A 144,179-nucleotide genomic window follows, 5' to 3' on the forward strand; every position below is an offset into this window, starting at 1 on the left:
TAGAGGCATGTCCAGCATATTCTTTCATTCATTCACTCATAATGTCACATTCAAATATTCTATTATCAGCAGTGAAAGAAAAAAGACAGGCGTCCGATGTACTTCAGATTTCCTGAATAAGAGGGTCACAGTAACAGAGCTATCAAGTGTAGAGAAATGTAAACTGGGTCAGATGAAACCAGTAATATTCCCAGATCATGTTGTTGGAGTGAGAGACGTCTGGCTGTGATGTCTAGTCATGATAACAGGCTGTGCCACCCCTCAGGCACTCGCTCCATTCCAGACAATTAAACACACATTACAGAACAGCTTTCACACACGTGACTGGCATGTTTTCATGTCTTTCATGTCTTCATGACAGCGGCCTTCAAAGCTGCAGTGTTTTTGGAGGATTTAAAGCAGATTCTCGTGAGGAATGTGAGCAACAGCAGCAGCAGCAGCAGCAGCAACAGCAGCAGCAGCAGCAACAGCAGCAGCAGCAGCAGCATGACAGGTGGGCAGTGCCGACGAACTGACAGATCATCGATCTCTTTTAACAGTCAGATGATCACTGACAAACACGACCTAGCAGGCGCTTGATGGATGGTTTTGTGCAGGTGGCGGCTGAATTCAACCTGTATGTTAACATGACATGTAGGTTTAACATCAAGTCAAGCAAGACACTCACTCAAGTATCACACTGAGCAGTATGACAACATCCTCCTATGAGTGACTGCTGATCAGAGCTCGAAACATCAGTTCATACAGATGTGGTTTAGAGTTTAAATATTCAGCCCACTTTATATAGTTATATTACATTCATACAGATGATACATATTGATTTATTGTATTTTCTATCAATTTTATTATGTCTTTATTATGTCTATTTCATTACAGTATGTTACTTTATACAATATGTACATTATTATATCTCGCGCTATCCCATTTTGCTTGGGAATATGAGGATATTGCACTGCTTGTTAAAATCTGTTACATTAATGCACATAAAAAAATCTGATTGGCCTTGGGTCAATAAGTTATCGTGCAGTTTGTACTTTACTGTTTTCTAGCTAATTATTATAGCTGCGTACAGCTTTCTAACTATAATTTATAGCTCTCCATCAGTGTATGTTTCCCAAAGTGTTCAACTATTCCTTTACATTTTTTAATGTAAAGGCACCAGGATTCAAAAATTTGGCCTCCTTCTCTCCCCTCTTATCCCCTTATCTCATTTTAATTTCTCTTTCTGATAACAAAGACTAATTGGGAAGGTTCATCCTCAGTTTGTGAGATGAGACACATCCCGCCCCCAGCTGGAACAATCACCTGGATGCAAAAACAAGCTGGACTCATACATTATACTGTACTTTTGCCATGAGGTGAGAATGACCGTCATCCAAGACGCCATCAACTTTAAAATCATCCGTACCAGTCTGAATTCAGCCTCATTTGAATGAAACACAAATCGAAGTTATGACAGTGTCGCACTAGTAGTAGCAGCAGCAGCCTACATCAGGACTCCCTGCTAATTAGCCCAGGCTCTCTGTGTGGCTCCTGGCCTGCAACACACTAATATATGGCTACCTGCCCTCTACAGATCACTATCACCATGGAGATCCACTGGGAGCTAAATAATTAAGGCCAAAGATATTAGTAATTATGTTACCTCTGACACAGGGGAACAAGAGGAGAGGAGAGGAGAGGAGAGGAGAGGAGAGGGGAGGAGAGGAGAGGAGAGGAGAGGAGAGGAGAGGAGAGGAGAGGAGAGGAGAGGAGAGGAGAGGAGAGGAGAGGAGAGGAGAGGGAGGAGAGGAGAGGGGAGGAGAGGAGAGGAGAGGAGAGGAGAGGAGAGGAGAGGAGAGGAGAGGAGAGGAGAGGAGAGGGAACAAAAGTAGAACAACAAATAAAAGAAAAACAAAAGAAGGAAAGAAAAAGAAAGGAAAAGAAAGAAAAAGGAGACAATCTCAGATGCCACCTGATGAAGAGAAGATGGTTTGGTCATCAATTGATAAAATCTTGAAAAAGTGACAAAACTGTGTAACATGAAGTTTGTTGTTTTCAACTGAACAATCATCATCAGAGCATGTAGTCAGACTTTATACTGATTTAGCATATTTCTGAATAATTTGCAATAATCATGCAGGTAAATTCTGATAGTTTTCTTTCTTTAGACTGAATAGTGAATAGTTTACAATGTTAAAAATAAATAAAATAATCTGTTATAATGCAATATATAGCAAAAAAAAAACACAAAAGTGCAATACTGTTACATGACAAGACAATAAAACATTGTTGGAAACATTTCAGGGTCTAGTTGATGATAGTTAAATTAACAGTAAACACTGAGTTGTGTGGCACATACAGGTTGTCCTCCTCCTGTACCCGGCTTTACCCAGAGATGGATATTCATTACTGGTCAGACCGGACAGGCTTTGGTGTAATTGTCTTCGGTATGTTTCTCAGGTTTGTGGATGGGCTCTGGCTCAAAAATGTTGCTGCTGAAAGGAATTCATCATCAGAATCTAATTAGGATTGTTGGGCTCTGTTTGGGTTTGGTAAGAAAACCTTCCTGTCAATGTCTCAGAGTCAAAGTTCTTTATTTATGTGACTGTGTGAGGTAAGAGTCCCTGAAATATCACAGCTCTCAGTGATCTTTAATTTTATTCAGAAATCAGTCTGAATGAACTCATAATGATGCCAGATGGAGGACTCCACTTTGGTTGGAGTTCTATCCCCATCTGCTGGATAAAACATGATGAAGCACTTAATTGACAGACTGCAGTGTGAAGGTTTTAATGTGGACTGAACTGCATTTTATCTTCGTTCCATCTTTATGTGTGTGTTCCTCAAAGGGCCAGCAATCAGGAAATCTAACGTTCAGGTTAATGGAACAGAGTCTGAAGGCCAAATGTGACAAAGAAGAAATCCCCATGGGACACGGAAACATGGATGTAGATGATGAATGAAATATTACTATTTGTTCTACATGCTGCTGCTAAGAAGCAGTTGATTTATGCTTTTACTGCATGAGCCGTATGGAAGAATTACCTGCTTTGCCGTGAGGAAAAGTCTGTTTTAAGGAAATTTGTTATTCCGGGGCAGAGAGCAGAATAGACGTTTATGCAACTAGCAACTAGAAAAGGGTCTCACCCCGGTGCCAGAAACACCTCCTGGGTGCCAAATAGCCTTGTTTTTAGAAAAGGAGCCCTTCAAAAATAGGAACATGCGAGACTTCTGATGACTCTGTAGTTTGGTGGCAGAAACATAAACTCTTTTCATAAAATATAACCCATAAATCTGTTTTACTGGCACAATAATCTTTCTTTTTCTGTGCATGTGTTTAATATCATGTAATAAAATAATCATTAGCCTTAAAATACCAACCAGAGGAAGCCTGGCTTGTTTTCGCATAACTAAGATATAATGCTGCGAGCTTTATTTAAACCCTATAGAGCCTGTAGACCAACACAGGCTGCATTTGTAACAGCAGACAGCTCAGTGTGGTGTCCCAATTTAAGGTATTTACTGATTCTCTTAATTTCTGCAGAAGAGAGCCTTTTGTGAGGCTGGTGTATTTCAAGTTTTATTGTGTGTCTTGTCTACCACTCTTGTATTTTCTTTTTTTTCTCTTTCTCGGCTTCTCCTGTTCCTGGCTTCAAATCCTCGTCTCTTGTTCCTTTGCCCTCTCGTAATTTTAAGGGAGAATTTCTGGTTAACCAACATACTCCGTTCCCCACAGTGGCTCAGACTGTGTGTTCCACTTGTTATTTCCATCCAGTCACCTCTCTCTGCCACATACCAGCTTTACTGTGTCTCATATAAAAACATGCACAATGGCTCTCAGAGTCTCATTCTCAGGGCTGAGTGTTGTTGTTGCTACCAAGGTACGATTTTATCAGCTGGAAAACTCACATTTTGTGGTATGGTAAAAAAAAAAAAAAAAGAGGGGGTGCCCACAGGGTTACAACCTTGTTGTTGTTGGCAGTATCCCACAGTTAGATAGGCCATTTGATCAAAGCTGCATATTAGATCAAAGTTTAACAATTTGATGTTTGTGATTTATTTTCCTTTTGTTGATGTGTGCCAAAGCAACATGTCCTTTAATATATTCAGGAACATTTGATACAGGAATCTCATGCATTTGCATAAAATGCTCAAAATGGGTTTAAGTTACACTTTTACCAGCATTCCTCCAAAAAACACATGAAACCACTATGTGTGGGATAATTACGTGATAATTCAAATGACATATAAGTAGTTTTTGTAAGAAAAAAATAAAAGAGATGATTGAAATGAAAAATATGAAGTACTTTTTGATGCTTTCAGTCATTTCAGCATTGTTGGATTGAATTCGACAGTAGCAGGGTGCATTGCTGTTTGATACCACCACCGGGGGCCCCCATAATTTTTAAATTCATCTCTGAATGTCTTTAGTCAACATTTTTAATATAGGTCACATGACATGTGCAATGTGAACATTTTGGCTCATATTGATGAATCCACACAGAATTATAACTTGAGTCTGCAGTTCCCCTGACCTCTGCTGAGCTCAGCGTTTTAGCATCTTTCAGCTCATTGTTTTGATATTACTGCCTGTGATGGTTCTGTTCTGGTTCACTGTCACCACTCTCAAACAGGCAGCCGGCTTTTAGCTAAAAAGCTCTGATAAACCCACTATAAACAGCCTGCCTGACAAAGTTAACAGCTATGGGGAACAGATTGGAGCATTTAACATCTAAAAAGGAGCCGGTGGAGACGGAAGGAGAGTGGATGTGTAGGAGACACATGATTCCAAATAAATGCTAATGTTGCACGCTGTATCTGACTAGTGCTAATAGGTTCATAATAACAACTTTATAATTTATTTAAAAGGTGATAATACTGTATACCAGCATTATGTTTACTGTGCTGTGGAATAGATGAGTCACTGATGCCACGGCCAGCAGGTCGATGACTTGTAACATGTTTGGTTCTGATCAATAGAAGCTTGTTTTGTAGCTTATGAGGTTCAGGGAAAATAATTCCTAATAGTTTTTCTGTGTCAAGTTAGATCATGTTAAAATTACTATTGGATGAAGGATGAGCAGCTCACAACTCTTTCCATTGATTGCTTATGCTTATGCATTTGGCTGAGCAGCGCTCACGTGAGGGGAAGTTTTTTTTTGGCTTGAGTGAAGGTGACCTCAGGGAAGAGTTGAGGGATTATTCTTCTCTGTGTTTTTCTCCGTTGGAGCCTTGTCTCATAACACTACACTAACTTGTGCTAGGGGACCAGGGGGTGGAAACAAACGAAGGGCTTCCCATGTGAAAGTGGTTCCCTCGCCGAGCGGCAAGAGCACTTGTCCTAATTAGCAGGAGTGAGTTACGGCTGGAAAAGCTGAGCTCAGACAGGCAGAGGCAGGCAGGGTGAGATGGAGCAGCAGAAGCAGCCATAGTGCCGCACAACAACTGTTTTAACGCTGTGGCCACTGACCTGCCAGCTAGCAGGACTCAGCTCCTGATCCAAGGCAGCAAGGCTGAGAGGCTGACACGGGACAGGGAGGTGAGACTTTAGCCGAAAGTTCTGACAGCACCTGGAAAATCTTGCATGGGTATCATTGAAGGTTATAATTAAGCTAACAGCAGCTTATGTGAGAAAGGTAAAAGACCGATGTATTCAGTGTAGGGTCAAGTGTACCGCGGGGATCTCCCATCAAACCCTCCAGAAGTTGGTCCAGGAACTGGAGTCTGGAGATGATGTAAGACCCACAAAGCAACAAAGACTCATTTGTGCCACTGTGCCACACAGTGCCTCACAGTGCCCTTCATATGCACCAGATTCTCTGTGAGATTATGTTTCAGGAAAAATACCTTGCAGTGCAGGAACCGTTTCAATATGTATCTTCAAGGTCAAAGAGTTGTTTTTGGACACCCTTCAAAAACAGGGGACAGGGGGCACATTAGGTCGCAGCCACATCCACAAGAGAGGTGACATTATGTATTCATCGGGGGATTTCTGACAAAAGACAACCCGTGTGGTGGGCCTGTGCAGGGCCAGATGCTTGAGCCCACGCTGGGCTAACATTACCAGCTGCTTGGCTCTACACTGAATCAACCAATCAAGCCAGACTTGAACTGATGTTACTGCTTTGGTTTGGTTTCTTGTGCAGGTCAAATATACGAGGATGGAGACTATCATGGACCTCCCCTGCCGCACATTGAGCTGCTGTGATGTGATGTCTAAGCCTTAGCCTACCTTATATGATGCATTTCTTGTTATTTCATGATGATTCACATTTGAGTTAAACTGATGTCACCTGCAGAATCAGCTGTATACACAACACTTGCATATAATCACCTTAGTGGATAGAAAAGACTAACATGTGAGCAAACAGTTGCCAATTAACACATCCAGCAGACATGGAACAAAATTAGCATCCATATCTAATCATGTTTCTGGCAAAATGATTAATTCAAGTCCTCTTCTTTTAGAGAGCAGTGAGAATGAACCGAAACAGGGAAGCTGTGGGCTGTAAAACCAGAATAATGAGCTGAAAGATGCTAAGACACTCTGTAGAGCTGAGGAGCTGCAGCACCAGGTGATAATTCTCTATATATTCTCTATAAAGTCAGATGGACATATTGCACATGAAACTGTTTGACCACTTGTTTTTGACCCTGTCACCCTTGTGTCTGAATTTCTATACAAAAGCTCCACCTGTCAGCGAAGTATAATTATTTTCACAACCAGATATGATGCACATGAACCAGAGACACACCTGGTGATTAAAAAACCATCCACACTGTTTGAACATGGCAGTAAAACACAGGCCATCCTCTTTGCAAGAGGTTAACAGGTACTGACCCTGAATGAATAAGTCACCTCTCAGGTTGTGTGTGTCTGATCAGTGTGTGTACGTTGATGACCAGCTGTGTGTTTCTGAGTCAATGTCTTCTTGGAGGAAAGCCTCTCGTGTGGTTGGAGCGCTGCAGCTGTCTTTGGAGAAGAGGGGGTGCGAGGACTCGTCTATCGTCTCTTCTATTAAACATCCAATATAATAATGCAGAAGTGGTGCAGGGAGGTAGGCCCATACATACATGTACAGTATCTGGCAGCAATTAGATGAAACCACCCATCTTTAGAGCTGAGGATCTATGGATAGAAGGTTTTGAACTGTACGTTGTATGGGTTGTAAAACCCTTTGAGACAAATTTGTAATTTGTCATTTGGGCTATATAAAATACCTGACCTGACTTGACTCTTGTTATTTTCAATTAGTAGCTTTTTGTTCGTTCATACTTTTCTCTATAGTTTTACAGCGGCGTTCAGCTCATTAATTTGTTTTTCCAGGCCTTAACTTTACTGCTTCGGTTCACTCTCTTATAGCTTGGGTCCAGATGTTGTATGCAGCTGTTTTCAGCAAAAAAAAAAAAAAAAAGGTTTAAAAAGCAACTGTACACTACCTGCTCAGGACCAAACAGCAGACAGACGCAGTTAGAGACTTAGCTGGTGGACATACTGGAGCATTTAGCAGCTAAAGAGCCAGGTATTCTTCTCAGAAGTTGGTTGAGAACAAAAACAGAGCTAAGAGAAGAGTCAAGTGGCCACAAACACAATTCCAAAAAAAAAGATAATGTTGCTCCGTGTCTTCTGGATATGTAAATAAGCAACTGTTCTAATTTCTCAATTTACAGTTTGTTTCCACCAGTCAAAATGTACGTTTAAAATACAGGCACATATAACTTTTTCCACAGTTTGTGGTGCTGTTGCCTAAATTTGTATAATATCTTGGTACTCACAAACACACCAGCATACTTATCTTTGTCGTAAATGCATATACAAATGCAACACACACACCACAGCACTCCAGTTAACCATCTGACAAGGGATATTAATGTTCTGTATTGCCCTATGAAGTATTCACCATCAGGCACTACAAAGTTGTTGAGTAGATTTCATTGTGAAGATAACATGTTGTTATATTGTTTGTCTTGAAAATAGAAAATTTGTGTTTCAGTGCCTGATGTCCTTTAACATGCACAGTTTGAAAAACCCAAATAATATGACAGAAACAAAAGACTGAGAACAAAAGGTTTGTTAACATTTTTTGGCTCCAACTGTGGTTATAATCTTGATCTGATTACAATAAATAGGGGCATTTACATAACAATGCAAGTAATCAAAGTGCTAGTGCTAATGGATAAAGACTGAATTGTTATTGTGCATGTAAACACATTCACTGTGATACTCTGTTTGATTTTTGGTTACAATTATGTTAGTTTTCTTTTGGCCAGGTGTTTCATTTAAAAAGAAAATAAAATGTAATAAAATAATGAAACCACAGCACCAAATCCTCTTTTTCCATCCTGGTCATCATGTGACCAACCCTCAAAATTGAAAACATCTAACAGATCGTCCCTGTTTTATTACTTTTCCATTCATTTTCAGGTATGTCTGTCTGTTAATTTTGTGATTTTAATGCGTCACTTACATTCTTTTGTGGATTGGTAAAGGGCAGTGGATTTCATATTGGAAGTGCACAATGATGTGTTTTTCCAATGCACGTGCAGGACGTCCAGGAAACGTCTGGCTGCAGCTGCAGTAACAACACGAAGCGGCTCGTGGCCTCTCTGCTCTACAGGAGCCTGTGCAGGGCCTTGACTGTTTTCAAACCAGCAGAGACCTTCTCCACAGGTACATGCTGTGATGTGTCATGTGAACGGCAGTCAACTCTGCCCCATTTGCAAAAACACATCTATAGGAGGTAAGTGGTGTTGCCCATAGGTGGGAACTGCAGTCAGAGTGTGATGAGCTGTAGGAAATGAAAAGGACACACTGTCTGAATGTGTTTCTGTCTGCAGGGTAAAGGCACATGGATTCTGCTTTTTGGGTTTTTATTTTCAGAATATTGGTGCATCTTTCAAACTGGACTTTGAAAGGAGTTCGACCTCAGCAGTCAGCCATGGGAACATCATCCGTGAGAACCCTTTCATCTCTGAGGGTTACTATCCAGCAGACAGACGTTATTAGGCAGCTTGCAGAGTGACCCCAGGCTACCATTCATCAGCTGTTGATTAGCGACATGCACCCTGTGGGTTGTGGAGATCTAATGATGCGCAGTCTTTTCCTGGCAGATTTAATCAATGACCTTTGACATCCCAAGATGGACCGAACTGTCCAAGCCTTTTACCACACATACACACATACAAGTGTGAAACAATGAAAGTAATTCAGATTACGGATGAATATTCTATTTTTTTTAAAATAGTTTATCCTGTATTATATTTTGGTTCATTTTTATTTTGATTCAATTCTATATATTGACAACTGTAATTTTTAATATGCCAAGTTACAGGTTCAAATTTATAATTTTTTGTTTTATTAATGTTCAACGGAGCAGTGTAAAGAATTTGGAAACCGAAAACACATGAAATTGTACAGTTCTTTATGTTGATGTGGGTCCTTGAACAACTTTTGAGGTATGTTGTTTTATTTCATATGAAAATCTCAAGATGTCTTAAGAGGTTTGAAACCCCCTTGCAGCCAGTAATGTACGAAAGACTCAATGTCTATGCGGTCTTTCTTCAAAAACAAGAAAACAGCAGGGAGCTTGCATGAAAATATTTCACTCGCCCCAACAGACAGTTTTTCATTGTATATATATATATATATATATATATATATATATATATATATTTATACTCCTCTTGGGATGTGAATTTTATATATATATATATATATATATATATATATATATATATATATATATATATTCATATCTTTTTCTTAAGTAGTCTTTGAATTCCAGTCCTGTAAGACTTATGACACACAATATAATATGAGGAATTCTTGAAGCAGTCCAGGGGAGCAGCCTGATGCCATTATCGATTTCTCAGATGTCTTTGTCAATAAGCTCCTTTCTTTGAGGGACTTGGATCAGAGGTTAATAAGGGGGATTCATGGTCATATGTAAGTCTGAGAGAGAGAGTTTTCTGAGGCAGAGAGAACATGCGAGTTATGATGCTGCAAACCATTGAAACCACATCTGTAACATCAGAGCCACCGTTCATCCGTAATCATATCGCGTTGCTTGAGTCAAGGTCTTTGCACTCCTCTTGGGATGTGAATTTTCCTGCTTTCTTTTACTGAAAAACGAAGAAAACTAAGACCAGTTGTGAACTTTTTTTATATGCATCACTGTGTCACTGTGAAAAATAGTATAAATAGATACTATAAGACCATAGATGAGATGATTGGTGACTCATATCTAACTCCAGAGGTATTGTTAGTGCTCATGTTTTTCCAGCTGAAAACCACATTTCCCATTAACCCTCTCCTCCCTTCAACAAATAATAAGCATGCACAGTGTCAAAAGAAGTCTTGGTGCACTGTGCCACCGCCCTCTTGTTTGGGCCACATCAAGCCAGGGGGCAAAATCTGTAAAATATGAGGAAAGACACGGAGACGACGGACTGACTGCTGGTTTTGGGTGGTACGCCGCTACATTTACGCTTCTATTTTGGAAAACTTGGCTGTGTCCAGATGGGAACTTCTCTGACAAGGAAAAAGGATTGGATAGAGAAATGTAAAGGAGAAATAACAACGGGCAGCGATACAGAGAGCTGGCTGCGGACGGTTGTTGTCGATCTTTAGTTTCTGCAGTTATCATGACTGTATTGGCCACTGATGGTCACAAAGTTATGATGACCCCCCCCCCCAAAAAAAAAAAAATCAACATGGAGATTTTACACTCTTGCACTTTCTTTTGCACAATTGCCTTGTCCTCCCTGCCAGTGACCGTGACTGATACATTACAGCAGCAAGGACACGATGCTCCACTAAACTGCAGTTCAACTGTATGAGCTTGGCTGATATGAAGCGCGTATTTTCATATAAACTCATGCCTAAAGGAGAGTGAAAGCCAAATAACCTCAAGCATTATAGGAGAGAAAAAGGTCACGTTACCCAGTGGTCGACATGTCTCACATCTTGTGTTCACGTTTGACTTTATAAACTGCATCATGACAAGAGCTAACCTTTAGGGAATTCCCTATAAGCAATTAAATATTTATGAAGAAACCTTGTTGATGTTCTCTTTTGACCGACTGCGTTTATACATGTGGTTATGAAGTCACAGTTACCCGCTGCGTGCATGGGCTGTGTGGGGAGGCCACGGCATGGCAACAACCAATTAACAGTTCTGACTCCAGCTGACCATAATGATGGGTCTGAATTTTAAACCCCCATAGAAACACAACAAACAGGGAATTTAAGGACAATACAGTGTTACTGCATTAAATAGTAAAATACAAAAACAAATTTAGCATTGACATTATTTTTAGTTCGTGTTGTCTTTAAGATGAAGAGAAATTGCATGCATGCCCCTTTGAATGGTCATTTAAGATGTTGATCTTTGCTCTGATGGATTCCATCTTCTTTGTGTAACAATAAGGTCAACTTCCTCAGCCACTAGGAATCATTGTCAGTATCTACCCGTTGACCTTCAACACTAATTAGGAACAACACTGGATTTTGAGTGACTGGGACGGACTTGATCATTCCAGGTTTTTACTTTTACTAGCCATTACAGCACTGATGCCTAAGTAAAAACATACTGGTTTGATATAGCCATCATGGAAAATATTATTCATGGAGAAAGTAGTTGATGGAATTGTAAGCTTAACAAAAAAAAAAGAAAGAAAGGATTTTATGCAATTTTATGCACAAAAAGCTTCACCTTTCTCTTCAATATCCGACACCTGTTTCTTAATATATTGTAATGCATCATTCTCTTTGTCAGCTCAGAGCAGTGTCAGTCAGGAGCAAAAATGCAATATCTCAGCTTTGGTGGATCTAAGATTGCATTCCTGGTCAAGTGCAAATTGAATTGCTGCTGAAAGGGCAGTTTGGCTCCAGCCAGGCCGTCGCAAAATGAATTAATTTTCAGATTCTGTCAGATTCTTGGAGGAGCTAGGTGAAGACAAGATCTGCTCAGAATCACTCACCTGTAAATGAAACCTTCTGCTTGAAGTACTGGATGGACTAGTAGAGAAGAATAGCTTTCTGATGTGCAATAAAAGCTCTATTAAAGCCGAGGTAGATTTTAGGTCACATCAGTGTCAGGGTCACATAAAAAAACGTCTGGGTGTGTCAGATGCTCCAGGAGATCTGAAAACTCTGACTTTCCTGGCAAATGCTGCATCATATTATGGTTGTTTTCCAAATAGCACATTTTATTTCTCTTACAACACCCACATTGGTACTTCTTGGATACAAGAATCAGCAATATTCCAGATTTTATTATATTTCAGTTTTCATTCTTTATGGGACATTTATGGAGCAGGCTGGCTGGCTAATTCAGGTATAACTCCAGTTTGCTGCTGCACTAACACATGAAATAGTCTGCTCCCTGAGGAATTGATTACGCAGTGTGTTTTGCAGCTCTTACATAAATTGTAAACATTAGCATGCCTGACTAACTAGCCTACTACCTACAGTACTAACCTCACGTTACTTCTAAAGCAAAACATCAACAACATTATGTGGGCTTACAGAATATGTTAGAAAAAGCCCAGTGTCTACCATAACATTATAACAGCTCTGTCCTGTTTTCTCTTTTGTTATTATCAAAGCAGGTTTACTGTTTAACATCTTACTGTACTAAAATTCAGAAGTGCTGCTCTATAATTTCCCTGTCATCTATAGACATTTCCTATTTAAGGATTAGTCAGACACAGCTTTACCAACAGACTCGCCTGGCTAATGTTTATTAGCTAGCTAGGCCTCATAAAAACCTGCCAGCAACAGCTGTCATATTCTGCAAAATCGACCGTCGTCAACTAGAAACGAGAAGCCTGCTTTTGTCTACTTCTGTCTGAAATCAAAGACCAATTCTTTCATAAAATTACTAACAATTTGGAGCAGAAATGTGCCATGGTTACCACTGTAAACTGCCTGTGTGCCGTTTTAGAATGGAAGGCTATAACGTAGCAACGGTAACTACGGAGGTGGGGCTTAGCAACCTAAATTGCATTTAACATTTATTGCGCTTGTGCCGCCATTTTTAAACGCCTTTTGCAGTTTGTTTTGTCCTGCTGTCCACTCTTTTTTTTAAAGGAATTACTCTACGCTGAGATACAGGGACCACTGCTTCACGTCAAGAACGTAAGTAATTGGTACTTGTGCTATTACGTGTCTACTTCATGTTGTTGAGAGTCTCTGTTGGTTTTAAGCTAATGCTGCCAAACCTGCTTAAGTTAGCTGTGAGCAGCTGTCTAGTTAGAATTGTTTGTTGACTGTTACCCATTGTTGTTTATTTCTGGCTGTTAGTTTTTGCAGCTTACGCCCACTCATGCTTGTGTTGTGTTGTTTGTGTTTGTATAGATTGTGAACTGATTCTTTGTAGCCTTGAACCTATATTTGTTATGGGTTGTTGCCTGGCAGGTGCGTTATCATGCTTTCATGCTGTTGATTTTGTTGTTGTGAAATGTGAATACTCATAATGGAGTAATTTGAATGATATGGGCTGAATTGGTTTCAGGCATATTGTAGTTCTTGTCTTTGTTTTGGACGGTTTCCTATGTCCTGTACTCATGGTGCAAGTTATAATGTAGGCTATGTTGTATTTAGGGATGTAAACATAACTGGTGTTGCAAATACGCCATTCAGTCATCATTTTCCTGTAACATCAGCTATACGGGAACTTAACAGTGTTTGCCTCACATAGTATAGTTACATTTTCTCTTTGAATTTCATTAGAGAGATACTGTAATTGTTCTTCCTATCACAATGACATCTAAAGTGCTATACTCCTTTATTGCTACAGTTTTACACTAGTGCTACATTCATTTGGGCTTATATCCATACACTGGTGGTTACCTGCTGCTTATCAACACTATTTCATATGAATGCTTTTTGAATGTTTAATGGTCAAGCAAAGAATTATCTACTGCATTCCTGACATGTTTTAATCTGCTGTTGCATAGCTGATGGCTTGGTTTATATGTGGATCTTAGTTCATTGATGATTCATTTCTCAGTGGTTTGGGGAATGGCCACATGGCTGTTGCCTTACACACACACAGTGCCATTTCTATGATATAGATAGTGTTTGTTTCTGTTGCAGTTTTGGAGGTTATTTTATTATTGTCCCTTCCCAACCCCAGCTGTGTTGAGCTTGGTGTTTGCTTGCCGGGAACGACAAGGCCAGAGCCAAAATGCTAAATATCGACTGAGCACATACTCAGTTTTGATTGAGTTTTTCCATGTGTGTTGATGACTGAAATCTGCTTTTGTTTTTCTTTACAGCTTGTGTTCTGTGCATGATGTTTGTAAAAAAAAATATATAATTCTGACTGGAAACAATGTGCTTCATATGACAAATTCTAAAGATACATAGTATAGTGCTCATATTGGTGAGGATGTTTAATATACATAAGCAATACTTTGAATTCTGTCCCGTTTCGTATGTAGCTCCTCTTAAATAACAGCTATGATTTTGATGAGGTGATTTGGTTCGGCTGCAAAAGACTTGTAAAGCTCATCTTGGTTTGCGTAATGAAGCTTTCATTCCCTGCCAGCAGTGGCCGGTGGCTCAGTGTGCTCTGCAGATTGTTGTAATTCTCCCATTACTGGCTATGCTTAACGAGAAGTTATTATCTGTCTGAAAACAATGGTGTGCCAAATGCAAAGATAAAAATGGCCTGTTTTTTGTACACATGTAGATGTTAGGCCAAGGTTACATTCCCTTATTTTCTGGCTTCGCATCTTATGAGGTTTGTAATGATTAATAAGAAATGGGGAGACACACCTGCTTGAAATCATATTACATCAATGAATGATGTCCCAACAAAGTGGCTGAATAAAACACAATTCAAAGAATAAATTGCTGCTTAAAATGAATGGCTTGGTTTGTAACTTAACACTGTGTGAATGCCTTGGCAGTTTCAAGCTCTTGCGTGTCTTGATGTTGACATTGATGCTTTAATAAAGTGTGGCCGGTGTGTCTGAGTTTCTATACATCAATGGGAACCACATCCCTATCCCAACTTCTGGCCTCTAATCCAGACGCTTGTAATCTGGCCAGTTGTGGCTTGGCTGACAGAACGGCAGGCAGCCCTCCGCTTGTGCTCTACATTCCCTCCCCAAACTCCACAGTGACCCATATAGACAACAAGCCCTGTTATTCGTCACTCCTCACAGCAACCTTGCACACCATCAGAGTGTCTGTTATGATATTTAATCAGCTGGAGAGCCCTGATTTGGCTCAGCTGGGTTTAGAACCAACTGAGAATTTTCTATATGCCTATATACATTTAAGAGACTTTGAAAATATTAACTTAAACTATATCACCTTTGACAATCTCTGTTGGTAGGCAGAGTTTTGCCAGTGTGGACTTAACTTCATAGCTTTCTAGTACAACTCCTGATCTGGATACAACAGTTTTGATTAGGGCAGTAACGATTTTTCAATAACGATAAATGTGCAGATTATTTTTTTCAAATCAGTCAGTTAATCATTATGTCTATGAAATGTGAATAATTCCAATTTTAAATTCCCAGAGAACAAAAGCATGTGTACAACTTACCATCAGTCTAAACCTCAAACATATTCAGTTTACTTTCATATATGATGAAGAAAAGCATCAAATCATCACATTTATGAAGTTGATACCAGAAAATGTTTGACTTAAATTAATCGATGATCAAAATAGTAAGTCGATGATTTAATTTTATGCTGATAGACTAATTAGTTAACCGACAGCTCTAATTAATCATTCAAGTAAATAATTCAAGTCATTTATCTTGTAGAACTTTCAAATATTCTCTGTTTGCAGATTCTTAAATATGATGATATCTTTTCAAATTCAATATATTTGTGTCTTGAACTGTTTGTCAGGCAGAACAAGCAATGTGAAGCCATCACCTTTAGATCTGGGAATTTATGGGTATTTTTCAATACTTTTTGGAACTTCATAAAATAGATGATTAATTGTTTAATCAAAAAATGACCCACAGATTAATCATCTGTGAAAACAATCATTAGTTTGAGCCAGGTTCCCAGTCCATCTCCAACTATGAGCTATAGTGGCCTGAAGTTTAGAGAAATATTTGCACAATAAAAAAAGAAATGGAAATGAGATCCAACAGAAATCCAGCAGGAATGTCTATTTGGTCTTTACAATCAGGCTTTTTTGTCTTTTTAGGCTGAAAAATCTTGCAGGAAAAGGCCAGGACTTGGAATCCCTCAACTGTTTTGGTACATTTGGTACTTTTTGTACCAAAACAGTAAGGACTGGAATGTGAAATTATGAAACCAATATGTGCCTGACGAAGGGATTGCTTAGTCACTGGTATTGATCATGGGTCCAGGAGATTGTTTATGTTATGTAATAGTATTATAATCTGTTATTTGAGCTATTGGGTAGCATAGTTGTAACTGTCTCTTTTGGAAGGTTTTCTCATCTCCTCCACTTTATCCCTATTCAGTTTTCATTGAAAATTTGGCGGTCTTTCTGCGTAAGTGCTTGGGTCAACAGTTTGGTTAATCACTCTTATTGTTGAGAAAAATAATAATAATAATAAATAATGTTCATAATAATAAAGTGAACACAAAACAATAGTAAAAAAAAATTTCAGTCGGTGGCACTAATCTCATTATTAAACTTGTATTTAAACTGCACACAAAGACATAAAAAGGCATCATGTTTGTCTGACTATGTTCGGGGAATATTTTTTCACCAAGACTATTTTGTTATTCTACATGTGAATCCCCAGTTTGACCTTGTTGTTTATGAGGTGATGCCGTAATTGTTTTCAACATTCTATCACTATCCAACTGCTTTCACTATGAATTTTGCATTCCCCTGCAGATTTAAACTGATTCCTATGTGTGTTTGTGTGGTCTTATATGAACACACAAACACAATTGGCTGCCATGATACAATGGACCAATGTGGATCACTGAGAGCCTTTTTGAACAGTTTGGGTTTGAAATGGATATGTACTATATAATGAGTGGTATGATCGCCCCCTGAGACCCATCAGGAATCCGTGCAGCATATGATTTCATGGAGACATCGTATGATAATGGCTGGTTGGTTTGCATAGTTTTAAATGCGAATTGGGAGTGGATGACAACAATATCCGTGTCTGGTGTTTCTCAGAAACTTTGTAGGCAAGGAAACAGTCGATTTACAAAGTACCACAGCTGAGGTCAAATAAGAAATTCAATGTGTTAATTTGTTCTTTCTTTTAATGTTTCACTTTTTCCAGTTGATGTAAATTTTTATGGACATTTAGGGCGAGGATCAGCCATAGACTGTATATAAAAATGGATCAGTTTAGCAGCCTGAATGGAATTATATTTCTTCAATGTGGATTAAGACTTGTAAAATTTAACGGCATTATGTTCCTCCACTTCTCTCAGTTTATGGAAACATTGCTTCGAAGAAGTTTGTTAAAATTCTAGCACACTCACTTCTTTCTTTCTTTCTTTTGGTCCACTTTGCCAGTTAAAGTGAACATGAAGTTCAAACCTGGACAGTGTTAGATAGTCGCACCGAGGCACTTGATCTCAGTCTGTTTCAAGAAAACTGTTTGCATTATTCTTGCATTGTTGGCATGAGAGCATAATATAAAACAACTATAGGTGACAACCCAAAAATGTGGAAGTTTATGGGGATGTAGAAAAAGATGTTGACATCTGATAGCCATAAATTCCTCATGTTCAGGAAGTTTAGCAAAATGAATCGAAGGCATACCTGGAGGCACATGAGGTGAAATCTACTCAGGTTATGTGCCAAGAAATTATAGTATTATCAACTGAGTGATAGATATACAAGCAATACAGTTGTGAAGTAGCCACTTCTATATAAAGTATTTTTACCCACCCACAATTCAATGCAATCCTCAGTCCTCCTCAACATAACACAGAGGTCTTGTGGCCACCAGTTTGAACTATTTCATTTCCCTTTCTGAGAAATCATGTTTCAGTCACTTTTTTAATGACGGATGGCTCTAAATACTACTAGCCTTGGGCAGGGTTGTTATGGAGAAGAAGCCAGTCAGAGGTGCAAATCAAATAAAATTAGAGCTGTAGTAAATTCAAAACACTTGATTGTTGGAGTTTGGAACAAAACATGGCTCCAGTGTTTCAGAATTCCTAAAGTAAATTGATGTAAACTGCAGATTTTGTCATCAGTTTTCTGCTGTGGCTTTCGCCAGTTGTTAATGGTCCACAAAAAACAAATTTTAAGCTGATTGGATGTGATTCACCAAAATGATCCTTGAGAGTTACAGTTAATTACTTTGCTTACATTTTTGTGTAGGGTTGTGTTTCTGACTTTTTTCTTTTTTTTTTTTAAATAAAAAAAGGAGAAATTTTAATTTTGAAAGTGATTCTTTTGTTCGTTTTTTTTTTTTTTTTTATAAGAGAGAGAGAGAGAGAGAGAGAGAGAGAGAGAGAGAGAGAGAGAGAGAGAGAGAGAGAGAGAGAGAGAGAGAGAGAGAGAGAGAGAGAGAGAGAGAGAGAGAGAGAGAGAGAGAGAGAGAGAGAGAGAGAGAGAGAGAGAGAGAGAGAGAGAGAGAGAGAGAGAGAGAGAGAGAGAGAGAGACTTTGACCTCCAACAAAGGTCAGCCTGTGGACATTGCAGTTATGTGGTACCTTAACGATGAGGCTACCAGACCGCTGAAACCAGATATTTGCCCATCTTTTATGCTCATGATTCAAGCCAAGGTTTGATGCCAATGCAAACCATGTTAATGCTTTGTCAGTCACCTACAGGTATCCACACAATAAATAAACAGTACTTTTATTTCTGAAACCAAAGTGTCCAAAAAAACTTCTCCCACTTCACATCTTTATTTGTGAGTCCATCTAACTATCACTAGTTTGTTTACATTGGGACACAAATACTTCTTTATCTTCTAATATTATTACTTCATCTCCTCTGATTGGTCTGGTGTGCTAGAGATACCTCTCTGCTCTCTACATCTGCCTGCTATTAATTTAATTTTGTCCTTGCCTGCTTCAGCAGTAACGAGAAGTAGAATCGCATAATTCAGTTCATGCCAAGATTTTAAATATGGGTCAGTTTTGACAATCAGATGTGTGTTTGGCCTTGCAAGACGTTGGGTGTATGGTATTAATACAAAGTGTAATCGTTATTCTGGATAAACATTTAAAGTTAGTTATGGTTAGTTTGGTTGCCGAGCCAGTGTCCGTCAGTCCCTGGCAGATGAATTTGTTATTCATTTAGATTCAAGAGAGCATACTAAGTTCAGATATTATTCAAAGAGTTCAGTGGGATGAGATGCCTTATAGCATCTAGGCCACCCAAATTTTATCTAATCAGATAGGATATTGAATTAGTTTCATTCTCTTGTTTGGAATAAAACTGAAAGCTTTGTTATTTTATGTAGGTGAAAAGGCCTTTCTCAGCAATGTAACTTAATCCTATAATATGTTTGATTACAGAAGTTGATGTTTAGAAAAGCAATTAACACAAACTGTGTGAGCTGATGGGGACATGGTGTTTACAGCAGAAAAGGCCTCCTGTTGGGATAAGGCTTTCTCTTTTGATTATAGACCTTTTTTTCCCTCAACACTTGAAAGCAAAAAAACCCATTAACAACTTGGGGTAAAAACAGTGAAAAAAACCAAGCCTGGCATCTTTTCCGGCAGCGATGCCAGTCATTGACTGCTGAGATGTGGTGTTAACGTGGCATACCCTCTGCAGTGCAGCCCTCTCTTAGTCTGTCCAGCTTCCTGCATACATACAAATCTCTGTAGGTCTGGCTTGCTGAGCGGGTCCCTTGCTGCGTGTGTTTCCTTGTCTCGGTTTCAGGCCCCGAGGTGAGATCTCAGAGCAGGGCTGAGGATCATACAAGGACAGGCGCATCTGGAAAGTCTAAGCTGGCTGCACTTGCCAGTTAGTGAGGTGGTGCTAATGAAAAGCAGGACTCTGCCTACCCTTCACATTGCCTGGTTAGCATTAGTTAAGCCAATCATATGTACTTCTTAATGTACTTCCATACTCTCCCAGTCTGACCATGCTTCAAAACATTTAAATCGTTTTTTCCACCTCCAGTATTTAGAATATATTATTATGATTTTGCAAGCCAGTTTCAACACAAACAGAATATGCATCACACTCTTTGTGGTCATAATGTCGAGACAGCAGGACAAAATTTACAAGAGAATTATACACTTGGACTATAGGGTTAGGGTTAGGCTCCAAAAGTTATAATTTGGTTGCTTGATATTGTCTGCAAAATCATTGCATGCTAATGTTAGACGTGCTGTGGCTAATACAACATGTTGTGTGTACATTTAGCTGCACAGTAAGAGAGATTGTTAGTGGTTTTAAGATTGAGTAAGTACACAAGGCACTTTTCCTTTCCCTTGGATGTCAGAGTAAGTGACATCCCAGTCACATGGCATTGCATTTGTGAAGGAACTACGAGGCTACTTGAGAGTATACACTGTGTTTATTTAAACCTTTGCAAACTGCATGCTGTGTGGCTTTCTGTCCAAAGTGTGCCAGCAGTCACTGCTCTAAAATCCACTGGTCATGAATCTTTCCTAAGCACGTGACAACGCCCTCGCACATGACAGAAACCCACAACCAGCAGCTCACAAAGTACAGAGCCAGAGGCATTACCTTGACTTCTTGGGATATGCAGGGTCATTGCCCTCTTCCAAGCTGTCTGAGGCCTTCCCCTTTCTCCTGTCATCCCAGCCTCTGCCCACCGATGTCTCAAGGCTGCAGGCTGGGAGAGGTGAGCAGGTGTGACTAGAACACCAAGCCCCATTCAGAGGAAGAGGCCATGGGGCAAAGAGGAGGCAAAGATTTACACCATGTCCATATCTTTACTGTATGTACAGATTTACAGCCCCGTCCAACTCAAAGCAGATTTAGAGCCGAGGTGAACAAACTTTTAACAGGACAGTCAGTTGTTTATAAAGCAGGCAGATATTTTTTAAAGGGAGGTCGGATCTGAATGAGCAAAAGGAAGTTCCTAGAAGTAGTCGCTGCAGGAATTTATGATTGGGACTGTAGAGGATATTTGTCAACCCAGTCTTGCAAATGTGGCAAGGACATGTGATTTTAAATATCTAAAAATCACCACAGACACTCAGGCTGAACGTGACACATTTTGCATCCATTCACAAGTCAGTTTCCATAATTTCATTGCATGTAAACACAGAAATCGTCATACCTGAAATTTCTTAATTTAATGCCATGTTTCACATGACATTCTGCATCATCACTTTCATTTTTGTTCTCATCATCCACTCGTCTCTGCTCTTTTAGTGAGGGGCGCAGCACTGTAATGTTACGAAAAAGATTGTTCAGCGCACAAACAAAAGGCCATGGCATGAATGTCAACCAAAAATAAACGAAAACATTTCAAACATGTCTTTTTAATGTCCGCTAGATTGTGAAGACAGTCAAAGTCTGCAGCCTAAACAAAAGACTTTGAAAAATAGTGTTTGTGTCAGTTGTTTAGGACTTGAAGAAACCAACATGGCCTGTTCTCAAGTTTCTAAAAGCAATGTTTATGGTTCGTGCTTCTGTGTTTGCTTCAGAGTCCAAACAAAGATTAAATATATATTTCCCCATTAAACAGCTTTATGTTAATCTGTCTTCTTCAAATTCCTGATTTGGTTCATGTGCATGATCAAAGCACGTGCATTTCCACATTCATTGTGTCAGGATTTTCCCTGAAGATCATTGTTATGTTACTGACATTTGTTTTCAGAAAAGAAATGAAAATATTTAAGGAATGCTTATTCAGTTTAGATTTTATAGGTCAATGTGAGGCAAAACTGGGTCACAATTTTTGTGATTAAACAAAATGTAAGCACCAGCTACAAATCATATCAAAGCAGTTTTGAATCATCTGAGCCATCAACATTTTGAGACCGAAACACTGAACTTTTTGCACATATGTTTATGCCTGTGATCAGATTGTTTTTCAGAAACAAAACACACTGTCTGAATTCAGTGCCTGTCTTCTCATCCAATACTAATCCAGTGACACAAACGTCTCTTTGAATTAAAGTTCTGACAGTTCAGCCTGCTAGTAATCACAATGATAAGCATCACTAGTTATTACAATACTCTACTGCCTTATTATCTGTCTTTCCTCTCTTACATCAAGTAAAGCTAATATAATTTGTCTGTGTTAAATGATAAAGGGCCACCTTGGACCAGCAGTCCTTGTTCTGGTTTCCGGCAAAGCTGAGGGAGGAAGAATCATTATTTCTGCCTCCAAGGGAGCAGGGACCTAAGGAAATAGCCAAAGTTCCGGTAAGAGCCGAGTCTGACTGTTCCCATCCTTTTTAGATCTGCATCATATTAAATGCCGCATGTGCCCTTTGTAGTTGAGTATCAGTAAGCTGCAGTGCTGGCCCTGCGTTTCCAATTTCATTTCGAAAGAAACATGTTGAGTTGAGCATTAACCAGTGTAGATATGAAATTGTCTTTCGTATTTTGAAGCTATAATGATAAACACAGTCTGGTCAAAATCTTCCCTGATACCTTTCTATTCTCATCGAGACCATTTTAAGAGGAAAAAAATCAGGACACTCCAGAAGTGCCTTAGTGGTGCCATAAAGACTGGGAAACTTGTAAACTTCAGAGCCAGGAGTGTATAGGAAAGTATGCAGTAAAAAGAGCCTTTATAACAGGCGAGAAGTTGATTGAACGAGGGTCAAAGTGATGCAGAGAGGATACAGAGCCAGACACGAGACACTCAATCAGGCTCTAAACAGCTGACTACATGCACATCAGGCTGGGGTTTCTAGCAGACTGGACTTTCACTGAAAAAAGTGTTTCGCAGAGGAAAAATAACCTGACTGGCTGAGTTGAACCTCAGAAAGCATAGTCCAATAACCTCAGGTTTCTGGGCGCACAAGCCAACTCACTAACAGCTTGAGAGGCAAGGGAGGATCCTGTCTTAAGTTTTCTTAATCGAGCAAGATCAACCTGTTATACATCATATAGGCTTGTATGTTTAGTTTAAAAATGAAAGTTCTGCAAGATAGCTAACAGTTGAGTCTAAACAACAGTTAAGGCTCATTTTCACTGGACCTCAGTCTATTTACCAAGAAAGGTTTGTTTTATGTGACTCTATTTCATATTAACCTCTTACGGCAGAAATAACCAATTCAACAATCAAAATTCAAAATGGTGTTGTTTCTCATGTGACTCATCATCTGAAAACACCATCTGGGGACAAAGCCATTCATTTAATTAAAAAAAAAAAAAAGTTGCAGAAACTTTTTGATGTACAGTGAAAGCAAATATCTAAGTGCTGCTAATGCTGTGACGCATACACTGTTGACTGCTACATAATGTACTGTTCTGGTTTGGCTTGATTTAACTAATGGCTATTAAATTTCTTGGCCAGTGGACATACTGCATCATTTTGGTGAAAAATGACTGGATTATTGCAGTTCTAAAATGTAGATTTGAAGCCAGTATTTTGTATTTGCAGCATGTCTAGACTTTGGTAATGATAGGCTGTCGTTTAACGTAAATAGCGTTTATTTTATTTGACCGTAGCTTTGTTTTTGTAATACATTCATTCTGATATTTATAACAGTTGCGGATTCAGCTTGAACCTAAAACAATCAAAACACAATGACTTCATTCCTTCATTTATCAGGCTTATTAACATTGACACAGCACATTTAGGGTTTTATTATACATATTGTCATGCATAGTACCACCAGACTTAATGTATTTTTCAGGCAAACACAATTAAGATTATAATATTTAAGTGAAGTAAATGTAAATCAGTGTCATTATTTCAGGGCAATGACCTACTTTACATTTCTTTAATTGGTGGTAAGACTGTCATGAAACATCATGAAATTTGGTTATCTTGGTGTTTCACGTTCACATACTTCCGCTGAAATTCAGAGCAAATTAAAAAGAAACTAGTGTCTCCCGGGTTTAATACTGACATAGATTTCATGGGCAGTAACTGTTTCTTCTGTTACTTCAGGTAATTTGCACAAATATGCATCAATTATGATTCAAAATACTACGTACTTCCTTAGGGTTGGGACAAGAATTATTCTGTGGACCTCCTTTTTCCTCATAAAATACACAGCTAAGTTTCCTCAAACCTCCCTGGGCTTATGCACTGTAGTACAGTAGATCCACAACCAGGCCACAACAGACAGGACCAAGGCTCCATCATCATATTGTCTAGAGTTACACTCCAGAGATGTCAGCCTTTGTGGTCAACATTTTCTTTTCTGTTTTGCCTCCATGATAAGCTGACAGAGTCAACCTGACATAATTAGTTGTCTGGGGTTTGTTTGGGTTGTGAATTGCTGCTGTGGTGTAAATCAGCAAGGATCTGGCAGTCAATGAGACAGCTAGAAGCCACATTAAAGGACAGGGGCGACTTCTCTGCCACCGACCACATTCATTGCTCAGCCGCTTCCCATTGTTTTTCCTCCAGGACCTGGCAACCACAGTTGCAGACTTGGACCTGGCAGCTGCAGCCACGGTTTAGGTCATATTTCTCCTCACAATTTGTCCCTTGTTGCACCATATAATGTTGGATTAACAGTGAGCTTTAATGTGTCAAACTGATACAGATTTAAGATAGGAGTGCAGCGTAGGTCATACGCTGTGGATACTGTTGTTGGATATAAAATGGACATGATTTATTGAATTTGTGCTAATGTAAGCTTGCATTCTTACTGTGTAAATAGTGCACACAAACTATGTCATATAGTTGCATGCAAACATTTAAGTAGAAATACTAGAGTGTGCATAAGGGTAACATTCAGTAAGGAGAATAAATATAGCTGCTTTGCTCTTAAAATTATGAGGCTGAGGCACAGACAGGGAGCCAGGCTGTCTGAGTAGACCTAGTTTTAGTCAAAGGGAAACTCTCGGCACGTGCAGAAACAGTTCACCTTACAGGTCAACAAGCCTGAGAGAAGAAAGTTGTTGGAAACATGCTAAATAGAAACGGGGAAGAGAAACTGTGGCTGTCAGGAAGCCCCTCCCTCCCAGCGGAGATATTTATATGACACTCCCTAGGCTATAATCGCGGTCTCTTAACTATGTCTTTGGGATTGTGGAATGGAAGTGTTTATCTGAACCCTGTGGAGAAGTGACAGGAATAGCCAATGGCAGAATAACATGAAACAGCCCTCTGCTGGCCAGAGTGTTGCTAGAGTTAGACTTGGCTATTTTGGGTCAGGAACCTCTGTGCTCATTTTAGAGCCTTTCCAACTGGCCCTGTCTCTAATCAAAGGATCAAAACCGCTTTATTCTGAAAATGGGCAATTACAGTACCAGCTACATAAAAATGGCATCAAAGACCTCAGCTTAGTTTTTGCTGACTTGTTGATATAGTGGGATTTTCAGCACAGCTGCTTAGGCTTTTAGGAAAACATGCTGACAAGATATTTTTCATATTCAGTCATAAAACAAGTGGCAAGGTTGACATTTTACTTTGAGCCATTTTAGAGGTCATCTTTGAGGAATTTACATTCTTGTATTTATCAACAGTTGATCTAAGATGACAAGCACACCAAGATTTTCAGTTTCACATTTTTTTTTATGTATACTATTCATTTTGGAAGCGATTTCACCACATTGCAGCTGGTTCCAGTTGTGACTGGAATCCTGAAAAACCTAAACATCTGCAGACATCTCCATCCTTCCATCAGGTTTGCATCATCAACTGCTTCTTACTGGTGCCTGTGGTGAAGTTGAACTCCAAATTTAAAAAATAATGAATTTTAAATAGCTTCAACTTCAAATTTAATTATCTAATCCGAAAGATGTAAAATGCATAATGAAAATTAGTTGGAAACCAGTGACATTAAATCAAGAATATCTGGAGCCTATAATGTTAGATTTAAACTTTTCTCATGCAGACTGCTCTCATATCAAAAAACAAAAAATCTAATTAATCAAAACATCACGTTGTGATTGACAGTAAAAAGCTGCTAGACATTCATGAACTTGAATCTAAAGACTTTAAAGAGCCCATTGTCCAGTGAAGAACATATTCTGTTTCAGTTTTGTGGCACTACCTAGTAACTGTGTCTTTCAGCTGTCAATATTGTCTCAAAGTGGATAAAAAGGCTGTTTCATTCATCAAATTTGTTACCTTGTTTTTATGTTCTGCAGAATGACCATTTTTGTATCCCTGGCTGGACTACATTGTGTTGTAATATTAGCTCCCCCTCCTCACCCAAACACAGTCCATAGGGGTCCCCCATGAGAGGCGGTCAGCCCCGCCTTGAGAAGCACTAAGCTCGGTGATACGGCTGTCAAACAAAATCTCTGCGCTTCCCTAAGTCCTGGTTGCCAGGGGAGAAGATCAGGAATGTCGCTGAGTGACAAAGGACGATTAGTGGCCTGATTTCTCCATATGCTGACATTTGTGAGTTTTCATGTGTTGTATGGGAATTCTTGGCATTGAGGTTGGTTTGGATACCACAAAGGGTCCTTAAGGTCGTCTTTCAGACACAACAACAAAGGATGTTGCTGAAACACGTGAAATTTTTGTCTCAATCTCACAAAATAGAGAAAATATCTGGATGTGTATCGATGATAGTGTTTACAACTATGTGACTTTTTAAAGTATTAAGCTACTTCGCTGTCACCTTAAACAGAACAGTAATATGTTAATATACAAAGTTTTTCTTGTTAAGATAAATTTTGCATTACTTAACACACGGTAGTGATATTGCTTGTGAAATGCAAATGTAGGATTTCCTGCAGTGTTTTATAGTAGATGTAGGAGAGGTAACTTTACTTCAGGCAAAGCAGGGCACATCTACTATAAAACACTGCAGGAAATCCTACATTTGCATTTACAAGTCAGAGGACATTATTACATTATCTATGAATTATAAGACTTATTAAGCTTCAGGGAAAGTGATCAGTGGCGCTGCATCGAACAGTAAAGGCAATGTATTTAAGGAGTGAGGTGATCATCACGATCAGGCAGTCATCACATTTCATGTGTTGACATCATTGCTTTATCCTTGTATCTTTTAATTGCAGTCAGCCAATCTCATTTACCTCAAGTCAACTTGGATTGTATTTGGATAAGTCTTCACAAGTCCAAAATGTTTGACATATTGTACAGTAGAACCGTACTTGACCCTATTGTACTGAACTTAATAGTAACTCTGCCCAACTTCAAGCCCTGGTTGGGTCTCGTTTACCATGAAATGATTAGATTCATATATGACATTGAGATAATTAAAAGGAAGTTACTAGTTGTTAATAGTTTCTCTGAATTAAACATCTTTCCTGCAGGTGTTGTGCTAAACCTTTCTTCTTCTACTGGAATTAGTGTCACGGTTATATGTAATTAGGAAATGCATTTCAAGCTTTCAATAACAGATGATCGCTTTATGTAACAGGGCTGAAATGCCAACAAAGTTATGAAAATCGTTGCCCCAGAAGGCACTCCTGTTCCTTCTGTATAAAACATAAGGTCCTTGTTTAAGGGATGAATGATTGTATTTTCAAAATGACCCTTTGTTTGGAAAAATGAATCTGTTTTCATGCTTCAGGGACCCAATCAGATTTACTTGTGTTACCACAGTAGCTAAGCCAGTTGATCCCATAGTTAATCTCCACCGGACTTCTAATGGTGAGCTGTTTTGGTGTTTTGGGACTTCCCAATAAAGCCAAGCAGACTGTAACCACTTCACTGAACTTTGAGTCTGCGTAATGAACCCATAGAAACCACTTTTTGTCAAGTCTTGCCTGGATCTGATCCTTCGATATGATGTGCAAGTGGCAATTCGTTGTTTAATTTTTTTTTTTTTTTTTTGGGTCAAAATTAGTGCTCTGAGTTCAATCTGACACAAAGGCCCTAATCTACCAACAAAGATGGACGTTTTTCAGACAAACAAAAACCTGCTCATTTATTACTGCAGATCAGGGATTTGGATTCATACCCTGCAAGCACTTAATGGATGGATAACATGCTAGAATTCAGCATTAACTAATACAATTGAAAATATTTCTCAATAAAATCTTTAACATCGCCTAAAATGCTAAAATATCTTACATTTATAGGAGCTGATGATGGAAAGGTATTCATTTTACAAAAATAGCGGTTTCTCAGGTAACGGCCACAAAACAGGACCCCTCAGACATACTTTTAAATTAGGATCTATATTTTTTAGGGCTATGCATCATTTGAAATATGTCAATACAATTGCCAATACTATCCCTTTTCTATACCTTATATAAACAAAAGCATAAAATATAAACAAAAGAACAACGAAGAGCTGTCCTTACTTAAGTATTGAGCCCCAGAACTGACAAAAGGTTGTAAAAAGTCAAAAGTAAAACTGAATGAATAATGTAAGTTAAATCATTAAAATAGAATGTAAAAATAAAGCTTTATAATCTTCCATTAACATGCAGTCAGTTGATAAAAAAGTGAAAAGCTTCTCTACAAGCTCTACAATGAAATAATTGAGAACTTCTTTTATTTTTTTAATTTATCTTTCAATATAATATTATTTATATTCAGTAAATAAAAATGTTATTTATAAAGTTATATTTTTGATTTTGTCTGATAAAACTTTATCAGATGGGTTTTGGGGTTCCCCAAACAAGAAGCCACAGAAAAACTTTGCCAAAACATCACACAATAAAATTTGCAAAATTGTGATTTAAATCAAGAAGTCACAGGACGAGTATATGAGTCCACAACCCTAGCAAACATTCTGGGCCAATTTCTGCTACTCTATACTAAGGGCACATTTTTGTATCAAAAAAGTGCTGAGGTTTGATAGCCACCCCTCTTTATGTAGGTTTTAAATATTATTTACTATATGTTCACAAGCTATATGTTTAGTCCCATGTCTAGCCTCAGCTTTGTGTATATAAGCTTTTTTGTATTTTGGTATGTAAAACCAAATGGGTTAACCTTTGCCTTGAGGGGGAAGTGGTCTCTGTGATTTGTATTAGCTCCCCTTTACCACCTGGAACACCCTGAAGCTGTGGCATTCTCCCCCCATTAATAGCCAAGTGGTTTGCGCCAGACCCGGCATGGGTTGAGCTGGGCCACATCTGGCCACTGCAGCCACAGCCTGGTTATACTGGGCACATCTGACATGCTTGCCTCTCTCTCTCTCTCATATTGGACTTTAATTGCATCCAGGCCGTCCAGTAGCTGGCGGAGAGGGGTTTCCTCAGGCGCGTTCAGAGAGCTGGCCTGGCAACTCAAACTAATGTGAATGACAGAGGGAATAACACAGATGCTGTTACATACACACATGCTTAGGCTCGAACAAGCACACACACATACACAGAGACTGGTGCACTATCACTTGCACAGAGTTTACAGCTCACAGTAAAAAAAATAAATATTATTCTCTAAATGACTCTGACACAAGTAGAGTAGGGTGGTCTTTTGGGGGTAATTTCAGCTGTCAAGTCAGATCAAATTTTTCATTTAAAATGTAACATTACCATTGTTGGTGAACCTGCAGAACTTATCAGTGGCTACGTTTATGTCCAGACACATTAAGTATTCCTTTTTATAGTGGAAGGTGATGCATGCAAAAGCATTTAATATCCCATTTGAAGTACAATGAAGAGAATCTCATGTACGTTCATGCAGGTCCTTGGAGGATGCACTGTTGGTGATGTTGATGTTTTAACTTAAAACTCTCCAACTTCTTTTCTAACACACATTTTTTTTATTTTATCTCACTAAAAAGCTCATGACAATTAATGACAGCACTGGCATCTGATCAGTTCCCATCTGTAAAGATAAAAGGAATAAAGTTCAGTCAGGGGCATTGTCCACTGCTTGATGAAGCACACAGAAAGACAACAACGGAGCATGTCAGTGGAAGTGGAGATAAGTAGAAGCTGATGTAGCGTGGTGACCCTGCTCAGAGGGCAGTGTTGACTGACGCACAGTGGTGTCGTGTGCAGACAGAAATATGTCAAACAAGGGGATATCTATTAACTCTTTCCAGGACATTAGAGGACAATAAGCTCACGATAATCAGTTTACTGATTGATACAATTTTTTTTTATCTCAAATTTACCAACATTTGATGATGTGTACTACATAATACACACCCGTGTTGTTTTCCCTTGCTGTACACTGAGGTGAATGCAAAATTAAGTTATTATTCCTCATTGGTACTTCTTATTGAATTTATACAAAAGGAAGGAAGAAGTGTACTGAGGGTAAGCGGATAAAATCAGAGAATGCTTTCTTATGGTTTGAGACCATTTGTGTGAATTATGTAAAAGAGTCTGCAGGTCAATATCAGGAAGATACCATTCTTACTATGTATTATTGTTGTATCGGACGTTGTCTGACAAAATCACCATACACATAAGTTAAAGATGACAGCTGTGCTGTGCTGCTATAGTTACTTGTAAAATGATCACTTAGGGAAAGTTAGCTGCAATACAGTCAATTGAATTAAAATCATAGAGAGGTGTGCATACAGAGGAATAGCTCAGTATTGTTGTAATATTATCCACTACTTTATTTACATGGCCAGGAATGAAGTTAAATGCCCAATTTTTAAGGACATTTATGATTTTCTTCCTTCTCTCCTTTCCCATCCGTTTCCTACATTTATACCGTGTTTCCTAATTTATTTCCTTTATTGCTGTGTTCTCAGACAACATAATATGTAATATACATGAAAAATAATATGCCTGTGTGTGTTCGTGTGAGTGAGCATATGTGTTAACAAGAAGTAACAAACCAATTTAGATATTTGGGGATAGTAGTTTAGTTAATAGTTTAGTTAGTGTACATACTGTTCCTCCTGTTTGTCCACAGGCTAGGACCACACACCTCTGACCGACAGATGTTTTCTTTTTAGCTCTTACAATCCCTATCATGCTCATTTGTGGCTCACTGAAACCACCCACTTCCCTCGACATCAGCTCGCTCGAGACAAACTCCGGCCTCACACGAACAAACCAGCTACAGGTTTAAATAGATCATTTCCACACTGATAATCACACATCAAGATCGCTGTGGTAGATTACATCTAATTCCTTGGTCTCGTTAAGACTGCGGACACATTTGAGTCTAAATTCTTTGGACAAGTTTACAGACATGATGGTTAAACCAGGCTTAACTCTCATCAGGCAGTGTACTTAAAATGCCTTCATTAGTGGCAATACTGAGTAGCCAGCACATTTAAGGCCACTATGTACTTGGTCACTGTCTAAAAGCAAATGCAGCACACATGCTTTGAGGAGATGGCAAAATTATAGCAATTCTCTGCCTTTTTGTGGTTAGCATCCTAAAACTCTTTAATTCCTAAATTGCCATGTAGATAACACCATAAATACATGGTTACTAAGTGAGCAGAACGCTCTGAATGTTAAACGATATAATTACAGATAAAAATAGGAAATATGTAAGTGTTTTGGTGCACTTATTGGAATGAATGCAGAGATATTATGCAAATGATTGAAAACATGAATCTACAGCTTTAGTTTGAGCTGTGCACTTCGTTTCCCGTCCTCCACTATGGCTTTAAATACATTAGTACCAGTACCAAGGTTTTGTAAAGATCACGGATTTTAGCTCACAAAAGGAATTCTGTATAGGGCTGCAACTAATGATTTCATTGATAATTATGATCAGTGATAATGATCATTATCACTGATCATTTTCATTAACTAAAAATGTCAGGTAATAGTGTAAAATGTTTCCCAGAGCCTGATGTTGTGTCAATCAATAACAAAAAAAGGTTAAAATGTTGTCTGTGTGTTAATTTTTGATGATGCCAGAGGAGGCGGCCCATCTCATCTACATCCCTGACATGAGCTGGGGACATTGCGTTTTATGGTAACTGCTATTTCAGCACCATGTTGTACTATTTAGAATTTATTTGGATGGGAATTCAACAGCTGATCCAAAATCTGTTAAAGGCAGAATTTTCACCAAGTATAATTTCTGTTTTGAGAATTCAGTTTAACTTTTATCAGCCACTTTTGGCATGACAGCAGACTTGTCATGACATGACATTGCCTTCCTCACGTGGCTATAAACCCTCAGAGCCTCTGTGTAATCATGTGGGGTGTGTCATTCCAGCAGGTGACAGCTGAAACAGTTTAGTGCCTCTTCAAAATGAAGGTCAGAGATTTTTTTTTCCCTACTACCGAGCTGTTTGATGACACAAAGACCAAAGAGTACAGTAGATGAAAGACACAGGCCAGGATTGTACCATTACAACCCATCTTAGGTTTGTACTGATGTTACCCTGTCATTTTCAGAGTCTGCCAACCCGACGCTAGTAAATAAGGTCACAATGTCTATCGCCTGTGAATGGGAACGAGCTAGTGTTTTGGATTGTGTTGGACTGGATCATTATTGCAAAGGTTTTTACTACAAACCTGATTCATGTAACCCAAATCGAAAATCTAATGGTCCTATATTCGTATTTGATGGAGACGACCAGCTAATGTTTTCAGAGTGGTTGCATTTTCCTGTCATAATCATTTATATTTCCCAACCCTTTAGCTCAATAGCTGCATTCTGTCTAGTCATCAATGGTGTGCTTTTATCCAGAAAGCTGTGATTGTTGAAGTCATCTCAAGGACAGAAAGCCCGCAAGTTTATTGGCCACATTGATGCTTCTGTGTAATTCTGGGAGCAATTCATTTTGGATTTTACTGGTTAAACATCCTATCAAGAGCAATGTAATTCCACTGAGAGAAGTGCCATCTCATTGCAAATTGGTGTCATAAATCTGTCTTTGGTTTGGTGGTTTATAACGCTATGAATGATGGTTATGGAATAATGTGTTTCCCTACAAATCATCTTTATTTTCCTAAGCTAATGGCTGCAATCAGTGAAGCTAAGACAATTTTACCAGCATCAGGACCATATAGGATCTTGCGCAATGCACTGTAATGTCATGTCTCCAGTCAGTATTAAGAGGTAATACTGGAGATTTCTGACTTAAATACCAAGGAATGTAGTATAATGTGAATAAGCTGTACATAACATGCTCATGTTTGCTAACTCAACATGCGTGTGATGTGTCTTTGGCTTATGCACAGATGCAGGTTTAATTGGAATGAACAGGCAGCAGCTTAATAATAGATATCTAGAGAGTATCTAGTTTAATTGATATCTAACTCAGTTCTCAATCTGGTTCAAATTAATACATATAAATTTGTAATTACACAATGCAGCTGAAATTGAAACTAATTTGATTAGTTTTCATCCAGATTTCACATGATTTAATATTTTTACTCATTTCTGGATGAGGGTGTATGAGATTTTAGCAACTACATTTTAGAAGGACAAATAAATATCTCATTAAAAACTGGTCTTGAGAAGACCTTGCCAACTGTATTGATTTTTTTTTTTTTTTACAAATTTCAGACAAAAAACTACTTAGATCTGTGATTGTGCATTGATGTAGCCATATCTCTTACTCATCTATTGGTTTTCCAATATGTATCTGTTCATCTTTACACCTCTAACCAAAAGAAAACCAATACCACAAAGATGGCAAAAGACTTAAGAAAAAAAGTCATGCTTTCAACTTATGCAACCTCATACCTCGCTATAATTTTGTTTAAGACAGGTGTATTTTTTTCATAAATTCTTGCTTTATGTGGCTGTAAGTGCTTTCGTTACCCCTGAAATGGGTTTCTGTCTGCTGCATTCTTTCTTTTATAAACCATACTTGGTTCATTAAGGGACGTTTTATAAGACAGAACAGCATATTGTCTGTGTGAATATGTCTGGCTACAGTACTGTATAAGGAGCCCACTGTTCTTGTAAGCTGCCACGTTCTGAGCAGTAGCCTGTAAGTTCTCCAAGGAATGTTAGTAATTAGCTCAGTAATCACAAGCTTTAGGAAATCTGCAGGAAAACAGACTTTATCGCTGTGTGAAAGTCTTCTGTCTGCACTACTTTGGCTTTCTGAAAGGCTGGTTTTATTGTGACGTTAAGGCAAACAACATATCAACAGCTTACAGTATGCAGGGTGGCTAGATGGTCCGGTCTGAGTGGAGTTTTAGTATACAGGAAGATTCAGTATTGGGGCTCAACATAAACAGAGTCTGTGGTAACTCGACCATAAAGTGGGTATTAAGGCTACACACCCTTTTTAAATGTTCTGTTTTTTATTAACTTAAGGCCTGCATAAGCCGTTAAATTAGACTTCCTCAAATCAGACTTGAACAAAAGGCTCATATTTTCAGTATATTACAAATGGAAAACCAAAATTTAAATATACTTTACAGTCAATCTGCTACACTTGGAGCAGTTACAATTTGAAGTATTTAGCAGATGCTATCATCTACAGTGCAATATGAATTAAACTCTGGCTTCAAGGACCTTAACTGGTTTTTCATCATGAATTGCAAAGAATAAAACATTGATTTAGTTGCCATGAAAACTGACCGACGGTTGCTGCTGAATGCACCAGAGGGCCTGCAGAAGTAGGTAGTGATGCTCAGAACAGGAGGCATCTGTTCCCAGCAGCAATTGGCATTTAGCTTAGCATCATGAAAACTGTATTGTACAATATGTGAAGAAATAGATTGTTTACCAAATAGCCAAAAATAATTTTAAGAGAATTGGTCCACTTGGCATTGATGTAGAGACAACATGTTGCCAACATTAAACGTTTACTAATATTAAGGCATTAATTGATCTCATATAGGGACAATGCAAAAAATAAAAAGTTGACTCTATGTATCTTTTAACAAAGAGTGATAGATGAGCAGTTGTAGGGCTGCAACTAATCTTTATTTTCATTACCTTTTGCATCATCAGTTAACGTGATTGATTGTTTTGTCTATAAAAGGACAGTAAAAAGTGAATAATAGTGAAAATAGTCCATGATGTCTTCAGATGTCTTGCTTTGTCTGCCCATCAGTCCGGAACTCAAAGACATCACATGTGACAAAGAAAACCATCAAATCTTCATATTTGAGATACTAGAAACAGCAAACAGCGGATTTTTTTTTAATTAAAATGACCATGACTATTATGCAACTATCAAAATAATTGAAAATTAATTTTCTGTCAGTTGACTAATACATTTTATAACTAGTTGTTGCAGCTCTAAATGGGTTATTATGTTGGATCTAATGATCATTTATGTGAAATCATTTAATGGTTCTTAATCTTTAATGGTAGTAAACTGAATATCTAACACAAAACAATTAAAAAGATGTTAATTAATTGTTAGTTGAAGTAAAAAAAAATAAAAAAAAGGCTAAATGACAATTTCTCTTAGCCCAAGATGACTTATTCATATTGCTTGCTTTTTCTGACCAGCAGTCAAAACCCAATGATATTTAATTTACAAAGATAAAAAAAAGAAAAAAACAAACAGAGAAAAGCAATAAGTACAAGTCGGAGCTAGCAAATGTTCGCTTCTTTGCTTGATAAATATCTTAATTACAATAACTGATTAATTAACTAATTGTTTTAATACTAGCCAAATGTTTAGCCTAATTTAACCTTGATGGACAAAGCTGTGAGAGATCAACTCCCTCTGGGTGTTACCTAAGTCATAGTCAAAAACACAAACAGAGAATACCTTTGAGAAGCTGCCTTGGAGGACTGAGTATTTGGCTTTTGACCATCTGCTCGAGGACTCTAGATGCAATTTCTCATTTTTGTTTGCATGATTTGTAGTACAAGCTTCTTTGATACAAGGGCCATTGAGCGAGTAGTCCTCATGGGATCGTCACTGTGGTCTTCAGAATGTTCTTCTGGATTTCGCGTACAATACATGTGCCAGTTTCTCTCTCAAAGCATCTCAGTGCTTTATTGTATGTGTGTGTGAAAAGAGAGGACAGAAACAAGGGAGTTCTCAATAGCTACATCAACTCAGAGTACTGTATTTGTGTCAGGACTCCCACTCACATAAAAACGACAAAAAGCAGTGATGAACAGTCTGTTTTTTTTCTACAAAAGGCTGCAGTGTCAGATGAGACGAGGACGGTGCTTCTCTCACTCTCACAGTCTCACAAATGTGATTGTAGTGACTCAGCGAGCGGGTGAATTCACACCAGCTCTAAATGCCTCAAACCCTCCCTTGCCTCTCTCAGGCTCTGGCAAGCAGAGGGGATTCTGAAGAGGGGGTGTGTGTGTGTGTGTGTGTGTGTGTGTGTGTGTGTGTGTGTGTGTGTGTGTGTGTGTGTGTGTGTGTGTGTGTGTGTGTGTCCGTCCATTATCAAGCCAACCCATCTCCCCTCCGTGCTGAGTGCTTCTCCAAGGTGTACAGTACAGCTAGCCAGGCCGGACAGAGAAAGGACTCCATTTTTCTACTCCTCCTGACTCACGGCAAAAGTGCAGCACTACCTCAAGCTCTGGTTTCTGTGGTCCTTTGTCTCGCGCCACCGATCGAGGACACAAAATGGGTCTGGAGGGAACCTAACACTGCGCCCTCACGTTTCTCATCGCCCCTGTCAGAGCTACAGTCACAGGGATGAAAAAAGGCAAGCCGTTTTCACAAAGACAGATAGAAAAACACTCAAACATTTCATATTTTATGAGTAGCTTTTTCATGTTCTTATTAGTATCTTTTTCATAAAGGAATTCTTGCTTTTGTATGCATACCTTGTTGACAACAATCCATCACCACTAACCTAAGATTAGATAAAGCACTACCATCTCCCTGTAACCTTTAAATAGGTATTTCCCACTTACACTTGAAACTGTCCCAGGTGGGCTGCCCAGTAAAGCAATGCCACTGACCCAGTAATGTGAGCAGAATGCCTTCCTCTGAGTCGCTTTGCGCCGCAAGCACTGGACCAGAATATTACAGAGGCCAATCACAGCGTAGGCTCGTAACCGGAGCTTTTTGGTGAAGGAATGTTGCCGGCAAACACAGATTTTCCATTAGATATGTGTGGTACCAAATCTGACCTGCACTATCAAATGGTTAGAGTACCTGTGTGAGATCACATGCCAGTAGCTGAAAGAATTTGTGTTTTTGTGTATGTGCACGTGTGACTCCATGTTTGGATGTTGTAATATCCAGATTCAGCTGGTAGTTACTTTGGGGAAAGTCAGAATTTTTATCTTACCTCTAGTTATCTAACCTCAAAGGGCTTTACATACCTTGTTATATTACATAAATCATCATTTGTTACTTCAAACCAACTTAAGACAAGATGCAGGATCTACACAGAAATGATCACAGCTGATATTTTTTTATTTATTTTTTTTTATACTGCAACAAAGCTTTGGCAACTGCCAACAGCTGGTCCATGATCAAGGCAGTTAACTTTTAGTGAACAGGGGAACCCTGTGGTTGTTCTGGGCAGCTGGTGTGAAATGATGGAAAAAAAGCTCTGGGCAAATAAACCAATTAACAGACGAATACTGTATCTTGCATTTTAATCATGATTCTATACTCTATATTGTGTGAGAGTACGTATACTGCTTAGATAGTCCCTCAACCTAATGGCTCCATAAAAGCATCTCTCAGGTCTCTGTTTTTCCCCCTGTGATGCCCAGTGGCAGATTGGCACCCACATGTCAGTCGGCCTCATTTACAGTGAGTTTTTTTTCATCATCGACTTTCCTCACTTTCAACTGTCACACAGCCTGCCACAGGCCCATGAGAGGCTTCTGCAGCTTAAGTGGAAACCTCGGGTCTGGTCTGTCCCTGTAGCTCACATTAGACACTTCTGTAAACCTTGTCATAGCATCAGCAAGAACTCGAGACTGGAGGTTTGCCCGTCTCTCTGTTTCTTCTTGGTTTGTTCTTTCCTGGCTCAGCATTGCCGGGGGAGCTCCTCTTCCGATGGACCCGACAGCAGAGAAAAAGAGACTCAAGCCAAACTTTTATCTCTTGTCAAATATTTGAAAGTATTTCAAGCATGGCTGCAGATGTGTACTGTATGTGCAATCAGAAACAGTGATATGTCAATCTACAGCATTTTCAGAAACTTGATTTACTAATCTAATTTCAAGCAGTGCAGAAGAGACCTAATTGGTCCAAAAAAAAAAAAAAAAAGCTAGTATCTACATTATTCCAACATTTGTTGTAATAACTTGATTCCCACAGAATAGACATTTTACACATCATGCCGCCCTAACTAAACATCTTGCAACTAGTAACCATGCATACACATAATATTTTGTGACTGTGTACATGTTAATGATAAAAGGTGCAAATGCAAAGATCGATCTTGGGCCTTTAAGAATCAGTAATGGATCATTCAAATAAAAACAGATTGATCGGAATATTTTGTCTATCCAGCTCTATTTCTGACTTTCATGACTTACATTTCACCATCATAACATATGTCAATTCAAATAGGTCTCAACTAGTATCAGACTTCTTCCACGCAGCGACACATAAACGAAACACAGGTGTCTCTATCTCAACTGTTTACATCTTTGTCTCTCATGCAATGCCAGCCTGTAGGGAAGTTTAGTGTCTGTGTGGAGATCTGTCTCCCACAGCTATCTCTAATATTTCACACCTCTATGTGGAGAGTGGGGGTGGCGAATTTGTGGTCAACAACACACAGAGTACTTGACTTCCTCTAGGTTAGTCATTCATTGCTGTGAATGTTCAAACAGAAGACATCATGTCCATATTCAGAGCGCACTCTGTGCTGCAGCCAAGTTTAGAGCTGGTGTTTGGTCAGTCCATGATGCTCAGCACTGGATAACTGCTCATATCTCAGATTTGTGGATGATTAGTTGTAACTATAAGATGTGCTGTACTCTTTGTCAATAGCAATATGAACTGAAAGTGCGATGAAAGAATGCACAAGCACTGATTAACAAAAGCAGAAAATGATATGGACTGGATGATATGGATACTGATTTAGCCTATCATTACGAGTACGTTAACTCTATGCTACAGTGACGTTAAAGTGCAGTTGAGTCATACTGGTACAGATAGCGGAGGCATACTGTATGGGCACATTGTGTCTTTGCTGTGGCAGGGATGCTGTGTGTTTGAAGCTGAGTCTGTAACTCGACACAAGGCCTAGGCCAGGAGGAATTACAGGCCATCGGATAAACAGAAGCTGTAGAGCAGTAGCAGGGCGTGCTCCCTTCAGGAAATTAAAAGCCATTGCCTCTTCCTTCAGTCTCCCCATCCTCTCTCATCTGCTGCCAGCTCGGTTAATGAATAGCACACTAATAGTGTCTGGGGTCTTTCTCCTGTTCTCTGTAGTGGACATCACATTGACCTTCATACTTACAGTGTTATATGAGCACAAAACACTGGATACTGTTCTCACTACTATATCAGTGCCATGAAGGAAATCAGAATTGTTTGTAGTTATAAAACACATATTGAACTTCACTAACACTGTCACTTAGGAGTTGTAATTGTTTTTTAAAAGTTAGGTGATCATTTGTAGTTAACACTAAAACATTGGGATAATTTTAAATGCCTAAATGTGAAATGATACCTTAAACTCACAGTGAAACAATAATTAGAACCTCTTTCTCTTCTGTACAGTGTCATATCTCTAAATGAAAAACAGTATGTGATGTGGTACAGTTAAGAGGGATTTAAATCAAACAGTTCATCTTTGATTGCTAAAATGTGGGCATGGCTATAGTGACATACGCCACTGTAGAGGGTTGTTGGCCTCCACCCACACCTCCCTTTATGTATAAATTTTCCCCTGAACCTTCTCTTCTATAATAATTTGCAACTGTAAACGTTTTGTCAACTAACACTCACCCACTACAGTATTGCTTTGGTAGCTTATACACCGATGGATGCATGGATGTAAGGAGAACTGGATATTGTGTTTAAAGATGGTGTTCCATTCATTCCTGTAAAAGTTGCTCTCTGGGAGCAGACACCAAAAAAGCCTCCATGGCTTTCCCATTGCTTCAGCATTTTTCTGGGCCCTGGAGCATGCACACTAGAACCCTTTTCAGGCCAAGAGTGGATGTACATTCAAGACTTTTTCAGCCAGTGTGCGTCATTTAATGATCCCAGAAGTTACAATACTTTGAGGGGCTCCTACGGCAAAAAACACCTTTGAAATATATATATGCCCTTGAGTTCAAGATGAGTCATTAAAAATATTGTAATGTTCTATGGAAGAAAGAACAGATAAAAATTGATTCAACAATACTCAAAAAACATTCAACAGATTGTGCATACAGGAAGACAGGATTAGAACTTGAAAAAAATTTTTTTTCTCTATTTCTCTTTGTTTTTAAAAAGGCTAAGACATCACCTGTAAAATAACAAATCAAGGAAAGTTAAGAAAAAAACTAAGTTAGGAAAGAAATTTAAGTAATGGAAATTTTAGGTCTCTTATTTCAAGGAAAGAAAAAGATGAAAAGCTAGAAATCTGAACTTTCATTGGATGCAGGATGTTCTCCATGGAAACTTTTGTGCTCTTTGTTGTCTACTTTTACGTTTCTACATTTTAATAATGAGCCACACATGAAAAAATGATTCTATCTCATTGTGGTTAACCTGGATAGCGGAAGACTTGTACATTTAAGTGAAGGAGAGCATGTGCTAGGTGTTTCCACACTGCAGAGTAAAAGCAGGCATTTGGCCTTTGTCTCAAAGCAATAAAATGGGGAAGAAAAACGAATTTCATCCATAATGGAGCTCTGGTCACACACCAGACGTTGCCAATGTAGCCCTCTTTGGATTGTTTTGGAACATTCATCTCGTCACTATTCAAACATTTTCTCTCCCCCACTTGTGTTCCGAAGAAGACGGAGGAAAAACAAACAGTAGTAATGTGCAAACTACACACCAAGCAGATGTGACGCGGTTCAAGAGCCGAACAAACATGTTTGCCACGTCTCAGTCAGCACTTCACAAAATGTTGATTACATTTCAATGCATGGTTCTCATACCAGACACTTGAAAATGATCAACAATTTTTCACCTCACTGTTTTTAAATTGTGAACTTGCTTTTCATACCCTGTCATTTCATTGCCCAAGAGACATGCCAACATGAGAGCAAGGATTTATGACATCCTTATAATGATGTCTAGAGAGGAGTTTTTTTTACCTGTCGCTATTCATCCAAGGTGATAAAGGTCACCTTTTTCCATCAAAATATTCACTGCCTGTTTGAGTTCGCCAGGTGCAGCCAGCTCAGGGGTCAGAGGTCAGAGCACATCCTATTCAGGAATCACAACTGCCAACAATCACAGGAACTATTTTGTTCTCTTTGGGGAATTGTTTTATGAGGGCCCACAGTGGGAAATTACAGAAAAGTAGCCAAAGTATTTATGTGATTACTGTATATGTCTGTTTGTTTGACTGTGGTAAAATTGTTTAGACAATTCTGGTTGATAAAGCGAGTGTCCCAAAGTGAGCTCTTAAATACTGACCACTCATATAGAGCACTGACAACTAGCTGTTCGACACAAAGCTTCTTGAGGAGAGTTTCACAAGCGTGAAGCACTGTCTACAGTTTAGCAGTATTACTGAGAAGAGAAACAGTTCTGGTTCAGTTTGTCATCTTTTAGCCACTGCCAAGCTTTCTTACAGCTAGACAGACTAATCAAAAAGTATCTCTCCAAATAAAGTTAGATTTACTCTATTTGTCCAAACTAATTCTGGTGTCAGATGTGTACACATCTCTCCCCACATTAATGAAACATCAAAACATAGAGTGAAACTAGTGGATAATAAATTAGTCGATTAATCTCTTGAAAGAAAACTACGGCAACAATTTTTATGATAAAAAAAAGAAAAGATATTTTCTGTTTGAATGTGATAATAATAATGTGAATAACAAAAGGTACTCTAAAAGTGGCAAGAAGGCATGTAATAATAAGGACTGACCAATATTAGATTTAGCCTCTTTGCCCATTTGGTTCTGTGTCTCTTGGTTTCCACATGTGAATGCTTCATCTATTTGAAGGCTCTAATCTTCAAAGATCTCTATAACAGCAAAGCCTGGCATGTGCAGAACCAGAGAGCACAGATGATTCAAGATGTTACATAACTCCTGGAGTGATTAAAGTGATGATTCTAACAATTCAGCGCCTGCAGCTGTTTTTTCTCATGAACAATAGAGCACAGGTGTCTCTGAGGCTATATTTTGATCCCACCCTACACACCCAACTAATAATATAATGCTGTGGCTAAACCACATTCCAGACTTATTTTCACCAAGTTTTTATTGTTCAAGAAAATGTTATTTTATTCTTATTTGAGCCTGAAATACTGTATGTTCAGGTGGTGTCCTACAGCTGCTGAAATGGATGATGGGTAAATGCTGCAGTATTCAGTGGGGGGTCTTCCATCTTAACATGACACTTCAACACCTCAATACACAGCAGCATGAAGCATAAAGGTGTTGAATGACAGACCAAACGAGGAGGGAGGCCAGATCAAATGCAGCCTTCCAGGTTTGAAGTTTGAGGTTTGAGGCCAGTTGTGGCAGCGGGTTCTGCAAATGGAGTCTCTCCACTTCCTTGGGTGGATTACAGGAGCTAAATAAATCCGTTGTAACTCCAGGGTGAAGGGCCTTTGTTCCATTCATCAGCACTTTGCATTAGTCACCACACTTCAAGGGAGATGTATATATCATTTTACTGCAAAAAGGTGCTTTTTGCAGACCCATTAAAGGTGCTGGAGGTAATTGGGTGGGTCTTTTTTCAGCTTTGGCCTGTCATTATTTGAGTAGTGTGTGTGGTAAATAAGCACAAGCATAAGTAGTGAGCTGTGACCAGAAGGCTGCCAGTTTGAAGTCCTGGTCTTGCTGAGAAAATCTAAGGGTGGGCAAAAAGACACACAGTGGGTTCCATAAATATTCACCATCAAGGTGTCTTACAGAAACTCATGACAGACCAGAGTAACCATTTGTAGATCAGTGTATCAGTATGAGACAGCTGCAGTATGTGCGAAATGCGTCATCTCCTTGAGGCCTAAGTACTTTGGGGTTTTGAATTGTTGGCTGTACAACAAGCTATTTGACTTTGTCACCTTAGGCTATGGGAAAAGTTCGGATTGAAATTTTATACACAGAATGATGAATTACTGGGAAGAAAGAAGTCGGCAACAATAGTGATATCTCCATAACATTTCAGTTAACTTGCCTGTGTAATTATGCCTAAAAATAAGATATCTGAATTAAAGGTCACCTTGTAACTTTTATTGTATTTTATTTAGAGAAGCAAAGGAAGCTTCATGAAAGATGAAGATTCCTCCTACTATTCTTCCTGCCTGTAAGTAAATGTTCTTTAAACTGGTGGAGATTCTCAGTGTGGCAACGCTCACATCCTGACACGCAGCTTAAAAAGGGTCTGAGAATAAACATGTGGGTGTTTGTAGACAGCTGGCAGAGATGTGTGAGAGCTGCAGCTGGTATTAGGATGTCTAGCCTTCAGTGTTGCCACATTTCAATAATACATAATAAACCATGCCAGGCTGTCATCTTGAATAAGAATGACTTAATAAGTGACTTCGTAGATTAAAAAAGGCAAAAAAATTCATAGTTTAGCACCATAAATGTCTGTTTGCTTCTCTCCATTTGATTTCTACAAAATAACAGTGAGTCATCCAATATACAGTTCATTAAAAGTTCTTAGTGAACCTGTCTAAACACATTATGTCTCAAAGGTCTTTCCTCAGTAAAACAAGACATTGTGTTTTTCTTTTCTTTTGTAGAATTAACTGATGAAGAGTTTTTGCATGAGCCACCATTCCTAAATAAACAAAGTATATCATATGTTTTGTATGTCAGAAGATACCACACATTTTTTGCATAGTGATTAGAGGTTTTCACAGGTCCACTTGGTCCTAGTATCTTGACTGTCCTACTTATATTGAGTTTAGTTGGGTTGGGCAGAGGCCCATTGTATTGCTGTAGGTATCAGGTTTGTGTGACAATGTGTCTAATACCCGAATGGACTTGATATCAGGTCTGATCACACACAAGTGTCATAATAATTTCCGGACATCTATTTTGATGTAAGAGTGTGAACTGTGAAGGACAGAAAAACACGATCTGTATTTGTTCTCTTTTGGACCCTGCTGCTCATTTATTAGCGGCACATCAGGCTGTCGGCAGCTTTGGTGTTCCCTCTCTGTTTTGGCTCTGTTCCGTTTGACCGCATTTTTGATTGGGGCCTTGAGTTTGTTTGGATCAGATCTGACTGTCCTTAGGTGTCTTTTCAGATTGGGTTTCTTCTTTTTTGGGGGAAATTTTATTTACTGTTTGAACATCAGAATTTCCACAGGTCTTTTTTGGATTGTTTTTCCAAACTTTTGGACAGGGGAAGACATCTACCAGTGATCTGTAGGACATCCTGTGCAGAAACATCACAACAGTGACTACTTTAATGCCAAAGATAGAGACAGACACAACAATGCGGTCAATACTTATGAGATAGATTTCTCCAAAATATAAGGTGTGCAGTGAATTGAGTACATTGTGTCCACCAGTGGATTATTTTAATGTCTGTCTTCCGAAGCCATTGAGCCAATGTCAAGGTTTGTGTTGTCCTAATATTTGCAGTCTGAGTTGTCTAACCTTTGTCCAGAGGTCAGTGCAGATCACAGAGAGGTCAGGCAGATCAAACTGAGGAACAGACGTTTGTGTAACATTCCTCATGTGGCCTTCATCACAGAGACGGTGTGTGCCTGTCTGCAGAGAAAAAGGACTGAAAGTATAACTCAGTTTGTGCCTTGGGGGAACTGGGCAATCATTTTGTGTTAGGCATTGCGGCTACAGTAGACCAAATTAATTCCATTTGTTTTGTGATGTCTTCTGGTTGGAAGACCTACAGTCTTTGTACTTCCACATAATCTAAAGAAGGTACAGACTTAATCAACCTTGGATTTAAACTTGGATAAATTGGTAAAATCTCTGGTAAGAGCTTCAATCTGACAAATAAAAGCATACGCAGGCTTGAGAATTTTAACAACTATTTATTGTCATGAAGTATGTAACAAAATAATCGCTATGAATAAAACCAGCATTTTTGCTTTGTACAACTACGAAAATGTTTACAGACAAGCAAAACTAATTGTACAAAAATAATGGTAACATTGATACACAATAACAAAAAAAAAAGGTAAAAACGATAAAGAACAGAACATCCTCACGTCAGTGTGCAAACCGTTTATACAGATGGACCTGTGCCATTTTGTAAGGCAGCAAATCCTGATAAATTATTTAAATAGCATTTATCTACACACACACGCACACATACAAATCAAACCTCTCACAAACAGCTAAGACAAAAGAGAACAATAATTTATCTGCTAAGAACAGCAATGGACATACATGATAAAGCAAAATTATTTATAAAAAAGAAACCTCCCATTTTACCATCATTTTCACTGGGGTAGATCATGGGATCAGGAGCTCGGTTTTGTTTTTACTGTAGATGTGAAATGTCATACTATTTACAGCTCATGCTACAGTAGCACTAAGATGTCCATCATTTCAAAGGAATATGGTTGTGTTTTTGTTTGATCAAATTATAGTACAGCAATGAGGTAATATTTGTACATCAAAGATTTTGTTTGTTTTTCATCTCTCTCTGCGAAAAGGCACACAAGTCACATACACTTCATGCTAAATAGCCCTATCTGAAGAATACCTAATTCACTTTGTATAGTGGGAGATGAGACACTGACTGTACCTGGTTTTAAGTCAGTTTTCATTGCGATACTGGATGGAGTTTTTACTTTTTCAAAGTATTCAAATTTCCTTTGCTCCCTACATTGTAGGCAAGAGTCAATAAATTACATGTATTTACACAATTTCAATTTGAAATCCTCAAAAGTGGAGGGAGATAAATATCTTCAGTAACCAGGGTCTTGCTGTAAGATGAGGGCTTTGAGATCACTGGCTCTAGCAAATTGTTTGTAAAATATAATCCTCATATTTTTTTTTTTTACTGGTTTGATCGTCATTTCCATCTCACCCTGTGAGTTTATTCAACCAGACAAAATCAACAAAGCCTGTGAAATTTGTATGTTCAAATGATAGCTAGCCTAAATTTAATTTTGTATTTCTCTTCTCTTTTTCTCTCCAGAGCGTCTTAGGTAGATGGGTAAAAGCACTTTCTTTTTTCATTCATGACCGGTCTCGCACATATAGTACATGCATGAACACAAACATCCACAACATTATCTTCCCCTTATTTCTAACTCCCTCCACTACCAAAAGTTTTCTTACGTTGCAAGTCCTTAACAACAAAGATTCCTAAAAAATATTATTGCTGTTTTCATCCTTTGTGTCCTCAAAAGTTGTATCATTCAGAATCTACATCCTGGCAGATCTGGTAAAGCAAAGGGAATATTTCATCAGTTTTTTCTTTGGGATGTCCATCCAGAAGGTAAGGTAGAAAGGCACACAGGTTGGAGAAGTGAGATAGAAAGACAGAGAGAGATGTAAAGGCTTGGAAGTGCATAGTTGTCTATGGGGAGCCGCTCCCGCACAGAGATGAATGAGGTCTTTCAGAGAGCGAGAAAGCAGGCAGAGCTGGGATAGAAAGGTGTTGGTGTCCTACTGGCGAAGCTTGAGGGCTTGTTTTCTTTTTTTTCCCCCAGCTCTCCCTGCTCTTGTGGATGCTAAGGGTGGAGGAGAAGGGGCTCTCTGATCCTCAACTGGCAGTCAGCCGGTTGGTGCTCTGCCCGAACCAGCTTCAAGTTACCCTGAGGCTGACCACATGCCCTTCGCCCCGTCCGAGTGTGTGTGCCGCAGAAGAAAGAGTTGCGGAGATAAATCGGTCCCTGGACTTTGCATCAGAATACATAAGTTCATACTTTATACAAAAAAGGTGCATTCCTCAGAACTTCCTGCGCCACATATTTATACATCTAAAAGAAAGAAACACAATGTAGTTAGTTGGATATGGCCACACCAAATGCTCGCTGAGAAGCTTCTGTTACGATAACATTTTCGTTGATTTGACATAAATCCTTACCTCTGCATTCATACTTGAGGTCTGAGAAGTATACCATCTCTTGTGAGAAGACAAAAAGACCTAGCCTGCCACCTGCATATGTCTTGTCATAGATGCTGCCAGAATCAGCCATGATCTTTTTGCCCTCATACATCACAACTCTGTGGAAATAAAGGAAGAACAAAAGTTGGGATTTCAGTGTCAAACCCATGTGAAGAATGAACTTCACTGTGGACTAATCAATGTAATGGGCCTACCTAATATGTCCTGTTCTCGGTCTGTGGATCAGATGCCATCTGTAGGCAGTGAAATCTTTCCATCCAACATTCTTGGGGTCATGCCAGAGAGTGCGGACCTAAAGCATAGGGAAACAAACAGCCATGGGTTTATCTTTTTACACATCCCTAATAGCATAAAAACCATCCAATGGGAGAGAGCCTCCAATAGTCTACCAAATATCTTACCTGTCCAGGGGTATTCCCGGTGTGCCAGAGAGCATTTCTGAGGTGCTCTCCTGGGCCAGTGGTGGAGTTAACCACTTTAATGGACAGGCCAGAGTAACCCTGGGCCTTGGTGGGTTTATTCGACCAGTAGGTCTGCGTAATTTGCTTCCACATCACCACATAGAACCTGGAACTGGATTGGTAGCCAAACACAAAGCCGGCATAATCATCATCCCTCTCTGTGTTGATGAAGAAAGTCCCACTGAAATCCACTGCATTGAACTCGTGGTACCCTGATGAAGGAGAAAATTCAAGTTAGGGGACAGTGCTCAAAAGAATGCATTCATAATTCTAAAATGATGTGCATCGTGTTGACAATCACACATCTCTTACTCACCGACAGCAATGCCAGGGTCACAGTTGACAGTCTGAACCAGCTCTTTTCCCTGATGGCGGACAACCCAGTTAGGATCAATCTGGGAGGTGCCTTTCGGGTCCAAAGGAACCATCTGGAACTGGCGGAAGTCTGTCTCACTAATGCCAAAGTTCTCTGGGCACACGTCATAGATGTCAGGCACATTGTCTTGGTCAAAGTCATCTTTGCAAGCATCTCCACGGCCATCACCTGAAAAATATAATAACATAACATAATAAAACGAAAAAGTTTTTCGAAGACCTGTAGACATGCGGTTGGCAGTGTTTCAGTGCACTGCTGCCTCAGAACTGTTTAGGACAACCTGTGTCCTTTAAGGTTGCAAAATGGCCCATTTTGCTCACCATCAGAGTCTTTTTGGTCAGGGTTGAAGGCCAGTCTGCAGTTGTCCTTTTCATCAGGGACACCATCATTGTCGTCATCATGGTCGCAGGCGTCTCCCTTGCCGTCTTTGTCGTGGTCAGCCTGGTTGGCATTGGGGATGTATGGGCAGTTGTCCAGATTGTTCTGATGTCCGTCCTCATCAATGTCCTGGTTGCTATCACACTTATCTCCTACACGGTCATCATCTGAATCCACCTGCAAAGGTTCAATGTTTCAGTCTTAGAGTTATGACTTCATTTATGGCTTAAGGGGACAGTGAATTATTCGCACGCTAACATGGGTGACTAGATTCCACTATGTTTATTTCCTTTCACCACAGTGTTTCCTGCTGCCCTTTTTCTTTCATCTCTCCTCTGCTGCTTTCATTAAGGACTTTCCTTAAGCTCCAATCACTCTTTGCCTCTGTAAAGCTGCCAAGCTCAATCTGTCAAAGATCTGTCAGCAGTTTTCATCTACTGACAATCAAACATCACTCTACAGGACCCTGTTGCCCCTCCTACTCCAATTTGCTTGTTGAGCACCACCACTGTCTGCAGTGAAAGGCGAAGTCATACTAGCTCTACTTGGCAGGACCAGAGACACCTCGCGGCACTCAGAAAGAATAGGGACAAGGGGGTGAATGGAGGGAGAGGGAGGAGGGAATGGCTCATAGGATTTGGGTAACTGTGTAGGATGAAAACTTCTGCTGTTGAAAATCTTAGTAAGATTACAGCCTTGAAGGAGGGCATTTTTTTGCTTTTTTTTTTTTACTCTTTGCAACAGCAAAAAAAACATTGCTGTGCCCCTTCTGGACTTGTCTCCTTTGGCCTTTAATTTCAATGTGCAATTCTTTCTTTGAAAACAACATCAGTGTAGACTTTGACACTCCCCTCCTTCCCCCATTCTTCTCTTGAGTCTTTTTGTTCAACACATTCCTATTTCTCTGTGTAGCATGGCACAGGTGGACTGAGCACGTTTGTGGTGCACAGACAGGGCATGTACACAGCCCAGGGCTAGCCCATTCCTTAGTAATATCCAGCCTATGGCCTCTTCCCTCACATTAGCCAGCTAATGTCAATGGGCCATTGAAAAGACCCCTAGCCCCCCACCACGCCTTATTGAACTGATGTGCCCTTGAGCTGCACACAGGATTTACTCCACCTTTACATGGCGTGATAAAGCTTAGACAGCTACACAGGGCTGACACTGAGGCTCTCAATTGAAACTGAGATATATGCTGAGCTATAGAGAAAGGCAGGGAGATAAATGTGGATTACTGTTGGTGGGTGAGGTAGAAGGAAATGGTGAAGGCCGGTGTGTATGTGTGTGTCCACACACCTGATCAGGATTATGTTCCAGAGGGCAGTTATCGCACATGTCTCCCACTCCGTCCAGATCCGTGTCTCTCTGGTCCACATTGTACACATAGGGACAGTTGTCTTTTTCATTTAGTATACCTGCGAAATGAATCGTAACAGATAATATGAAAAGCCACTTCAGAAGTTCAAAATACATTTGCTGAAATAAGCATTACGATGTAGGACTGTTTTCGTGTTTTATTGAATTAATTCCAATCCTCACCATCGCCATCGATGTCCACAGCACAGGCATCTCCCTCTCCGTTGTTGTCTGTGTCTGTCTGGTCTGGGTTACTGTTGTAGGGGCAATTGTCACAGCGGTCACCCACGTCATCACGGTCATAATCATACTGCCTGGGGTTGTAGACGAATGGACAGTTGTCCTGTTTCAAAAACGAGAGACAGAGAGGAGGGAAAAGAGTTGTTATTTGCTGTGTCAGTGTGAGGGGATCTATTTACGGGGATGGAGTGATGCAGAATGAAAAGCTGCTTTATTTTCAGTCCCTTCCCTAAATCTAATGTCGGGATTAGCAAACACACAGTGCCGCTCGTTCAGAGCTGTACCTCAGTGTTGGAATTTGAGGTTTTGGCACAGGCAGGGGAGAAACATTTGCTTTCCTGCTGAGACACCCCTCCCCTTCCCCCTCTTCATCAGCCTTCTTATTACACAGCATGAATGATGAATGCAAAAATCACAGTCAGAGAACATACACAAACAATCCCTTGTGCACTGTTATGGCCACATATGGAGAGATTTCACCTACCCTATCATCAGGAATGCCATCGTTGTCGTCATCATTGTCACAAGCATCTCCAATGCCGTCCTTATCGTAATCTTCCTGGCCAGAGTTGGGGAGGTTGGGGCAGTTGTCCTAAATACCAGACAATATGGTCAGGCACTCAGATATTATAACAAACATACAGGTAACTTGACTTTAACTCTGCAGAAACAGTTATTTGTTAAGTGACTTTGCTTCTCTGAACTTCGCTCTTTTTTTAAATCATCTTAGAGCCTTGCTGCTTCACCATTACCTACCTTTTTGCAGTGGTAGGTGGCATTCTCCACACAAACCAGGTCAGCGTTCGGCCATCCATCCAGGTCTGTGTCCTCTCCACAAATATGTCCGTTGCCAGCATAACCGGGCTTGCACTCACAGCGGTACATGGGATCAGCGAAGTGTCCAAGGTAGTTGCAGCGGGCGTTTTTGTTGCAGTCGTGGCTTCCATCAAGGCAGGGATTACGGGGTGTGCACACCTGGAGGAATGATGCATAGTTTGAATGATCAGTGATCACACTGGCTGTGCATAGTCCAAATTCATGGCATTCTGCTCTTAGGAAGGCAGACATTCATCACATTAAATGACCCGGGTTATGCCCTGGAGATGCAAGTGTAATTGTACCTTACACAACGATTCCTGTTGTCAGTATTTATTCATCTTACATCTCATTAACTTGTATGTCTTCCTGTCAGAGCTGATCAAGACTGTACTTGCCTGTTTCTTAGCAGCAGCCTGCTCCACACCTCTGCCAAAGGGCTGGGGTCCTGAGTAGCGAGGAGGGCAGGGCAGACAGTTGTAACCAGGTTCTGTGTTCTCACAGCGGTGCACACCATTAAACTCAAAGCAAGCATCTGGGACCTCTTTGCACTGTTTGTAAGATAAAAAGAACAACGTTGTAATCATTAAACTAGAGACTTGTCAGATGTTGCAACAGGCGTAAAACCGTGTTCATATCTGACAAAATCATAGCATAAGGGTCAAGGAATTTTTACCTCATCAACATCTTTACACTTGATACCATTGCCAGTGTAGCCAGCTGGACACTTTCCACACTTCCATGAACCATCAGGGAAACTGGTGCACTTGGCTCCAGCAAAGCAGGGGTTGGACAAGCACCCATCTGAAAACAACAACAATGGTTCATCTCCAAGGTATCCGTCAGATGTAAACTTTTTTTTTAATCAGGTAAATCCCATTCCAGTTATGACCTGACTTATCTAAGATCTAAGTATATGAATATAACTGAATAATTGAAACTTGCAATAGACAAAGAAAAACAACTATAATCTAGTAAATGATTATATATATATATATTATTATAATGATAAAAACTGCAGGATAAGATAATGGGTACATGGAACATGTAGAAGCTCTGTAAGTGATTAAAATGCCTCACCAATGGGGCAAGCTTTCTTGTTACACTTCTGGGTCTCTGTGGCTTCACCAACACACTCTTTGCCATTGTATTTTGGTGCGGGGTCATTGCACAGGCGTTTACGAGTCTGGTCACCACCTCCGCAGGTGAGAGAGCAGGTATCCCATGGTGACCATGGTCCCCAGTTGCCATTGACTGAGGGAGACAAGATGAAAACATGATTAATTCCTATCCTTGCTGTATATAACACATAAATGCAACCAGGCAATGAATATCAGACAGTCGGACTTACTGGGGCACGGAGACATCTGACACTTCTCAGTTTGTCGACCCTCTCCCTCGCAGTCCTTGCCTCCAAACTGGGGGGTGGGGGAGTTGCAGAGGCGGATATGGGTGATGACACCAGAACCACAGGTGACGGAACAGGAAGACCAGGGTGACCAATGGCTCCAGCCACCGTCTTGCTTGACTGAAAACCGCAAAGAAAGGTCAGCGGTCATTTATCAGGAAAACAAATCAGTGGACCACTTTGGCACTCGTTGACAGGCTATCAAAACTCTATACATGGATCAGGCTGGCCGCTGAACAAGATCTACTTATTTGTTTGTGTCTGTGTGATGGATTAGAGTTTGTTGTGTTAACTCACAGCGTTTGTCACACTCCTGGAGGTAGCAGTCACGGGTCTGCACAGAGGTGCCCTCACAGTTGTTATTGATACGGTCGCAGGAGCGCCCACGCTGCTGGATGCCCCGCCCACATGACACGGAACAATGGGTCCATTCAGACCACGGCGACCAGCCGTCCTCTGCATAGTCGCTCGCTGAGCAGGAGGGAGAGGGAGAGAATATGAGAGAGAGGGGAAGAGGGAGACAATAAAAGAGCTATTCCAATGAGGCAGCACCCCCTCACAAACACCCCCAAGCCTAAATGAGGAGGGAAAGCTCTTAAAGCGGAGGACTAATGGTAAGGATTTAGCTGGGCCTTAGACACAGAGAAGGCCTTCTGTTGAGACGGAGGACAGAGACTAACACACTGAGAGAAGTTGGGGAAGTAGAAAGGGCCACTGTCCTCAGGATACATAGGGATACCCCAATGACTTATGTTTTCCTAAAGAGGAAACAGATTTTGCAAACATGGCCCTGCATGTGTAATGGCTTCAACAAGTGGCTGAGGTCGGGATGAATTCAGCTCCCCCTGTTTATTTAGGTTTTAGGGAGTCATTGCAGCCAAGCCTGCATTGGTATGAAGAACATGTCACTTCTATTCATGTAGAGGATGGACTCCACTTAACAGCCAACCAATTTTCCGTCCCGCTTTAACCAATTTAGCAAATTACAGCCATTTCAGCTTGAAGATTCAAAGATGTTTTGGAGCACAAAGCGCCTATGTTACAAACACACAAGTACCCTTTCATTTACTTGGATGTTTTTGCAGTTAAATCATCTCTAAAGTTAACATGTTTTCACTTGAACAGAAACCTTAACATCTAGGGGAAATATTTGGCTTTTTTGTTTTATATGGCAAATGACACAGAAACAGCTTTCTCAGTGAATGGGGAAGTGTTTGTATGGTCTGATTGTATATATATTCTATTTTATGGGGGGCATTTATTCAGATGCTTATAGTGCATGTTCACATAACTGTAATCAGAGTGTATTTTTCTCTAGCTAGGCAAATTCTTAACAAAAACGAGTTGAGCTTTAGAAGACAGAAATGCTTACGTGTTCCACAGCGGGGGCAGCACTCTCCATCAGGAACAGTAGCGTTAGCGCAGGGGATCAGGGGGCAGGAGATCTTGCGGCACACAGTAGCAGAGTTCTGCACAACACACATCAAATTTATGGTTGAACATTAGCACACATATATGGCTATCATCCAAATTTTTCAGCAATTTTCTTCCAAATTATGTCCAGGTGCTGGGTTAAATCCCCATTCCCCAGTGGAACTGAGAAACTACAGAACAGTGTTACTAACGTGGAGTTGATTGTTGTCTTAGCCTATTCAAATGTATTCATTTTTTATCCAAGTCTTAGTCCATGTCCGTGCAACCAACTCATTACATTCTCTGCTCAACATCTGAGCTTGCACAGACTTGCTATGCCAGAAAAAAAAAAAAAAAAAAGCAGAGTTCTGGCTGAGAATAGAGACCCCTGCAGACAACCACCTGCCCACTGGGTCAGGGGAGGGTGGGAATGAGGCCAAAGTCCTAATAATGGAAGTCGGTTTCACTGTGGAGTCGGACTGGGCACTGAGCCCCAAACAAGTAAAGCCAGCCTGCCAGCGCAGCCTGTGTGGGTGCACTGTGAATGACTCAGGGATAACAACTGCCTCTAACTATGCCTGCTCATGTTCTCACTCCTGGATCTGATCACTGACAGGGATGAAAGGGGAAATGAGGACAAGGAGTGTATCAGTAGAAGAGGAAAACAGGAAATAAAGGCCATCAGTGAAATGCATGGATTTTCCCTTGCAAGTATTTTGCACCTGAACCCATCCCTCCTTTCCACTTATCAGAGGCAAAGTCTTGGTCTTAATTATGGGCAACGTGTCACTTAAAGTCTGGTCAAGTCCCTCTAGGCCACACTCAAGTTGAACTCCAGACAAGAGACCTCTAATTACCACAGTAAAGCCTGCTGGCCTTCTGCCAGGCCTTCACACTACTCATTAATGACCAGATCAGTGGAGTAGTGCTAAGTGTGTCTGCCTCAGTGCAGGTTGTCTTTATACATGAGTCAGAGCATAAGAGTGCGTCCCCTCACACGTGTGTTCAACTACTTAAGGCACAATATACACAAGCTGGTGGGAGCCCACTCACCTGGCAAGTGCACTCGGTGCAGTCATCAACGGTCCACTCGTCTTTGTTCTTGTGCACGATGCCGTTGTGGATGCAGACGCCACTGCGAATGCCAATGCGGGTCATAATCAGCTTGTTCTCGTCCGTCTGGGGGGATGTGTAAGAGAAATTGTGGTGTAAGAATATTGTGTATTGTTTATGAATTGTTACCTGGGCAAATACCACTCTACCTGGGGTCCATGTTAAAAAATAAATATAACATGTTACTCCTGCATGATGTTCAGAGTGAATATGTTAAAGTAAGACTCGGTTTGGAAACAGTTGTTAACTGATGACGTAATGACTCAAGGCTGCCTTTTTTTCCAAGCACTCAAAGTATCAAGTTTAAGCTCTTTTAGATTAACAATAAATATGGTTTTCAGTGAAAAACCTAACAAGTATGTTAGAACAGTAACACACACACACACACACACACACACACACACACACACACACACACACACACACACACACACTGTCCTTCTCACCAGCTTGCGGAGATCATTGGACAACTCCTTGACCACCACACCGAGGCTCTTCAGCTCCTTAAACATGCTGACCAGGTCCTCACAGGAGAAGCCACAGACCATCTGCAGGTCTTCACAGGGGAGGAAAGTCATTAGTTTTTAACACAGGCAAACATTTTCAGTCCCATTCTTTTCTGTTCTCGTCCTGTCAGTGTCTAGACTTAAGGACTAATCAGCATATGTGGGCTGGTGTAACGAGGTATAATGGGACATCCACATGTCAGGCTCAGGCAGCAGTGTTTACCTTTAGTCTTATGTCCAGTGTACTCTGTTCTGATGGCTGAGGAGCCGTTGAGGTTCTCCAGGATCATGGTGTCAGACGTCATTGCTGAAAGAGAAATTTGTTGTATAAATCAAATTGCATATCTGCACACAAGTCTTTATGGTTGATTTATTAATTAGAAAGGGTATTGTACTTAATGTTACACATCCCACACAGCTATAAATGATCATGAAACGTTAATGCTGTTCACCCCAGTGAACATACTTCAAGACCACAACACCCTGAGATATTTGTAAACTGGCATTCCTCTGGTAAACAGCTCCCCATACCAGGGAGTGTTTTCTGCCAAAAATCTGCAGGCAAATTAAGTATCTACACATTTCTTTGATAAGGACTTACTAAGACTTGGCAGCACGTGAAGCAGATGAGTGACGAGTAAACACTGATCTTGGTCGTAATTACTCACAGCTTTGGCATCCTTTGTTGCGGAGGATGGCATCCAGTGTGGTTCCGAACACAAACCGCACGTTTTGTAGGACCCCCTGCAAGCATCGATGTTCAATTTAAAGCAAGAACCCTGTGCAGCATTAAATAAAACATCTAATCATTGCAGCATAGCGCAAGCATGAGATTACTCTTTTCTATTCACTCCTGCCATTGAACGCTTTTACGCACTTGGACATGTTTACGCATTTGCGTTTTGAACAAAACTCTCGGGTGACAACATTGGAAAGAGACGTGACTAGATTGCTTCACTTAAATCGTGGCTAAATCTCAATTTAGATCTAAATCTCCAGTCTGCAGTGACCGCCGTTCTCTCACCATGAACCTGTCTTTCACTGCTCCTTTGCCAATCCTGAGCCGCGCGCTGGCCGGCGTCTCCTGCGTCAGGATGCTCTGGATGGGCGCATCCAACTCCGCGGTGTTCACCTCCTCGCATCCCGCGTACAGCTGCGCCCGGTCCTCTTGCACGAACAAGGTGATATTCTTCCAGTGCCCCGTGGCCAGATCCACATCTTCGATGGAAACCACCTGCTGCTTGTTCTCGGTGGAGAAAAGTATGTCCAAGGTGTTCGCCTTGCCGTTGGAGACGATCTCAAACACGGGTCCGGAGCCGTCCTGCTTCTCCACGGTCAGGAGGCTTCCCCTGGTCCGTTTGGACTGCTTGAAGTTGAGCAGCAGGAGGAATCCCCTCTCGGCATGTATGGAATCGATCAGGTCCCTAAAGGCGCTCTCGGGGACTGGGGGGATCAGGTCCGGATTGAGGATCCTGTAGGCGGGGCTGTACGGGTCGTCTCCTTTCACCAGGGTGACCCCATGGTTCTTCTTGGGGACTTGGATGAGCTCAAACAAGTCATACACGCTATTGTCGTCTCGGCTCTCTGTGGGTGAATAATAATAAGCAGTCAGCCTTTGTCTGGCAGTGCACTGGATGTCTGTTGTTTTCACTTTCAGTGCACTGCGAACTTTTTCAAAACCACTCCAGACTCTTGCATTTGTTATAAGCCATAATTCATTTCCTGACTGAAAACAGAAGCAAAATTCTGAACAATTGTGCAAGTTCAAGTTGAATCACTCAGTTCAGCCAAACTCACCTGCGACTCTGGCACTCTCACAGGTCCAAAGCATCAACAGCAAAAATATCCCTGTCAGCTTCATGGTGAATCACCAACCTGCTGCCTGCGACAAATGACGACAAAAACCCAACAATCGCACCATTAATTACATGTCAGACAGAATTAACGTGCAGCAGGTTGATTACGCTCAAAAAAAAAAAAAAAAATTAAAGCTGGTGCAAATCAATCATTTACACCACTGCAGCTGCAGAAGCAGTTGCATTCCTTAAAATATCTGCCACTCACCTGCTTGATGAAAATAGCAGAACAAAAGTAATAAAATCCCGCAAAAAATGTGTAGAAATCCAGCAATAATTCTCAAGAATGAATTAATGGCGATTTATTTAAATGAAAAAAAAGTTCCTCAGTGAAAAGAAGAGAAATAATAAAATCTTGCGTGTTTTTTCTTCTTGATTGAAAACTTGTCCTCGGTGGCGTCGGCCGCTAAAAAACTCCCTTTTAAGCCGAGGGGGGACAAAGTGCTATTTAAATAGTTTGATGCCATTCCTAGGAAGTGGCCTTGTCCAATCACGGTGAGAGGAGAAAAAGGGACGAGCTTATCCTCTTAGCTCAGAGAGAGAGAGAGAGAGAGAGGGAGAGAGAGAGAGAGAGAAGGGAAAAAAAAAACGCTTTCCACTGCGGTACGAGGGACCAACTTCAGTGTGTTGCACTCAGACTTTTAATGGACCAGTGTTTCCTTTCCCAGCTTCCACCCATCAGTCCTCCGAGGCATTTTTCTTGCCCAGACTCCCATAAAGCACGCTACATATTACTGTAATATTCAGATGATTTACCTTTTTCAAACTCATATTTTTTCCGTTTATTTCATATGATGCTAAATTATCTCTATGAGACATTAGTGTTTATGTATCCAGTTTTGGGGTGTATCCTGAATTTATAAATAAATTTACAACAGAATCACTACTCTTCCTTATTGCTTAAACTATTTAGAAGGGGGAAAAAAAAGTCAAATAGGTGACACATCAGGTCTGAATGAGTTTCAGTTGATTATCATCAGCTTGTTGCAGTTCCACCTCCAACCGCTAGGAGCCGACGTGAGTTCACTGGAGAGATGCCTGAGGCAGTTCAAGGTGCAGTGGAGCTGCAGCACACCTGAACTGACATTTAGATTTACACTCATGAAATAACTTAAGATACAATGGAATAAAGCAAAACTGCTGAAAATATCATACGTGCAGTAAATCCTGTTTAAATAAAAAAGTGACAGTGGGAGAGACGTTCTCCAGAGCATACATCATTCCTGAACAAGTGACACTGAGCAAGGCTCTGCTGAAGAATATTAAACTTCAAAAGCTGTTGCTTCAAAAGTTATGATGTAGGATCATGTAATCCAAACAGTTATTAACAGTAACTGTTTATACTGAATAATAAAGTCACTGTTAGTTTATAGGTCGTTTCCTTGTTATTTAGAATACATGATGGTGAGATGATGATTTGCTTTGTTATTTACACTTTCTCCTTAGTGCCGTTCACACCCACTCAAGTACATGAAAACAACCAGGATTTCAAATCTAAATCCGTCGACACATTTTCTAGCGAATTGGAACGAAGCGGTAATTTTTCTGGAAGTGATTCACTTACAGTTCATTTCTGTCTATTTATTCTTTTTCCACCTCTCAGTTAAGCTGTTGTTGGCTCGGCTGTCGTTTGGTGTTGTAGACTTTAAATTTCTGTTATCAGTTAGCCATGTGGCATTTCATCCGTTTCTTCATACATGCAGGGTCTGTGAATACTGCTCTGTGTAGTTTAAAGTCTTAGCTGTTGCACTGATGTCTCATTCCTTTATTCTTTTTCTGCCAGGATTGGATTATTTCCCTTTCTAACCGGTATTAAGGAGAGATTTAGAAAATAAACATATTAAGTCTTAATAGAGAAAGGGCAAGAAGAAGGGGCAAATGTTACAGCACATGTTCCCCCTTCTCTGCTGTGTAAAAACAGGCTGTGTTTTGATTACCTGGTGATGGTAGACAGGTCCACCTATGACGGATCAGTAATCATACCTTCTCCTGTTCACTGACAGAGAAACGCGAGCACTTTTGGCCGTACATAGCGATGTAATTTATCCACTTGATGCGTTAGACGCATGCCTTTATATGTAATGCAACAGGTATCACAGCTATGAGTTTAACAGACAGGTGTGTGTTGTGCCCTGTGATGGAGCTGAAACCTGGTTTAGACGTCAGGGGATGGAAGCTGTACCCTGAGGGGTCCTGAGGTCAGAGCTGAGCTGACTCCTGTGGTGCCTGTGAGTCTCTGTCTCAGTTCAGGAGCCGTCTGTAGCTTGTTTCAGCCTGTGGAGAGCTACACTGTCAGTGCTTCAGATACCAGGATAGTATAACATGGAAATACATGTGATATAATTTGAGATTTGTCAGTATGGGAAGGTGTTAACCTGACTGACGCACTATTTTGGAGCTTGTTTAAGCTCATTTAAGACTCATGTTAGTGTTTGTTATTTTGTAAGTCTGTGAGGAAGAAAGCACATGTGCTGAATGAAAAAACGTGCTGCTGTTTTTGGCAGGAGACAATATAAATAAAAGGATCAAGGGGAAATTCGTCTGAATACACACATGCTGCCACACACATTCACTGCAGACTGTTGGTGTGTAGACATGTGCATGTGCAGTAAACAAGCATGTGTACATGCATACACACATGGACACTGCATGTCTTCCTCCTTTTCCTCTCCCTTTTATGTTTTTGCAAAACAAGGAAAGAAGAGAGGAGAAACAAGGAAAGGAGATGAGGAAGTTAGAAATGGGGATTAAAGAAACGAGGGAAAGAGAGGGGAGAACAATTGAGAGGAGAGAGAAGACAAGAAAAGGAGAAAGTAGTCTAGGAGAGACAAAGAAAGAAAAAGGAGTTATGAGGAATAATGAGAAACGAGGAAAGGAAAAGCAACAAGGAGAGGAGAAAGACAACAGGACAGGAGAAGCAAGGAAATGAGAAGAGGAGGAAAAAGGAGAGGGAACACAAGGAAAGGAATAGTGGGTAGAGAAGGAGAGAAGTGGAAAGAATAAACAAGAAGAGAAATGCATTTACTTGCACACACATGTCATTGAACGGAATAAACCATCAGCTGCTGTTACAGCGCGTTTCCTCTCAATCCAGGTACAGCAAATCATTCAGTAATATCTTATGACAGCTGACAGAATTTTCCACAACCCCCCTGTCCTTCAGTCCGTCCTCTTGTTACTGATGTTCAGCATCGTAACAGGTCCTGACCCTGCTCCCAGCCTGTTCCATGACTCTCCAATATTAGACACACCTTCCTGTGTCATCCAAGGTTTTCGTTTAATTTCGAGTCAGAACGCTGATGATTCAAGGGGTTAGGTAGAAAATGTGATGAAATGTTTTATTTTTACTGTCAGAAGTGATGGACTGATTCCTTAATCTGCTGTCAGTCAGATTTCCAGTCATCTGGTGGGCTTGATGTTCACTTGGAGCTGTGTCATAAACAGGAATGGATACGTTGCGGTTAGCTCCAGATGACTGGAAATGATAGAAAATAAGCTTGTCACTGATTTATTAGATATTCAGGAGGCGGACAGTGTGGTTATTTGCTTTCTTGGTTATACAAAGGGGTCACTCATTTGTAGCAGTTGTGTTCTAGTGCATGATTTGAATGTAACAGTAAAACTAGAGCAAGAACTGAACAATCTGAATGCCCCCCCCCCCCAGATTCTCATGTTTGCCACTTGTGTCCAATCTGCCACCAGGACCATAGCCCTCTAAAGTTATTCCCATGCCCTACTCGCAATTACTACTTAGAAGATGACATGGAGAATTTTTCCCAGTCAGCAGCTCATATTTACCATAAATCCAATATGGCATGAACTCTGCATTTGCATTTGATCCATCATCAGCGAGCCGAGCAGCCGAAATTCTGGGTCAGGGCAGAGCAGGAAACTGGAACAAACAGGAAAACAGGGACTGGTTTCTTTTTGCATTGAGTAAAAATTAAGTTTGTCTAGAGCTAAAGTGATTAGATGATTAATCGATTGCCAGAAAATGCAAAAAGCAACAATTTTGTTGATAGTCAGTGTTTCAGTAATTTTATTGAAGCAAAAATGCCAAACATTTATTTGTTCCAGTCCGTGAGAATTTACTGCTTTTCCCTGTTGAATATAATTTTATCGTTGGGTTTTAGACTGGTTGAAGAAAACAAGCAATGGGAAAATGCACCTTGAGCATAACAATAACCATAACAATTGTGAGGGTCATTTTTTACACTATTTTCTGTTATTATTTTCAGAAAATAATTATTTTCAGCACTACAGTGGAGAGATCCTCTACATGGAGCTGCACACAGGTGCTGAAGTGTGTGTTTGTTGTTCAGCTGGGAGGGACCCTGCCTGAGGTCACACACTCCCATGGGAGATTACTGGTGTTATTGCTCTGTGCACAATGCAAGACCCAGACAGACAGACAGACAGACACTCACACACACACCGCCAACCCCCCCTTTGCTTCTTTACGGCAATTAACCAACACAAAGCACACAAACACAAAGGTTCAATGGGCAAATTATCCCCATATACATTCACTTGTCAGCACTGGCAGATTTGAAAAACCTTGCTCTTATTGAAATTAATATCTGGTTCTTGCAAAACTTGCTAGGTATTTATTAACGCATGTTGCTTTATGGTTGGAAGAATTCAATGTTTTGGTTTATAATTCTGAACAATGAAGTGACCATTTGCACTTTCAGTCCATATGGGACAAACGCAATTAGATCTGATGCATTCTTGAGCTAAAAATCCATTTTCTGGCGATGCAGACCCAACAGCTGACCACCTGTGCATCTCTTTCATTGGGTCCCCTCCCTGCTCGCACTAATTCCTAATAAACTACTCATTGGAGTGTTCACCCATGACATTACTGTGCCCGAGCCAGGACCATTAGCCGGCAAAAGACATTGGTTGCCGCAGGCTCAGCAGCTCAGTGATTTCTAAATATCTAATAGTGTCTAGGAATGTAGTCTTGATCCAGTTCCATCTTCAGCCTATTAGGAGGTCACGGTGTGCCAGCTTCTTTTCATGGGCGTCCATGGACAATGTAATTTGCATTCCAGAGCTCAGTGGGTTGGGGGAAAAAGACGTTTGGGTGTTCTGAATCATCTGATATAATTGCTGCTGAGAGCGTAACTGCCGATTCTATTTAATTCTAATGGGGCCTCTAGTGAAATGTTTTCCCCAAATTTGGCAAATTGATACAGCAGCAGCCTGTCTTGACCATTAGTGATGTTTCAGCTGTTAACCAGCTGTTTATTGCTAAAAAAAAAAAAGCCACTCATAACAGTGGAATTACACACGCAGCAGGGCAGGAATGACAACTTTTTAATCGATTTCTTGGTCCGTTGGCTTCAATATTCACTGAATTCATTAAAAATTAGGGACACATGCTCTTTTAATCAAGTGCAGCGACGTTGTTGATTCACAACCCTCATTGATTTCACTCATTACTAAAGTATTTCCTGTATTAAATCTATCCCTAAGGAGGAGATAGAGTTAAACAGTAGCAGACAGTTTACAAACGCAGGATGAAGCATTCATACAAATATTGTAGATTTTAATTTTCATATTGCTTTAGATACACACCATAGACTGTTGATGGGCTACGTAAGGTCAATCACATCTTTTTCCACATTTAGATCTTCCTCTGTTTCAACAAGACTAAGCGTCTACAGCCGTGCTTGCAGCATTATGAGGCTGTATTTAGCCACAGTGATGCTTTGTAGTAAATGTTAACATGGCCATGCTAACAGTCTGAGAATGACAAAGTTAACCTGCTGATGTTTAGCAGGTGTCATATCTTGTTCACCATCTTGGTTTAGGGTGTTGGAACGCAAACTCTTGCTAATTGGCACTAAAAACAAAGTACAGCTAAGCCTGATCTGAATTAGTCATTAGTTTCGCAGGTTTTCCGTCACAGTTTTGACTTGATGATGGCGTTAGATGAAAAGTCAGAGGATCACCAAAATTATTACAATTCACTCCCAGGCAGAATTGAATGTCTGTAAAAAAAAATGTAATTGTTGAGACATTTTGCTCAAACAACAAATATCAGCCTCATTGTGGTGTTATAAAGTCAGAGAAACAGCAAAGTCTGTACAGTTCATCCCCTGGAGGTCATGAATGTCTGTACAAAGAATCCAACAAATCCATACTACAGATTTTGACATATTACAGCCTGGACCAAAGTGGTGGAACAGCTGACCACATCACTCGCTTGATTATTTTGTTACCATAGACATCATTTTTGGAGAACAGTGTCCGTCTTTTACGGCTCAACACACATTCCTCCGGTAAACAAACACAAACTGTGGTGACCTGGGCAAAAGCAGCAATAAACAACTGTCAGTGGGCCTTATTTGGAGATATAGAGAGGTCACCTGCCACGTCCACATTCCTGACATACCTCTACAGCATACATAAATATCCCGGGAGCCCTGTTCCACATGCCCTGTCTATTTATCTGTCTAAGGGCCGGACAGAAATCATTCTGATTGCCTCTCATCTCACTCAACACCACAAAAGGCTCTACAATACCCCTCCTTGTCATGCGTCACCAGTGAAAGCAAATCTGAGCTCATCAACGATGTTTTCACATAGCTGATTCTGATGGACTTTGTTTAAAAGACCTGTCACATTCAACAGCAGCAGCACAGTAACATAGTTTTGTTCAGGAACATCTTCAAACAATGTTTTTCCTGCACAATTTGCAGTGACGTAAATGTTGCCATGTCCCAGAAGCTCATTCCCAGAGAGAGTAAAAAAAAAAAAAAAAAAAAAACTTGCAGTGTAGAAATGGAGGCATGGGGGCATGGACAAAAGGGAAGATCAGTCCAGACCTGCGCAGCCAAAATCAAGCAACACACAATTAGATGAGTGTTTCATATGCCAGCAGTTGCAGAGAAACGGGTGTGGATCAGGACCTGGCAGTGACATGCAAAGACCAAAAGAAAAAAGAAAAAGAAGCCTCTCAGTGAGGGCTGTTTGCGTACTACTTGCAGGTATGGGCACTTCACACCCTGGCACAGCCCTGTCCTAATATCCTGGGATTGTTTACATCAGGTGTAAAGGTTTTACTCAAGGATCTGCACCACACCTCATTTGTCTTACCGTCAAATCTGTCATACGCTGAACGCAGCCTGAAGTGGCTCATTCTCTTTGGATGACTGAGATCATTTTTAGTGGCCCCCGGGCCCTCAGAATAAACTGCACAACATGTTCAGGGACCAGTTTGACCCGCAGTTCTCATCCTATTTTTTCTCAACCAGAACTTTGAGATTTTTTGGGCTGTGAAACACTTTGAGCCTGGTTGTTGAAAGGTGCTATACAAACAAATTTGCCTTGCCCCTTAAATCTTCAATATTTGTCTCTCAGTGCTTTGTATTGACCTTTTATTGATACAGAAAATCAGCAAAAGACTACATCTAAACCATCATCTTGCTGTTTCTGATAAATTCGTCTGTGCCACACTGCTTTTTAAACACTTTTTTACAACCTTTCCTTTGTCCCCCTTGTGACCTCCCCCTGAGGGTCACAGCCACCAGGTTAAGAGTCTCTGAGTGAGACGACATCTTTCAGCGGCTATTTAGTGCATGAGTGAACAAATGACGGTTCAGTGAGTCCTCCCACCACCTGCTCTCTGAGGAGCTGCTCACTGAGACATCAGTGTCCCTGGAGCAGTCCCAGCAAATCCTCCAAAGTAAAAGACAAAAGATATTGTAAGTGATTGCGTTCCGAAATAATTCACGTGATCATTGTCCTTTGTTTGATCATTTTCTGATCTGCCACCTCTTGACTTAATGTTTGGGTAGTTTTAGGCCCGGAAATGACTCAGTTTTGGTGATGGAAAAAGCATAACTTGAGTTAACAAAAACAAACAAATATTCGGTTAAAGTTAATGACTGGTTGGAGACGTGATGTGTCCCACATAGTTTGTGTTGTGAGTGTTGTTGAGATAGTTTGTTCCTGACTGACAAGAGCGCAAATTCACATGGCTTCTGAGGGTCCTTCTCCATAAACATACTGTAGGTCATTTAAGGCATTTAAACAAATGACTAATGCTGCTGTCAGTGGTGGTGACGACAGTCTGACTCATTCTAAAATTGAACATAAGTTTATAGGATGTAAAAGCAAATGGTGAGACAATCAATGGGTGCTACTTTAAATTGTCCAGTCCTGCTATCTCCAGATAAGAACTGTCTCCAGAATCAAACCTATAATCACACATCCTGATCTGGAAAAAAACATTCACTCGTTTATTTTCTCAAGACTTGACTACTGTAACTCCCTCCCGTCTGTCATGAACCAAAAGTCACTCTCCTTCCTCTATCTAGTTCAGAATGCAGCAGCCCGACTTATCTTCATTGGCTCCTTGTACTTGTTAGAAGTGATTTTAAGATTTTACTGATCTCTAGCCTATAGCCCCGAGATACATGACAGAAATGTTATCCCCATACGAGCCAGTTTGCAGCTGTAGCTCCTCGGGTGGGGCCTTTCTGGCAGTTCCAAAGTCCAGGTTTAAATCTAAAGGTGGTTATTGTTACTGCGGGTTGGCAATATGAATTACATTTTCTTTCATGATACAGGCGCTATCAACTTGCGATATCAATGTTGTATATATTTTAATAAAGTACATTTTCTGGAAATTCAGTTGAGAAACATATAATTCAGACAAAATAACCTGTGAGGAATGAATTTGTTTGCCAAATCTAATGAATTAATAACTTGACAAGTCAGAAATTAAATGTCTGGCTTCCTTGTAATAAACAGAATGTAAATATATTTCTGTCATATTTCGTCTTGTAATCCAGCCTAAGTTGCTGCCTACATCAATTTTGTAACATTAATGCTTTAAAATAGTTTCCACAATTGTTTAATGTGACTTTTTTTAATTTATTTTCAATAGATAGATAGTTTATTTATCCCCTAGGGGAAATTCATGATAACGTGTTGTATTTTTTTCTTAGTTGAGCATCAAGTGATGGATGGCAATCTTCGAGAAGAGATAAAGTCCCAATATCAGAGCAGTGCAGTGAGGAAAGTTTATTTATGTGCTGATTTTCCACTTTATGTTTTCAACACATGTGTAAACTGTCACCATTCATTCAATATTGAGATAAGTTTGCTAGCTGCAAGCAACATCCTGACTGTCATGTTACTTCATGTTATCAGAGGGATTGGAGATTCAGCGGGACATTAGAGGTTATGTGTACATGCTCTGGAGTTTAATGTCTATACAAAAGGGCTTATGTGAGGCGGGTTTCTGATGCTGAGAACCTCTCAGTGTGTTTGGTCTCAGAGGGAGAAGTCTTTTGTTTACTAAATCTGTCTGACAAAACAGATGTTAACATGTCTGTCACGCAGACATTCATTCAAGTGTTTGTGTAAAGCTTCCCCTATTTGTAGTTGCGTTTTTGGTGTCTTATCCTCTGGCTTTAGCGTAAAAACCGTGCTGGATATAGGCTACCTGTTTCCAAAGTTGTTGTTTTTGTCTCAGCTCGACTTATTCAGGCACAAAAAGGAAAAACAGGCCTCTGTAAAGTCAGTTTCAAAGATTTTGACTGACATTGGAAGCAGCTGTTCTTTTTAACAAGTGTGACTCCTAGCATTGAAAATTAAACAAAAACTGTTATGTTGGCTAACATCCAGGCTTAAGGTGGAAGGACTAATCTGAGATCTCCCTGCAGTGGCTTATATAATGGCTTGTAAGCTTATTAAATTTACCAAACTGCCTATGGATGATGGTAGTGGCGTAGCAGATTGAGATAAAAGCCTCTGCAGTGTACAGAAACAGCTTGACATCACATAAAAAAGCTCTGCTTTAAAGGAAAGGAAGTTTCTCGTTTTTCAGTATCAGTGCACACCGTGACTTCCCGAGCAGCTACTGCAGGGTTCAGTAAACCCACAATCATCCACTTACCTGGGCGCTGCTTTAAAGTATTTTTTGCCAGAACTAAATGATCCATTTTGAGTGACTATTCACATTTTTTAATATAATTTGATGTCGGTTTCCATATGTGAAAGGCTATGCAGTTCCACACACTTCTGCATCCTTCTCTCAGCCCCTGTATTTTTAGCTCTGCGCGTCAAGTGCCAAGTATTTTTTGTTGATTATTTGTATCACTTAAAGCTTGGACTGCAACAAATGATTATTTTCATTATCAAGTAATATGCGTAATCTCATTTTCATGAATTGTTGGATCTATAAAATGTCAGAAAATATCCACAACTGTTTCCCCAGGCTCCAAGGTGACGTCCTCAAATTTCTTTATTTTGTCTGATCAACAGTCCAAAATTCCAAAAATATTTTTGGCATTTTAGCTTTAAAAATGACTCAATTATCTAAACAGCAAATTCATTTCCACTCACTCTACTTATTGATTAATCGACTAATTATTTCAAATCTATTTTTAACCCAAAAGTCTCCAAAGGTCATTTTAAAATTACTGGGAAAAACATGACCACTTGATCCTGGATCAGTTAAGTTTGATGTAACATCTTCATATTTGGATTTGTGGGACAGTGTTTGTATAAAAAGAGTCTACAGGAACTATTAGACTGACACGTTTCATCAACAGCTAAAATTACAACGATGTCTCTTTTAAACCACGTTTCCAAATAAACAGTTTATTTTGTTTAATTTGGCAAACTGTAAAAAAAATTTCTTCACAGTAGCCAAAATATTTGCAGGAAATGTGATAAATGATTCCCAAAATATCTCACGCTGTTCCTCCTCTTGAGTCATACAGTAGTTGATACAAACCAGGCTTGTATCAGTGGCCTTGTTGATGAGGTTGCTGAGCAACAGCAGGATACAGGAGGCGGGTCGGACTCCAGGGTGACAGAGGAGCTGTTTCAGGGTTATGACCCGAAAGAAACGGACATGAACCCAAAGAGATAGGCTGAGATGTTGACATGTACACAGTCCAGTCTTTCCTTGTCTCAAGGATTATAAAAACTGGAGTTTGAGCATGAACTCTTTAAACTCCACAGATAAACTCTACTGAAAGTTCTGATACTGTCTGTTCAGAAGATGAATTGTAAAAGCTAAGAGCTGCTAACTTACTGTCAAGAATGCAAAGTTGGTCTGGTATGTTTCATGGGCGAGACTTCGTAAACACAAAGCTGGGAAATAATTGCCTGTATCCACCCTCTCTAATGCAAGGATTTACTGTTTTGATATTATTCAAATAACTTTGGATTTTGGATTAATGGTTGGACAAAACAAGCAGTCTGGAGATGTCACTTTATTTTCTAATCAACATTTTTTTTACATTTATAGATGTAGGATGAGGAAACCATACTTAAACATTCACTCTTGACATGATTATTCCTTTTTGAGCACATGAGTGAACTGTGTAGTTCTCACATCTCTGATTGTGTTGTCAACTGACCTGTTTTAAGCTCTTTAACATATCTGGGTCACTGAGAACATGTCAGGCAAGTTGCCTTTTTACTTTCATCTGCTGCAACCTCCTCCTGAGGACATGTTGTGACACCAGAATGGATGTTTCTGTTGATACTTTGTTTTTACATGTACTCACCTGACCACGAAGCACTAATACATGACAGAGGTTCATGTTTTCAGGACATGTTGACTGACCTCTGACCTCTCGTGTGAAGCTCAAACAACACCACCAGTTCTGGTCTCTTCAGCCCATCTCCCAACATTTCCACAGGCTGGTCTCACCTTTCTTGAGATCATGAGTTCAGTGTGTCAGACTCAGCAAGTGAAGGAAGAAAAAGGTTATTTCATGTCAGACTTGTGTTACTGCCCCACAATGAGGACAAAGTGTACTGTGTACCCAGCTGCTGAGGAGCGGGAACAGAGTATGTGGCAAAGAACACTCTCTGGTAGCTCGGTTTTGGTCTTTACCAACTCCTGAGAAAAATATATGGCTCTTTAGCTGCTAAATTCTCCAATATGTTGACTAGCAGGTTACAATATTGTGTCTGTTTGGTGCTGAGCAGGGAGTGTAAAGTGGGTTTTTAGGTGTATTTTTTTTTGCTTAAGGCAGACTGCTAAACAGTGAGTGACACTCGCTGTAAAGATCCATAACAATTTGTCAAGGGTTCAGATTCAGCTGATGATTCTCTGTAGGTTCACTCACTAGTCACTACAAGTGATCCCTTTCACATTGTAACATTGTTTTCACATTTTCATTTGATAGATTGTCATTATAAAAAGAAAATGATAGGATAGGATAACTTACCAAATTTGTAACTTCCTGTTTTGCATCTGAAAACCCCTCAAAGTCATGGATCTATTGTTCTAACTGGACATCCTGAATCTGCTCATCAGTCTCTGTAGCTCCTTACGTTTTTAACACAGTACTATTTTGGTCTGTTAAACTATTGCATATGGAGGTTAAAGGGCCACATTATGAATGTCGCTGACGTGCGACCTTTCAGTTATTCAATTAACAACTTCTACTGTGCAATCACTGTTCCAAACACTTTTTGTCTGGTTTATTTTTCCTTATCCTTTGCAAACAGGAAGTGACGCATTTTAAAGTTTTTGTTTGTTTGTTATAAGCAGGAAAACTTATAATGAGCAGTTTTTTTTTTTTATAACACAACAGGAACAAGTATCTCAAATATTACCATTTTAACAATGTGCACAGGTTAATCAGGTTTAATCATTTTCAAAATGACTTTTCATAATGATATCACTAATTACTGACCAGTTCACGCCCCAGATGTAATAACAAAATGTGTTAATCAGATGACCTATAGAACGCCATAAGATACATCTGACGTTAATACCATTGTGGTTTATGAAACAAAGTGTTGTTGTTGAAGAAAGACATGCATTAAGCTATGTAAACATCTTTGTCTTTTGCCATCAGCATGTCAGCGTGTTCCTTTCTCTCTTGGGTTCCTCTGTGTGATTATTACATTCCTGAGGAAAGCCATTAGCAAACATGACTGGGTGGAGTGGCTCCAATGAGACTTTGAACCTTCGCATGGCAGCAAATAAAACCAATCAGAACATTCACTGTTGCAAGTGTGGATGTGGTTTTGTGCAACATATATCACAGCCAACTGGAACCAAGCGCTCCTTTCCCCTCATATGATCTCCAGTGATTTTCAAAGAGAGAAACTGTATTTGTCATGTATAAATGTCACCGAGATGTTTTTGTTAACGGCTTTTACTCGTTAGCAACTTTTTTCCTCCAGTTTTTCATGAAATCATTCTCTGTTTGATTTTCTTTTTAGAAACAGACATCGCAACCATTTCTGCCACTTGCTCTTGTTAACCAACCACAATGCTAAAGCCCTGATTAATTCATCTTTTTTTGTAATGGCTCTAATTATTTCTGCAAATGCTTTGCAGGAACAGTGGCAGCTACTTCTGCCACTGCTTCTTGTAATCCTTTTAGTGGATCAGAAGTGGACCTTGGCTTAGGTCCATACCTGTGTTGCAGAGCAGCAGGAAAGGCTGATCACTGCTCCTGTAATACAAATCAAAGATACCAAATAATTTGACTTATCTTGGATGGATGGTAGAAATGTGAAAGATTCCCATGTTAATGACTTGTAAGGGTTCACATCTTAAGTTAACTTGAGATTGTTATAGGTCGCTATAAGTTAAATACTGTGCATTGAAAATATATGACTATAGAGAGCCAAACCCATTTCCACATGTCCAGACTTGAGCATTTCCCACTTAAATGTCAGTGTAGCTTACTTTTGTCATATCCATAAAATTCAGCAATGATCTCTTCTTAAGTATTTATTTTAACTCCTTAATCTATGAAAACACTTCTGTTGTTACAGACATGTCTAAGCTAACTGTGACACCTCAACTCGCTCCTGGGCTCACCTCTTTTGTTGAGCCATGACGTTTAGCTCATGAAGTTCTAGGATTTGTGGGAAATGGTGGCATTAAATGCTGCTGAAAAAAAGCAGATCTTTGTATAGACATATAAAACAACATGCTGAATGTTTAGTTACCAAGATTGTAGATTCTGTATCCGTAAAATTTGAGTTTAATTACATTGAACAACAGACCTTGGCGGACTTGAGACATCCATGTTTGTTTAGTTTAATTTTAAGTCACTTCCATATTATTACATAACAAATTGGATCTACCAGACCTTACAGATAAATCCAAAATGTCAAAGTGTGATTACAACTTGGATCTTGTTGTAATTGTTATTTATGAGTCGCAAACACAATAACTCTGATATGACATGAGCACAGCATAATTCCTAGGGATACTGGGCTGATGAATGTATTGTAGGAATGATCAGGAATTATCACTGCAAACGGTAACAACAGTATCTAAAGTTGTGCTATACAGTGATCTTTAAAGGCAACATTAAATTTCTTTTGATGCAACAAATTATCATCCGTTCTATACATTTTTTCACATGGTAATATGACATCATATCATATCATATATCATATCATATCATATCATTTCATATGATATTTGCCATATTATCCACATTCTGTACAATTGCTGATTTAGTTTTTTTTTTTTTTTTTTTTCGACCTAAGTACTGACAAAAAACATTTTCTTCAGCTCCTTTGGTGTCCACCAAATTTCACTTTTTCTCTGTGGGGGTCTCCTGAGAAATAGCTGCAAAATAATCACCCTTCATGGTGCTGTGGTCCGGCCCCAACAGCAGCAGAGTCCTGAATGGAAATGTCTGTAGAGAGGTTTATGGTCCTGCCTCAGAGGGGTCATGTTTGTGTGGATATCAACAGGATTTACGGCACAATAGCAGTCAAGTCCTCTGCTTTGATCCAGCATGTGTGACAGGTGCAGGGTGAATTTGTTTCTGCAGGGCTCCCTGTTGCTTTTTGTCAAGCCTCCTTAACAGGGCAGGGAGTTATTTTTAGTAGAGCTGTGAATAAAAAGGTAATTTAGCATTTGTTATTTTTCATTATGGGGAGTCATCTGTCAAAGGTAGCAAATGTATCACGCTTATTAGCATTGTAATTCTTGAAGCAGTGTCACTCACAAGCTGTAATATTAACTGCATTTAGAGCAGCAGGTTTTAACCCACTGAAAAAATAATGCAGCCCAACACTGTAATGTTTTACCAAGTAGAGTACATGAAAACCATTGTAAATATGGTAAATAGAAAAGTCATCTGATTAAACGTTCCTGGATATTATCACGTTGAGCTTCACTGAAGGATCTTGACATGACCTGACTTGCATTAAGTTTATTTGTGGATTGAAAACATTGATATGAAAGTCGGCAAACAACTACATACCATAATCACATGCCAACAAATCATAGCTTTATTTATTTCAAAACATTTGTCCATGTTTTCCTTCCACAATGTGGCCAATTTAAGCTTTTGCATTTCTATTATACATTCCATGCTTTTGATTTAAGTCATGGAAATCACCAAATAAGATTCATTAAAAACTTGGATTAAGGCTTTCAAAGTAAATATCTCAAGAGTAGTCAGTGTCCTTGACATTAGGCCAGTATGATGTGTTTGGAAACTCTGAAGGCTGAAATGTTCCCCACTTCAAGTACTATTTGAGTTCCTCTAATCTGTGTCACTTTTGTGTTTCTCCATGGAAATGTCAAAATAAACAAACCGTAATCTTCGCCCGAGGAGAAACAATAGAGCTAGAAGAACACGACCTTGCAGTGATACAGAGGTGCACTGATTTGAAACATAGGTAGTTGGTGGACTGTTGTTGGCTGTCCAGAGAACAGTCTCATGTGATGATGTAGGCCATGAAAAACAAAAACATTTAAAGTTTTGATAACCCTGTAAATTACAGGACAGACATGTACTTTGAATTAAAAAAAAATTTACCTAAAACCTTTCAGAGTTTTATAGTAGCTATGGAAAAAAAAACACCTTAAATTATCAAGATATTTATTATGTAATTTTGTGATATGTAACATTTTTTTGATATGAAAGCTTTGGGCCAACTATTGTTGAATACAGGGTGACTTTCAAGAGATACCAGAGTTGAATGAATGAATGTCTCAATTCTTGTTTTCAGATATTTTTCTCACTAAGCTATAAATAGTGCTTCAGTCTCCCTTTATAAACAGTCCTTCGTGAGGGAGATAGCAGGGCAGCATTAGATTTACAAGCGTTACACAAGGTGTCAGTGTCTCTTTCTGTCTCACTCCCTCACATAACATAACACTGAGGGTTGATCCTGTTAGAAACTCGCATCAGACTCATATCGTTGTCATGTACCTTCGATAAGATGTTCCAGGATGTACTAACATGCAGTGTGATGTTGCAAACAACAAGATGTCATGGGGGTTGGCACTCTGACTTTCGCACTCTGCTATGAACAGCAAAGAGCTGCACGGTGTTGTGCTCTTGCTCTTTGAGCCTTGATCAGTCCATCACATGGATGCATGGTCTAAAATCACATTTTTGCCGTGCACTTTGTATTTGAATGTTTAAACTGGGGGGCCGTCCTGGTCTCGAGGTCGTTAGATGCACACCAGTTAAAAGCAAAAGCCCTTATTCGATTCTCTCGCATTTGACCCTGCATGCCATCTTATCAGTCTGTCTACCATGCTGTCTAATAAAGCCAAAATGTGTGGCCATGACAACGCATACATTTTACATCAAAGGCTGAGGCAGAGTCACCACAGACCAAAATAATTAGCTGCAGTGTGAAGACACAGAAACAGATGCAGTGATTGGTATTTGTGAGGATGAACTCAGTCACAGAAACAACATAAATCCAATGTGACAGTAAACATGGATGTGATGCCTGTTATTATTGTTATTCTGTGTGATTTGTTCACTTGTTTACTTATCATTTTACATTCAGTATCTTTGTTAATTGTTTTACTTTTGTATGTATTCCTTTAATGCACATTGTAACTTGCATTTAAAAATGCTAGCATCAAATCAATATATCAATTCATTATAAAAATAATAATAATACTAATAAAGTTGCATACAAAGTCCAGGACTTTGACCCCAGACACCAGGTCACACATTCTGAGTCCCATTCGTGATGAGGTTTGGGCAACAGAGCTGTTATACACCTCTACAAATGCTGTAAGTCAGAGTATCGGCTTTATCTCAGTGATCACAATGGTAGTATTCTGAGGTGTGCACTTATTTATGTTGTCAGTAATGGTGTTTTGCCCGTAAAGCAGAGATAGTAAACATCAATGTTGGTTCACAGCCAATGACCTTTGCTCACACCAAATCGGTACATTCTCCTCCCTCCACTCCTGCCCCATTGCGTAAAGCCAGAGGATTGCCATTCAAATTCTAAAATTGCCCTTTCTGCAGGTGTTTTGGCTGTTTTGATACACCTGGGATAAGGCCCTTATCGTGGTCCCGGCTTCCGATCTGCTTTCCTGCATCAGTTAAAACCATCGTTTGTTTGGGGATGGAGCTGTGTTTGGCCCTGGGAGCCATCGTGATTTCTGTGAAAGACTGTCACGGTCACGGCTAAGGAATGCTTGTTGACTCGGAGTATAGGAAAACCTGCTGAGATATGATTATTAACACAGTCCTGGGTATTATATCAGGTTACACCGGCCCTGATGGAAAAGATAGCAAAATCTTAATACTTCAGTGTTAGAAGTGTCTTGTTTTTACCAGCATCTATGGAGGGATTTAGCTTACAGTGAGTGATGCACAAAGGATTGAATTTCCACTGCTAATACTGGAGACAGAAATCTGATTTTAGCTTTACATTCCCTGTTTTGCAGATCATGAATTACTGGTATATTTTTTTGGGTTCCCTCTGGAAAACATGACCTAACACTGTCAATACAAGAGTCATGCTTTACTCATTAAAGGCCCACCCCAGTGAAAAGCACAATTTTCCACCTTTTTCTTTGGTTGTAGGCATTGTCTGTAAATTACTGTGAAAAGTTTATTATTATTTACACATACAACAGTTACAGAACAATATTATCGTTCATTTGGAGGCGTGTTTTTGTGCACCTGGTGAACATCTAATATTCACTCTCTTTTCGCTCTGCTTTTCGTCTCCCCCCTTAATCCTAAACGGACTGTCTGGCTCTTTAGCTGCTAAATGCTCAGCTGTGTTCACCAGCTGGTCTCTAACTGTGTCCGTATGTTTGGTGCTGATCACATTGTCATTAAATATATCATTATTACAAAAATATTAAAGGCACTTTAAGTTACTGCTGAAGCAAATCAAAAAATGTTCCACAGGTGAATCATATTAAAAATGGCCAAACGGTGACTTTTCTTGTGAAGGAACCAGAGGAAATACATTATATTTGTCACTGTGGTTAGCACTGATGATGTCCTTAAAATGAGTTTTCAGCACAGGTGCTGATTTGTCCATGGATCAGTTTTGAATAATGAAAAGGAGTAATGAACCTTCTTAGCATAACTCTTTAAGTGTGCCATGCTGTTGTGTAGAAAACTACTGCGATTCACACAGCATGAGATCTGATTCCGGTTCCTCACGTCATGTTGGTAAAAAGGCATCGAATCCTGTCAGTTCATGGTTTGTTTTGCTGCTTTGTAAACAAATGCAGGAGTTGTCTTTTGATGCCCTCAGTGATCCACTTGTGTGATTACGAATTATAAGTTTTAATTTTGAAATCATTCTGATTCAGCATACATGGAAAGGAATTTAAAACCAACCCCATTCATTCATTCATTCATTCATTCATTCATTTTCTCTTCCTCTCAGTTTTTTATCCATGTGCTTTTGTGTGATGAGACAGCATTCACCCAGCACGAGCTGGTCAGAGCCAAGAGGCAACAACACAATATGGGTTCAATTTCTGCTCGTCTCTTCGTTTATGGGACCATCTAAAGAGAAACCTACTCCATGTGCTAACTGCCAGATCATCTCCTCAATCATAGGTCCAAAGCCATTTGGCTCAAAGATTGTCCTCCGCCCAGGTCCAACATCTTGAATCAGCATCTCCACTGCACTACTTGGCTTTTAGGAGCACACACCAGCAATACCTTTACTGATAGATACCTTATTGCATAACCAACACACATGTACCCCAGCTGGTGAGTTTGTTTTTACTGGTGATATGGAGTACCGTTTGGCATCTCCTGTTTGAACCTTTTCATCACTCAGCACCGATGTTGTTTTATTGAGGCTCATTGGGATACAATGTCTGCAAAAGGTCTGTAGTTTGTCTAATTTAGGTAAATTATCCTTCTTTATATCTGGTACATTCCATTAGTAATGGAAATAGATTACAAGTAAGTAATTTTCTGTGGATTGTGCCATATATCTAACAGAAATCGTTGCAAATGAACATGAAGTTGCTCATAAAACCTGACCTTAGCGTTAGACTCCTCTGGCATAAAGTATGCTTTTCACATGGATATGATTCCAAAAGTAAAGTTATTGTGCAATAAATTCAAATAAATTGACGGAGGATGCCATCAGCACAGTTCAAAGAATCACAATGCCTCCTTTGTTCAGCATCAAGTAGCATCAAAGAAAGAATCCGCTCAAAGATGTCAGTAATTCCCATACTGATGCTGAGCCTATGAGCAGTTTTCATCATGTTTGGAACTGTAAGGCCAAGCAGGCATCTGAAACAGAGCCACTGACAGAGGCTCAGTGATTATGGCTGTAGGCATAATCAGGAGCACTTCATTATCTTCAACCTTTTATCAGCCTCTAGTGGTGAGCGGTGGCAAAACTGCCAGCAGAATGTCATAGTAGGTCAAATACAGGTGTTACTGATTAACCGATTACTGATGGCGCTGTTGATATCCTGCCATCTCATGTCAAAATAACTTCAGTCACTGGTCAAACCCTAAATCCTTTCAGTACCTTATCCTCACTGTATCTGCCATGATCCCGATGTTTGCATTGATATTGTAGAAGGCCAGAATTAAAAGTGTTGGCAATGGACGTACAAAAGCCATCATCACTGAGCGTAATTTCACGTTTTACAGAATTGTTGATTAGAGATGGAGTTGCACAAGCAAGACAGCTAGCTAATTTGCTTCTGTAATTGCCAAGATTAGATACAAACTCTGTGTGTGTTTACAGTAGGTGGACTGGAGGGTCAGAGCTTGAGGAATACCTTGAAATTTAAAGCACTTTTAATCAGTTCCTTTGACATCCCATCAAAGATGTCTGCATATTCTGTAGAGATTTGACTCTCGAGATGGTTTCAGATCTGTGACTGATTACACTTTCACAGAAGAGACATGACATAAAGAAAAGAGCTGCACTCAGCAGCAGTAGCTTTGAGCTAGCGGGGTTTGTACATTGTTGTAACCAGGGAAGTCGTGCTAAGCCACTGAACCCCAGTGATTTACTACCATGCCTTTGGCCCTGTTATTGTATGTGCAGGTAAGCTTATTTCGCTCCAGCCTGCCATTTACACCCCAGGTGGATAAGCCCCACAGTTATGCAGGGTATTTGTCACAGAGATGGAGCAAGTAACAACTCAATTTCGAGAACTGTGGAGAGGTTGAATGACTTACATATGGCCCGACTCCAAAGAATGCTGGGTATGATGTACTGGGTATGGATCAATGCAAGAGACACCTCTCTGCACAGTGAAAAGCAAATATTTGGGAAACTCCGGTGGGTTTTCATTGGAGAAGTGATTACATAAAATGAAAAGCCAATTGTGTAACTGTGATCAGAAAACAGGCAGAAAAAAACCAGAAGAAGATAGAGAGCAAGAATGAGCATGTGGCTCACATGTGTCTCCCAGCTCCAGCCTCTTGTTGTGTGGATTTGCATACAGAGCGACACATGAAAGACGCAGCAGGCCAGACGAACAACGGGCAGATGACTCATTAGATGCGTGAAGCTGCTGTTAGAGAAAGTCGGAGCAGAAATCAAACGCCACTTTGAGCACCCAACTGGTGTTTACTGGAAGGGAGCAAGAATGCCAAGAATGTCTGCCGTCTGAGTTTGTCCCTGAATAAAAGGTGCTCATAAAACGTGTCCCAGGCAACCTTTAAAACAGTCTTCATTTCAAAGGATGGATGTTGGGAATCCCCGTCTTTCTATATCCCTTTACGGATTAAATAAAAAATCTCTTCCATGTATGAGACGGGAATCAAGAAGTGACATTTGAAGCTGAAATGTAATGCAGACAACAAGTCAACTTTCACTGGCTCCCATTTAAAATGTAAAAAATCAAAGGTAGGGGTTACAATCTCTATTTGACAACAATAAAGTTAAGAGCAAGACCGCATTCGCATTTCTGACCTACAATTAAACTGTCAAGGGTAAAAACAAAACAAAGCTAAAAGCTTATGTCCATTGTGATCATGGTTTGAATGGTCACACGATAACAGCTGAACCATCTCCATGACAACTTAGCAACTCCATCAGCTGAGGAAGGTCACAAATAGGGCTGCAACTAACGATTATTTTCCTTATCGAATAACATTTGGCGTATTTAATTAATTGAATGTTTAAAGATTCTCATTTTTTTCTATAAAATGTCAAAAAATATTAAATTCCTTATATAATTTACCTCGAACCATGGAGTCCAAAACCCAAAGATATTGAGTTTACTAACATATATGACAAAGAAAAACAGCCAATGTTTGGTATTTTTGTTTTAAAAAACTGACAAAAATGTTTATTAGATTATAAAAATAGTTGCCAATTCATTTTTAGTCCATCACTAATTGATTAATATTGATTAATCATTGCAGCCCTAGCCACAAGATGTGGTTGAAAGCTCCATCTTATGCATCCTAACTGCATCCTATTTTTTAGATTTGTATTGACTTGTAGTGAAGCAGCTGGCCAATCATGACTCACCCGCAAACAAAACTGGGTTCATTCAAAACAAAATTCAGTCACAATCAATCGCTTTGACTTGTGTTGTGTCCATTTTTGCTGAAAATATCAAGATATAGGTTTAAATTGAGATCTAATTACTGCAATCTTGAGACAGCAAGTTTTATTAGTCATGTAAATGCATGCTCTGTGTCTCTAAACGTTACAACTCAGCACTGATAAACTAGCCACACTCTTGTTGGTTGACTAGCAGCAGTTAGCATAGCAAGCTACAGTACAGATGAATGCATGAAGATGAATTTCCCCTAGGGGATAAATAAAGTATCTATCTATCCATCTATCTATCTATCTAGATAGCTACAGCTAGACAGAGAAGCAGCCGGGTATAATCACTCTCTCTCTCTGTCTGTCTGGTTTTGACTAATCAAATACAACTGCCAATGAAAGCAAGAATGCTGTGCTGTGTTCACCAGCAGAAAATGGCGACATTAACAGTTATAGAAATAGTTGACAGTATTTTTTCACCACATTACTGGCACAGGAGCACAGTAACAGCTTTCTTCACTTAATCTGCTTTGTATTGATCTGTCACGTTGTATTTTTTCATTTCATGCCTTTATTGGATAGTGACAGTGGAGATAGACAGGAAACACAGGGAGAGAGTAAGAGAATGACATGGAGTGAAAATAGCTGGGAGTCGAACCAATAACTCGCTACTCAGGGTATAGGCCCTAACCTATCAGGTTGCCATTGACTTGTTGTCTTTTAACATGATGATCAATGTTAAAGTGACTGGAAGCAAATAGTTCTGGGACATCCTTTATTTTAATAAGTAAAGACTGCATATGGTTCATATTTTGCATTTGGCCCCTTGACAAGTGCTAAGTTTCCTCTTCCTTGGTTGAAAACTCCTCCTTAATCTGACTCAGATATATCCTGAGACTTTTAGATGCCACATAGTGCAATGGTTAAATCTGAGTCGCCACTTAATGTCCAAAAATGCTAAACCAGTGGTGGGAGACTATCACTGTGACGGCTGTGGAAAGATTATATTGTGACATGCAGAATATCCATGCAGCAATCCACCCTGTCATATTGGTCAGGATGCTTTGTCTGCAGGGGATAGGACGTCTCTCGAGCTGTTAATTTAAGCTTATATGAAACTGAACTCAGTGAACCTGAACGTAGATGGACCCTCCCTCATTTTGTTTAGTCAACCTGAAAATACCTGATGCTAGGGGCATATTACAGCATCCCCTGATCCTTACCAGGACTCTGCAGCTTTCCAAAATAAAGTTGGCCTCTTTCACCTTTCTTAGTTTGGCAACTGGCATGCATGGTTCAAATTAAAAGATGCCCTGAACACAGTCAAAGTTATGGTTGGAACAGTGAATCAGCCCAGAAATGCTGATGTGAGCAGAGCCTCAATATTTAATCAATGTCTAAATGTTTAAAGTCTGGCTCAGTTTAGTTTTTTTCTCACAGTTTCATGAGTACAATCAACTGTAAGAGATACGTTCGTTTTTACCTCAAGGTAAAGAGAAATTGTCCTTTTTGTATTTCTACTTGAACATTTTTATATTGCTGCTCTAAACAGCCTGTCTGAGACCTCTGTCACACAGGAAGTGATGCATTTTATGTTTCCAGCAGCAGTAGCAGCGGTTTGACAGAAACAGGGCAAGGCCTACAATTAACTAAGCAGTGGTAGTCACAGTGGCTGAACAAAGCAAAGAGCTCCACCCACAGAAGCATCAACACTTCATCAGCAAAAACAACCCAAAGAAGACGTCACGTACTGGACAAAGTGTTTGACCAAAACATTGGCAGAAAGAGGATAAAAAAAATGCAAGGCTTTGTTTGTCATACTTGTGGGATAGAGTGAGTAATCTTTTCAAGCAGTGGTTCAGGGAATGGATTTGAGTTTGAGTCACATCCTTCTTGCCCAGATAAACTGAGAAAATGAAGAATTAACTTAGATTGATTTTACTGTGAATTTAACTTAAGGACAGAGGAGCACTTATCATTTACTCCTGTTTTTTTCTGCTGCTGATGAAAAGTGACTAATTCAAAATGCAGATGTTATTTGAATACATACCTTGATGTAATTGGGTGCGATCCTCATAACATTCCTTTTGCTTTCTTCTTTTGTTTTTCTTTTCTTTTTTTTTTTTTTTTTTTTTTTTTCAGGCATGTTCCATTCACCCTGCCCATACAAGCACAGCAGTCACGTTGCTGGCCCTGTGACTTTGCTCCAGATTGAGACATATTTTGAACAGCTAATTTAGCAGGAGTTGGAACGTAAATAGCTTAGCGCCCACTTTATTTGAATGACTCATGTTGGTTCTCATGCTTGTCATATATTACATTCAAATCCTGAGAAAAAATTAACTGAAGATGCCCTCACAGTTGCTACACCAATTACCATGCTAGCAACAGGTCATTAATTAGAAGATGAGAAACAGACGGAGAGAGAGAAACTGGAGTGGAAAAAGAGAACGTCAGAGACAGAAATGGAGAAAATAGTGAGCGGGTTGTTGACGTTGATGACTCCTGTTTGTGGTGTGCGTGACTACTGCAAGTAGAGCCTGGCAGACAGGATCAGAGATCAGTGGCCTTCCTAAGGCCGGAGCTTCAGTCCTGATATTACCTGCGAGGAGACTCTCTGTTTGCTCGTTTCCGGGGGTATTCAGAAGATTCCCAAGCTGATAAAATAAAAAGAAGGAGGACTTGACATCTTGCTGTGTGTTAGTAAATCCACTCATCCAGTTTGTGGTTCCCTTACAGTATCACCAACAACTGTTCGTTCATTCCTATTTTTATAGTCTTTAGTCTTGTTGCAGCTATAGTTGTTATGCATTGTATCAACTGTATCCAACTACAGATTTGAATGCATGCAAATTACTGTATTTGTTTGTTGCTACTTGTAAATACAGGCTTATTTGCGATTATATTAGTTGAGTCTCTATCTAACACGTTCACAGAGTGTTGAAAAAAATAACCCACCACATGCCCACACCATGCACCAGCATCTTCATTGCTGGACACTTGTACCCACTTTCATTGGCTTTAAGGGGCTATGAGATGAGACAGAGTCCAGATTTAGTCATTACAGTCTGCACTCCAATGTGTCGATAGCACCAATAACATAATCAAGGTGATGACAGTCATAGTGGAAGGGGATGAGAGACACAGTGGTAATCTCCAGAGAAATCACAAGAAATTCAGCATCTCTACGTCTGAGGCTGAAACCTGGTGATTACAGTAATAACGAGTCACTTCTTGAATTGGGACGGCATTTATGAAATAAACGGTGAAAATCTATGATTACAATTCTGCTTAGTTGAGCAAAGTTACTCAGATACTTTCAGTTTCAGTCCTATGTACCAGATATTTACCATTTATGTGTCATTTGTGATTCAGTGGTGTCCATACCCGCCCTAAACCTGCAGCCTGTAATGACCCCCATGTCTGACATTTTCTGTTTCCAAAGCATAAAAACTTACAGCGATGTCTGTTAATGTCTGGATGCCACAGTTCAGCAGAAATCAAGACCTGATACACCACAAACCCGAAGAGCCTGAACTGCACCTATATATCATGTTTTCTTAAACTTGGTTTGATACTGAGGCCTTGTTTAATTTGGCTACCTCAAGGCCTCAAGTTTGTGTTGCATTTTTCTTTAATTTTTCTTGCTCATTCCTTCTTTGACTTCCAGGATGTTGGGGATGATGGACTTACTGAAACCATAGCAGCCCCGAACAGACTCCAAGTTGCAGTTGAGACAATTCTACAACTCATTCTGGAGCAATGTAATTTCAACTACATACAGTGCTGCGGCCATTGCTGTCTTTCAGTCTCTCACCACTAATGATAGTGGAGGATCCCACTTTTATAATTGTGTTTGCATTGAAATTACAGCTTGCGTGCCGCTATAGCATTGGATCATCGGTTGTAACTTGCTCCAGGGAGCAGTGGGAAACCACAAGTTCTGGGGAAATGTTATACACAAACATATCAATTTGGGATTAAATATAAATATTTGGATACGCCTTTTCCTTTTATTTTCCACTTAATTTTTGTGTGGGATCTATCATTTTCCATTTAAGTCGTCAGTCACAGATTACCAGCTGCAGTAAATGTTTGAGTCCCAACTCATTTTGGTTGCATTGTTTGGAGTTCAGGCCCACACCATGGCACAGTTCTTTCCATGAACAAGAGTTGAACAGATTTCTTTTAAGTATTGTCTATAAAAAACATGAGCAACCATGTCACAAAAACAAAGTACAGACCATCTTGTGATGGGATCATGCCAGCTGCGACGCTCGACAACGTGTTGACGTTCCCATACTTGGGCACTCGGTACTCATGGGTTGGACCTCCCCGAGTTCAAACTCTGCCTTCATTTTGATCTCAACTGCACACCTGTAAAGTTTGTGAAAATCTGACCACAGACATAAACACCTTCCACAGTATCCAAAACCACCACACACACACACACACACACACACACACACACACACACACACACACACACACACACACACACACACACACACACACACAAACTACAAACAGACTCACAATGTGAAAACAACATCAGGAGTTTGCAGAATCTAGTAAGCCATCTAGGTTGAAGACGGTACAGAAGTTACAGTAGTCACCAGCTAGCCCTGTGGGTGGTGCCTACGTCACCAAGCTTCTAGCACCGCCTGTTTTACAAGGAGATATGAACGAACCTCTCTGAGCCACTTCCTGGTGCTACCTGAACTGGTAATGAGTCACTCTACTCTATCACAGACATACGCTGTGATAGAACAAGATAAGATCTGTATATTTTAGTGCAGGCCACACACAGTTGAGCAAAGTTTCATTGTGAGTCATCTAAGATCAAACTTTCAAATAAATAAAGGACTCTTCTTTTCCTGCCCCCCCCCCCTCTTTTTTTTCTCCCCGACTCTGTACCAATCAAGCTTTCTATCTGTAATTCTTGCAGAAGGGGCAGAGTGTGTGACTGTTTCTCAGCAGATCAAAGAGGCAGTCACCCAGTCAGAGGAAACATTGTTAATGCTGCTGATACCGTGCCGTCAGCCTATTTGCAGCATGTTCTCAATAACAGGAAGCCAGGAGAAAAGAGTTCTCCCATAATTACGTTGGGCTTGTTTTTCTCTTCCTCCCCATATAGTATTGTGGGGGTAAACCAGTGCCGAGATCAAAGACTGGAATGTTGAATCTCGATCTTAAATCAGAGGGGGCTTCCAGGGCACTGCGCCGCTAGTTTAATAAAACACTAATACCACTTCATGAATGGGGCCATCCACTGTATATGTATACAGAGCTGAGATCTGCTCATGGATAGGAGGACAAGCTTGGATTGCACAAGACTGATCAGTGAAGGAGCAACAGTAGAGTAAGACAGAGCAGGATACAATAATGGATATGCTGTGAGAAGGTTTTGCTTTGAAGCATTTTAGGCATTTGAACACACAAGGGATCCACCGATATGGCTCTTTCTTCCAGAACTTGTTTGCAAAGTGAAATTGTGCTTGTGGTGGCCGTCCTGGAATGCTAATAAAATTCTTGTACACCTGGCTGTGTCAGGTTCTGGTCAATGAAAAGAACAGTGGAGATGGCGAGTGATCGCTACCTGCTGTGGACTTGGATCAGACATTGTTGGAGGCTGCCAGACTCAGTAGACCCAGATGTGTGAATCCTTCTTACTCACGCCTCTGATTTCACCTCTGAGAAAACTTGTGCTTTAAAAGGGAGGTTGGGGACATGATGTCAGAATGGACCCTGTTCAAAACTCCCATCATGAAAACAGCTGCAAGGATCTGTAGCCAGAGGGTGGTCATTGCTTGTCATGGCAGCAACCCAAGAACCTGGTGGTGGACTCCAGCAGTGAGGGAGGCTGCCATGCTGAAGAAAGAGACCTCCCAAACCTAGTTGGAATGTGTGAGTCCAGGCTGAGCACAGAGGCACTGGCAGGCCAGAGGTGTACGGCTGTGGTACTCAGATGAAAGACTAGTGTGAGGAGGATTGTAGATGCTGTGGTAGATAACTTTTGAATGTCTTTACAGACTCTAGAGGAGGGCTAATGCAGGTGGTACACAGCAGGGGCAGGCAAACGCTGACTTCACCTGCAGATATTGTAGGAATGTGGAAGAAGTATTTTGATGAGCTTTGAAATTTGACAGACATGTCCTCCACACAGGAAACACAGCTGAAATAGTTAGAGATAAGAGAGCATGTCCATGACAGAGATCACTGTGGTAGTCAGAAACCTTCCCAATGGCAAGACTGTTGACTATCTTCACTAGCTTCTTGGGGTTTGGAGTCTTGATAAGTGGTTGGGCATGCAAAGGGTGTGACTTGAACATGGCCTTTTTGCATGCTACCAACAGTCAATGTTGTTTTCTTCCATGATGGTGATGTTTTCTCTAACCTCAACTATGACTATGATCTTTCCATAACTGTAACCATGAATTCTTCTTATTTGCATAAAGTTTACCATAAACGTGAAGAGCTGGAAACACTTGAACATCTGAACTTTTGTGCCATTTTTCTTTGCTGACTGTTTGCTGAACTACTCGACACCTGGATAATGTGAAATACTAATCGTCAAGGAGCATGTAAAGCAGCCTGTCGCCTGTGTTTTCCTCTAGAAGTAAAAAATAAGAGTTGGTCGAAAGACGGGGAATATGAGCAGTAGAGGATTACATCTGGAAGACAGACAGATGTTGCTCTTCAGTAGCTGTAAGCTGTTTTCCTATTGATTTCATTGTTTAAAGAATCACACAAATACCCCAATAACAGACACACTCAGACAGAGAGACGTAAACCTGAGGCCTTTCCAACTTTTGCTGTTCCAAATTTGCAGAACACACACACACACACACACACACACACACACACACACACCAACATCATCTTAATATCGGAGGTGGAATCCCTTGTGATTGTGGCTCTTTGTTGTCTTTGCCCCGTCTGCTCTCCATTATGCGTGTGGTTAACCCTCTCTCACATTCGAGTCTTTATACACTGATTACATAATGCAGGATAAGCGGCTCATTAGGACCACGATTACCACAGTCTTTGAACGGCCTAATTACTCCATATATGTTGAATTATATGATTGTATGCTTACCTGTAGACAAATGCCACTTTTACACTTGTTCAGCTGACCTGCTGGGAGCCCACTGTTTACCACAAACCGATCAGTGTCATCCTGCACCAGGGAACACACCAGCTTTTAGTTTTGTAGAACCATAAAATCTGTGTGAGAATCAGCATGAAAACCAATCTGCTCCATTAAAAGAAAACTGTATTTCTCAGTAAAAATAATCTGTATATGAATTTGGTGGATATTCTACAACCAACTTTTGTTTGTGCGCATGTGTATTTGTATGTTTATGTGTGTTTGTGTGTGTTTCAAGCTGAGTGAGGGGTGGAGGGGGGGTTAGGAAGAACTTGAGGAAGCAATTACCAGGTGCCACTGGCTTGATAAGTGCTACAGGCTGAGTACTTGACATAACAGCATCTGTGTGTGGAGACACATCAGTCTTGTCTGTCATAGGCTGTGAGGAGTTTGTCTCAAGGGTGCACTTGGTGTGTCGGCCCTTGTAGAGAAGAGGGGAGCTGACAAGCTAATCACTGCCTCTTCACCTACTGACCTCGCAAAGGTCTGAGGGGGATCTGCTGATAGCTCTGTTTGTTTGTGTGTGTGTGTGTGTGTGTGTGTGTGTGTGTGTGTGTGTGTGAGAGAGAGAGAGTAGTGATGCTTGTACTTATGTTTACAGTGTAGAGATAAGGTGAATCCAAAAATCCCGCGATGTCTTCTTTAAGACAGCAGTGTTTCTGTCAGGGACTGAGCAGATCCCACTTCACAGACTGAAATGGAAAATGTGATATCCATTATCAGCGAGACCAGGTTTGATAAATAAAAGCTAAATATACAAATAAGTTTATTGATATGCTATTGTATTCACACAGCTCAGATAGCTGTTTTAAATACCAGTGCACATGTTCAGCAACAAATTCTTATAATATTCTTATATTATATCTAATATATATATCATCATACATCAATAAATATATATATATTGATGTATGATGATATATATACATGATTGAGCTCAGCATGAAACCAGAACAGACTAATGACTACAAGCGTTCACACAGACAGACAGCGTTCACAGCTGATAGGAGACATCACAGTGAAGTCTGACAGGGAAACTTGTCAATGCAGCTCCTCACCCCAAAGCCTTATCAGCAGGAAACACCACAGACGTCTCAGCTGATGCGTTCACTGTATGTGTACATTCAGAATATTCCTAAACAGACACTTTACTGATACAACGCTCTGGACAAACCTGCTCACGAAACATCCAATATGGCCAGTAAAACGAATCCTTAGAGGTGAAAACATTTCCAGTTATCGGCTGAATCACATCAGGTAACTAGTGGCCTCATTGACCCTCGCTCTGGTTTGTATTTCTACAGGTGTGACCTACAAGTTGTGAGTTACACTGGATGTTTTTTTTTATGGCCCAGCCCAGCAGCAATGAGGAAAACGTCCTCTTGAGGCAACTCTGTCACATATGAATTACAGTCATATACAGCCAATCTACCCTCAGCCATTCGTCCATAAATAACTCTGACTGATTAGTTTATTGTGTGTTTCCTCACTAACATGTCAGCTCTGACAGCAGCAAATGATGTTGGACACCCACTGTGAGTCCAGGGAGAGGCATGTTTCCTCTGGACATGACATAACAAACTCAAAATAATCTGTGTTTTTGACTCAGGTTTCATGGATGGTCCGGTTGCAGCCAAGACAGCAAAAATTGCAACTCATTTCACTGATTAAATATTAATAAATTGCATTGCTTTATAGTGAGTAGTGTTTCTAAACCGCTGTATGCAAATACAAGATTATTTTTCCTCAATTAAATTGTGACAACAAACAATCAGTAAATTATTTTCATGAGCAACATTTTTGATTGATGGAATCGCTCTGTTCCGCACACAACTGGAAGGGAGGTGCTCAGGGTGGATGGAGGGTGTAGTGGCTTGACACAGCAGCTGGATTCACTTCCTAACTCACTCAAGTGGTTAGACTTAGGCAACAGAATGTCTTTGTTTAAGGTCAGAGAAAGATTTCAGTTAAACATTCATTAACATGTTGTGTCTCGTGCTTTTCAGACTCTTTTCTGTATCAAACCAAGACCATGATCTTCCCTTAATCTCAACCAAGTGTGAAAATACTCGGGCAAAATTGGATAGTTTGGTGGAAAGCAAATGCCATTCATTGCCATGGAACATTTTACTGATATGTTCAGTATCAACATTCTGCAACTTGCTAGATACGTTAATTAACAATATCATGTAATATGGTAATCTGGAGTTTCTTGTTTTAAGTCTATTGCTCTGCTAACTGTAGGTAACCTGCTTAAATTGCGAACATAAAAACAAGTGATGGAAACCTGAATTTTGAAAAAACTCAAATGAAAAAAATGTATATGCTTGAATGAGGTGGTTTTTCAGACTATTCGACAAAACAATATTTTACAAAAGTGAAATGGCATTCAAGTCGTGGCGCCTGCCATATCATGCCCCGGGGAGCCAGTTCCAACCGAGAGGCAGACTGTTGGAAATCTGTTGTCATGTTTCACTGGAATGATATCGCAAGAGGAGAAAACCCATCTTTATTCACGTAACATTGCTGGATGGAAACACAGAGCATTCGCAATTGTGTTTGTAGACTAGACTAGAATTGCTTCTATTTTGCACAAAAATGCATTGGAAATGCAGCTTATGGCTAGAACTGAATCAACAGAGCGTTTTTATTGTGTGTTTGTATTTACATTTGGCTGCTAATCAGTTTCGCTGTATGGGACAATAAAGTTACTTTGAACACCTCTATGACACAAAGATAGGATTATTTAGTTGTTCTTGATTGCATTAGACTTCACAGGTATACTTAGTAAGGGGTAACTTATTAGTGTCATATGTTCATGAGGTGCTTCTGATCCACTCTTGTTCCCATGTGTTAGTCATCATGGAAGTCATGCCTCCTTTGCCGCTTTATGAAATTCTTTGAAATGTTTGTTTTCCGTGTCTCATGGAGTTGTCGTCACAGAAACAGAAGCCTTGGAATGAGATCAGAGCTTTGATAAAACGTTTATTTTTACTCCCACGGCTGCACGCTTTTGATCCCACTAAGAGTTTTATGTAAGAATACAGTTTACCTTTGATTCAACTTTAATATTGTCATCAGAGGGATTTTAATACCTTAAATCTGTGATTAAACACATTCACAATTCCCAAAGGTGACATTGCTTCTCTTTGAAATCATTCACGCCTCTGTGCATCATTAAAGCACTTAATGGCCTATCCAAGCATTTAACCGGGAGAGGGACACGGAGGAGAATGGACCTGTTGTGCAGCTGACCGGCATGGGAGAGAGAACAGACAGAAATAAAAGAGAATGAGAAAAAGTGAGAGGAGTGATGGGTGGTGAGAAGATCCACTGAGCTCTCTTTTCTCTCAAATATGAGAATAGGGATTAGAAAGTGAATAGCGATTACCTCCACGTTGACCTGCCAGCCACTGTAATCAAGGACAGTGTGAGTGATGCCATGATTGGCCTAAAGGAAGAGGCCAGTGACAGTAATCCTTGGGAAAATGTGGGCCACAATGACAGGTTGTGCTTAGAGACGACGGCAGCGGCTCCATCACTTTTCAGAGCAGAGGGAAAAAAACATGAGGAGATGTTTCAGAGGAGGAGAGATTGAGAGCAACTTCCTCTTTCTTTCGATACTTCTAAACCCTTTTGGTATCTTGAAAAGAGGCCATGAGGTCCTGTCAGCCACTTTGAAATAGTAATAGATAGAAGTAGAAAAAACTCACAATGGTTACTTTATTACAGACTCCATGATGAAATACCTCAGTATAATATTATCTAAATGGGTTTAGGCCGTGCAGCTGCTAATTCCTCAGCCCACCTGCGATTAACTAATTACTATTGTGATAAGCTGACCACCTGCCCCTATACGCTTTTTATGCCCTTCCATTACAACCTTTCTTTGCATGAGATTTAGATGGATACCTCCAAAGTATAATCTGTCACACAATACTGAATACCTGTGCAGGGGTTTAATCAAAATCAACTGCTTATCGTGTTTAATCTGAGACTTTTCACAATGAATTCCCATCACCACATTGTACATACATTATGACAATATCATGATTTTTAACCTGCCTTTTTTTGTCGGTATGGGCACAGAGGAACACCACTGGAACAGTCCTAACATATTATTAACATATAAAGTTGTTGTTGCCTACCCATTAGCAAAATATTACAGATGCAGCACACAAAGAGATCAGCATTCATTTAGAGTCACATCTCTGGCAATTTGACCTTTGTTAAGGTTTGGTTACAGAAGTGTTTAAAGTGGCATAATATTTATTTTTTTTCCCACCTGTTTCTGCCTGTTGTTACTGGGCCGAACAGAGTTGATGAAAATGGAAAAAAGAGCCTTCAAGGCATCAAAGAGCTGCAAAACTCTTTCTGATAAGCTGAATTCACTGTGCATTCACTGTTGACCCCTTACACACTCCGTGCAGTCATTTGATCTGTTATAAATATATAATAATAATGTTAAACTTTATTTCTTAAACACAATCCATGCATGAAGTCCTCCACATGAAAGAATCACAGCTGTTATAATAAAACAAGGATAAACACTCTAAAGTAGTGTATACAGAATGAAGTGAGCTGACCATAAGATAGAGCCCTGCGGGACACCACATGTCAGGTCTATTTTTATGGAAGGAGTGGTCACCTATGGCCACAAAGAACTGTTAAGAACCAAGATAAGTAAGACCTGAGCCACTTGGCGGAGACACCAACCCAGTGTCCAGTGTCTGTCCAGCAGAATATTATAGTCTACAGTATCAAAGGCTGCACAGAGATCTAACAGGACAAGCACAGAGAGCTTTTTCTCATCAGTGTTCATTCTAACTTCATTCACAACCTTGTCAACCTGCTTTCGGTGTGTTCCTGTTCCTTTTGTAACACTGGATGTCAGGCACTGAAAGGCCTGTCCTGGAACAATTAATGGCATTTTAAGCTGTATAGGCTTTATAAGCATGAGTAGCAATAAACTACACTATGCAGCTGAAGAAAGACAAAACATCACACTGCCATCCACCATGTCTGATTGATGAGTGATTTCTGAAAAACACAGGGCAGAAAAAAAAAACATGGCTCATAGTCAGAGATCACTACATAGGTTTAAAGGCAAACTTGACAGGCAAGTGAACTTTGTCACCAAATGTTTTGACGCAGCAGCACTGGCACTGTTGCATAACTGTAAGTGTTTAAAGTATTAGAGTCCCTGTGGGGGGTCAAGTTATCAATTAACAAACCCGCACCGATACCCAGCCACCCACACACTCACTCAAAATCCCTCTATACCTCTGAACTCTGTCAGCATTGCAGGTCTGCTGGCTGCTCTGTCGTTCAGGGGGCTTTGATAGGGAGATTATAAGGGGCCAGCTTTTATGCTTGACGTCCACTAGGTTACACAAAGATCACGGCTTTGTCCATTTAAACTGACTAAAGAGGGACATTGTTCTCCTGTAATCCAGCTTCTAGATGCAAATCATAAGCAAAAACAGAGGACGAGAGTGTTCTGTTTGCTCAAAATCCCCAGACACATAATTATTTGGCCTGCAAAGTTCTTGTCTTGCATCCATCACATCACTTTTCAAGTTATACAGCTGGCAAGACATTTCAAGCCAAACTTTATCTCTGGCCTGGAAGTCTGTGGCAGTTCAGCCGTAATCTTAGATCTTGAAGGGGATGAGACTGGGATGAGGAAGGGATGAGACTGCACCAGACGTCCAGATTGCTGCACTGAATGACAGAGGGAGAGAAACAAAGAAAAAGAGGAAGGGAGCTACAGACAGACACAGAGTGATTTTTTTTTTTATATGTATGTGTGTGTCCATGTTTTTCTGTGGTTGCTCAGCCATTTCCTTCTCTGTTATTATGGGCATTAGCCTACCACAGAAGCCACATATTGAAAGCAATGCCCCCTCAGTTTACAGTAGAGCTTGACAGAAGACAAACATTTGTTGCTTAAATGTTGTTTAGTGACATCATGGTGTGGTCCAGAGATTTAGTCTGGAGAGGCCATTACATTTGGTGCAGAATCAAAGGATGAAAAATGCATCAATTCAAACATTCGTCAGCAATGGGATTCTCGTTCATGTTTACAAAGAATTTAAATTCTCTGCATTTTCCCTGATTTATCATGGCCAAGTTATCTGAGAGTTTCAGTTCCATCTCAAAGACAACAAACAAGAAACCACTCCTGTCTTATACATCATATGTGGCTCTGGATAACTAAAAGAGAACTAGCAATTATACAGAATGATAAAAACCAAAAGGGATAAAAAGTAAAACACAAACCAAAAACATGCATGTGTCCTGAGCAGATGGCTTTGGTGCACTGTACTTAATCTCTTATTTTGACTAGTTGCGAGCAAGCACAAGGACTTTTTTAGCAATATTAGAAGACACAAATTATTTCAGAAAAAGTGGTGAAACAATATTCAATATAATTACACGCAAAGCACTTCAGATAGGCCTCATTAAACATTAATTTATTCTCTTTAAGCCTCTTTATTTACTCAGACTGTATCTAATTCTCCTCTCTAGGTTCAGCAGCAGCACCTTATTTGAAGTTTTATAATCAGTGCGTTTACATGCAATCAAACATATAAACTTTTCTGGGACTATGGAAACCTAATTTCCAGAGCTACATTTCTCCTGGAGAACACAGATTTGTTGGTCATATACTGTTCCCGTATAACCAGGCCTCTTTTCTTTTCTTTTTTTGTTTATCACATGCAGGAAGTTTTGCTGTTGGAGCAGAGCAGCGGGATGAACGGAAAGGTCATTACACAAAGCAATGTCTTCTCGTATCCATCCAAGGTCAGGACACAGCATCTTCTATCACTGATACAGTGGAAATAAATAAGAAATGCTTCCAAAATAAGATACAGGGTTCAACTGTATCTGGTAACTAAGTTCAAGTACATTCTCTGATTACTTGCATAACCATTTCATCATTCATTTTTATCTCATATCAAACACCTCTCTCAACTGATTGTGTTGATTGAGCATGTAACCGGCTTATAATTACCAATACCTCTTACATGTGAGTTCACTCTTGGCTAACTCCACTCTGTAACCGGCTGTAGGACACCAGTTATCCAGACAGTTAAGTAATGTTAAGTTTACTGAAGCCAGAAAACTCCAAGAAATCCTTGCTAGGTTAAACTTACTTTGTCATACAGGCCCCCAACTCCAATGACTCCAATGAGGCGGTGCCCTTACAGCACCTGATCACATTTCTTACATGCTTCAAGGATCCCAGGTGCTGGCTTACATAAGACGAGTCACTGACACCGCCCCGTTCACCAAACACAGTTATGCCTGGAATGGTTTTTTTAATTAACTTGTACGGTCTATCTTTATCTCAGTTGCTCTATCTCCCTCTATCTGTCACTGTCTCAGATGTACAGCAGGCCACACGAAGGGTCATCTATAGATGAAAGATATAAAGGGGGGGGGGCAGACAATGAAATAAATCTTGTTTGAGACTTGAGTTCAGGGACTTGCTGTTTTCCTGTGAAAAGGTCTTAGGAAGCTTAGAAATGCTTCACCTGCAAGCCAATTATAAAAAGATGCAAAGCCAATGGTGGCACACTAAATTTAATGTTCCCTCTTTCCAGGACAATATAAATGGCTGAAGTAAGACTGTCAGGCTGTGGAGTTTGTTTTCATGGTTGAACTCATGCAAATCTGTGTTTTAATGAGATTTCATCTCTGAGAGTGTCCTCCGGGCATTTTCACCTCCACCTCCTGCCTCAGAGAGCCTTCCTCCACAGTCTCTTAGTTTTGAAGTACATATAACATTAACCTTGTTCACTGTGGTGGGTCCCAAAGAGAAGGGAAGCTCTGTTTTTGTTTAACTGCACAGTTACTTTCCAATTTATGCATTTCAATTAAATGGGGAATAGTGTTGATTAAAAGCAACTTCAAAGCCATATTTCGTTTGACTAATACTATAATTTTTGTTGTAAAAAAAAAAAAAAAAAAACCCAGGACCGGAAGCCCCTCATGACCAGCTCTGTGATTATTTTTCTACTTCCACAAAGAGAAGTGTCAGTGGTGGGTCACAGCGCTGGGATTAAACATATGTTATCTCACTTTTGTTTGATTTATTACATTAGAAGATTTTACTGCCATCTATTTTCCCCAGCTGACAGGCTGAATTACATTATATACAAAACAGCAGAGGACCTGTGACCCCGCTCGTATGAAGAGTTGTTTGGCTTCCCTGAATTACGTCGATTCCAGTGGAAACCTCCACACATCAAAGAATTTCTTTGCAAAAAAAAAACGTAGATCGGCTCTTCCAGAAAGGGGCTGCGGTGGACAAAGGTGGGTTTTGTGTAATGAAAATGGTCCATAAAGGCCCATTGAGGAGCAGAGGGGGGAAATAAATGTGAGCTGATTGAAGAAGGCGTGTTGTGACGGGATGGAGGATGTGTTTGGAACAGGAGCTCAGCTGTGAGATGGCCGTATGAAAGTGTTTGTATTCCCCAGAGAACTGTGACAGGAGACGTAGCTATGCCAAAAATCCGTGTTTAAGTGTATGTGTGTGTGTGTGTGTGTGTGTGTGTGTGTGTGTGTGTGTGTGTGTGTGTGTGTCTGTAAGCACTCTATAGATGCTTATCTTATGACTGCACTTCATCCAAACAACTTATTAAATATAAATAGACTTAATAGATTAAGTGATACATACAGTAGTATATCAGGATTGAGTTTTATTTAAGTCATGTAGAAAGTTTCTGGTTTAAACTCGTGTTTCCTTGAGCTTGATCTTGTCATAAAGCTCTTCAGCACACTGCGGTTAATGGTGGAGAATGGTAGTGCACCCTCTTGTAATTAAATGATAGATTTACATTTGTTCTTTCTCACTAATCCATTTCAGACAGACTCTTTGTTTATCGGTGCATTGCTCCATTGTCTGTTAATCCTTTCAGTCACTTTTACTCTGCACTTTTTACGTGATAAAACGCTTTATAATTTAGTACAGGATGTTTTTTCTTTAGTCTAATTTTGGGCATTTTGTCTTTCCATAAAATCTGAATTATTTTATAGAGATATTGTTGCTCATGCGTCCCGTGTATAAATGGGAGATAGGAAGTTATCACAGCGAGATCAGCGAGAACCTTGTTTCCAGCTGCAGCAGATGTTGTCAGCACCAAGCATGCCGATAGACAAAGTTAGCAACTAGCTGGTGAATACAGAGTTAAAGGAGAGTGAATATCGGAGTTACATGTGGCGAGGAACACGATTTTAAAGTGGTTGTTAACATGTTTGCAGGTGATGATGTGTGAAAAGGTAATTGATGTATTAAAAGGCAGGTCGATGAATTTAGGAATGAGCCAGATCCAGTAGTGGCGGTGGTTGCAAAAAGCCTTTACTTCACTTTTCATTGTGTGTCTACATATCCAGCACTCAGCTACGTCCACACGTGTTACGCAGACAGGTGTGTACACACTCACACGGGCAGAAAAATATGTTCTTTGATTGCTTACTGATATTACTATACATCACAGTTCCATTCCAGTCGGCCTGCGGCACATTTCACCACAGACCAAACAGTTCAACGCCTCAGTAGGATCCCTTCATTCATAAGAATCAGTAGCAGGAAATCAAGTGCTCTCCAACTGTTTTATTAGCCATTTGAGGGAATCTGTCATCCTCCTCCTGCTGCTGCTGCTGCTGCTGCTCGCTGATGAGAAATAAGAGATGTTGAGGCGAGCGGCTGCCCTCCATCATGTCAAAAGGCTTCAGCCAAACTATACACACCAGAGGAGAAATCTGACCGAGACCGACAACACCGGCAGGAAATTAATGACATTCCCAAAAGTAAGTGGCTGCCTTCCACTCGGATTGAAATTCAAACAGTTGGCCTGCTGCTTCACTCAGTTCTTGGATGAAAAATATTATTTTACATTTATTTCATAATTTAATTAAATGCTGTATGATATGCTCTAATAAAAACTGATAAACGCAGAATAGATTTTTGGATGGGTGCCTTAAAAACATAGCTCCATGAGCCAGTAATGATACAGCAACCGCATGACCAGCTATTTACCACACATCAGATGTGATCAATCATTCATACGTGTCATTCAGTCATCAAATTAGAGGGTAGAAGGAGAAGAGAAGAAATCCACAACCATGGTTGAGGTCAAGGAGCAGAGACATGCAGAGAGCCGGCAGACAGAGCGTGACCTTCTTGGTGGGAAGGGAAAACATTTGACAGGAGACAAAACTTGGGGATGAAGATGGATCACACAAGAAATAGCAAAGACATTTTTGTTATGAAAGGCCAATACATGATCTGCACTCAAAAGGGTATTTGTCTTCATCTGCGCAACAGTTTACTGTTACATTTTTGCAATCGCTAAGGTTTCCCACTGAAAGCCGAAGCAGCTGGATACACACCTTCTAATCACAACCAACTCAGAATGAGCATTAAGTGTTTGTAGTCATGCTAGCGGCAAATTGAGTCTGTTGTATCGTCTTTGGTCCAGATTGAAATATCTCAATAACTATTCATTGGGTTGCCATGAAGTTTTGAAAAAGACATTCATGGTCATCAGAGGACGGATCCTAATGGTCATCACCATCATCACAACTTTTCCTGTAGTGCCGCCAGGAGGCTGATATTTGTGGTTTGTGTGTTGTTTTGTTTTTTTTTTTAATCGAAATAATTATTGGATGTATTGCCATCAAACTTCCTTTTCCTGGGGCACTATTAACAATTCAAAATTTGAATTCGTCCGGTACTTTGACCAAATACCTGAAACGTTGGATGCTAATTAGCAAATTAGCATGCAGACTCACTAAACTAAAATGGTGAAAATGATAAATATTATATCTCCTGAACGTCAGCATGTTAGCATTTTTATTGTAAGCACGTTCGCATGCTAATGTTAGCAGTTAGCTCAAATTACTGCTGTGCCTCACAGGGCTGCATATGTTGCTATGCAGTGAACATAGTTGCTTTAAACAAAAAACATTTGTCCCTCTATTTTTAACACTATTGTTTCTTATATTAAAACCTCACTCTCTTCAATCGTTATTTCACTGTTTGTAGTCACAAAGATGATTCTGCTACTTGTTAGTACCAGAAACTGTGTCCGTCCTCTGTTTTGCAACACAAATAAATTTATTTTTGTGCTGCTAAGCAATCTTGCAGATTTCCTGTAAAGCACAGTTACAGCAGATGTAGCAAAAGCAGACCATCACATGTCAAATGGTTGATTCATTACCAGCCGTGACAGCAGGGCTGGTATTGTTTTCAACTGTGTGTGTGTGTGTGTGTGTGTGTGTGTGTGTGTGTGTGTGTGTGTGTGTGTGTGTGTGTGTCATTATAGCAAAAGGTCCTGAATACATCTATGGTAACAGGAACAACCACACAGGCGGTTTTGACGACTGCGGCACCTGTCTGTCTGTCTGTCTGTCTGTCTGTCTGTCTGTCTGTCTGTCTGTGGACAAATTTTGTTACAACCGAGCAGGACGCAAAAACTTTACAGGTGTGTAGTTGACATCAAAATGAAGTCCGAGTTTGAAGATGATAATAACTACTGAGTACTCATCGGTTAGAACGTCAACATGTGACGGGCATCACAGCTGGTGTGATCCCATTGTAAGATGGTCTCCAGTTTGACATGTTGTTGTTGTTGTTGCTGTTGTTGTTGTACTTGTTCCATTTGTCCTCACAGAGCAGTGTGATGGAAAACATGCTAGTTCTTATTTTGAATCCCTCTGCCTCATTTTATTAAAGTATGTACACAGGATAAACGGGTACATATAATGGATGGATTGATGGAAATACATAGTCAAGTGCAGATTCCGTAAGTTGCTGCTGGGTGTGCAGCTATAGTCCTGTAATTATGATTGCAACCACATTACTTACAACACGTGAAGATGAACAGACGCTCTGTATTACATTGCTATGCAACAGTAGATCTGATGTCTTTCAGTATGATATCATAGCTGTCTGTTAGACAGAATGCTTCGATATCATTGCCCACACTTAATAAATTCCACAACAGCTAAGCAAAGGATCCATTGTTTTCTCAGCATTGCTCTATCATCCAAATAATTTCGGCCTTGCTTAGATGAACCATTTGCAGAACATGACTCATCGTCTGTGCGGCACTAATGAAAAACAAACGGTCCGGAGTGATCAGCAGAGTCATCAGATCTGAAATTGTTGTGGTGGCTGATTCAAAGTGTTAATAATGTGTTGATGTGAGTGTGACATGTTGTGTATGAGGAAACTTGCCACCTGAGCTGTTGTGCTTGTTCAGGTGCAATAAATGATTTCATGCACACTACATTAAACACAACAACTTCTTTCTAAGTTGGATAATTGGAAGCGAACACCCCTGAAAGCCACGAGAGACAACCCAGATTTAAGCATTTTTGCTCACGCTATCTGCCCTTCACATTTTTTGTAATTGAAAGCACTGAGCTGTTACAACCTCCCGCGATTCTCCGGCGGTTTGCACAAACACAGAACACGAATACATAAAACCACATCAGAATTATTTTCCCCTGCCATACTTTTAACTCTTTTCATCTTTGTTTTAACAACAGCTCATCAAAGACAGCAAAGAGAACATACTGTAAGGATGAGGTCTGAGGTTTGCATGCAGCACACAATGTGATTCATGGTGTGAAAAACAAAAAAACACGATGATTAAAACATTTTTCCCGAATAAACATCTGCTAACCAGACAAGTGTTGCAAGTTTCACTTAATCTGCATTAAAGTAGCTTGAAAAGATTATCTGGATTGGGAGGTTAAAGTGCTGCTGGCGGTTTATTGTGCAACGGTCTCTTCGGCCTAAATGGCATCTCAAGAGGCTTAATAAACTCTCAGACCTCTTGGGTTGGTGTTTGTGTGTGTGTGTTTGTGTGTGTGAGTAAATAGGCGAGAGAGGAGACGCGTCCGGCAAGCAAAGCAGCTGCTGGAGCATTTAAATAAACCACCTGTAACTTTATTGCACAATAAATGTATTCATAGTCCTTCATTTCACACATAATGCACTTTACTGAAGGACTTCCCTCTGCTGCTACTGTAGAAGAAATCCATGGCATCTTATAAAAGTCTTTATTGCAGCCAGTCTGCTCTTACGTAACTGTCCAGCAGTGAAAATGACCCTGTCTTGCAGCTAGCCACCAATTAGCCTCAGTTCCCCCGTTGTTGGTACGATGCTCAAGGTTGTAGACGCTAGGGGTTAAGTTAGTCGAGATTATATCTGAGGTCTCGGAAGCACCGAGGAGCAGCATATTTCAGTGGCAGGCCTGGTGCAGATAAAGCTAATAACACCAGGCACAGAACAAATCACAGAAGCCTCCCGATTAGGCTGCAGACGAGGAAATGCGATGGAATGTGTGCTTTTCAACACTCCCAGTGTGATTCCATCAAAACCAAAACAGCTAGCAGTGTTGGAGCTGCTACTGAGCGGCGCTCACGCTCCCTCTTGTTCTCTCCCTCTAAGATCACGGGCATAATTTGAAAACATCTGATGATTAATTTAGATGAGAGGATAACGGAGTCTATAAAAGAAACAAGTAGGAATGATGAGACTTTCACACATCCTCATGAACACCAGAAGTGCTGGGATGGATTTCTGCATCTATTTAAGATACTTTTGTTAATGAAATATGCCGTTAAAAAGATGAAGAACTTGTTAAGCTTTAAAGCTGTCAGCCGTCACTTCTCTATCTGCTGTATTGCTCCTCAGGGATTTACACTCTGAGCAATGCGGATTAAAAGGAGAAAAGGAGAGTGACAGATACTGAGTTTATGATATATTTGGTCAAATCATAAAACGTGTCATGACAGTCGCTCAGGCCTGCTCCAGTTTCATGTGTGTGAAAGTATTCAAACAAATTTCCTTTGAGCAAACGTGATATTGAAACACCTTTTTTTTTGTATTTTAAGTGCTAATTCCATTTTATTGAGGTTTAGCTGCAGAGTTGCAGGTAGAGAATGAGGTATCACACGATCGATTTCAATCACACATTTCAGTAAATTTGCAGGCTGACTACAGGTCAGTTCTTATTACCGTTCGTCTAGAAGGATTATCCATCTTAAACCTTAAAGTGACTGAGTGCAGCTTGAACTGCAGCAGCACAACAGTGATGACTGTAAAGAAACTGTCAAGATATGCTCCACCTTACGCAGGTCGGACATTGTTCCTTAATGTATAACATAATTATCGAAATGCTGTGATTGGGCCATATTTACAGTTGTTGCATTTACAGTTGTTGCAATAAAGAGGTGCATAAAAATTCAGCATCAGTAGCTCACCATCCACAGATTTGCCTGGCATTTGCCTTTAACAGCAAAAATCCTCTCTCTCTCTCCAGAAGGTCAGCTTTAACTCTCAGTGACAGTGACCTGATGAGTTTTCCACTGGTCTTCCATCGTAATGTAACAGTGTCCTTTTGCGTCATCTCACTGTGTTTTAATTGTATCTACCCACTTGTTATATAAACCCATTTATTAAAAACTGGCAGAAGATTCCTTTGCAAGAAACGCCTCTTTGTAAATTAACTGGCACATTTATTTTTCACTCAGAGTTTCCATAGACATTGCAACCATGGTGTAAGATTATATAATTAATGGTAGTAGTACGCCACAAGCTATCACAGAATTAATAGAAAGCTGCTGCTAGACCTTTAGCTCTCGTCTAAAGCAGCAGCGCTGATCTTCATGTCGTTCTCTGAATAACTGGAAGAAATCGAACCCAACAATAACTTTCGACAGTGCTGGAACGCCAGCGATTAAGGAAATAGATAAAATCCAACTTTACTTTTTAATGAATGACTTGCATAACTGTGTCCTTATTATATCATCCTCCTGGAGTAGCTATGATCCCTGAGCTGTAGCTTCAACCAAAACCTACAACTTGCATAACTTTTGGCCTGTTTTGATTTTAAAGTGGCAGGTGTGCCGTCTTATACAGAATTAAATCCCGTCTTCCATATCTGTGGACAAGCTGCAAGTCATTTCCAAACCGAGCACCAAATTGCCTGAATCCTGATGTCAGAGGATCAACTTATACATCCACTCATAATATAAACAGGGCCCATAGTTTAAAAGCCTCTCAATCAGAGAGATTAATTTGTTCAACATCTATAGGGAGTGATCCATTGCCAAGTGCAACAATTTAACAAGCTCATCCATTAAATGCAGCATGTTTCGTTTAATCCTCTGCCAGTAATTCAAAGGGTTTACAGCACTGCATAAATCAGCTGATTAAAACAGAAGTATAGAGTGTCCACGCGCTACTGTATGCATGCATAAAGTAACCCGGGCAATAAACAAACTATTTAGTCAAAGAAACTACGTCCAGTCATCGTTGGTGAGAAGGTGATTGTTATGCAATCTATCACAGTGTGTAAATATTACATAACCAGGAACGGATCGTGTTGGTGGACACACTCCTGAGATGAACCAGATGCCGGCTCAATTAGCTTTAGGAACACACTGGATTCATTGAGAGCTGTGGAGGTTCCACATATCCTGTCTACACGGGCTGCGTGCGTGCGTGCGTGCGTGCGTGCGTGCGTGCGTGCGTGCGTGTGTGTGTGTGGTTTCCATCTCCACAGAGCACCAAAGTAATTTCTCAAATGGAGCCACTGAGTGCACTTTGTAGCGTGGCTTTCTGTGATTATCTCATCATGATGTGTTTTCAGTAAAATCTTTGATCGATAATGAGTTGCCTCTCCTGCAACATATCCAGCACAAACAAGATACTTGGAGATATTGACATGGCTCGGTGTCCATGGGCTTTGTGACTGCATGACCTGCAGTTGTGAGCTAATGAAGCAAGTTGTGTGTTGTTGTTTTTCAGACTCGCAATCGGTCCTGATTTCAGATCAGCCGTATGCACATACAATAAATTGTGTAAATATACCGTAAAGAAACATTACAATGTTTCTTGTGACACTTTGTGGATTATGAATTCAATATATAGAATTTTTTTTATCAATTCAACAAATTTCATACTGTTTTTCAAGAGGACATAATGAGCCTATCACCACAGCACTTCCCAGGTTGTATCCCAGCAGTCTCTGGTGCATGTGCAGGGCAAGCAGCCCATGAGAAGAATTAACTGCAGGTATAAACAGAAGTCAGCTGATGGTGATGGCTAACACCTGGAGCTACTAGCAAAACAATGGCTGTGTGTGTGTGTGTGTGTGTGTGTGTGTGTGTGTGTGTGTTAGTACAGTAAAAGGAGTGTCACATGGGAAAAAAGGCAACGTGCAAGACGATGAGCTAATATTGTTTATGTACTGTCAAGCCTTGTTTCTACTGTTTCTACTATTTGTTTTTTGGTAAGATACAGTTTATCCATCTGTTATAACAAATTATTACATTAACAGTATATCAAATATTTATCAGACTTTTCTTATCCTTATTTTTTCTTATTTTTTCACTGTTTTGTAGCAGCACAGAAATATACAAAATACATTCTAATGTCAAGCATAAGGGCAATACTGCAATCTACTTCCAGGTAAATTCTGCTTTTCCTTCATGATTTATCCTTAGTCTGGCACAAAGCCACCTTCAAACTAGAAGCTTTCAAATCTTTTTCCTTTGGGCAGAATGTCATCTGCTTCAATCTGCTGCAGGACCAACATCAATGATCACCATAAATCTTCCGAGCTTCCCCTCGCTCTGTTTTCTGCCCTTTTCAAAGTTAGATCTCAGTAAAGCTCTTTCTTGCTCGGAGACAGGCTCACATATAATGTGTCTTTCCCTCCCACTGAGAGGCCCTGTGCTCTGGGGTCCTGGGAATGGGGAGCAGATGCTGGAGGGAACATCAGGTACTGGACAACCTGAGGGTGGGGAGACGATGTCTCCTCACAGGCCCCAGACAAACATTTCCTCAAGTCCACCGTCTGTCTGCTTTGCTCTGCTGTAACACTTACATAATCTTTTTTTTTTTTAAAACAACGAAGCAATGACTAAGTATTTTTATGTAAAATTATGTTTTTAATATTTGGGGGCTGCTTACATTGATAATGCTGCTGCTACTACTGCTTGAAATGAGGTTAATGAGTTCAGTGAGAGATTTTAACACCCAGTGGCTAAAAGTAGCTAAAATGCTCCACAGTTGGGTGAGACATCTCTGTGGTGTTAAAAACTCTCACTGAACTCATTAACCTCATTTGAAGTAGCAGCAGGCAGCAAGACAAGCAGCAGACGAGATGAAACCAGGTGAAAAAGAGTGAGAGACTTTTGTCAGGTGCGTGACTGGAAACACAACTGCAAAGAATGTTTATGTTTCTACCAACACATTAAACTACGCACATCAGGGTCTTCTGCTCCCACTTGGCCACAAAACTAATTATTTGATTGATGCTAACATGAGACTGATATAGTTTTCCATGTTGTTTCAATCTTGTATAAGTGGAAAACGGGACATGTGTAACCTCTTCGGTACTTAATAATATTTTTTCTCCAGCTTACACCAAGGGGCAACACATATCCACAGCATCTGATGCTCAATGTGCATCCACTCAGTAGGACACGCCACTGTATTATTTTTCCAGTGTTGACACCCTGGATGTATTAAGAAAGGTACATACAGCCTTGTGAAAAATAAAAATAATCCCCCGCAGCCCAAAATCAAAACTGTTGACATGATACATTGAACTGTAAACAAGCCCAGCTATTACTCTTTGTATTCTGAAATATTTACCTCGTGGAGGTTTTATATTTGTAAAACTTTCTCAGTTTAGAAATCAATTTTTATTTGTGTGGCATCGTGCAGGAATGTGTGGGTGGGGCAAGTTGGACCCATACACACATGTAATATATGTACATGTATTGAATTTCTATATATGAAATATATGTACGTATAAAATAAAACATATGTAAAAATGATTATGTTTATGTATGTATGATTATAGTGTAGACATATGTTTATATTATATAGACCACTGTCCTAGAATGGACATTAAAATAAAAATAAATAGATTAAAAAACATATAAACATGTAGAATTTTTATATGTATGTTGTTTTAATAAACTAAACTTTAATAAATGAAATATATATGTTAACATACGTATATGATCACAACATGTCAGGCCATATAAAAAGTTATCATATAGATATTGTACTTTGGTTATTTCACATGTTATATACTTATATCTTCTATGTATATATGTGATGATATATCCCCTGATAGCTGACATATATAGCAACATCACTCTTGTTATAGGGACATATATGTCATATATTACACTTCTCTATGGGGAGAAACACTAATGCACACATGCGCAGAGCGCCACAGAACACAGAAGCAAACACGGATAGAGGAAAACTTTTTTGGCTTGTGTACCTGGTAGTTTGATCATATTTGCTCCATGGATTGACATTGATTAACCATTGCACATAATCATTCCTCTTTTTGAATACTGGCCAATAAAAAATTCCTTCTTAATGTGCTTCCAGCGCATGTGATGGGCCACACAATCCACAGTCCACAGTATTTAATGTATTTTACCTAATATGGGACTTGAGTTGAAAGAGTTGAGACAAATCAAGTGGATAGCTTACAAAGTCTGTTTAGTATAATAACACTACTGCAGCTCATCAGGGAAACAGTGTCCAGGGAATTTTATACAAAAAAAAAAACTGTAACTTTGAAATATATTGACTTGATTCGTCTAACTCAGAGAGATGGGATAAACTTTTTCACAGAACAAGGGCTGTAGATTTTGTCCTCCATCACTTACAACACATTAAACTGTGTGACACTTTCAGTATCAAATGACCACAGTGTGTATTGCACTTAAATGTGAAACAGTCATCTATTAAATGCCAGCGGAGTTACTTTTTAAGCCACCAAGACAGCTCAGCGCTTGGCACACGCTCTGGTGAGAGAACTGTTCTATCATGTACAATATCTACAATACTTGCTGAAATTCTACCAGTCATACTTTAACAGACCATCTAGTCTTCAGGAATATAATTTCACAACCTCGGAGCAGTGAGAGAGTGCTTGTAAGCCACTTTAGGTAACATTACCCATGTTTGTATTTGCATTGTTGGCATACCCCTGTGACTTTCACTTATGCTTGGTGTTTCACACCACTGGCTTTCACACAAGTCACATTGTACACCGTCCCAGTCCGACCGAGTCGAGGCTGGCTTCGCCCTGATGTGATTTATATTTCTATGCAGCAGAGGTGGATGGAAAGTTTGTTTTAGCTGTTGGAGCTTTCAGTAATTGAGTGAACTGGTCAGTTAATTTTTGTGTTGTTGTGAGAAGTGACTCCTGGAGTTTCTTCGGCCGACAGACAGCTGTCCAAATATTTGTATATCAGTGTGTTTTTCAAGCATTTGAGATTAGATAAACTCAGATCTGCTGCTCATCTGCACAGTTTTTTCCTTTCTTGTATGCCAAGATGTTACACAATTACATTTTCCCGCAGAGACGGACTTTAAAGGATTACTAAAATATTCCAATAAAACAGCAAGGAATTTGCATATCCACATGCATATGATTACATGCACTGCAATTAGTAGATTTAAAAACTGATTTAAATTGCTTTATTGCCTAATTGCTGTGTTTTCTATGGCCTGCTGTGATAAGCCACTTGGGTTTCAGTGACTGTGTGATCTGGACCCAGAAAGCTGAGAGCAGTGAGGTCATTATTAAACCTCCAGAAGAGCCAAAAGGCTAATTCATTCACCATCTAGCAGCCTCGGTGGCTCAATCAAACCAGAAGCAAGTCTAAAGCAAACCAAAGGACAATCCGAGGATTCAACCTTCATGTCTTTAAAGTCAATCTTGTTTTTTAATATGTGTTATACAAGACTGTGATCTGGTACTGCGCTTTTTTGTTCAGATTCAAAGTGCAGCTGTTTTACTAGCAGAGTGTAAGAACTTATTGTGAGTTATACAACTCAAGTTTGGCACCAACTTACACGCTAGCTTATTAGCATCAGCTAGATAATGAGGAGTAACCAAAAAAAAAGGAAAAAAATCTGGACAATTCTGCCTGTTGTGAAACCGATAATATGGTTATAAAACATCCTCCTCAGAAGAAAATAGTGCTGAGAAATTTACTATCTGTTCCAAGAGCTTTGTGTGGAAATAACCATTTCAAATAATAATATCCTTATTGATTCCACACAGAAGCAGCAGTATTAGAGGAGATACGTGGTATATGTAGTTACAGTAAGTAACTTTTAACTAGACTTACCACTACCCACCTGAAAACCTATCGTAACCTGACCTATAGGTAAAGACAGTGGATTATAGCTTGGAATTAGGGAAGTGATTATCAACATGACACAATATTAAAGCAGGTTTTGATGGCTAGTATCATGAACATTGTTTATTGTCTCAGACCAGATCATCGGACCTTGAAGCCGATGTTTCTCCGGTACCGTAGAGGTGTGAAATCACTGTAAGACAGTGAGACAGACCAGAATCAGCTCATGTATTGATCAGCAGTTATTTGACAGATATAATAATGTGTTTACCAAATTCCATGAAAATACAGCCAGTACTCACATATTTCCACTCAAAACCACAAATGTGAGCCTCATGGTGGAGCCCAGAAGAAAGGTCTGTAGGATTCATCGTCCGGGGAGCATTTCTGGATTTTTCCAATTCATCAATTAGATGTTGAGCTATTTCACAGTGTAAATGAAAACTCTGACATACTGGTCGTGCAAGAGGAAAAGTCAGGGGACCTCCAAAGTTGAAAGTTGATTCATCATCTGGAGACCATGAATATCTGTACCAAATTTCTTGGCAATCCATCCAACAGTATTTGAAATACTAATCTAAACCAAACTGGTAGACCGACTGGTATCGCCATCCCCAGTGCCGCCTCACTAGTGAGGCTAAAAACTAGAATACTATATACATCATCAGCATCGACTATACATAAAACCTAAAACATAAATGGCACCAATTACATATGCATGAAATAAATAATGTGAAGAGATAAAGACATTGCAATAAAAATCAGACTTGCACTTGAGAGAATGAAATCAGGTCTCTTGTGTCTGCAGATAGCAACTTTAGCAGCATAAAATACATAATCTACTTTTTTTCCTTTTTTTTTTTACAAATTCAATGGCACTGTAATCATCATGTGACAATGAAATGGAAAATTTTGACAACTTGGAGTGGCCTCAAATGCACCAGATTCAAAGCACAGCTGGGGTGCAGAGTTTCAAGAAGGCAACAAGCGCCTGCAGTGACCATACCTAATAAAAATAACTGATTAAACAGGTGTACACATGTTTTTTTTTTTTTTTAAATGTTTTGAAGATGTGCAGGTTTGGAAGTGTTGTTCAAGTGTTTACTTAACAACTTCAGCCCTTGAGTCTCATCCTGTTTTGAACGGCGATGACACTTTGAAGCCAGATTCGTTTGATTGGCCGCTCAGACCTCTCCCTTCATAACTTGAACTTTAAGAGGGCCAAAGGTCAGTATTTGTTGTCTCGAAACCGAAATCCAATTATCATGAATTCTACAACTGCACCACATTATTGTGGCTTTTCTGATGTAAATCAACTGACTTCCCCCAGGCAGGCACAAAAGCAAAACCTAAGTCATACATCATTATAGGGTGCCAGTTTTTCTTTTCTCTCTTTATATTTTAAGACTGATGAGTGTAGAGCAGCTTATGACAGCGCACTGGCAGGTGCCAAGGTAATGAGATGCTGGGTGGTCCACACCCTCTGCTGTCCCATGGTAGCTCATTAGTGATCATTTTCCAATGACTGTCTGGGTTTATTGTAGAACATTTGATAGTATAACTACACTGGATGTTTTAATGAAACAAAGGTTTGAGCCAAAGAGTGACATGATACAAGGAACAGCCAGGCTGTAAAGTTGGGATGAATGAGGGCTTGTTAGCACAGTTTGCCCTGTGTCAGTCTGCACACATACAACTACGTGAGTAACATACATTTATTTTTTTTCATCTGTGGGAAAGTTTTTTGGCTAATTTGCTCTTATAAACTCCCCTTTTTTGCCACAATTTAACTTTGTTTCTGTGGGAAAATACTGTTTATTGTTTAGATTAGGAAGTAATGGTATTCACTGAGTACAGTCATAAAATGTGCGCTCCTGTTTTGTGTGTGTTGCGTGCTTTCTGTATGCGTGTGCAGTGTGTTTATGTGTGTGATGGAGCACTGTGGGGGCAGCCACTCAGAAGAAGAGTGGGCCTCCAAATATTGACGAAGTGTTACGTCAGATTTTCTCAGGGTCAGACCTCACAAAACCCCTGCGCTCCTTTAAAAACCCAAAATAGCCCACGACTGCATTCCTGCCTCACTCCAGAGACACACACACCAGACACAACAGTGTTTTGACTGTGTATTGAAAGGAAAAGGACTGCCAGCACCTTATCAATGCTGTGTGTGTGTTCAAGAAGAGTGAGTTTGTGGCACAAATATTAACATTACTGGTTACCCATTTACCATTTCGAAAGAAATGTAATGGACCAAATAATTACTCATTGAAAAGTTGGTTAAAATAAACAAGTACACAAAGCTGCTTGCTGCAGCTATTTATTCTCGGTTGAGGTATTCTGCAACAGTGGATATTTTACGTAACTAACACGTTTGCTCAAGTGCTCTGATAATTCTTTTCTGTCATTTAGTGTTATGTAAGTACAATTTACCAAAGGGGAAAATCCCATTCACAATATGCTGTATTTCTTTTACAGGCTCCAATATCTCCAACCACGCATCCGAATTGCTGAACTCTGTCAAGAAAACTTGTAAACACAGCAGCAAATCCACCAGCAGCCGATACCAGCAGTCCAAGATATCAAAGATACACTCCCTGATCGTGTTCTAGAGCCAAACTGTGCTCCAAAATCCCCACATGTTCCCCCGGCTAAGGTTTTGAAAAGTCCAGACAGTTAGCCATACTACAATCAACTGAGTATGGATATATGAGAAATTACAAAGCATGTAAAGGACTCCTAGTATTGTCTGTGTGAGCTAATACAAAACTAGTTATTAAACGGCAAATTTTGAAAGCTACTGCTTGTTAAACTTTAAAAATACATCAAAATATTTTTCCTGTTTCACCACTAAACACAATTTTAATTCTTATGTAAATCACCTCCTTTGACAGTTTTTTGTCATTTTTCCACTGTGATTTGGGACACGGTGTACGTATACTGTTGATCAGTGTGGAAGGCAAGTCACTTGACTACAATCCTTAAACCAATCCCCAATCAACGTTTCTGAAACTTTCTACTTTAGAGACTCCTCTGCAGCCTTTCAAATGTCTGTATCTCCATGGATACAGGTAAAAACTGCAAAAATATAACATAAACCCAGTGGAGAGGCCCACTGGGTTTGATTTAGGAACTGGTGCCAGATTTCCAGGCACAGCCATGCTGTGACCCTGACATAACACAGTGCGAAAATGCTTGGACAAAATGTTTTAACCTTTCCATTAGGAGTCACACCACATCAAAACAGCTGTAGGTGTGATTCGCGTTTAAATTCCTCAAAGCTGTGTCACTGTGGTAGGCTGGTATCCAAAATGCAGCAAAACATTTTTATTTTATTTTAAGAGTCATCTTAGCTGTCAGCACATTATTATGTCGTAATGCTCTGAACTAATCAAAACATTGCAACAAAGCATTGACAAGTAGCAACAAAAGAAAATCATTAGTCAGGAAGATAAATCCGCCTCCGTCTCTGACAGATCCTCGTCTGTGCTCAGTCAGTGAGAGGACAGAGACTCAGACTTGTCAGATCACGTCCATCCACAGCTTTGCTCTCTCTCTCTCAGATGAAGTGCACCATAACAAACTCGTCCTCAGAGGAGTTCTCACCCAAAAAATCATTAGCAGACTTTCTCTGTCTTTGCCTGTCCTGGATTTCCTCTTGATTTGGGCGTTTGTGAAGCTTGTCACATTATGATGTTCCTCGTTGGAGAGAAGACTTATAGAAGCATCTATGCCTCCAGGGCTGACATATTTCTCAGATTTAATATCTCCCCCTGCATCTGTGAGATAAAAGGCTATAATGAGGGGTGAAGCAGCTGTGAGATTATCTCTAACACCATCTCTTTGCACGCTGTTTATCGCTCAGGGCATCACATCTTGCCTGTTATTGAACACACTGTACAAATAAGCATCCACAGGAAAACTCAGTCAGCCATTTGTGTCATTGCTAATGTTACTTAGCAACTTTCTACAATACAGGAGTGCCTGCAAAGGGCAGCGAGAGAGCTGTACTCTTTCTGTATTAAGAGCAAGACTTTTACCCTTTACTTGTAAGCTACGGTGTAGACTGCAAAAGGATGTTTTATCATGGTTTCTCCAAGAAAATCAGTGTACATGTAAAAACTATGAGGCTTTTTTTGTTGTAACGTTGCAACATTTTGCTCTTACAAAACAAATGTACAATGACTTTTTTGGCGACTCAGCAGAAGAAGCTGTAAACACAACACTGACATAATATCAACTTTTTGGCGCATTATCACTTTACAGTAGTTGATTGATTATTCGTTCATTTTTGTACCGAACTGGAGGCATTCTGAAATGTCATCTTGTGAGTTACTATAGGTGTTGCTGTGGGGTGTTGTTTCTTTTTTCTAACAGTTTCTCCAGATGTTAGCGGGGTGTTCTTTATTTCAGGCGACGCTGCACTCTTCAACTGTAAATGCGGGAAACCCTGTTTGTTATCTTTGTACAAGTTGGCAAATTAATCTGGCATGTTAGCAACAAGTGGATGCAGGTTTGTGGTCATGTTGCCGTGCTGGAGCGCAGTCTTGTGTTATTTTACACCTGTATCTTATAGATTCAGCTGTGTTTGTGTTTTTTTTTTTGTGTAAACTGAGTTGTGAGCAACGTAGCAGGAATCAAATAGTCTCATGTCTGTCAAACACTACAGACACCTCTCAGGCGTTGGGAGGTTGAAGGAGCTCTAGAAAAAATGGATTTATGGTACACATTGTCTTATTAGGATGTACAGTTATATCAATTATCATCCCTTCGCCACTTGCAATGGTTTATCAGTCTAGATTAAATTAGAGGAATATGCCTCCTATAGAGATGATGCTGACTGAAGTAAACAACCTCCCTCTCCTGGATAGGATTCAAACTGTGAGGAGTTTCCCTCAGCGGCAGTAACGTTCTCTCTGCCGTTATATTCGGTTGTAAACACTGAAATCTGTATGTGTTTCGCTACAGTAGTTCACTTCGCGGATGAAAGAAAAAAAATCTTAAGACAATTTCTTCCCTCTCAGCTGATGGTTATACAGTCATGTCATATAAAGATTGATTGATTCTACGTCAGGTCTGCGATTCTTAGAAGTTAAAGAAGCCGTTCCGGCCTGGTTCACTTTTATCACTAGAATGTCCTTGGCAATCCTCAGACGTTTCCAGCATCTCACTGCGGAGGTCCACGAATGAGCAGCGTTGAAAGCATGCCAACAAGAGATGGAAAATACTGTTGCGTAACATCTTGTTTTTCTTTGACCCGTACAAAAATTTCAATTGGCGCATTTCAGATTGGCTTATCTGCGTCGGGATTCACACGAAGTGAGAATCCTCTGTTAACAAACAAAGGAGCTGAAACACACACGTCATGATTCACCTCCCTGTTTTGCTTTGAGCCTCAATCAAACGTGCACACGTCATGCAGCTTTATTTTATGATGGACAGTAAAAAAAAAAGGCAAAAGCACACCAACACCTGTTAATCTTAGCACTGTCCAGAAAGCCTTCTAAATATTATGTGGTGCACCCTTTTACATCAATCCATCTCCAGTGTTTGTGTTTTTTGAGATTTTCTTACCTTTTCTGAATCATTGGAGGGGCTATCTGTTTTTTGTGAATGCTTGAATTTCTGCCTCATCCCCCTGTGAGACTGATACTCTTGGGAACAGCCGAGGATGTCCAGCAGATGAAAAGCGTCATGCCCCTGTGGCGATGCTCAGACTGTCTGGCTCTGTCTTTGTCCCTCTGACTCACTGTCATCACAGCCATCGAGCCTCTCCCTGAGCCGCTGCCTCTCTCCAAGCTGCTGTCTGGAGCCGTGCACGGATAGGTTTTGCTTGGGTTTGACTTCATCTGGATTGTCACCTCTCGCCAAAGTAAAATGCACTGGAATTCACACACCGACTTCCAGTTAACAGTCCTCAAAGCTTTCCCACTGCTCGAGCCAATAAACAAACAAAACTATGATCGAGAGTTTCGCCGATGAAGCCAGAACTTTTCAGTGAAAGCTAAATATGATTGAGAATATTCTGGAGCTTTTATTCTTTTAACATGTCACTTTTCAAACCACGTGCCCACAAATCCAGAGGAAACATGAGGTGTAGACAGTGTATAATCTGGGATGTCACGGTTCATGGAAATCTAAGTGAAATCTTGACATTTCCCTAAAATTTTCCATGAAGACTCTTCATTTTGACGCAGCTCTCCTCCATCATCTGTACTGTTTTGAAGTGGAACTAACTGAAGCTGCAGTGGAAAAGCACCGGTGCTGTTGAAGAAGGGCCGTGTCCTTTCTGGTTACAATTAAATGATTTATAATCTGGCCGGTCCTCTGCTGGGTGTCTGGGTTTCTTCTTCCTTTTCCCCTTAGCTCTCACACCGACCACTGTAAAGTGGATGAGAGCGGATTTCTCTGTGTTATTTGCCAGGTTAGAAAATTGTTTGTCAACCACACCAGGTCATTTCTAGTCAAACGTCTGTCTTTTGGAGGGGAACACTAAAGCACTGTAGTCTGCAAAGTGCATCTCCAGTGCGTTGGCACAAGCAGTGAAATCAATCGTGATGTGGAAGAGAGGAAGAAAAGACACAGTGTCTTCCTGCAGCCTCATTCTGCATCTGAAGAGGCTCCATTTCCAGTCTAAGGAATGATTTGTACAGACATTTTTTTTTTTTTTTTTTTGGGTAAGATGTAATGCAATTGGACTGCATTGTTCAAATGTAATGGTTAAGTAATTCACATCCGATGCAGCCCTTAACGACCCCTTTGGTGGTATTTTTGTGATTAGAAAAAAACAGATGTTTTACAGTTGTTGTGGATGCTTTGTTATAAGCAAGTTTCACACATTCACATCCTGTTAGGGCGGACAGACGAGAGAGGCTTATCTCCTTCTGAAGGAAGCAGGAATGTTGGGTGGAGGCAGACGAGTCGGGAGCTGACAATTGCTTGGGCTGTATTGACCAGATTTTATGAATGTTCAGTGACCAGAAGAACATGAAAAGGAAAGATCAGGAGTTTTTGTTAATTTCTGAGTCAGAGTCTGTGCTGTGATAAAAAACAACATTGCTGGTGCTTACATTGCTAGTTAGTTGCGAGCTTACAGCTTCAATCAGAACATTCACAGTTTGTGGCAGGTCCAGCGGTCTAATTTGAATGAACAAAGTGAGGTGAACATTTGCTGCACGTTGGAATTGGAGCCAGTCTGTGGAGGAGTTTTGTGTGATGATAAAATCTTTTCAAATTATTCTGATGCCTTAAGTTAGAAAAATAAAACAACCTTGTGAATATGAATTGATACATGGAAGGAGTGAGCCTTTTATGTTTTCTCTGTATTCTGTGCAATTAAAGCACTGAATGGCATATATAATGTAGGGACCACAGCTTTCATTTTAGCTGATTTCAATAATGGCATGTCAACATCCTCTGCAAAAATTTCACCAGCAAACACATGTGCGTCTATGTTGATTTTTGCATTGAGTTGCAACCTGTCAATCACAGTCTTATACCAACAATCTTCAGGTCAGCAGCAAGAAAACGGGGTCATATAGGTGACCTGTTATCTTAGATGCTCATTGGAGGAGTCTGGCTTCCATGCATTTTTTCCATAGGCCACAGCTGAGTTGTGTAGCCAACTACTTCTGCTATTTAGCCGAGACGGAAGCACTCTTCCTTGATCATTGCCAGAGTGCAGCGTACTTAGAGGCTGATAAGACGTACTTTCTCACTATCAGATGCAGCCTAATTGCTCTGAGGTTATTATTGTGTCTGAGGGGTGAGTGCTTCGTCAGTGCATACCACTGCTGATTTACCCGAGCAGCTTTGCCCCAGATATTTGCTACCAGAACTGCAATGACATTAAAAAGCAGGATGAGGTCCTCAAATTGTACATTCTCAAGGCCGATATTAAGGTGAAACTACAATTTTCATGTCTGGGTATCATAAAAATATTGGATAAATCTCACATTCTTTCGCCTTGATATCTCTTCCATGATTGTAATATCTGTTCTTAAGGATGTCCAAATCCACCTTGGCCTGGTTCTGTCAATTAGGATTAAAATGGTATGGAAAAGATTCCCATCTAAGTAGAAGATGCTGTGGCTCAAAACTGGGTGAAATTCCCTTAAGCATTCTAAGGTGTTGTTACATAATGGGAGCTGGAGAAAATCACTGTATCACTGCCCAGATTGGACGAGTATGCCTTTGATCCGGGGAGGCTGCCTCTGAGAAAAATAGAGTCTCCAGGCACAGTCAGCACTTCAACTGATCCGCCTGCTATTATAAAATACTTGAGTCCTTCCTCTGTGGAGATATTCACTTACATTTTCATTAGTAATGTTCTTTTTGTAACAACGCAGTACATCAGGGCTGTTTCAAAATTTAAAATACTGTTTTTTTCATTTTTAATCACATAACAAGAAAAGAACTGTTAAGTGACCCAGTGAAAAGAGCCGTGTAACACTAAGTCCTCTTTTGTTTTAGATTTAGGCTTTTTGATGTGTGGAGCCATAAATCATTTCTTGACCTGAGAACCTAAAGAAGTGGGAATTAAGACCCTGTTAAAACCGTTTGATCGAGCCTATACATTAATTTGTGCTTTGGTTCATTAAAACTCATTAAAATCACTTTGACAACATTCATACTGACCTTTTATAAATCTGCAGTCTGCTGATCAGAGAGTTTCTCCCACAGTGACTGGAAGTCACCAGTGTACACAACAGCTAATGATCATTTTCATTGTTGATTCATTTTGTTTGTTTTCAATTAATTAATTAACCACTTGGCCTATAAAACATCAAATGACTTGTTTTGTTAGAATGACAGTCCAAAGTTCAAAGAGCTTCAATTTACTAAAATGAAAGACAAAGCAAATAAGTAAACTCTCAAATTTGAGAACCTAAAATTTTTAGCATTTTTGCCTAATAATGACTATGAAATGCCTATAAAAAGTCAGAAAATAGGGAAAAATGTTCAAAACAATTCTCCAGATCCCAAGCTGAGGTCTTTAAATCGTTTCTTTTGTTTAAAAAAACATTCAGAACCAAAAGATATTTGTTTTGCATTAAAGAAGAAAAGGAAAAGCTGCAAATCCTCACATTTTAGAAGGTGGGACCAGATGCTTTTTTGGCATTTTGTGCTTGAAAAATTACTGAAATGATTCATATATTATCAATTATGAAAACCTTTGCTAATCAACCTTAAGATGAACAATTTGACTATAATCATTCAGCTCTAAACTACACACGGTTTGCAGTGAACATGTGCAAATACAACAGGCATTACATGTACTGCTACTTCATTAAGCAACTAAATAGACTGAGTTCACCCACTGTGCAGTTTGAAGGGTGCAGGGGAAAAAATGAGGACTATTTTTTATATTCATCGTTGAAAAAAAGTATCTTCTATCATCTCTAATTTAAGTTTCAGCTGTCTGATGTGATGATGATGTTGGTTTTAGAAACAAAACCAGACCAGGACAGGCCGTGGTGGATCACGTTACAGCATTATGACTAGAGTACAAACATATCAGTCTACTCCACGTGTCTCTGTGTCTCAACAAGTTGTGCTGCCTTTCTATTCTGCCTCACCAGCGGACTTAACCATGGCTCATACATGTGCTGATTAACAGTCAGTCTCAGCCTCAATAACAGACTGTGCTGTTGTGGTACTCCCTGTTCTCCTTGCACAGAACAGAAGGAAGGAAGAGGTAAACTTGGTGCAGCTGCCCTCTTGGCCAGGTCTCCTTTGTAAATGAGATTTGCTATCCCAATGAAATTGTACCTGGTTACGTAAAGGTTGTTTAAACAAGAATGCTACAGCTGGACAGTAATGTAGTTATGCTAAATTATTTGTGTGGATTTATTCACAACATGTGTTTCTTGCTATTCATTGTTTAATTTTTTTATTTCTTTATTTTTTGTACGTATATAAACCTTACTTTCTTCTGTGTATATTTTGTATACTGTGTACATTCTGCTATCTTGTTATGTAGGTTCTATTTTTTATGACAAACTAAACAAAGGTTAAATATTATGGAACTTAAAGACACGTGTCTCTCTCTTTATAACTAATAGCCTACATGGAAATTTAGTTGAAAATAGCCAAAATCTGCTCTTAAAGGGTCAGTACGTATGTTTTCTTATTGACCCATGGCACAAACTGAGGATGTCTGCAGAGGGTTTGAAAGGGTAGTTAATATATAATTGCACTTAGCCTGATGCCAAGTATTACTCATAATGCAATGGATGGACATTTACTGTCTCATTACCCTATAAGAAAATAAATATGTGTGTGTGTGTGTGTGTGTGTGTGTGTGTGTGTGTGTGTGTGTGTGTGTGTGTGTGTGTGTGTGTGTGTGTGTGTGTGTGTGTGTGTGTGTGTGTGTGTGTGTGTGTAAATTTCAGAATGGATGAGATGGACGTAATTCTTTCCACATACCACGTGGATCCCAAATGTCAGGGTCACCACACGCTCCGATGGGGGCCACAGCAAACCAGAGAGTCCACCTCCCTGTCACACAGCAGGCCCTGCAGAGGCTGTGGTGGGCCGTGCATGTGGAAACATGATCATCATTTTGTGTTCAATTATTCTCAGGACAGCCTGAGCTAACTGCTAACATCTGTGAAAGCCATATCACACAGTATAACGCTGCCAGCTAGCGGCGCAGCAGATCGCAGTAGTAGTAGTCACTGATACATTATTGATACCCCTTTTAGCATGGTGGTCTGAGGTCAGAATCTGATAAAGCAGGGCAGCAACTCTGGAGCTGCTACAGATGTCATGTCCTACTCAAAGACTCTTAATCAGGGCTCATGAAGAAGTTTGAATCTTATGTCTATTGTTGCTGAGATGAGTTTGGGAAAGTTCAAATGTACGACACTACACTGCTGGATAACATAATCAATAATTTGATTATATGCTCAGATGTTTTTGTTGTTTCTGTCTGAATATGCAGAATGAATGGATTGCATAAATGTTCTTAGGCTTCATCTTAAAGGATCGTTCTGGTTCAGAACAACCTGGGTCTTATTTTCATACTTGGAGCCAGCATTCCTGTCAGTAAAAACATTGTTGTGTTCCAGGATCTCAGCATTTAACTATAATCATAGTACAATCACAGTGTAGTCAAAACCAATAGAAATTAAAGTACTACAAAAAATACACAAAACTAAGTTGTAGTAAATGTTAAAGCTTTGATATATAGCACTTGTGCTTCTCCACTGAGGAGCCTGTGAAAACAGTTGTATGATACCGACACACATAGTGATGTCATCAGGGTCATCTCTCTGTGGGCTTGACACTTGACATTTATAACAGGAGGTGTGGGATATGGAGCTCGTGTCCTACAAAAGATGCAATTGATTTGTTTTATGGGAAATGTAGGATAGAACATTTTTGGACCGTAGCTAATACAAGGGACTAGAAAAAATATCTTCACCCCTTCATTCATTAGTCTTTTTCAATGTCTCTCTCACAAATCTCTCAACTTTCACTAAGATTGAAATTTATTTCAGTTCGATTCAATTTGCTTCTTGATTATTCATTTACGTCATATAAATACCAATGTTGATTAAAGTGCTTCGGATTTCTACATTCAACAAGTGAGCACCATGGTTGCTTTGATATAAAAAAAAAAAGGGTAAAGTGCACATTATATCAACTAAAACATGACACATGTATATTTTTAGGCCTACTGCAAAACAGAAAGAATAATAGAAACCTGCACCACTGACAAAGGTATATTCATATTTTAAAAAATAAATGCTGGTTCCATGGACAGAAACTGAAAGTCTGCTCCCTCCCCTGCAGACAGCTGTTAGCTTGTGTTAGCTTCCTGGCAGGGACACGCTGAATAAAGTAGAATCCACACACTGTTCACTAGACTTCCATAGCCTCACATCTCGTAGCCAGAGATAATATCTCTTCAACAAAGACTAACAGAGAGTTCAGATCAGTGTGCAGTCTGTTTTCAGTCTGTCTCCTGTGTAGATTGCCAGAGTCAGCGAACCAGCCTGAGTCACGACAGTTCAGTAAACTGTGGCGGGTTCACATACACTGTAAATACTCATGTCACAGTTTATGGAACTACCATGACCAAAGGCGGCTTTTGACCTTTTGGTACATGTTATAATAACTTGACCCCTACTAAGAAGACATTTTACACATCATGAAGCCCAATCTGAATCACTCACAACAAATAACCACTGCCTGTTAGGGAAAATTCTTATCGTTGGTGGTGAAGAAAGAGCGCTGGAGTCCAGGATGTCTTATGCTGAGGATGTTTATTGATGCTTGATCAAGGAGAAAGGAGGATTCATCAATACAGATTTCTGTGCATGATGTCACCTCAAACCTGAAGCAGGAACCCCTGAGGATAGTGTTTATACCCTTAGAGAGATGACTATAGATAGCTTACACTCCATAATTGATCAAATATCTAAAAGAAGAGGGATATGTGAACACACTATTGGTTCATTAACGATAAACAAGGAAACATGACCATATCCGCCCATGTGCTGATTCATAAAACACCCAGCCACTTGTGACTGAGCATCCAAGGTCTGTTGTTATCAATCGTGGCACCAGCAGTATCAGCAGCAAACCACAGCTGCGTCTGGAGGAGCCGCCTGAGCGTCTCAAGGCCTGTAAGATTTAATGCAGTGGCTGTGGCCCAGAGACCTAGGGCCTCACACTGACCTCTCACCCTGAGTCAGTCATTCATTAGGTGGACAAGAGAAAATTCCCTCACACTGCCAACACGTAATGTTTTGCACAGATGTACTTCATTTTTTTATCATTCAAATAAAAACCGCAATTAATCCAAAACCTTTTCTCCAGCTCTCAACCAAAAGGTTTCCAATCACACTTTACCAAAGTAATATAATTCGGCCAATTTGTAATTTGGACTTGACACAGTCAGTGAAGACAACATGAACCCTATTGAGTCTTTCTTTTTCATTTCTTTCAAGCAACAACTTCTGCTCTCTAGTTGTGTCCACATAGTGTGCAGGTCTGACACTGGGAGTTTAGACATCTTCCATTAATGCTGTCTATTGCCTAGATGTGATGCTGATGGGGGAGGCTAATGTCTTTCTCCATAGAGGAAATCAAACGGACAGATTTGTGACTTTCTGATGGGATTTCGTTTTTCTTCTTGGAAACTTTTGTTCAACTCTTGAGCTTGGTCGGAGGCCTCGTCAGATCACTTCTATTTCTTATTCTTACTTCTGACCAGACAAGGGGATGTGCAGGCCCCTGGAGCAACGCTGGGCCCCTCTCATTTTTCACTTTGCTTCATAGAAAAAAAAGAGAGAGGTGGACATGTTACATAATTTTTTTTCCACGTGGAAACTTATTTCTGGCAAATTTGCAGATCATCAGCTTTTTAAACAAAATCCACTTCCCTCTGCCTCCAAAGGTTGGACAGCTTTAATGTGATTTTCCTCGGTAAGGTTCTGGACCATTTGCTACTAATTTGATGCTTTCTAGCACCTCCTGTTCCCACTTTCTGCACTGTTTTTGATGTTCAGTTGTAGTCACTTTTCTCTGGACTCTGGAGGGAGAGCAGGATATTATTGTTTAAAGAATAAAATTGCTTGTTTAACTCTCACCAGGCAAAAACAAATTGCCAAAATTTTACCTGGATTGAGGCTTTAAAGATGTTTAGTCAAATTAAGCTGCACCAAAATAGATTTATTGTTTATTTATTGTTACCATGCCCTTGCTGTAAATACCCGGGGGGTGACATGACTCCCCTGTTAAAAGACCTTCATTACCTCAATTATTAAGTATCAAGATGGACATTGTTTTTTTTATCCTGAGTTTTATTTACTTCTTCTCTCAGATACAGCTGTCGTGTACAATTGTTCTTTCACAGATGTCACAAACAGTCTTATTATAGTTTGAGACTGACATACCATGTGTTATTTAGCCATTGTTTTACCAAATGCCACGCAATGTGCCTGCACATCTGGCAGCTGTGCATGCCACTGTTCTGCTGCCTGTTGGCGATGTTTGCACGACTGGAGCTTTTGCTTTATGACCAAACCACCAGTTAAATATTCTTGAGATTAGGGTTAATTGTCACCCTAAGTATTGTATGTCTTGGTTTCGGCTCCGGGATCTCCTGGACAGATGTTGTGGCGAATGCTCTGTGGCAAATGTTAGATCCTATACATACATCAGTGTTATGTGCAGGTTTATAGGAGAGGTATCACTGCAGTGATGGTACCAGTGCATACCTCAAATATGGATACAGTTGGTTTTCATTGGATAGCAGCAGTGATAAGTAGGGGGGGTTGAAGTAAAGTGTTACTTGATGACAAACTTAATGCATAGTTAGTGTACTGTTGTGGCTGGTCTTTTACACACTGTTTACACCTGGCACTAAAATGCGATCTGTATCCAGATACGTTATCCAGGTAATAAACGAGCTGATCTTTCTTTTGCATTTACACCTGGTATTTTAATGCATTCTCGTTAGCCTCATTGCATTTCCAACTATCTAAGATCCAACACATTTAAACTTTGCATTAACATGTGTATTTCCTTATCCAGGTGAGGTGTCCGGATAGAGATCGCATTTTAATAGCAGGTGTAAACGGGGTGTTGCAGTGAGGTCCAACAGTTGACAGATATAGCATAAAATGAAACTTAGAAAAATTATGAATGAAGACAAAAGAATATGTGAAGGATCAAGACATCATGAATCCCAAACTGAATTGGCAAATTAAGCCAGTAAGAGGAAGTACAATCAGTCATTTCACTCTATGCCACGGGTGAAGAGTCCACTTTTGGGACCACGTAACACAGTGCTTCCAGATTCCTCCATCCTGAATCTCTCATTTCTTTGTGTCATCGCCCTCCATCTGGTAGATTCCCTCTCATGAAAAACAGCCTCAGGTAAAATGGCTCACAGTGTATGTGCCAGACAAGGATGCCTTGGATTACAGGCAGCTGCTCTGTAGAAGTCTACTGAGCGTCTGATCTGGACTGAGCGGAGGAGGAGGAGGAGGAGGAGGAGGAGGAAGGCGAAGGGCATGTGATGGAACAGCATAAATCCTGTTTTGTAATAGACATCTTTGGCTTGAGATCAAATGTAAATGAATCGCATCTTTAAAAAGCTTTGAAATTTATGACTTAGAAATGTTCCAGTGGTCAAATGGTATTAATAACAGCTTGCAGAGCCCAATACTGGTCACACATTTGCAAACATCCAAGTAGATTAATCTGCTATCAGTGTTGCTAGCTCTAACTCTGTACTATGTATGGCCATTTTGACTTCCAAACTTTAAGGACTACACTTCCTTTTAAACGGCTTTTTGTACCAATGCCCTAGTCAGATATTGTACAATAAACCAAACTCCCAAAACATCATTGCAGCCCCTTAGTTTCCCTTCCTTTTGATCCAAGACTAAACGGTCTAATTTTTCAGGTACATTGCATCCTTACCTTCAATGAGAACACAGCCTTCATTATTTTAAAAAGGAGGCAAACACATCTACTTCACCATGCTGAGATAATTGGCTGTGGTTTGCTGTATGAAGCCCAAAGCAGGAAACTGCCACGCTGCCACCAACATCTGAGAGAGTTTGGTTTGTTTGGCGGTGCGGTGGGTGGCCAGGCAGAGCTGAGGACTGAGCTCTGGAGCATGTGTGCGGATGAGAGCATTGCCAAGCAACACAGGGAGAAGATAAGAGTGTGTATGAGATCACAAGGAGCGCTTAAACCTGTAATACACATCTTTTGGGGCTCATTGGTGTATATCCATGTGTTTTTCGCTCTGTTTTGCTTTGCAGTCAATCAGTTTGATTTCATTTGGTTCTGGTGGCATGTTCAGTGGTGACTTAGTCGGCGCTGTTAAGCTGAGGCAGCCATAATACTTGTTCAATCAACATGAAGTAAGCATGAGGGGGTGGAATTACACCCTGCTGACAAAATCTGTGCCAAAATATTGAAAGCTAGATGTTGTTTCAAGGTAGACAGCTCAGCAACAGTGTTAAAAGTTTAGGTAAGAATTTGACAAATCAGTCGTAGAGGTTGTTGCATTTGAAAACCTTTGTAACGTCCTGTGTTGAGAAGAATACTCCACAGAAAAGCTTCTCTGTTGAGTCTGAAATTTTGCAGGGAGACTGCAGACCTCACCATTTCCAGGTGTTGAGGTAGCTATAGCTTGTTAAAAACATTGATAACTTCTGCTGTGTGTTCTATGGAACAATATGACTAGCTACCCCATTAGTGAACACTCTAATCAGAAGCTAGCATGCTAGTTTAGTCTGCACACTCATTACTCCAGGGGACTCTGCCATGTCCCAGAGGTCACATCTGAAATGCCTCCACTTCTGAAATTAAACTTCATGGTTTACAGAAGCAGTGGGGAAAGTTTCATGCTTTAGTCATGAAATGCACAATAACCTTCCATATAAGCTTATCTGCTGCACTACTATGGGAGATTTTGGACCAACATGTTGAGCAGTGCTCTCCACCACCATCATCAAAACAACAAATGAGGAAGGATGGTGTTTATCCCTCCAGTGGAGTTCACAGACTTGTAGAATCGATGCCAAGCTGCAATGACGCTGTTCTGGCGGCACGTGTAGGCCTAACACCTCACTGAGACACTTTATGTTGGTTTTTCCTTTAATTTGTCACTAGTCTGTATGTTCTCCACGTGTGCTGTCGTAACATACAGTATATCAAAACATTCCTGTCCCTGTTTCACACTCTATATGTCCTCAAATTGGTTTTCCACTAGCTTCCCCAAAAGCTCTTCCAGGGCCTGGTCTGCACTGCGTGAGAATGTGAAGGGCTGTTTTCTTTTTTGCGAATGTCGTCCGGCGAGGCCGTGCAGAGGTTGGCAGCACCTTTAATACTCTCTCCCGTTTGGTCCGGTTTCCACTCACTACACTTGGCTGCCCCTCACTGACAAGGCGACGGAAAGGTCCACGCGGACAAACTCTTGAGATTGTCAGCGACTGTCAAAAAGAAAGGAAACAAGCGCTGTTTTATTCGTCTCTGGCCCAAACGTGGCTCCACTTACTGTCAGGAGAATTTCCTCACTGCACATGATGAATTCAAGGAGGATCAGTCGTCTCACTCGCAAGGATGGAGGAGGCCGTCTGACTGCTGCTACCAAAACAGTTTTCCTCACTCGGGGAAGAGAGAGATCAAAGACACATGGAGAAAGGAGGAGCAGTCTTCCCTCCCACTTACTGACCAAATGCAGAGAGCTCTATCTCTCAGAGGGGTTGATTAGATTGTGGAGGACGGCGTCATCTGAGTAAACACTGGTCACTATAGTGACCTGTGAGGAATCTTCTCCACACACCACGTGTTTCTGTGAGTTGTTTTTCAGATGGTTTGAGAATAGGGATTTTGTAGGCGTTTAACAGTTTGTTGAACTCCACAGTTAAAGTCCCCCTGTGTTCCAAAATGGGTTTCGCTTATTGCTGCTTTACTTGGATGTTTGACCTTCACTCTGCACATATATCATTCTGATCGTCGCTGTGCACAATGATGCATGTGCGGAGTTCGACACTAGCAGGCTGTTTTCACATCCACCTGCTGGAACCGGGAAGTTTTTTAAAGGTTAATTTAACTTTTTTTTATGGAAAACCAATATAAAACACAGATTATTATTTAATGTCTTCGAACATCTCTGGAGGGAGATCTTTGACCTTTGTTGATGACAAGACAATCTGTGCTCTTCAGTTCAGATCAGTTCAGTTCAGTTCAGTTCAGTTCAGATCAGTTCAGTTCAGTTCAGTTCAGATCTTTATTGTTCCAAAAGAGGAAATTCTTTTTGCAGCAAGGCAAAATGAAACAAAAACAAAAAAAACAACACAAACATGAATCATAAACTCAATTAAAACACAATAATATGAGCTGGTATGAGGGATGAATCAACCAATCAATGGATATTTAACTTTTAAGATGTTTATGAACTATTGTTCACTCAAACATAATGAGCACTTGCTTGATAACTGTTCCAACACTTTCTTCTCCATTTCCTTTATAATAAATACCATATTGCGTTGGCCTTTCTTGGAAAAATCCTAGTAATCTACAGCTAAATACCAGATAACTTTAACAGGAAAGTTTCCCAGAAATTGGCTGAAAAAGTGAAAAAATGAATTTAGTTGTTGATATCTGGGAAACAATGAAGAAAAACAGAACGGAAGTTTCATTCATGTTGTCAGTGTTTATAAAGCATTCACTAGAAAACATGATTAAGACCTTTTATTTAGCTTATTCAGAAAATCTGTTGACCAAATGGAAATTTTCAGCTTTGGCAAGCTTACGTTTTTCTTTCTAACACTTTGTCACAACAAGCAATATTTTACTGCAGCTGGAATGTAATTAACACAGAATACAGCTTCACTGGAAGTCATCAAAACATTTATTTTACCCTCTAATTCTTGTATGAAAGCCTCAGTCATCATTCTAGCTTTAACTTCTGACATACTCGATTTGAGGTTTGACATGTGTGCGTGTTTGTGGCATGTTTCAATGTGAAGCAGCATAAACAGGAAATGTTGGCTTCCTGCCACATGGCGATGATTGACAGAGGAACTGATCCCTCACAAGCCGACAAGGGCTTCTAGCTGTTAGCAGATATTCAATCTGTAAACACCAAGTTTAATACATGACACTGTAGATAACACACTCTCAATGATGCAACAAAACAAGTACATGCAAAGTCACGACAAGAACCAAGGCCTCTTTAAGTCTTAGTGTTCTAATAGAATATTTCATAACTGTAAACTTTCATGACAGTGAAAAACTATATATTAATTTAGATTTTATACAATGGAAGTCAAAAAATGCAGTTGACAGTTGCACTTGTTCATATAAACTCGCTGCATCCTCATTTCCTGTGTAACACCAGGAAATGAGGATGCAATTTACAATTCTGGTTTGTTTGGAATACAGAGAGGAACTGAATAATTATCATCAAACACTTACAGCTCCCATGACTAAACAAAGAAAAATAGGTCAGTTTAGAAAAGGTCAAACATCATCAACAGAAACTTGACAACAAGGTAACAAATAGGTAACAGTTCTAAACACACTGTTTGATTTAGGTGATGCAGTGTAAGTGCGAAGTACAGCAGTAGCACCCTTGAGTAAGACTCTTAAACACTAAAAGTAGCTGCTCAGTGGCCAGTAGATCACACTGTGCTCACACTGGGCAACTCACTTAAAGCTCTTCACTTAAAGCATTCAACTTTCACTCTGAATACGAGTGTGAGAAAGACATTCCTGAGAAAGAGAGCATTGATTGAATAAACAAACTTGATTATATAAACATAAAATAAACTGTTAAAAAACAACTAATAGCAGAACCATGCTTGTAGTGGTACTGTTTGTTTAAAAAAAAAAGAAGCTATTTGGGCTCAAGTAATTAGCAGTAATAACTTATCAGTCTAGGGTGATTGTGATTAGTATGGATTCAGAAAGACATTGTGTTGCGTCAGTTGGCGTCATTTATTTATCTGAACTAGTTAGCTCGCTGGCTTTGGCTGTTCTAATCATTAATTTGATTGCTTTCACACCTCTGCCAGTTGTAAAATGAGCTTCGCCTGTATTTATCATCACATGCTCATCTGTAACGCTCCGTCTAGGACGACCTTGGCATTTGCTTCACATGAGGGCAGCCGCATATGGAGGTTTTGTGTGGAAATGTGTTGCAATAGTTCTGCAGTAGTGATTATTGGACCTGGAGAAAACATGGTATTTTTTAATTTTCTATGTGGTACTGAATGCTAATACAATTGTGTTTTTTAAACTGTGGTTGAGTTATATAAATCAAAGTGGCTCAACGAAATAAGCCAAACGGATCTTTTTCCAAGAATTCTGATCTTATTGCATTACATTTAAATGTCATTTTATTTGAGTCGGGCAGAAATGGAAATAATTTCCTCTTTTACTATGTGTGTTTTCCTTCCATTTGCTTTCTCCAAAAGCTTTTCGGAGATCCAGTCTGTGAAGCCAAGCTTTTGCATTAGTTCCCCAACTTTGTGGATGTCAAAATAAATCACTGATAATAGACTAATGGATGAATTATAAGACAATGGGCCTCTGGTCACAGACAAGTCAAAGCCCCCCCCACCCCTCCTACATAGTTGTAAGACACCCACATTGAAAGAGACACAAAGAGACATTTATAGTCATTTTGCAGGTGAGCCTGAATTCTCAAACACACTGAAAAGACTCAATGTAGTTTTGTAACTCTTTGTAATTGGTTTGTGTCTCTTTGTTTTCATTTTACATCTTTTTGTGTCCGTAGTCGTTTGGTGTCTTTGTGGTTGTTTTGCGTTTCTTTGTTGCTTTGTGTGTGCGTGTGTTTCTTTTATAGTTTTATGTTTCATCGTGCTTATTTTGTAGTTACTTTATAGCTCCTTGACTACATTTTGCATTTCTATGTAGGAGATTGATTGACTTTTCAACAAGCAACATTGTCACTTCAATGTCACTTCATACAGTGGCCCCCTCCATCCATGATCTCAATTATCGATTTCTGTCCAAATGCAACTTTTTCTCTGCGTATCTGTATCTTAACACTGACGTTACTTCTATTCAGTCCCCTGTGTGTTTCCTGGTATGTATGTACGGCTGGCTCAGCTCAAAGCAGCCAACATCCCCCAGACAGAATGATGTCACTGATTAGTCTGTTAATCAGTGTTCAGACCATTTGATCCTCCTGTGAGGTTTTCCAAGGCTGAGGCATTTATATCACAGATTGGAGCTTTGTTTTTCATCACATTGACTTTTCATGGACTCCCTGATATGGAAACCCAGAGAAACTGTGTTGTTCTCTGTTATTGAGGCTACAACTGTGTATTTTCAATATGGATTGACCTATCAATAATTTTTGTGATCAAATATCTATTAAATGCTGAAAAGAAAAGAAAAAAGTGCTCAACCCCTGAAGGACATCTTCAAATATCTTGTTTTGTCCAACCAACAAAGATATTCAGCGCAATATCTTACAGCTCAACATCCAGTAAATTCGAGAGGATGGAAAAAACAAATATTTGTTTTTTCCAATATTTTTGCTTGATAAATGTCATTTATAATCCAAGAAACAACAGATTCGTTAAACTATCATATTATTGTCCTTTTTGTATTGGCTATTGTCAAGCGCAGCAATGACAGTTCAACACAGGAAGACATCTGGGCATGTGCAGAACACATTAACAGGAACAAGTATCATGAACATATGAAGCCACAGGAACCGCAGGGTCTGAACGCGGACTTTATAGAGGAGCCTATAAAATGAGTCTACTGTGTTAAATGCATTAGAGCAGACTGTAACCTGATTGTATTTATTACATACTCGCTCGCAGAATCAGCACATCTGACTTCTACACTAAAACAAAGTGACACTGAGATGTTCCCCTATCATTACATCCCAAATACTGCAATATATATAACAGCCAGTATTCTGGTGTTTGTAACATTTCATAGACCCATCTCAGCCAATGCAGACTGCTACTAGAGAGAGCCGTGATATGTCTTTCTCCCCCTTCCCAGTCCAGTTTATCATCTTACAACCCCTCAGTTATGAGATGATCTTGTGACGCCTTCAGGGTGGTCCGACCAACTGGGAACATCTGCAGTGGATCCACTCGGCACTATTACGCTATTCAGCGTTTGTCTGAATCCCCCTCATATTCCACACCTGATGACACAAGAATTGACAAAGAAGTATTGTAAAAGATCAAGAACACATCCAACTGGAGCCTAGTCGGGACTACTTGACTAGTGCCACAATTTGCCTCTCCCAGAAAACTAGAGCTGATACACAAACCCTCTCCAACAGTTTCCCGAGATATTTGATTTTATCGTCGACAAAAATAAGATGCATCCTGAGGAATGAGACGAGCAGTTAGCCGGTGAGTTACAGATCCCTCCCACTGCATTACCAGTAGTTTTGTAATCATTACACCTCATACTGTATCGGATCAGTTGTGTCATTTGTGTCCCATCACTTAACATGGCAATAGGTGCTGATTCCATGGGTGACATATTGGGAGAATAAGGCATAGAGAGGTTTAAAAGGTCTTTCTCTTGCCTGCAGTAGGAAGTATGTTAATTATCTTAGTTATACAGTGTTTTTTGGTACGTGATTTTTGGTTGTCGGGTGACGTCACACACTAAGCTACAAACTAACAGCTTTACATGGCAATAGTGGAGGAGAAAAACTGTATTGTAGTGTGAGCAGTACAATAAATCTAAGATTTGGAAAGCCACCTGTAATCTGCACTAGCTTTAAGATGTACTGTATATCTATGGATATAACATAGCAGGAAGTGGTCCTTTAAGTGACCCTTGTACCAATGCTGTACCCACAAAAAACAAGCAAGAGGAAAGTCTAATTCTGTGTAGTAGTAAACAAAATGGCAAAGGGAAAGGTCAGATTCCAGGCCCACTGACCTGAGAGTACCCGCTGCCAGCTGCTAATCAGCCTCGGCCAGACCAGCTCACGGCAGCCACGAGAGCCAGCACATCATCAGCAGCGATGGGAAGCGAGGTTTCCACCGCGTTCTGTCTAAACGCTTTCAGATGAAAAAGTTCCTGACGTAGGCAAGCTTGAGCAAAAGCCAGTTAGGCTGCATTCATGGCTTTCCATCTGCCTGAGTGCACCGCTCGGAGATTTCATCCTCTTTATTTTTTGTCAGGCTTTTTTAAGAGGAAATTTCCCACACACACTTAGTGTGTGGAGGTTCTCTGTTGACCCTGTGTTTGAGTGCCGAGTATGTGGACTATCAGGATTGGAATGATAAAAGGATAAATGCTCTATGCTCCTTGTTTTTCCTTGTTATTCCTGAATATGGTTTGAGTTGTTTTTTGTCAGTCTTGAGAAAGAACATCTTGTGTCTTTTGAATATTTCAATTAAGTCACTCAAATGGCAACTGTGATAGATTATAGAGGAAGGAAGCATAGTTAAGAGCCCTGGACAGATAAAATTTGTTTGTTATGACTCGCATGCATGATGGTTTGAGTCTAACAATATATGCAAATTGTCGGGTTTTGTATGGAAATTTTGTATATCTTCTCCCACATCAGTGATTAGTGTTGACAGGATAATTACTGATAATTGGGATCATCACTCAGGGTGCTCTCACTTCAAAACAAAAACAGTCTGTTCCAAAACAACACTGAGAGTGTGGAAGGCAGCAGCTAGGATCGCTGCCAGAGGGAACAATAGTGACTCTGTGTTTCTGGTTTAGCTTAGTCAGCCTCACTGTGTTCCTATGATCACCTCCTGCTCCCCCTTGTCTGTGGGCATTCCTGGCATACTGCAGGTCTGAAGGCTAGGACATTGGGATGACACAAGAGTTTGACGAATATGTTTTTCTGATATTAACGTTTGAATCAAGGGGTGCTACAGAGAGAGCCTATCCCACCGATAATCAACAACACACTTGCAGCTTTATGACACTATGAGACACTGCTGCACAGGAAATGACCCAATCTGTCCAGCTTAAAATGGCAGACAACTGAGAAAAACTATTGGTTAATGAGGATCATATTGAAGCATCTAAAAAAGTTGATATTTATCTCAAGAGTTGGTTGATGGAACTGAGGCTAAAGGTCAGTGAATATTTGCCTTGGAGACATGGTTAACTAGAAGAATACAGTTCCCAAGTTCTAATAATTTGTCCTTGTGTTATTTCTTGGTATATGTTGATTAAAGGTAAAAAAAATCTTTATTTCTTCTGTATACAGGGGCGAATACATACATTTATCCAATCAAATGGGATTTTTACATTTACAACAAGAGGTGGTCCAAGAAGCAGAGACACAGGTGCAGTTGTAACCCAAAATGGGCACCAGTAAAATACTGCAGGATGCTGCCAAATCTACATAAACACAACCTCAAATGTGCTGTCTCACCCACTGTGGCACAGTGGGGTTTGAATGAAACCACAAAATTACCAAACAGGCACAAGCACAAAAACAGCTGCCATATATATGGGACTTGAGTTTGGAGAAACTAGCATTATGCTAGCTGTTGTCAGGGAGGAAGCTCATCCTATCTGAAGAGGAAAACATGAGAACATTGATATCACATATGTACAGTAATTACAAGAGCTTTATCAGTCTGATACTGTGTGTCCAAAAATGTATGACACTCACACACACACACACATGCATGCACGTACACACGCACACATGCACACACGCACGCATGTAAACACACACACACACGAACTGTGCAGCCTCTCTCTCGCGTACAGCTGTGACATAATTGATGTCTTCCTCTCAGAGGATGACACAGACACTGACACTGCTCATTCCTCAGAACAGCTAACTGGATGCTTGGAAAACCCTCCTGCCCATATAAGGACAGAGCCAGCTGCCAAAAAAGGAGCTGTCCATTGTCCCATGGAGGTCGCTCATCTGAGACGGCATCCACCCAGAGGGACTTGAACAGTCCCGCTGTCTCACTCTTTTGTTGCAGCTGAAAGGATGACTGTGTGGTTTTTATTTACACTACTACAGTGGAGTGCAGTCTCACAGTCATTGTGTTGCATTTAGCAGGACAAGGACAGAGATGGAAGGCGAGACTTTTGCTGTTTTTAGCAATGTGGCCATGGCTCTATGTTGGTCTTTTAGGTGGTCCACCACTGAGGTCCAGACTGAAATACAGCAACAACTTCTGTGTGGAGGGCCTCACCCCCAGATCCTCCAACAATGAATCTTAAATGATGTGGGTGATGCCCTGTGTCTGCCACCATCATCAGTGCTTTTTTCTCCATTACTTTTTGTTTATGATGAGAAATACTTGCAAAACTACATTCCCATCAGCCTCAGATGTACTTTGTGTTCAGTGCTAATTAGCAAACATGAACATGGTAAACATTAAACCTTCCTGTTAGCATCATAGTTATTGTGAGGATGTCGGTGTTAGCATTTAGATTAAAGTAGCTAGTACAGCTTCACAGAGTCACTAGCATCATGGTAGACTCTTAGCCATAGTAGTAACAGCATAATAGTCTCCAGGATATAATGTAGCTCTGAAAGCTGTATCTTTACGCAATTTCTATTCAGTTTATTTGTTATATATATTACTATTGTAATGTATTTCCATCTTTTCATTATGATGTCAGCAAGTTAACCAGTTTAAGTGAGGTATAAAGATACTTAAGTTTTCCCTGCTGTTAAAACATTTGGTCAGAGGCAATATCCCTGATGTCACTGGTCCTATGAGCCTCTCCTTCTGTATCTCCCTTAGTGTTCTGGGTTGTAAATCAACTAAAAGAACCATTTTTCTTATTAGAAGCATGTAAAACCTTTCTGTTTTCCAAGGCAGTCACGTTGAGCACAAGATCTGAACATGGACTGGTCTCCATTTGTAAGCATAAAGTTTGATAGCAATACCTATATATGTCCTGCATTAATGATGCAATAATCCATCATTTCAAAACAGTTGCAAATGACTCAATTTAACTATAATTCAAGCAGAATTCATAGAAATAAACAAAAAAAACGTCATTGAACATAATCTGGGATTCACCAAATTGTTGCCTTTTCTTTGTGTGTTATGACAAATTAAATCTCACTCAAATTTTGCTCTCCCAAACTATTCAAGTGGGAGCTGGACTGATTGTCGACATTTTGGTTAAGAGGGGAGTTAAAACTCTGGACCCTGCTGCTGCACTACAATTGCACTTTTTCTCCACTTGCAATGACTCAGTCCATAAACCACTCAGGAGCCAATTTGTGTGTAACACAAACTCCCATATATTTACGGTTTGAGGTTTACCTGCCAAGTTGGACATGCAGTACACGTACTGTATGTACAATATGTCCAAACTCAGCAGGAATCACACTGAAGCTGCCCATAATATAAACATTCTGTAGAGCTGAATTTTATGATAAATAATAAATGTGTTTATTCACGTGAACCGGGCTGCTTCTCTGGAAACCCATAAAGTGCCTTATTTGGCCGTGTGCTCTCAGGTTACTGGGTTTCTGATGACAGTAAGTGCCAAAGCACGACCGAGATAAAGTTTAACAAATACGAGAAATCACACGGTCGCAGGTAAACCCCACGCAACATTTAACCTACATGTCACTGTTCCTGTTTCAGCGGGGGGTTCACATTCCCGACAGCTGATTCAGACACAAACACTGATACTATAACAGTCATTTCCACACTGGCGCGCAGCATGTCATATTTGGCATGAGCGGTATTTTCCCTGTGAGACAGACAGCAATCAAACAATGCTACCTCAGGCATGTCACCAGCTTAACTTTTGGGAAATGATTACACTGATGGCTGCCTGGAACTCTCTTTCTCTTTTTTTCACACTCATGTCTGTAAATTAAATGATTGATACAAACGACAGCACCAAGATCTTCCCATTCACATTAAAGAGAGAAATTCGAGATGCAGCCAAATCTGAAATACATTTATGGAAACTTGACTTTCAAGTCCAGATAATTGCTCTCCTGATTTTATTTTTCTTGTAATATTGAGAAAGTTGGACTGAGATCAGAGCTAAAATATTAATGAATCTAGTGTAGGCTTTTCCTGGAATACTATATTAATAGTTTTCTGGGAAAAGGCACTTTATCAGTCGTAGTCACAGCACATCTAAATGAATTGAAACAGTAGGATTCAGGTCTGTGGATTCACTTGGCTAAATTTTAAAGTTAAAATAATGACAGTGTCCCAGTCTCACCTGAAAGACATGTCCAGTCTCTGAGGTCCAGTCTCATTTACTGTCCCACATATGTCTGCACTATTTCCCTCTGCATTCATTATCCATTTATCTGCAAACAGCCCAGCATCAACAGATTCAGTTTATTATGGTATAGCACAAAGAAATCCTGCAACTCTTTAAAAAATTTTCTTTTTCTTTTAAAAATCCCCAACCCTTACTCAAGAAATTAGTTATTTTAAATTTCTGTCAGTCGACTAATTGATTGATCGACTAATCCACACATCTTTGACCTTACTTGATAGGCTGGTAAAGAACTTGTCAAATAATAAAACTGAGCTCTTCACACGTTATCGTTTTAAGAAAATATATTCTTCCCCTGGATACTGTTATATCTATGGTGCTCCGTACATTTCAGGAGTTATAGTTGTGTTTCAGAGTGGGCATTTCTTCCTGTGATTACTTGACTCACTATAATTCATAGGAATGCACTTTGACAACCAACAGAGAAGAAGCACCACATTCAGTGGAGGAAGTAATAGCTTCTGGACATCTTAAAATTTGCTTTATCTCTGTCACATGTATGATTTTTGTATTTGTCCAAAGTGGTAAATTAATTAAGAATGGATTTTTCATTTACAAGCAGTAGCTGAAAGCAGCATGAGAAACACTGCTCTGTCCGATCCTCATATTTATCAAAGCCACGTGACATGTCCTCCCCTGCAGGTTACTCCCAAACCGTACGCGCAGGTAAAACATGCATGATTTACAGTCTCCCTGTGGCTATCACTAGCCTCATCTACAGCCGCCTGGAGGTCCATCTACTGCAGGTAAATTCCAGGAATCAGGAGTCTATACGAGCTCCATATTGGTTTTTATTAGCAGTAAAGCGTTTAACAATCCTCCCAGAGAGACCACTGCTTCAGCAGATCCTCCAGTCAGAAGTAAAATGGTGGACTGACTACGAGGACACACTGCATGATTTTGATGATTCGTTTATGGATTTCGCTGGAGAGTTCGGAAATGTGTGTGGTTGGGTGCGACTCAGACGTGTGGAAGCGTGTGTGTCACATCATACTGACTGCCAGGCAAACATATAATACAGTACATCTCTGTGAGATGGAATGATGTTCATGGGGTAATGTCATCTTCAGTATGTGGCCCACTTTTGCACGATGCCGGCGAGGTTTACGAGAAAAGGTTGATATAAAACTTATTGAGAGGGAGGTTTTGGAGCACCATGGGCATTAGTTCCACCATGTGACAAAAAGCCGAGGCATTTTATTTGACAAATACCATGAAATACCATCAAATCTGGCAAATTTAATGCCCGCCTGACGACCTAATGGCAACTTTTGAGAACATTTTATTGAGAAGATTTCTGAAGCCAAGCTGGACTTCTATGAATAGTTTCATACCTCACATCACTAGTTTCACAACTCCGTCGAGCAGTGCACCTCACCTCTGCTAAGTGATCCATCATCTCATTTACAAATCAAAGTAAGTATTTTTGGTCATAAAGGGACTCTATGCAGTTGAAGCTTGCCCACTCAGCCCCACCCAGCCCCTCTCTGACAGTCTTTTTCCTTTCCACCAGGGCAGGGTCACCTACAGTGCCTCCCGTGTTCTCTGCCCTTTGAAGCACTATTTTGATGGGGAATGGTGTTTTCCGTGTGTTAAACATTTCAAAGCCGGGGTGGCGAAGGCGATCAAAGCGAATCTGTGGGCACATGACTCCCCCTGCCTCCAATCTCTCTCCTCAGCCTCGTAAAACCTGAGAGGAAGATGTTTTGGTCAGACGCTTAAGACCTTTCTTCCTCCTTCTTTTTCAGTGGCTGCAGCCTGATCCAATGTTGATGAGACAATGGTGATGACACCTACTCGCCCTGCTGCTGTCTTTTGATAGTAAAGTCAGGGCTTTCCTGAGGAATCTGCCCAGGCAGGGCTGTCTATCCTCGTCTTTGAACATGCAGCAGGTTCCCATTAGGAAGACTTCGGGGGAAACAACTGGGTGCAAGGGGGGAGCCCTTAACTTTATGAGGCCCACTCCTCATCCTATTGTTTTAAGGTGAAGACAAAGAGTAGCGGGGTATAATTTAGGAGATGCAGAGACAAAACAGATGCATGGAAATCCGCAAGCCTAAAGATGTTTGAACCCTGACATGTGGGGGGAAAGGGAAAGGTTGGGAAGAATTTACTACTCCAAGAGTGATACAGGGAGGATCTCTGCAGATTGGCTATTACAGTTGAGGAGGATATCATAAGTGCACACATCCCAAATTCTCCATGGAGCTATGTATTTGAATCACCAAAGTTCTGCATTCATCTCCATCTAAACACAAATATATCTCTTTTTATCCAGAAAGATGTGAAAGATGCGCTTGGACCATGATTTTGGTGTTCCTACCATTTACAAGCCCCGAGGATGTCTGTTTAGTATTTCATTTCATTCATATGCATTTTGGGAAATAAGCTCATTTTTGTTGTTTGAGTTAAATAAGATGATCAATATGTCTGTGCACCAAAGAGCTGTTCAAATCTAACAAAATCTGCTCACAAATTAAAACTTTTAATTAAGTTTAATGTGTAAAACAACTGAAATGATTTATCAGTTTTATCAGTGTCAAACTATTGTTTGGCTGGGCGCGGTGACGACAAAAGTCCTTCTCTTTTAATTCCTTCCTTTAAAATAGTATAAATTGATTTAATCGTTTTGCCCCTTGGTGGCACTATAACAAGCTGCAAACATAACACTGACCTATTATCTCCTTATAAACTTCATATGATGAACAAGTTGGTAAATAGTTGCATATTTACTGTAGACTGTTGTATTAATGGCCCTCTGGTGAATTTAAGTCCTATATTCACTTCCTTTTAAGCTCTCTTTTGGTCTCCACCAACACCTGATGGAAACATCTGGTTCTTTAGCTGCTAAATTTTACATAGTGTTCACCAGCTAGTTGCTAACTGTGTCCATCTGCCGTGCCGGGCAGGTAGTGTACAGAGCTTTATCACTGAAAACAGGTGCCTGCTGTGGATGAAGCCGATGACGGCAGAAAGAGCGAACCAAAACAGTAAAGTTTGGGACTGTAACCAAAACAATGAGCTGAAAGATGCTAAAAGGCTCCATAGAGACTGTAGAGTTATGTAACTCTTTTAACATTACATGTAATAACTTTATCCAGTTTTAATATAGAAAAATTGATTAGGGCAGCTTCAAGACTTTTAATTGTTTAGCTGTATTGGTATTTTGATCATGAAACAATACTGGATTACATATCGGATTTACAATCGGTCAGCCTCAACAGAACCTCTCTGTACAGCTGTGTACTATTTCAGAGAATGTTGCAATTTTACTGCAATTTTCCAATTACAACATCAACATTTTTGTACCTTTTCCGAAGTGCATTCATTCTTAAAAGCCGCATTAACTGCCTCGCAAATGTGTTTGGCTTTCACGTTTCACCTTTGACCCTGCAGATGAAATAAGATTGGGAGAAAGTGTGCTCTCCTCCACTGTTGGAAAATGCATCCTCCATCAGCAAAATCCCTCAAGGACGAGAAGAAAATGTTCTCCAAAACCGAAGTCTCCTCGCACAAAAAACACTTTTGAGTGCGAGAGTGAAAACAACTGGTGAAGGAAGGCTGAGTTTTGTCAGCCAGGCTGCATATGATAAAGGTTATCCACCACTCCTCCCTCAGCAGTAATTACCATCAATAAGAAATTGATGAATAGACTCCAGATGTTGAATTAAACATTCCCAGCCTTCCCTTTGCGTTCGATTCACATGCAGGATTTGCCTTTTTTGCAACCTCTCGTTGTCATCCTCCTTCACTGTCTCTTTCCCACTGGGACCATGGTGCTCCTGCTCACAAATAACACAGGATCATATGATGGTGCATCAGTTAGACTGACAACACATGTCGTTTGAAATTTGTCGAGACTAGATGTTGTGGTGACATCACCTCGCTGACCTTTTACTACCCGAGGGTGGAAAATGTTTAACGAACACACAGTATTTACTGTCATGGTTCCTCATTTTCTCTGTTATTATTTATGACAGTGGCGTCCTTGTGATAATTGTCCGCTGAACAACGGGAGTCCTGGGATGTCATTGTTAAACACCATCTGTCAGTTGAAATATCTGGAGCTGTCATGACAGAGTGGATCATTACATTTTTGGACTATCTGATCCTGATTGAACTGAGTTTGCTCATTACTGAAGCAGTGATTTTGTTTTGCCTCTCAGCTGGATCTCATGAAGCCCAAATCAGATCAATCAGTGGTTCCCAACCTGGGGGCCACACGATTATTTGTAATCTGTTTTTTTTATTTTTATTGTGAAATACTGGATCATTTTACCTAAAAAAAAAAAAAATAAACTATTCAGATTAAACAGTCTGAGATGGAAATTACATGTTTGGTTGAACTGCTCCCAACCTCAAATATGCAACCTGTGACAAGAGGTTGCAACAAGACCAGGCATGAAACTATAACTTTCTCAAGTAATAGTTTGATCCAATCTGCACCAATCAACCTTTTTCTCTCCCAATTCCAATATCTCAGCTGAGGGCATTTGCTGATACTGAGCACTGATCACTAGTCTCTTTCTCCCAAATTAAAATCTGCATGCTTTACTGTTGGAATTAATTGGAATCATAATGTTTCATTTTAATGTAACATCGGGCAAGAAACTGCTGCTGAAATATTACGGTTTTCAGCGAGCACCTGATCCATCCACTCTGCTGATTGGTTCACCTACACTGAACCAATCCAGACATCATATGCACCTTCAAATTACTCTAAAACCACCTGAGTGAAATTTCCTAAGCCTGAAATGTGGCTTGCTTGTATTTAGCATCCTGTCGATAAGGACAGAACGATCGTTGTGAAATGTGAAAACCTGCTTTGCAATCTTGACTGGAAATAGATGTTTACTTAAAACAGTTGCAGAAGGTTAGCAAAATACTTTCCATGAGCAGAAAAGAGAGGGTCCTGTCCATCTGACCGGGAACGATACTTGAGTTTGTGAGAGTGGATTTAACTCCCAAACATTGGGCCTGTGGAGGACAGAGATGACAGTGTGTGAATGTGGTTACTGCTGAAAAACATCTTAGACATCTCTCTCTGGACTCTTAGATCCTTTTGAATAATGATGCATTCATATACACATCACTGTTCATTAATTAACTCTAAATCAACCCCTTTATCTGGCCCTGAGGGAGATACTCAAATTGTCCTTTTGTATTAAGGGATAATCCACGCAAAGAGCCATGCTGTTATTGGAAAGTAATGCATCAGATGGAGCAGATGGACACTTACTTTACACAACCACAGTGGTCTGAGTGGATTCTCCCACATATACAAGGGTATAATATACTGTATTAATTCTTCATATTTTTGGGCAATATATTCCTTATAATGAAATGTCGCCAACTTTAGTATAAACATTTCTTTATTTCTCAGAAGCCTAATAAGATCAGAAATGAATAGCCTTCCAGCTGCGAGTATTAATTTACAACAGTAATCTGAAAATAATGAATGTCCTCTGGCAGAATCAGAATTAAGCAAAAACCACGGTGAGCATGATGGACACCAAAGTCTTTTACCTGTTCCCATAGTGGAATGTGGAGTTCATGCTAATGTTACAGAGTGCAGTGTTTATATATGATTTTAGCTTTTTATTACAGAAGTGTCAGCCTGTGATTGGTTAATCCCAGTCATCAGCTACCTCCGACACATGGATGGTTTTGGTTTCTTTTACCAGCTAATCAGACCGCTGGACTTTTTTTTTCCCCTTGCGCCAAACGTCTTTTTCAGGGAGCCTGGGGAAAAGTAGAAAGTACCTCCCCTCCTGTGAGCAAACAGTGGGGTTTTGTGTTTGTCCTTTCCCTCAGTTACAGGCCACTACATCGGCACTTTTCGCAGGATCGCCAACCAAGCATAGCGTTTATTTATTCAATAAGAGCCCTTTTTGACCAAACAGTCCCGGGGACAATGAACTTGCAAAAGCTGAGCTCAGGAACTAAAAGTCCCTCTCGCGATTTCCTGTTTGCTTTTCCACCACATCACAAGATCTGTGACGATTAGGCAAATTAGTTTGATAAAGGATCTAAAAAAAAAAAAGAGTGTCTGAAATGCAGTTTTCACAGGAAGTAGACAGTTATTGTGTTCTTTGTATTTACTGTTGTACGCTTCTTATGTTTGATTGAATGTAATGAATGATTGCAAACGGAAATGCAGCGGTGGAAGAGGAGATTGAAAACTTCAGAACATGTGTCTTTGAAAGTGGACAGTCTTCTCAGGGTTTTCTGATTATTTATTTATCCTTTAGTTTGTAACTGTGATGTAGCAAAAAGCACATTTGTTCTTTCTTTTTCCCTCATTCACTAGCTGCTCTTGCTGTTGCCTCTTTTTTTCTCTGATTCATTTGTACTCTCAGCTTGTTCGCACCCCCTCTCTTCATCTCACTGTTTTTAAATGTTTTTAACATCAGAAAACACAACAAGAAATATCCATACCTCGTCTTAATGTGGATATTAGCAACACCCAGTATTTGCTTGATCTCTTAAAGAAGCTGAACACACATTGTATCAGCCACAAGGTCTATGTTTGGCAAATCAGCAACGTTTAGCATTGGACGATCAGAAAGTGCTGACCTCACAGGACTTTTGGCACCAGGAACTATGACTGAGGAGATAAATTTAGACCTTTGTTCATCCAGTAAATATGCAGGTTAAGGTTCATTTCCTGAAGAAGATCTTCTGTGGAAATTAGCTGTAAATGTTCGTTCAACAATCCTGAGGGAAAAGGTAGAAAAAACACCTCTCCTCACGTGGGCAAATGGAGGCGTATTGGGTTTGTTTTTTTCCGCGGTCGCATGCCGCCATTCTGTCACTTTCGTGGAAAAGAAGAGGGAAAGAACCAGTGAGTGATAAAGGAGAGCTGGAAGTCAACATGTGACGAAAATGAGACAGGAGCCAAAAAGAAAATGATAAAGACAGAGAGAGGGAAGGGAGCGTCAAGAAATAACTGTTTTTTTATTTCACAAGAGAGCTGTCAGTCCAGCCGGTAGTTGAGTCCTGCCTCAGCCAACCAAACTATGTTTGACTTTACACAAACTATCTCTACAGCTAATAAATCAATCATGCTCCGTCACGCTCTTGTTATGATACACCACAGCCGTTTCCCTCTCCAGGTACAGCGAGAGTGCAGCTTTTCTGTTACAGCTAACCAAACTAAACACAACCTCCTTGTGTTCAGGTTTACTTGGCTTCGCAGCATCGATTCAGCGCCCACATCCAGCAGCAGTTCCTGTACGCTCTGCCAGCGGCCGGCAGCCAAAGACATGTATTCGTACGTACTGTAGGTCCAGACCTCTGGCTGGGGACTGAAACCCCGTCTTTGTCAGGTCTACCTTCGCCAGTTTTCAAATCAATCCCCCCCTCAGAACCGGATCAGAACCTCTCTGTGGAGTCCTAAAGGTAGAGTCTAGCCTGCAGTGTGGCCTATGGGAGGTCTTCCTGGGTGTCAGATCAGCACTGGGAAAGCAACAGATGAAATTGAATTTCCATATGGATATGTGAGGTTTCACCTGCTTCCTGTGACTGGCCGCACACAAGTTCTCATTCACTTCTTTTTGAGCTCCTCGTGAGGTTGAGCTGTGGCAAACAAGTCTCCCAACACAAACTGATCCTTTGAACAAGACACATTACTTCTTACCTGTCTTGTCCCATAATCATCCCCCTGATACGTTAAACAGATTGGCTCTTTTTCTCCTCCATTATTATTGGCTGAGATATGGTTGACTGTCCCTTATATTTAGAGACTTCAGTTGTCTGCCATATTTTCATTTCACTCATTCTTCCTCTCTTCATTTCCTGCCTCCCACATAGGTCTCTTTTTTTTTTCTTTTCAAGGACACCAGTCATTTTTTTTGCTACTGTTTTATATTTATTACTTGCCACTGCGAAGGAGCTGCAGCAGCCAGTTGTACAGATAAGTGATGTGGTGTGTGTCCACAGCCAGGGCATGCTGAAGCTATTGACTTGAGTATTTTTCCTGTCAGGAAAATCGATGAACGATGCAACCATTTGATCCTGTGGCCTGAAAAAGAGAGAGTCACATGTTGTGGCACGTTTAATGTAATCCAAGTCAGTCCGGTTGATATCAAAGTTAAATCAAAACAAAAAAAACACACAGACCTACATGAATATATGTATGTTTCATGACAGAGAATATGTTTAAATACTGTAAAGAAAAGTATTTCTCATGAATATAAATCATAGACCGCGTTTAAATCCGCGTATAAATCATAGACCGCGTTTTGGTCCAAACATTACTGCATCATTAGCACTCTAACCGCAGCGGTTATAAATGAGTCATTGAAAGGAACTACGATCTAAGGCCTGGCTATGATGTATCTTACACATTATTGGATAGTTTTTACCCAAATTTGCTACCACTGCATCCTGGGAAAACATGCAGGGTGAAGTAAGGTGCAGGACAACAGTTGAATTCAGTTAACACTAGAATGATGCACATGGTGTTCAGTTGATCAGTTATGTTAAAGGATAAATCAGTGGTAAGTTGTGTACTCTTCTATACCATTTGTAGAGTTATAATTTTTACTATTTTCATGAAATCAAACCTTATTTTTGATTCTATTTATTCTTGGCATTTTCACCATTCATTGTGCTTATACTCTACAATTTCTTCTCGTTTTCATTTTGTTTTCATTGTTATTGGCCAAGTCTGCCATTCCCATGCAGGATTCAAATTGCCTACTTATGCACAAGGGATTCACAGGAAATGATGCAGCGTTCCTGTTTGTTCTTTTATCTTATTGATAACAGACTCACTGTTTGCTATTCACTCTCCTGCAGCTGCCCATCAACCACCAGCTGGTGTGTTGATTTCTGTTCGGAAAACAGAAGAAAGCCTGGAAAGTCCATTTCGAAATCCAGAAAGCTCATGACCTGTTAAAGCACTTGTTGAGTCATTGATATTGATCAACAACTCCATTAAACATCCGCAGAAATATTGTCATATAGTCATTTTGAGTTATGGGGCAGTGAAATTTATTTCTCCTTCCAGCAATCCCTAAATGTGATGCAAAACAGGGCTGTTGAAAATGATCTGTGTGTACCAAACTACAGAGCTGTTTGAGTGACAGTCAGCTCACCAAATCTTTATGAAATGTATGTTTGTTTTACACATTTTATTCTTTGACTTATTTACTATCAAAGTGAAAAGGATTTAGAGCTGAGAGAGAATGACAGAAAGTTCAAGTGGGGCTTTGACAGATAAAATAAATCACAGTTATTTCATGTTTGGTTTTCGCAGCCGCTCTGATGAAGACGCATTGATCTCTAGGGGATGAATCTGAGAGGAAGCGCAGATTACTTACTATGAGAATGTTATGCCTATTTTCACTCTGAGAGACAGACTATAATTCACATCACCACGAACACAAGCCATCATACACTTCTGGTAATCATTTGATACAGCAAATAAAAAAATTGACAACAGCTCTGAGAGACAAAAAACAAGCAGAGGTCTTCCCTTGATAACATGTTGCTCTGAGTCTTTATGGGGAAAAGAGTGGTTTAGTTGTGACTGTTTACTTCAGCTCATGACAAGCTTGCTATGCTCGAAAAATGACTTCAGTGGCAGATCTACCATTCAAAATGAATGTTAAGCTAATGTTATCTTGGTTGATTAGAAACTGTCTTTGCCTGGATTTATGTTTTTTTCTGATGACTAAAGAAACTGCATTGTTCTTGTATTGCAGTGTAACTTTAGTTCATAGTATTATATGTAAGTGTGATTCAGAGAAATGTGAAGTTACATACATATTTTCAAATATTATGTTTCCCTTTTAATGTTGATGAGAGGGCTTTAGGCTGAGGGTTAACGGATGTCTTTGGCATCTCAGATAACAAGTATTGATGAAGTGTAAACTTCCGCACATTAAACAAAGAGCTGCTAACGCCTAAACTCTGATACAGTGGCATCCAGGACCAGCTTCCCTTATCTATTCAAAAGGTGGCCACGCTACCTTGAATGTGACGCTGGGTTTCTAGTAAGCTGGTTATATTGGCATGCTAACATTTGCAGCTTTCGTTAGTGCAGATAAACACAGTGTTGTTTTTTTCTCTTGAAAAGCTGAAAAAATGGACTGACGTTTAACTTACAGTTTTACTACAGCGCCATTCACACCACATCAGCATATGTAGAAATTCAGAGTGTGACAGGACTACTGCGCTTAGTTACAGTTGCTATGCTATGATTGAACAATCGCTGTTCGGAGGAGGGTTTCTGCGAATGATCAATTCACCTCATGAACTGACCGTGTGTTGTCCGTCAGTGAACAGCACCTGGGCCTGAACATACAGTAGCTGCCCCTGTGTCCTGCAGTGAGGGTAATACAGGTCCACTGTGGCAGGATGTTGACCCCAGTCTCCTCCACCTACTTCCCCTGATGGACAGTATGTCTCCTCTGCAGGTGTGCATCAGCCTCATAAAGAGATGTCTGTGTGCATCATGTTTGCCCTCTGCCCATTTCATCATTAAGGTATCGGGACGAGAAAATAAGCAGCGTGGGGGAAAAGCGGCCGGCCTTCTAGGTTTACCAATTTATGAAGTAGCTTTCATGAGCGAGGGGGCCCCCGCGGCAGTTCCTGTTGAACACACGGCTGTCTGTTTGCAAAGGGAGACCTCACGGTCTGCCCATCCTGGCTTGTTACCCCATGTCCACGCACTCCCCCCTTGCAACCCCTTACACATACCACTAACTGCTTACTCACTCTTTTTTTGTCTCTCACGCCACCCCACAGCCTTACGATCCCTTTAATTCTCCCTCATTCCCAATCTTTCGTCCGCCTTCACCCTCGTCTGGAATGTTTTTACACAGAGGGAAAATAAACCGCCATATACCAACGCCCGGCACTCAAATCTCCTCACATCTCCTCCATTTAGAGCGAGATTCAGAAGAGGGATGAAGAGGAGAGGCGAGGAAGAGCACATGGCAGCTGACATGCAATTGTAAACTTAGCTGCCTTGGAAATGTTTACCTGGACATCCAGTGTCATACTTTCCTTGGGTGTTGCTGTTCTGCGCTCGCAGAATGGCGCCTTTGTGAGTGAGAGTTCAGCGCTCTACGCACACTCCTGGCCCCCTCCGCTTGTCTTTCAAGCAAATGCCTCATCATATCCCAGCACAAGAGGAAAGGTTCTTACCTGGGCCCCCAAAAATCCACCTAACGATCATCACCCCCGTACTCATTTTTGTCTAAACCCTTAGGAAATGTGTTTTTAAATCATCCTAACCCACCCCTTCTCTGCTCAATGTGTTTTCACGTGTTAAATTAAGAAGTGCAATTCAGTTAGCGTTTACCTGCTCGAGGCCACGCAGTGTAGATTTGCTTTGGCACCCACTGAACAGGGTGTTTCTTTATACAGCACCGTCTTTCATGTGTTACATAATGAAATGACACACGAAGGAGTGAAAGTATAGTCAGAAATGGAAAAAGGATTTATCATTGCCAAAACAATTTCCACACCATATCCACTGAGTTGAAGTCACAAACGG

General features: G+C 40.1%; 1 protein-coding gene and 1 long non-coding RNA gene across 2 annotated transcripts; one reads left to right on the forward strand and one right to left on the reverse strand.

Moving 5' to 3' along the window:
- Positions 1-12,880: 12,880 nt before the first annotated feature.
- LOC130187760 (uncharacterized) lies at positions 12,881-117,333 on the forward strand. The gene is made up of 4 exons (XR_008830497.1): positions 12,881-13,123; positions 22,163-22,274; positions 92,435-92,515; positions 116,314-117,333. It is a non-coding gene; the product is annotated as an uncharacterized LOC130187760 (long non-coding RNA).
- On the reverse strand, positions 44,828-57,252 carry thbs1b (thrombospondin 1b). The gene is made up of 23 exons (XM_056405636.1): positions 57,029-57,252; positions 56,762-56,846; positions 55,989-56,548; positions 55,633-55,708; positions 55,188-55,271; positions 54,905-55,014; positions 54,399-54,524; positions 53,305-53,401; positions 52,230-52,403; positions 51,876-52,052; positions 51,605-51,778; positions 51,201-51,328; positions 50,923-51,075; positions 50,465-50,683; positions 50,193-50,300; positions 49,652-49,811; positions 49,409-49,527; positions 48,052-48,286; positions 47,672-47,899; positions 47,296-47,567; positions 47,089-47,186; positions 46,853-46,992; positions 44,828-46,745 (listed from the first exon to the last, which is right to left on the reverse strand). Exons 2-23 carry the CDS (start codon positions 56,823-56,825, stop codon positions 46,738-46,740), a joined length of 3,510 nt encoding a protein of 1,169 aa, XP_056261611.1. The 5' UTR covers positions 56,826-56,846; positions 57,029-57,252; the 3' UTR covers positions 44,828-46,737.
- Positions 117,334-144,179: the final 26,846 nt, after the last annotated feature.

The sequence above is a fragment of the Seriola aureovittata genome, chromosome 19 (genome assembly GCF_021018895.1).
Source record: "Seriola aureovittata isolate HTS-2021-v1 ecotype China chromosome 19, ASM2101889v1, whole genome shotgun sequence".
In the NCBI taxonomy this organism is placed as follows: domain Eukaryota; kingdom Metazoa; phylum Chordata; class Actinopteri; order Carangiformes; family Carangidae; genus Seriola; species Seriola aureovittata.

What these genes read in the sequence shown, in the direction of transcription:
- thbs1b (XM_056405636.1), bottom strand. Translation starts at nt 56,825, where the DNA reads ATGAAGCTGACAGGGATATTTTTGCTGTTGATGCTTTGGACCTGTGAG. An exon ending in GCACCGAGTGCACTTGCCAG is followed by an intron (nt 53,402 to 54,398) that starts GTGAGTGGGCTC and finishes TGTGTTGTGCAG; the next exon opens with AACTCTGCTACTGTGTGCCG. An exon ending in TGACCCTGGCATTGCTGTCG is followed by an intron (nt 47,568 to 47,671) that starts GTGAGTAAGAGA and finishes CTCCTTCATCAG; the next exon opens with GGTACCACGAGTTCAATGCA.